The 126,556-nt window shown below is 41.0% G+C and overlaps 1 protein-coding gene across 1 annotated transcript; it reads right to left on the reverse strand.

The window, feature by feature from the left end:
* Positions 1-12,665: 12,665 nt before the first annotated feature.
* Positions 12,666-71,972, reverse strand: wdr11 (WD repeat domain 11). Its single transcript, XM_030748463.1, is given in 33 exon segments — positions 12,666-14,784; positions 15,800-15,879; positions 16,382-16,527; positions 16,861-16,958; positions 17,170-17,335; positions 17,903-17,998; positions 20,694-20,810; positions 20,812-20,884; positions 22,843-22,908; positions 23,234-23,273; positions 23,276-23,295; positions 24,595-24,703; positions 24,803-24,841; positions 24,844-24,973; positions 26,298-26,412; positions 27,216-27,322; positions 29,568-29,715; positions 30,243-30,364; positions 31,543-31,651; positions 35,185-35,257; positions 38,491-38,597; positions 42,027-42,111; positions 52,830-52,865; positions 52,868-53,005; positions 57,170-57,270; positions 58,060-58,258; positions 58,952-59,054; positions 61,643-61,808; positions 68,715-68,916; positions 69,252-69,425; positions 69,625-69,778; positions 70,708-70,819; positions 71,781-71,972. Coding segments are annotated over 33 exon segments (3,717 nt in total). The 5' UTR covers positions 71,867-71,972; the 3' UTR covers positions 12,666-14,584.
* Between the last annotated feature and the right edge of the window lie 54,584 nt (positions 71,973-126,556).

The following is a 126,556-nucleotide window of genomic DNA, read 5'->3' on the forward strand; positions in this document are numbered from 1 at the left end:
ATGTACAGATACACACAGGATCTTGTTACAGAGAAATGTGTGTGGGTGCTAGCATCTCTGTGGGTGTTATGTTGATATGCACCACCCCCCTAAACATTTTTAAGGACCAGCACAACCCCCGTGGCACAGTGGTCTCCCTCAACAGGAGAGTACTCTCTGTCTTACTGTTAAAAACTAAAGAATCAGAATGAAGTGCCCAAAGCACTGACCTGGCCTCCCTGGAGCCCAGTTCTCGTGGGTCCTCCATGGGAATGGGATGGGCTGGAATGAGTCCAAGCCAAGGAGGTCCCACCCTGCAACCAACTGGACACACACCAGCACAGAACCCTGACAGGTCAGAGCTATTTTAGGGCCACATGGGAGACCTGAACAATATAATGCAGGTGGTTTTAATGCTGTGCCTGATCAGTGTACAAGAAACATGTACACAGACCTACTGTCCTAATCACAACCCTTTATTCACAGCTCTTATACTTTCACAACACTTAACAGAGCACTCTTGCATACCTGTGGCAGCTGTAAGTCCCAGTGAAGCCACATTACCTTCATTAAGATATATTTTACTGGCACTGAACACTAGGTGCAGCCTGTTTCAATAAGACCCCAGCAGACTCAACCTGGCTAATTTATCACTATTAAGGAAGTGTGTGAGCCTGGGACAGGTGCTAAAACCTGTTAGCAGAAAATTGCCTGTATTTGGACTCACAACATGATCACTATCAGTATTTTGCACTGGGGCTGAAGTATTTATGATGCTTAAAGGAGCTAATGATGCTGCACCGTGGCACAGGACCACCAGTTTCTGATTCAATCTGCTTTGCTTTGTTACGCACCGTTAAACTGTATTTGCACCCCAAATATTAGACCAGTGAGAAATATTTCAGTGGTAGCTTTAATACAATTCTGAATTCCACAAATCTATAACTCTAAGCATCATATATTTGTTTTTTTCAAGGTCTTCGCTTGACTTGAAGTTGCTACCCGGGCCTCAGATTTTTCAAAATTGACAAGCAACCTGGTTTCCATTTAACCACTTATTTTAACTGCTTAATGGTTCCTGAATGCCTTAATCACTGCAGCTCCAGATATGTTTCTCAGTTGCTCCCTAAGAAAACAAACCTCTGACTGACATTTGTTGCCTGCCGTTGAACTCAAATCCAACTGCACAGCATTGGGAATTGTGTCAACGATTGATAGGATTCACGGGCGTGGTACACTTCAAGGAGGAGCAGCCTGAAACATCCAATGTAAGGAATGCATGTCACAACTTGTTTCTTGTCTTAATCTCATTACTCAGACTTGGAAAAGTCATTTCACTGTTTGCTCTGTTTTCTTCTAGATGAATAGAGCTGTTGAAAAGTCTAAACTTGTTGTAATATCCTTGGACTGTGTGTTTGTCTGCCGTGTATGAAGCACTAATTGTAAAGAATCCACCCCTGCCTTTTTCTCTAAACTTGCACCCAGTGCCCTTCTTCTTTGGCAAAACTCAGGTGTGGATCAGGTGCGCGTTCCCTCCCAGGGGCCATTGGGAAACCTGCTCTGGATGTGTAGGGGTTGCCCAGCCAGTCTTACTTACTTTATAGCTCATCTCATGGGCCGCTCTCCTCCTTCTGTCCAAGCAACCATGTAATGAAGCCCTAATGAGCCCGTCACTCAGTCACTTATTCTCACCTGAGCACACAACAATAGACAGGAGAAACAGGTAAGAAGGGACATGAAAGAAAAGGAAAACAGGGAGATAGAAATGACAATTTTAAGTGTGTGTATGTATATATGCGTGTACATGTATATGTATATTTTCAAGACTTGAAACTACTGGTTGAGACCATAAACTCATCAGGAAAGCCAGTTTCCCAATAGGTTGTTTACCTGTGGGCTTATATAAAACTACAAATAGGACTGTTGTCCATTGTTTATATACAGTCTATGGTCATGTAGTCTCCAAGTTTATCTTGTGGCTGCTGGAACAGAAAATGGCCATAAAGTTGGGTTGAAACACACACACACACACACACACACACACACACACACACACACACACACACACACACACACACACACACACACACACACACACAGAGATTGATCGATTGATCTATTCATCACCAATGCATTGTTACACTGCTGTTACCATATTAATTTGAAAAGTATAAAGAAAATGTTGCATATGAAGATACATTGAGTTCACTGACTTTGTATCAACTGCAGTTCTTCCACAGTGTGGAGCCAGTGAGCCACTTCCCCTGCAGCAAGAGAAAATAAGGAGGGAAGGACTGAGACGGAAAGAGAGGGACAGTTTACGGTCGTCTGGCAAAGCCAGATATCGACTGATTAAAAGCATGTGCTGACCCCCGATTCCCAAGCAACGACAGACAAACCACAGCAGACGCACAAACGTAAGGGAGAAGCAAAGACGTCCACATATGAACACATGCTATAAATGCACAAGCTTGCAACACACACATACACACAGACACACACTTTTGTTGAGGCACATTTGGAAATGATATAGGTGGTGGTAGGGAACAGTCACGGGTGAGGTCTTAAAATCTGGATATTGTACATTCATAATGTTACAACTGCTCACAATGAACTCAAAATTGATAATAACGAGGGATGAAATGAAACTAAACGAGCCACTGTAATGAGCTCCACACAGAGCGGCTCAGACCTCCGTCTTTCTTTACGCGCAGATTATGCACAAGTTGGATCACGTCCACCTGTTTGGAAGGGTAGTAAATGATAACAAACATGCCCTTGAGGATCAAGACAGGAGCTAAAAAGAGGAAGAGTGAGTGTGTGGCCCACGCAAGAACACCACTGGCCCATGACGTGAGAAACTGCAATGAGCAGATGGCAAAAAAGTCTGAAGCCCTGGAAGAAAGAAAATACACAGGCGTGCAGGCCTTCAAATGAAATAATAATATCTTTATAAACACAAGAACTGGGCAGCAAACTCAGCTCCAACATGACAACATGCAGGGACTCTTTTGTTCTCTAAGTGGCTGACTGGGATACCAAGGCTTTGAAGCTGACAACTGACGTGTCCAGTCAAAAGAAAGACCAACCTTAATTAAAGAAATGCATATATTTTTATTTCCTATATTTATATTGTGCGTGCATTTTCTGTTTCATTGTGATCTTTCGCCATGCTTTTGGTGTGGCCTGGCTTTGAAATATTAAATATTTATGCAATCCTTGGAACAAATCACTCAGTCTTTTCACACTGGTGTGGGTTTGGAAAACACACATGCTGACTAGTTTACCTCTACAAAAACATTTTTAGGGGAGGCTGAGGGCTGGTATATGAGTGCAAAAATACATCAATCTTTGTATGTCAGCGCTGCCTTGACACAATGGGGATTTTAAATGGCACGATGCATCGCAGCTGCAAAAGCAAGAGCGGCGTCCAGATAGGACATATTAGTTGGTCAGTACCCAGGAGAAGTGGTCACGTCTGGGGTTGTTGTGTTTGTCTGGTTCCCCTTCTTATCTTTTGTTTGTCTGGCTCTCAGAACCTGCTGCAAGCAGTCACAGAGACCATTACAGTCACACACACCCCCCCCCCCCCCCCCCCCCCCCCCCCCCATAGCCTATTTATCTTAGCTTTCATTAATAGCCTCTGCATTTACAACAGGACACACACAGTGACTGAGAAGTGGGAAAGGGTGACTTGTTTTCATTTGAAAAAGGAGCTTAACCCCTTCCCGCTCCTCTTGTGACATTTCAGTCGTGCACCTCATGAACACAAGTGGAGGCCAAGGAGTGCACTGCTACATCTGCAAACAAGCCCAACCAGCTGCGAAGTGCATGGATGCTAAGCCTTTTGGAGCCCTCACATCTCTTTTCTTTTATTAAAATTTATATCAAAAACAGATTAGACATGTATTTTCTTACACACTTGGCCCAAGACAGAGCGAGCTTTGAGGGTTTTGTTTGAGCGCGCTGGAGATCAGAAATCTTATAACTTAATATGATGCACTTATATTTATTTATGATTCATTCTTTTCTCCTTTTTGTCCAGTAGACCCTTAAAAAAGAAGCAACCAGAAAGACATCTGTAAAAAGGGATTTTTATTGGCATTGTTAAGCCAAGTGTGAAATCATAACAGCCCATTTCAACAAGGACCCCCTTCTGTTCAGAAGCCTTTCCCAATCCCTTATGTAAACTCAACATTCCCACAGTTGCACTATGATGGCTGGGCTCACCTGCCCCAGCATGAATTGTGCTGACAACAGTGCGCGCCACTAAGTGATGTGCCATTTTTATCTGGCTTTGGGTTGCTATAAATGTGTTACCAATACACAGCGTTACTAAGGCTCTGAGCAAGTACCAGAAGCATACAAGTAAAAATAATTGCTGGGTAGAGTTAACACTGTAGGGCATACATCTGTGTCTCAACATGCCAGTTTAAAGAGTGAAACCTTCCAACACACTGTTGCATAAGGTACTTCCCAGGTCTTGCAGTTGGAGAGCGAGAGCGTGCTGCAGAGTGCATTACCGGGGCTGTAGCGGTCAGTGCAGCTGCATGCCGTTTTCCTGGCCCCCTCATGGCTGCTTCACATTATGGTATTCCCTCATTCCCCATTGTGAAATTTGTTATCTATCATGTGACTGCCTGGATTCCATTAAAGCTCTCACTTCACTCCATCTCTCCTTCTTTCCCTTCGTCTCTAACTCTGCCGCTGATGGGGGTTGTGTTTTAGGATGGTGAAGGATGACGTTTTTTCCCCACGTTTACGGATCTGGATGCATGTTTATTTGCCTCAGCAGGAGGCTGCCCCCCACCAACCCCACCGCAACTCCTCACATGAGTAGCTGCATATGTGTATCCTTAAGTGTCTCCATCTCTCGTATGTGCAGGCATCTATCCCTACGTATGCACTATGTGTCTGTATCTCTAGCAATACTGAGTTTAAAGCTGATCAAATAAAATCAGAAAGTGCCAGGATATAGCTTAATCTTATCTGCTGAGATTTGGTGGAGTCATACAGTAGGTATGTAGTATTGCACATTTACGATAACCCACATGTACACAAACCTATTGGCCTCCATGGGCCTGATAACAAGTTGGCGCCACAGCAAAAATGATATCACATGACAGAGTGAATGATTGTATGAGAAAGAAAGCGTCTGTCAAGCATATGACCAGACAGATAACTCCACCATTCAGTTAGACCTCCATCATTCACGCTGTCTCTTTATCAAACCCCCACACCCCCTGTTGCCTCTTATCCTCCTTTTCCTTCTCCTGCTCTCCATCTCCGTCCTCCTCCAACTTTTAGCTAGGGGTGACTGCTGGGCTGCGGCTCTATCCCGAGGCCCTACTTTAACACTGCTCTTTTGCCAGTGTCAGGGTGATGGAGAGGGGTTATCAGCCCGAACACCTCCTTTTTCTTCCCCCTTTGCAGAGAAAATGCCTGGGAAAAAGAGTCAGGCTGGAGGGAAGGTTTAGTTTGATGGAGTTTATTCTGTTCTGTTTCTCTGGCAAAGTCTTAAGAAACGGTGGAACACTGATATCAGTCAAATGAAGGCTAAACAAGAGGCTCCTTTATAGTAATCCATCATACTTGTTCAGTATGGCATTAGTAGGGTTTCACAGTAGCTTTAAAGCACACTCTTGACTGTTACATGTCTCAGACTAGCTGTGACAAATTTCTGATGTTTTTGCATTTTCAGCTAAAATGTTTTTTCATACTGGAGAAAAAAAAAAAAAAAAAGAAAAGAAAGAGCTGGTGACCTCAGAGAAAACATAAAATACAACACTGTTAATGGCTTAAAAATGACGGCATTTAAATGTTTTTGTTTGTTTTTTTTGCAAGATCGTTCAACACACGTGCACACAGACACACACACACACAAAGGTCACCCAGCTGCGAAAAAGAAGCCAAAATACACTTAACTAATCTTCTTGATCTAGCAATTTATTGACGATGAAAACTTCAAAAGGGTTGAAACTTGAGCTGCATGCGTCTACTAAACCATGGCCAATGCAATTTTCACTGGCAGGCCGGGGGGTGGGTGGGGTGAGGTGGGGGTTACGGGGGGGAAGGACCTGACCAGTGGATGGAGCTTTATTGGCTGCATTCGACTTGGCAGAAAACTAATTCACCCTTGATGACAACCCACAGCGAATGGGCGAAAGGCGAGACACATTCTTTTTTTTTTTTTTAAACCCTCCTCCCTCAACTACCTACTTTATTAGCTGGCCCCTCTGTGACAGCTATTCATTCTCTGCCCTCCTCTACCCTTTCTCTTTGACACACACCGTGCACATGCATACAGCTCTTTCATTCTCGTACACAAACCAACCAAAACATGTTAAATTACCAGTTTGGAATTTATACTGCTTTTAGTGTGAAAAAAACAACATAAAAAAACCCAATGATACGCCTCAGTCCGGGCACAGGGCTCCATCACTCATCTGCACAGGCTGCCCTTCATGGCGAGGCCCCACTCTATGACCAGAATGCGAACCAGAAAGCTGTGACACATGCAGGAAATTAGAGCAGGAAAGTCCTGAGCGATCCCACATCATCTGAACACACATGCACAAAACTCAAAAGGCCCTTTATTGGGTATTCCTGTGTCTCCACCAACAGACAGAAAAACAAGGATTCTGGGCACGAGGACAGCAGGACATTTATCTTGGTTACTTAATTTATTTATCCCTTCTGAAGGACTAAATTATCACAGGTTCAAGGCCAAACATCCCATCATTTGTTTCCTCTACCTGTACTTACTTAGGGCACATAATCATAGCTCTTCATAAAAATCTCAAAGATGAAGATAAACTGCCTGAAAAACGTCATTTTCTGTAACACCTTCTCCGACATGCAGTCCTACCAGGAATGGAACCCATCGCAGATCTTCCAAAGCTCCAAAGAGCCGCACATTATGCCGAAGCACTCGCAGCTCCAGCCGGGCTTTACTTGTAGCTGTGCCTCCAGCAGCTTTGCAGGCCTATTGGGTTTCCTTGATTGTGGGTCAGCAGAGCTCTCCTGGTTTCACTTAGAGCCCTGTTTCATTATTTCAGATTTATCACTGCCATGTTTGCCATTTGCTATGTTTTCCTTCCATATGGTCCTAAGTGTAATTCATAGCATCTAATAATGCACAACCCAAGACATTTTAAGGGACTGCAAGTTGGACTTGTTCCCAGGCTGCAGGGATTAGGGGCTCTGGGGGCTGCTGGGTGAAGTGGTGAAGTTTTCCTCAAAGGAGAGAAAGGCCAGTCCCACTGGAGAAAACATTGCTGGATAGGTACAGAGTCTGGATTTGGATCTGATAGCCACTCACAAGAGCAGACCAGAGACCGGCATAATGAACAAAGTAGTGCCATTTGTGATTTTTTTCAGATCTTTCCAAAATATCTCATGCTATTCCCTATTCCTGATGATACTGAGACCAAACATCATTAGTGTATGATTGTTTGATTTGCTGTTGTGATTAACTGAAACTGCTTGGGATGCAGATAAAATCAACCAGTGGGAAAAAAAAAAAAAATTAATAAAATAATGTACCGCACAGAACATTTACAGTAGGACTTTGCATCTGATTTCTCAGGGGACTCTTGAGGCCCTTTAACCTCTGTTTTCTTGTGCCGGAAGCTCATTGGTGTGGGTGTGAGGACGGGCGACTTGGAACTGGGATGGAGCAAGAAGGAGAAGAAAGCTGGGATTCATCCTACATTACCATAATAGAATTACCGTGGCGAACAAAGCAGGCATTAGTGCACCCACGGTGGCATTTGGAGAAGATCCATCTCTCTTTCCTCTGCGGGCCAGCCCTCGATCCTTAAAGAAAGAGAAAATCTACCCTTTGTTTCCCCTTTCATGAACCTTTGCCAGATTGCAGCAAGGGGCGTAGTGGACACAAATGCACAAAGAATAGCACAAACACAGACACACACAACATGCTAAGTTGTACATGCTCCTACTGTATGTGTAATGTGTGCCTGCATGTGCTCTCCCAAGGCTGGCCGGTGCCTCAGCATTCAGCAGGCAGTTTGACCTCCCCATCAGAAGGGATTACATCTACATAGCTCCTACAAAACACTGTCAGCACCCTGCCCCTCCCTCATCCACCCATCCTTTCACTTCTTCTGTCATCTGCCTTTCTCCCCGCTCTGTCTCCTCATCGCTTTCAACTTGCAGACCTCCTCTCCTGCCTCTCTTTCTTCTCCCTGTCTATTAGACTTTTGTCTACTATGATGTAATACATTATCAGGATGCTAACATGTCTCCCAGCTGTGTTGAATCAAATATCACTCAAAGTCCCTTCAAGATCGAGCTGGGGCACCAGTGAACAGCGATCTCTAAATATTCATCACAAGCCTTAGCCTGCTATACCTGAGAAGAGTCTTTCCAACAGAGACTGTATGGAGCAGCTGTCACATTAATTCACAGATTAGTGAACCTGCAGCATGCAGCCGCCATGCACAAACACAGTGAGCTGTTGTGAAATGGACCTGCAACTTGTAGTTGGCTCTCTCTACATCCACGGCTCACCAACGCACACCTCATCCAGCAAGTAATGTGCTGGAGTGACCTTTCTTCAACAAACAGACAAATATTGTGCGGCCTGGTTAGCATGCTGTGAAAACTATATCAAAAACCTGATGGACTAATTTAATGAGATGAAATAAACACTGATTCATTTTAATTAAAGAGGACAATGCAGGAAAATAACTTGCTGGTAAAATACATGGCAGTATACATTTTGTTAGTTTAATAACTTGTCTTTTAAGTTTTTCTTATTTCTGGTCTATATAGCGTACATTTGGTAGCCGGGCCTGGGAATCTTGACCCCCCCAAATCCTAAAGTTGGAGTTGGGATTGCTGAAGGGCCTCGCCAATGTTCACTCTGTTTCCCAGACCTCTGCTGCCTCCTAGTGGAATAATGGTACATATCTGTCAAAATTCAAGTACAGTAAACACTACAGTACTCTACCGGTCAATGAACACTACTTTAGTACTTAGCTCAAAACGTGACTGAACTGTAACATCTTCAGGGAAGATATAAGTTTTCCACTGACTGATTTTAGCTACAACACTGAAACAGTTTCACATTCATGATGTGGGCGAAAATGACTTATTTAGTGTGACATTCATTGTGAAATTATCACCACACTCAATAATCCATTTATCCTTCCTGAATCTACTACATACTCAAGACAATTGTAGACTGTAAGTGAACAGCAGTACTTATTTCAACTGAGAAAAGTCAGAAGCTGCAGCTTTAAAACAAAGGCTTTGTACTCTATACTGTAGATGTGACTTCTCTGTGGTTGATTACCACCCTGACTTAACAGCACAGCGGATGTTTTCCTTTCAAAACCATGGGGGAAAGGCTGAGTCTGGACCTGGTTCTCTTTTGGCAGCGTAGCACGTGCTTATCCCCAGGAGTGAAAGACTGCACGGGTCGCAGCAAAACAGCCCACCTCTCCATCGACCCCCACGGTTCCACTCTTACAGACACAGGGCCCAGTGTGTCTGCTCAGACTACACGGAGAGGAAACACATATACTGCGCTCGGGTAGAAATAAAAACACGCAGCTCAGCAAGAGACCCAAACACAGCAGTAAAGCCCATGAGCACTCACAGGAAAGAGGCCAGTGCAGTTAAATGGGGAGCACTCTATACTTTCATGAACTGAGCACGACTTCATGCACATATACAGATAAACACACGTACATGCACATATGCCCAGAGCAACAACTAGGAAATGGGTCAGCTGCAGTACAGGTATCCTTTACATCCTCTCCTGGCTCCCGCTGTCGGCCAATGAAAGGGAATACCCCCAGCACTGAGTCAGGCTGGCCTCGCGTACCGCAGCTTATGAGGCCATTTCCTTCATAATCGTCCCTGCCTTCTCCAGCTCTAATCTCCCAAAGCGCAGCTGCAATTAGCCCATCAAGGGCCTCAATGTAAGCCAGGGCATCTGTGACATCTCTTTTACCTCATGACCCTCAACTAAAACGCTTTAAACGCACCTACATGCACATTTTGGGGTCAAGCAGAGGCATAGTGTGGATTTCTAGGTCCCCTCGAGACCTATTTGAATGCAAATACAAGCAATAGAGACAAACTGTTAGGTTAATTGTTTCTTTAAGCCTCTTCTTTCTTGATCTCTCGTCACCTTATTGTTTAGTTGCCAGTAATTCACTCCATGGTCAACGTCTATTTGCGCCTTTCTCATAAAAACACACAGACACGCAATCACAAAGGGTCTGGATGTGGTTTGAGCTCTGTCAACAACAGTTGGGGAAGCGATCTTTCAGCTGCGTCTGTCTGGCTTGTTGACATAGCAGTGTGGATTTCCTATTATATGTGGTATTAATATCATTACATGAACCTCCCATTCCCAGTTTGGAAATTTCCCCCAGCACAGTAAGTGCGTCAGTGCAACGAAGCCTGCACATCCCACTGCCTGAGTCAAAATCATGCATCTCTTTCTCAAACATATAATCCTGATTATTCATAAGTATCTGCAGCACATGCAGATCGCAGTGCCGTGATTGGCAGAAGTGGCTCCACACTCCTGACACAATGCACTCATTCATTCCACTTTCTTTTTGCAAATAACAGTCCTGACCACAGCGTGCACATATGGGAGCCACAAAAGAGCTGCTTTGGAGATAGCAGAAGCTTTTAAAAAAGATTTCCCTGTCCACAACTCATTACCGGGATGCGATAAGAGTTTGTCATCACGTGGTAATGTGCCAGAGTTCCTGTTGTTTCCCTCTGCTGCTCCTGCCGGGCCCCTTGTCCCCACTTCTTACTGTTTCGCTCATACCGTTCTTAAACGGGAGTAGTGCGGTGCTGTGATTAGGTGAGGCCACGGTCTGCTGAACACTGTGGCATTCATTCAGATGGAATCAGATAAAGCATGAGGCCTGAATACTTTCAACATAAACATCACCTGGAGCCCCCAAGCAGCACCGCTCGAAAGCCAACCGGAGTCTGCAAACATCAGGGTGTACAGTGAACTCAACCAATAGCAGCGACTGGAAAGAAGGGAGGGGGGAGGTCACCTCTTACCAACGTGACTGCAAAAACTCAGATGAGATCAGGCCTGTGGGTTCCTTCCACGCCAGGCGATACCCCCAGATGTGGGCGATGAGAGGTGATGTGGGAGAGACCGATTGCTTGAGAGAAACAGATACGACCTTTACATGTGTAGCTCGGGTTTCCTGTGGAGTGGAGTGGGATTAGAAAAGTGTTTAAAGTGTGAAGAAAGGTGAGAAAAGTGGGCAAGTTGCAGTGACGTGGAGTAGGCTTTGGTATTCAAGTCAGCGCGCAGGAAAGCTGGTATTTTTTGAGCAAAGGTTAAAAGGACATGACTGAACAAAGAAATAATCATACCCGTAAAAATAATTATCCTCATAAATGCGGCAGCCACTCAGCCCCAAATTATTCCACTACCTGGGGTGTGAGCTGCCTGAAGAATGCTCAGAAATGTCTGGGGAGGTTAAGAAAACAATGGAAGAAAGGATAATTACACAGAAAATGAGGAATGAGCTCAGTGGTAACCCTCAGCAAGGAGAAGGGGGGGATAAATCTCAAAACATCTCACACAAATGAAGAGGAGTAAGCTATATGAGCAGGTTTGGACTTGCCCATCCCAGATAAAGCTATCTGTCAGGAGCGCCATAGGAGAACATACTCATGGGAACTGGATGACCTGCTGTAGGTCACTGTCTGGAGCTCACAGACCGTGCAGTGTTGGCTCTGCCTCTGCTTGCTGCACACAGAGGCCCGGTTCAATGGCTACTTATACAGATGATTGAGAATGCGGAACAGCAAGACTACCGTATATGATTGATTTGGAGCTGGCTGTTAATGCTCGCAGTATGTGCGTGAAACAGTGGAGGCCAGTAATTTCCATCTGTTAAATGAACATAAGTGCTCCTTGCAGCTCTGGTTGCAAACACTCTTAATATTCTGTCAGCTGAAACTGCTTTGAGTTTTATTTTAGGAAAGGGGGCCGGAGAGGTGAAAGCTAAGGAGCAGATGGAAACAAGTCTTTCAGGAAATTAGAGGAGATGGGGAGCAGCAAGAACACGAGTTGGCATGAGTTTGCTTTGGTGGAAGAACAGCTAGAAAAGGAGGAGCAAAGCACATGTAAGGTGAAAACGGGAAGCGTGGGTAGCTGGGTGGCAGCCTGCGTATAAGCAGTGGAACAGAGAAGAAAAGCTGTTGTGAGGCCCCGCATACTGATGACCTGGCTGTAACGGCTCTCCGGCAGTTATTCATTAAGCCATTAAAGGAACACAACCGGGACGCTTGTGTGGCCTTCTGTTCCACACGGTTTTTCTTCTCTTTGTGCTGCACGTCAATGAATAAATCTGCGGAGAAGAAAAGAGTGAAAACGGTTAGACCTGGACAGAGAGCCGAAGCCAGCTGTTGGCCCTCCATGGGAGCAGAAAAGAAGTAATTAATCGCGGAAGTGGCTGAAACAGGAACTAATTAACTTTTAAGACAGCTTGATAAATGGACGAACACTCAAATTCAATCTACCTGGGTTGAAATTAAACGAGGAAAATGAAAAGGAGCGCTTGATATAATAGATCTCCAGAGGGAAAACACAGCCACTATGCCTGCAACTGAGGGATAAAAGCGCCCTCTTGTGTCTTCAGATTTGTAGCAACACACAGAAAACATGAAGTTACTGACTTTATTGCCATCCATATATACATATAGCTCCTTTCTCTTGCAATATTTATACAGCTTAAAGCATTAGGGTCACTGTGCAAACAACAAACAAAGAACAATGGGAGGAAAAAAAGCACTAAACATTGACACCATTACAATAATTTCTTACAAAACATCCTGCTAAAGGCATGTTGTCTCCTGTCTACATGCCTGAATCATTTAATCAAGTTCATCTACATATAAAGAAAAGCAGCACGTGTTAATCAAACTAGTGCCCAATCACAAAGAGGCAGTACAGTACATGTTGCTTCCACAATACAGTTATGATTGGAAGATGATACACAGCTTCAGGTCAACTACAACACGTCCTCAGTTGGATTGTGTGACTCTGTGGGATCCTACAGTGTGTTATTGGGTGCCACGTGAAATGGATATACGGGAACAACATGTAGCCCCCGAAAATAGGGCTGGGTTGCCATAGTGACACAGCCCGGGGTTTACTGTAACACAGAAGAAAAACAGCACTGACGTGTTTGTGAAGCACAGTAACGCACTACAACGTCCCGGGAATGAAGTTGCTGAACGTGACAAAGCAATTAACCACGCAACCACTGAAGGACTTGCATTGTCGTACACGCTTTTTTTTTTTTTTAAAGTGATCGGGAGGATTCACCATGTAACAAGGCAAAAGCAAAGCAAAGGAAAGGTGGCAGCCTCTAAGTCAGTGTGTCAAGTTCTGTGATTGTGATGAGCAACAGTAGAAGCAGCACAGACTATATGATCCATCGGGGGTCTGACACGTTTTGACAGCTCTTCTTGTGACACACACACAGAGAACAACTTCATTATACAAACATCAAAGTACACATTGCAAAGCATTCTCTCGATCCTCAGTAAAAATAGAAAAATTAAAAAAAAAATCTATTTGGATTATTGGAATGGATTAACAAACAACCACTGTGCGTCTGACTGAACAGAACTCTCTGCATGCTCTAATTAAATGGTGCTTAATCCCTCAGGTGGCAGCGGTCAGACTCCCCTCTCCTTGGCATCAAGGGAGATAATATATTAATAAGTGTCTAATAAGTGCAGTATGGGCTGGCTGTGCAATTTTACTGCCATCCAACTATTACAGCTGCAGAGGCGTGTGCAGCAGCAGGCTTTGGTCAATTACTTATAAAACACCACCTGCTGCAGAAAGCCTCCAGTATGCTGTGTGTCCGTCTACTGCAATATTACTGCATGGCTCAGAGATGGTCAAGCAGTTCTCAAACAAGTTATGCAGCATTTTGGTTACAGTGAATGCAAAAAAAAAAAAAAAAAAAAAAAGATATTAAATTAAAAAAGAAATTTAATTTGCCATGTCATTTGAAAATGAACTTGTCAGTAGTGACATTTTTAAATGAAGTGCATTTTCAAATGGGAACAGAGAACCTTTACTTGGGAATAAATAAATTCTGCCACTCTTAATTTCAGCAGAAATAAAGGCAAATTGAACCTGTGGCGCTACAACAGTTCCTGGGAATTAATACAGGCACACAAAATAAGGCTTAACAAGTAAATAAAAAAACAAAAAACAAAAAACCAAATCATCTGAATTCATTAATCAACCAAAACACACACTGATTTTTTGGGGGGAAAAGTTCAACAAGGAAATTGTTTCTTTCAGGGTTGATACGCACACACTGACACAGCACAGACACACTGGTCTCACCAAACACCAAGAAATCCCAGTCTCATTACAGTCACAGACAAGAGCAAACCCACTGACTGAATGACAGAGTAAACCCCTCATACTGATGTGGAGATGATGATCACGACTCTCCTGGATGCCTGCTGGGTTACTGAGGTTAGACTGAATGGCTAACTCGTGATGAACACCAAACAGCAGGCCATCCATCGTCTTCCGAATCTCCCATCTTCACGGTCATTCCTTGCTCTCCTGGCCCAGCTCGACCTCTTCGCCAAGAATGGCTTCTGCTATACCTCCCTCTCCTTGAAAAAGCTCCTCCATCAGCTGCTCCCCGGCGCTGCCAGCTCGCGATGCCCACAGAGCAGCGCCCTCCCGCAGGCCCAGCGTGCGCAGCAGCCGCGCATAGTCCAAAAACGCAGCCTCGATAAGTTTATGTGCAAATGTGTGTTAAGGAGAACTCAGCCTTTCACACACATCACGTGAAGCACAAACTGAAATTTTTGAATCATCACCTTTCTAATTATGAACTTCATAAAGGAAGGATTTATTGGTGGGCTGTGCTGACTGCACTGATTTTAGCTGTGTCAACTGCATTCGGCCTCTTCCACATTGTGTGTTTGCCTTAAGTGAGTACAGATTCTTACTAAATTTGCAAACATTAATTATGTGGGCGGTACAGGCTCATGCACTCACAAAGTCTCACAAAGAGAGATTTTTTTTTTTTTTACTGAAATGCTGTTTGATATTACCGTCACTTCTCCAACACAAACCTGCGCTCAAAGAGAGCCTGGCTTGATCTGGCCCTCGTGAATCATAACTCTCTTTGTGGTTAAAACAGAGTAAACACAGGTCTGACAAGTCAAACAGATATCTTATTACACAGCAGAGATTTCAAGATGAAATATTGCTTTAAGGTGAATGTCAGAGTCTCTTTTTCTCGCTCACATCACACGCAGCTTGTATTGGATAAAACAGAGAGCACAGCACTGTGTGTAAGTGATCTGCATTAAAAATGTGGCTGATAAAAAGAAGAGTTTGGTAGGACAAATATATACATGAATTATTGTTGAGGACTACAGGTTACCTCAGTTGAGTGACAGAGTAGTACGGGGACACTACAGGCTGCCCTATTGTTTAAATTAGATGGCTGATATATTGACAGCTTATAGATACAAAATATTTGCTAAACTGTGACCACAGATACATGTTTGCAAAGTTAGGTTGTAAAAGTTCTCTTACTGCACTCTGTGACCACAATGTGCTATTGGCTAATGGGAACGTGCTAAATAGAGCTCAATGTGCTCTGCAGAGCATCTAAATCGACCTTCACTGTGAAGCTGCCTACTATCAGGTGCATACCTGTAACAGAGATGGACAGAGTTAGCACCGGAGCTAACGCTGGGTATAAATGGCCCCTAGAGCACAATAATGGGTTTTCAGAAAGGATATTGGACGAGTCATTGGCCTCCATCACCCCATACTTCAGACAGGCTTCGATGAAGAGGGCGGCACGATCAAAGTGTCTCATACTGTCCAGGAGATGGAAGGAAGAAAAGAAAGATACAGGGAGGAGGAGGAGGTGAGAGGGAGTATCAGAAACCAGTATCATCCCTGCCTTGATGCCCGTGTTCCTAAAGCATATATCAACCTTGTCGTCCCGATGCCTCTCTAATTCCCTGTGAGAGCTTTTTGCTGCCAGAAGCATCTCAGAACATGAGCTGTCAAGGTGGGGGACCGGTATACCAAGAGCAGATCGATGCTGAGGTAAGAGACGTGCCCTTCAATATGCTCGGGAAGAAAAGGACAGGAGCTAACTGAGAAAGTGTAAAATCTTAGAACAAAAAAACTTAAGGGTAAAAAAGGGGAATCTCATTTTAGAGAAGAAATTGTGACCCTATATATCCCTACATTTTTGATTAAATGGGATAAATACAGGTCAGAATAGATAAAAGTGTTTGTGGTTTGCATGAAGAGTCTGATCTTACAGTAATGCCACATCTTCCTGTCTCTGAATCTGCAGCTTGTTCGTACCTGTGAAGCATCTCTCCTACTTTGTAAAAGCAGCCCAAGGAAAGCAGCACCAGAATGGCTTTGGATTTCTGGTTGACCTGTGGGGAGCACAGGTGTTCTGCCCAGCGCTTCAGCACATCTGAGCTCTCTGACGGATTCAGACGCACCTGGAAGCAAGCACACCGTGCACAACAGTGAAACTGTGCTTGTAACTGGAAATATGCATCTACCCTGCTAGAATATGTTCAAGTGCAAGAACAAGGTGGTTCTTGCACTTAAACAGCTCAAAGGCAGCTCAAAGAAGTGAGCACTTTGAGAGTTCCCTGATGTATTTGCAATGCTACTGGAAGAGCTAAAAGGAAAACTAAATTCATAGAATAAATGATGGCGCTGTAATCACTCACAAACCAACAACTCACATGCCCACAGATTTACACTATCCAAATATTACACAGTATCTGCTCTTCATCCTGCTGATGGATGCCGTCATGCTGAGTTACCTTAGCCAGCCATGCGGCTCGGTTCCACTCCCCGTAGGTCTGCAAGTAGCGGCAAGCATCTGCTGCCTTGTCAATCAAGCACAACAGCTGAACTCCCTCTGATAAACAGCAAAAAGATTGACAAGACATGCACACGTGAGAGAGAAATTATGGCTTATCAGTACCCAAGGTGGCCAACTCTGCCCTGAAAGCAATGGAATAGTTTCATTACACACTGTTACTATCAGCCAGACTGATATGATTGATTGATTTAATCCAATACAAAACGTGGAAGGTTTCTATCTGGTATCAGATGTAGAGGAACACTACCTGCAAGCTTGCCATTAGCTATCATATTGGTGGCCACTAGTTTGATTGTAGACTGTGAGGGGCCTGAGGAGGTGATGGTGGTCACTAGGCAGGCCTTGAGTGAATCACAGTAGTAGCTGGGGTTGTCTGCACTCGTCTCCAACAGTAATTGCACTGCCCGGTCCGTCTGAGAGCAACAACAAAGAGATGCGAGTGTAATTACTGTTGTAGCAGAAAGAAACAAGGCATTAGTAGCTCTGGTAGGTAACCACTATGTACGAGCTGAACAAGACAGAGCTGCAAGGGAAAATTATGTTTATTATCATGCTTTTCATCTGGTGTAGATGAAGGCTCAAGCTCATGCTGGGGTCAGCACCGAGTGGCCTCTGCCTGTCTGCCTGCTGGATAACTGCACCTCCGGCAAACAGCCGGCTGATTGCGGCTTGTGATTAGAGGGAGAGTGGCGACACAGAGTGGAAAGAGGTGATGTCAGTCCCCGCAGGCTGAGAAGCTAAGGAGGACAGGAGCAGCGCTTATTTTCTTCAGTGCGATATGAACCATTTATGACATTCCAGCATGCATGTAAACACAGCTAAGAAGGTTTATATTTGTGTGCAATAGAAAGTGCGGTATATAGTCTAAGTAGATATTTGAGCAGATATTTTTATTAGTTATGCCACATGACTCCTAACAGTGGTAGTTTCCATGCAGATGTACTTTAATTATGCAGGCAGTGTGGCAGTGTCATGCTTACCTGACCCAGAAGGAGGAGCTGGTCGGCACATTTCTTAGTGTGTTCATAACTGGAGCGTTTTACTTCCTGCAGGTGAACTCGATCCAACTGGAACTTCTGTAAAGAAAAAACAAGGAGCAGCAACTTAGTGTAATTTTTTGCTTTGTGTTTCCAGAAGTCCATAATTAAACTGTGTGTGTGAGAGACAGAGATGAAACAAGTTGGTACGCATACATTATACACAAAACGAGTAATGATAGGAGGGAGAGAGAGAGAGATGGGAAGACAATTATAGGAACACAGATACCAGAGATGGAAAGTATAATTATTATGCCTTTAAAAATTCAGAGGTTTCTTGGGTGCCAGTACTTCCTATACTGTATTTCATTATTAGTGCCTGTTTCCCAGTTATTTCTGATAGGAGATCATATTTTTCCCTGCCAGACAGTTAACTTCAGAGATGAAGTCACAGGAAGAAATATTCTGTCGGTTTAGGTTAAGGAGCTCCTGGACAGACTGCAGACACAATGATCCACTCTCTCTGTGAATTCACTTGACTCGCTCTATTGTCACATAGGTGCTATCTGACATCACACTGACTTTGTACCAGGATGAGGCAGGTTAAAGCCTGTTCAAAGTCCGATGTGGCTGTGTCAGACATTTTTGTTCTCAAATGCACCTCCGTCAGGTAATGTCTGGAAACGTTTAGAGCTGCCTTCTTATGTCTTGAGTTGATGATGACACCTCTTCCATCTGTGGCATAAAGCTGCATGAACAGTCTTCGCCAGATGCGAATGTCTCACATCCTGTTCATACATTATATTAACTGGATGTAACTGAATGACCAATTCTTTGTCTGCTTTACTAACACAGTGACAGGAAAAGTCTCCCACATAATGACGTCTTTCTAATGGGGTTGTGTGCATGGACTCTATCAGACGTGGTCATTTCTTAGGTTCTTTTAGAGCTTTCTCTGTGGAAGAGACAGAGCATGCTAGCTGAGTTTCACCAGACACATTTATGACTTTTTTTTTAGAAATGTACCTAGACTTGATGGCTTGGAAAGTCACTCAAACACTCCTGTCAGTGGGGAAAATGATGCACATATCACTGTAGCAGCTGTTTGAAGGCCATGTCAGCTCTGTGGGAGTCCCGGGTGTGATGATATACCCCCATAATGATGCGTGATACTGACTAAACTGACATAAAGGGAACTGGAGGACATGCAGAAAGCCACCGATGCATTGGTGAAAATGTTTCCCTGGCTTCCTTAGCTCAGGCAAGATTGTTGGCCTGAGGAAAAGAAACAAGTTCAGGTCCTCGCCACCTTGAGGTTCAGTGAAGGTGGAAATACAGATTGAGAAAACTTTTAGCCTCTGATATATTCTTTAAGGAGAGCAGGGCATCCCATGCATGCCTTAACAGGCCTGTTAAAAGAAATGATTATGTGTGGGCGCAATCCCCGCTACTCACTGCATGCACTGGGACTGTGTGATTGTATGTACTGACTGTACTGGACAGTGGGCAAAAGATAGCAAGAAAAATAAAAGCAGCAGTAGATGTGAAAAATAATTAATTTTAGTGGAGAGATGGCAGCATAGTAGATTTTTTTTTTTTTTTACAACAACGGCTACATGAACATATTTTCTACAACAGAAGCTGCTTTTTGGCTTTGCTTTATGATGATGAATTTTTCTGCAAGTCATAGCCGTGGGTATACTTCCTTGCAGAGATACCAAATGAGTTTAGTAACTTCAGAGCTGTGTGCTCTGTATTGGAGTCTGGGATATTAGTAATTACAGCCAGGCTGCTGCCACTGAAACCATTTTATGACAACATGAGCCAAATGCTGCTGCACACTGTCTTAGTAGCTCTTTGTAAATTCTAACTTTGTGATCACTGCGTGGCCCCCTCATTAGCAGGCAGTGCAACTTTCACAAAAAACAGAATGGAGCATAATCCCTTTAAAAAAAGATATTAAGACTTTTTAATTGGAACTATACTGAGTGAAATGAGACAGTACATTTGCTTCTTGGTACTTAAAACCTTCAGCTAAAGGTCTGTGGCACCATTTTAACTGGCTAAATCATCTTTGATCAAAAATGGAAAAGGTTCTTTCCTTACTTTACTTTCTTGGGTACACAGAGGCTGAAACAGCAGGTAAAAAAAGGTCGATAAAAAAAAAAAAATAAATAAATCCAGAAAATCTCCATGGGCACAGTAGGCCAATTGTTAATTACATCACATTTTTCAAATTATCTCTTTGCAGACTAGAAATTACATTTGTTCACAGACACAATTTGAGCCACATCACCATCACAAAATAGGAAAAAATGTTTTGAGTGGAAAAACGTAACAACGTGGCAACACAATGGGCTGAATAACACATCAAACTAGTCTGACAACTGATGTTAAAAAGAGAAGAGCCTTGGTACCGTTTACAAGGACTTTGGACGCTGATGCAACAATGCAGAATGCTAAGCAATCACACAAACACAAACAAATGAAACGTTTTTTTAAAGAGTGTATCCAATGAGTGCTTGAATCACTCAAAGGAGAGGTAAGCATGGAGTTGACCTTAAAGGCTTAAAAATGTGGGCAAGAACACAGCAGAGCTGCACGGTGTCATTAGTAATGGAATTCACTGTTTGACCGGGAGGATGCTGACACCGTGGATGACAGCCTGTCTGTGTTTGTTTGTGCGTGGCCTGACTTGAGGACATCGACTGCCTTTGGATGCCTCCTGAGGGCATTTATTAAATGTTGGCTGCAACAATTTTGCCACCAAGAGAACACAGGTAAACACACTGACCTGGAAGTAAGAGCTCTCACACAAGACATCGTGGCAGATGTCCAGGTGGCTCTGAGGTGATGGCTGGGCTCCCTCGTTTTGGGCCTGACCATCTGAAGTGGACACGGTCAGCTGACGAGGCCTGTGCAAACGACCTGGATGTAGTGGGACGCACTGTCCAGAAGTGAAGGTCTGACTCATCCCCGAACAGCCTGCAGGTTTACCACAAAAACACATCCCCTGAGTTTAGAGTTGAGTAATGTTTTTCACTGGACTAATCAGATTCTATGTCTGAATCAGCATGGCACCTGGTTTTCCTACTCATTTGCTCATTAATGACCACAGTTCCTTCCATCATCCAGCCTACGGCCTTGTCCGTAAGTGAGCTCCCCTCTCCTTCCTTCTCCTCCTCCTCCTCCTCCAACCTCTTTTCTTCCATCTTTACTTTCCTCAGCCTCCTTTAACATTTCGGCACTGGCACATAGCTGTTGCTAGGTTACCTTATGACATTAACAATGGCATGGGAAACTTGAGAGGAGCCAGATGCAAAGGCATAATCACGAGCTCTCACTGAGAGTGTGGCCAGGGTATTCAAGGAACAAAAAAACGGTCTTTTAGACTTTCCTGGTAAATCAGAGCAGTAATAACCAGGATGCAAACAGGGGGATGATATTGCCTTTCTTTTTCATACCGGCTGCTCTAGATTTGTCAGATGCTCGAGGGAAATGAAAGTTTGAAGCAGAGACGAGATGAGAGTTGCTGACACAAGCACAAGTCTCATACTTTTTTTTGTGGAGCTTCAGAACTATACTTTATAGTTACAGCAAATATATGCTCTCATTTTGCAGATAATTTCAGTGTCTTAAAAACAAAATTATTTGATTTGCTTCATAATTTTACACCTTCTTGTTCATTTTCCAATCTGTTCTTAATTAAATAGTTACATTTTTTTATAATAATGTTCCTCAAATAACCAGAAATTACTTCTAAAATATCCAGTACAGCACTGAGCCAAAGTGAGCACGCCCATGTGTAATATAAGCCTTGTCAAGTGATCTTTCAATAATAGCCTAATTTCTCTGTTGACAAGTAGTTGTTCCTCAACAATTCAAAGCAATAAAAAAAGCAAATACTTTTAAAAAGAAGAGTATTGGGAAAAAAAAAAAAAAAGAACGTCAATGCAAGAAAAACATCACTGAGTCTATCCGCATTTCTGCATCGTGGCGCTCTGTGGGAAAAGAACTGCCCAGGAAAATGAAATCTGATTGTGAGATTTTAAAAAATGGAAAAATGGCACAAGAAGATGGGGTGACTGGCCAAAAAAAAATCTGATGAAACAAAGCTGAAGTAGCAATCAGAAGGTATTGAATAAGATACAGAGCTGCAGTGGCCATCTGACTAAAATGACAGATGGCCGTTTGCACAATCTAGTGGTGTAAAACACACAATGAAAATTCAAGTTTCTCTGGCAACTGACAATGTGTATTTAACTGTTCTGGAAAACATGAAGATGAGCCTGAATATTGAGAGTATTCTTTGGTCAGATGAAATCAAGACAAGTTTGTTGGATTCAGATGAAGTCCAGCCTTTTAGGCAAGAACACGATCGGCCCTGTAAATACTACTGTGAACTGTGAATGTGTAGTCCCGACAATGATGCATCGAGGTGGGCGTGCAAAAATACGGGCTGTAAAGACTGCAAAATGAGTTATGAGCTATAATTATAGGTGGCTGTATGAATGCCTATGGACATACCATAATACTGGCTGATGAGAGGACTTCCAGCCTCCAGAAACTTGGCAGAAAAATATTACTCTGTTACTTTTCTTATGTGAGAGTGAATAACTTACAGTGCAACTAATATATGGGGTCCAACCACTGTATGCCTTGTCCTATTATGTATTTTGTTTTATTATACCTTATATTGCACATTCATCACACCATATTTCAGTCAGTAAGCAAGAGAGCTATTTTGTTCCTTTTATTTTAGAATTTATACATTTGCACTTGTGTTAGAACTCTGGAACTAAAACTTTTATGAGTCTTTGACATAGATACACTGTCTGAATGTTAACAAAATAATCGCCCTGGGGTACCAGCACACGCTCATGAACACAGCACAATCTGTGAAAAGACAGACTCTGGTAACTCCACGCAGAGCTGTAACTCACCGTGAGACCAGGAGGCAGCGCTGCAGAAGACTGAGCTCCGGGTCCTGCAGCACACTCTTCATATCACTGGGGGGCCAATCAGAGACAGACAATCAAAACACAGCCAGGGCCAATTACAGTTCTCTAACACAGCAGGCCCAGTGGGGCTGTTCCAGGAGTTTCGTCTTATCCGTCAACCCACAGACTACATACTCTTTGGGCCTGCTGTCTAAGCACTAAGGACTCTGCGATTCCAACTATAAACCCATGGTACACAAACACAAACTAACACTGGAACTAGATATGACATGCATACATTCATTTTTGATTGCTGGCGTTTGTGACACTACAATAATATTGAGTTACCGTGTGAAATTACTACTAGGTAACAGAGGGACAGTGCGTAACTCACTTTGATAATGAGTTGAGCTGCTCCTGGATAAGGCCTTTATCTCAGCTTTCTCCGTGTAGTCTCTGAAACAGAAGGATCAAAGCAAGTCAAACGGCTTCTTTTAACAGCTTCCTTAAATAGAACCTGACCCGATATTAAGTGGAAATCTGAAAACTTCCTTTTAAAGAGAAGTCGATCTCTTGGTGTCAGGCAAAGTCTATTCTGCTGCCTTACTTATGATGAGGGAGCTGGAAAGCAGTGAAATACTCAAGGCTCAGTTAAATGGGTTTGTAACTACATCTGGCTTAAAAAGTATCCCTCAGGACAGCCTCTGCCGAATCCCACGTTGAGCAGTTTACTGAAGTGACTTGTTTATACTGGTGATTTTTATTAGACTGTTTGGGTGGGTGACAGAAGCTGTGGTGGTAAAAGAAAATGTATGAAGGCTTAGTCTTACAGACCTCTTACTTAACATTCATACATGTTTTTTACATTTATAATTTTAATCTTCAGTCTGGCAAATTGGATGAAAATCAAGACAACTTTATAACTGTTCTTAAAACTATTTTTATTGAGAAGACCCACAAAAAAAAAATCAACCTCAAATTCAAAGTGATTTAAAAATGGATGGACATTACTAAGTTTTAAACCAGATGATCCTTATTTCAATCTGAAAAATAGGTCAGCATCATGAATTAATGAGGGGAAACTTAGATAGGAGAGTTAAAATCCTTCTCATTACTGATTCATTACGCTCTGTAGAACTTACTGTATGTGAGAGGAGATCAGTCTGTTACCGTAACAGTAGCAAGGTTCAACAGAGGATGGCTTATCGATCGTCCTCCCCAAGTTGAGCAGTATTACAGTGCACATGTTTAAATGCAGTTAAACTTAGAGCAGTTCCTCTACATCACCGATGCACGCTGTGTGGACATCAATAATTGAAACTACTGGCAACAATCAGTGTGCTGCTCTGCTCAATTGCTCACAACCACTTGATTTCAGGGCAGGAACCCATACTCTTTTTTTATTTCTATAGATGTACCACTACAGCTTACAGTAAAACAGATCTTACACGGCTATTCAAAAATCAGACGGTCACATCTCAGACTGGTCAATGCCAGAACTCCACTTCCCAAGTCGATTTCTCTTACTAAATTCCTTTGTGCGCATACAGCACAAGAAAACAAGAATAAAGCTACTGGTGATTTTTGAACCAGTTCATAACATTAATTCCTGATGCTGGTTCCTTTAGTGCAGAGCTGCTTGGTTTTCCATGAGTTTTCTCCAGGGTCTTCTAGATTGTCAACACATCCCAAATGCTAGGTGAAGGTTTAAATAGGCATAAATGTATTATTTTCTTGTTCAAAGGTGAGACTCACACTTGAGTGATATCCATGGTAAAGGTTCCTGACCAAGGCTGCAGCAGAAGAAAAACCTTTAGAGTGAGGGCAGCTCGGGGCACCAACAAGCAAGGGCACCACACTGGATCTGTGCGTATTCGCCACAGATTAGAAAGAACACAATATTAGACCATAGCTTTTATCAGCATTACAAGCTGAGTGAGTGCATATAAGGACCTTAACTCACCTGTCAGGTCTTGCTCATCCATGCGATAGCTGGCAGATTCATGGCCATTTCCAACACTCGGATACAGCCATCGTCCGACGCCAGCACAACCTTGTCTGATGTGCACCAGTCGATGTCTAAGATGCGGTAGTTCACATTGCGACCAATGCGCATGCTGCTCACCATTTGAACCTGCAAAAAAAAAAGACATCTAAACTGAAACCTAATTGTTTCTTTTATAAAGTCTGCAATAAGTAAAGGAAGCTGTTGAGTGATTCGCCACTTTTCTGCAAAACTTAACTGGACAAAGACAACATGGAATGGTTTTTGGATTCAGTGAGTAAAACAGGAAGCAGAATGGTGTTATGGACCCTGTAAGAAAGACTAAAAGTACAGTAACCACATTTTTACTTTGTTAACAAGCAAACTGTTGAAACTGCTGTGCACTCTGTTTGCATGTATTAGTGCAAAATCCCGACTGGGTCATCTGTTTCCCAGTTCAGCTGTTGATTGGCTCTCTGAGAGCAGGGAGTCAGGAACCACTATCTATGCTGTTATGGAATTCTCCTTTAGATTACTCCTCATGATTCTTGGAGTGCCATGTCGCTCTCTTACATCATCTCCGGTGTGACCCATCTGTCAGCAGAGCACAGAAAATTCTCCTTCATTCTTAACTGCTCCGACCTCTTTCTGTTACACTATAGTTATTTCTTATTTTCCTCTGCAGCTTGATCCATCTGCTGTCTGGATTTTATCACTGGGGATTAAAAACAGTGCTCCATGATGACATTTCCTTCTGCCTCACCCTTCTTAACACACAACCTGTGTGCGATTTAATCTGCTGGTTAATATCTAACACTGGTTGCTGCTGGGTAAGCTAACAAAAAAAAATGTAGCATGGCTACAGAAAACAAAATGCAGTCTAAAACTTTAGATTAAATAACCAACTGGAATGTAAACAAGCCAGAAGGAATCTTTGGCGAGGTGAAAAGAAGACTGCTCAGAGGGGACTTTGTGGATGTTGATGACTTTGGTAAACAAAGCTAAAGAGGAAGCAGGGATTCAAGTCGCCTTCAGAAACCACGATCATCCATCCTGTTACGGTTGAGCTTCTACATATCAGGAGAAAGCTTTTCAGAATTACATGTGTGTACTTACACCACACACACACACACACACACACACACACACACACACACACACACACACACACACACACACAGTAATGATTTTTCAACACAGCAGGAGAACTGCAGCAGTTGTACTATTACTACAGTGTTAGCTTCAGAAAGGACATTAGTTTAATACACCCCACAGAAATACTGCCGTGCCCCAGTGAATACAGTTCTATGGAAACCTATCAAGTATGCCACAGTAAGCCCTTAAACCACTGCTATGAACGTAAAGACCTTTTTTTACATCTGAGTTACGCAGTGCAGTGAGGTGATGCATGCTGGGAATTCATAACATCTCATCTGCAACTTCCAAGATGTGGAGCTGGTGTATAGAGTCTTACCTCTTTGGTGTCCCAGACCTCTGCTCCATCTGTGTACATGACCAGCAGTTTTTGGTTGCCCTTCCCCGGAGCGAAGCGAATCTTCTTCACCCAGCCACGATGTGTTGGTATCCCTCTAAAAATGTCAATAATAGAAAATGAACTAACTAACAAACTTTGTGGGTTTTTCATTTGACATTTGAGCCTGAACCATCTGTTGAATTTTTAAAAATGTATTTAATAATATTTATTTATTTGTGCAGAATGCAACAAATGCCTTTTCTTACATGGTACATATCATCACCCTCCTAAAATAATGGGATAAGTCATTTTCTTTAAATGAAATCTTTATTTTTGTCTAAATCGTCACATTTTAAATATTTGGTTCAGATTTTTGTGTTTTCTGAAAAACCTGAAAAAAATGACTTGGTCCATTGTTTTAGGAGGGTGAGATATGCAACATCAGGCTTCATCAATGTGTTAAAATGATGCTATTCTTTCATTCAAACATCCAAGCAACATGGCGAAAATCAACCAGAGTACTTGCAGTATATAATGTAATATGCACAAGATTTGAGAGCACATAAAGGGCCATATGAAGCATTAGGTCAACATTTTCTGTGGCTATATTTTGAAAGCTACTTTGGCAATAAGAGAAGATGCTGGAGAGATTTAGTCTTAATCTGGGTCATGCCCATCTGTTACTGTGCCATGCATTCAGATGTGTAAATGTTACTAAGTCAAAAGTGCCTCGTGTGCGATTTCAAACAGTAAATCTACAATTTCAGACACTGGCAGATTAATAAAAGGATTGCATGTCTGAAATGGGCTTTATTGATTAATTTTCTCACTATGCTTACAATCTATGAATCATTTGTTTATCAAAGCACCACAAAGCAAAACTGAAACTTGCGTAACGTTTTTAAGTCTAGCTGTTACCTCGACAAACGAGCTTTGAGGTCCCAGAAGTTGAGATTGCCATCCACATCTCCAAGCACCAGGGTGTCACCTTTCCAGGCAATGCAGGCTATACTGCCCATACTCCCCTGCAACACAGGGGGAGGAGGGCATTAAAAGAGAGGTGAATACTGCCAGCATCACTAGTGAGTCGTCGTAGCTGTGTCCTCCTGAGTATTGAAATAAATTGTAGTCAAGTCCATGATCCTTCAGACATTCAGTCTGAAGTTTATGATTGCCCATCATATAACTGGAGATAGACATCAAAAAGAATTATGTTATTATGTTCACAAGTCACGTCTTTAATGCAGCCAACCCACTGGGTAGTTTAAAAAAAAGCATTTCATGTCTGAACATGAAGAAAACAAGACAATAAACTGATATATGCCTGGCAGCTGAGTGGTAAACAAGCGCAGCATCTGGGTTTGAATAAGGCCAGACTATGCTACAAAACTGAGTGCTGATGTGAAGACATTAAGTGTCAGCTCACCCTCAGTGTGTGATAGGACAAAACTTTTTAGGAGAGTTTGCTTCACTTTCCCGACAGAGATATGAAGATCTTCTATCATCCCGAAAAGACTGTAAAACCTTTGGGGTATGCAAATCTTTGAGAAAGAAATCTGCAGCCGTCACAAAAATAAGGCTTTAAAATCCCCAGGTAAACCTCTGGTATCCGTCTGTGTGGTGGAAAGCAAAGCACTGAACTAGCAAAGAATCCACTGGTTCACAAAAGAAATGAATGAAAGTTTCCCTTTAGAAATGCTACACGGAGCAAGATAAGTGCTGCTCAGTCAAATAAAAAACTTAAATAAAAAAATATGAAATGATAATGAAAAGATATGAGATTGTGCCGTCTTCGGTGACGGGAAAGATGCGGGCAATCGACACCCAATGGCAGCAGGTGCTACACTACAGCATGACTACGCTCTAAACAACTGCAAGTTTGAACAAAGTAATGAGCCCCAAAAAGTCAAAGTCTTCCAAAAGTGAGGGAGGCTCAGGCAACTCAAACTTTCTTAATTAACAATCAAAAGGTTCTTTGTTAGTGGTGACATACTGGCTTGTAAGGTAATCAAAAATCCTACTGCCATGATGTTACCAATGCATCCTGAATTCATCCAGGTGAAAAGAAATCCTGTCCTCAGTAATGGCTTGTTTCTTTTTACAAGGCTGGCCATTTTCCTGTCTGAGCAAATTAATAGCTAGGTTAACATGTACTTGCTTTACATATAAATGCAGCCACGCTTTCTTTTTCCTGAAGCCTGAGCCATGCTGTGTATCAGTGAGGTGAACACGTGCTAAACACTATCTGGGACAAACTGATGACATCCTCAAAAATAAAATAAAGATAAAGATCACACACGTTCCCAGAGGGGTGGGGACTGGCAAAAAAACATAAAGCTGTACAACTTATCTTTAAAACCTTTACCGTGATTGCATTCAGTTTATTACCAAAGGAGACATTAGGTTGGCAACAAATTGTTGTGGAGCCAAAATCTATATCATCCCCTGCACAAGTCCCCACAAATAACCTGAAGGACACAGGATAGAGAGGGAGAGGTGGTATTTACTTTATGGAGGGGAAAATTGGCCAGACACTAGCTAACAACCGGAAAGGAGAGCCTCTTCTGAGTAAAGTGATAACACAGTGCAGGTGTAAAGTAAAACACGTGACACAGAGGAGATATTTAGCATCTAAACATAAGACAATCCAAAGTGGAGAAAGAATATAAAAAAAAAAGGGCACTTATCAGTTTTTAGCTGAAAAAGCGACTGGAAGTGATAGATATGGTGTGTAAAAGGAGAAGTACAGTAAAAAGAACAGTGTGTGTTATGAAACAGAGAGTACTGATAAACAGATGGTGGAAGGTTACTGATCAGTAGTTACTCTGTGTAAAAGTGTAACCGCTTTATTAAAAACGTAAACACTATTTAATTACTTTTTTTCCCTCCCAAACTTTAACTGATACCAACTGTATTTACTTTGTAATTTAATAACTCTTTATGTAACTAATTGCTCTCTACCACTGTTAATACATTTGACAGATAAGAGAAAAATACAGAGAGTGAAAGGAGAAAGTCAGAGGAAGAAGCAGCACTAGGAGACATCCTGATGTTTGCAGAGAGTAAACAAGTAAAAGAATAATCCGATTTTGATCTTTGTGTACAAAAAGGATTAACACAATAGTAACGAAAGGGAAAGAGATTGATATAAAGCAGGTAGGAGCAGCTTTCTGCAAGGATCAGTGTGGACGACCTTGAAGTAACACAAGAGCATGTAAGGTAAAATGACCAAAAAAAAAAAAAAAAAAGACACACAGTCTTAGGACTCACATCAGGTGGAATTCGTGCACCATCTTTGACTGTGTTGCCCTCCACAGTGATGTGGTACACCTGCCCGTCTGTGTCAGTGAATACAAAATGCTCCCTGGCTGAGATGGCCTGGCTCGTCTCTGACTTGCTCTCAGCATCCTGCAGGAGACTGTTGGGGGAAGACAAAAAAATAACAGACAGGCTCTTCTCCCACCTAAGCGTCTGTTTTCAAACATTCTCCTGTGAAATACTTTCGTGGGAAATCTTGCTATTCTGCTGCACACTTTGACGGAGGATTACAACTATGGTCTAGTCTAGTGAGTCCCCAGCAGGGGTAGTTGTACTGCAGGAGGAACCTCTGCAGCTGCCAGAGGGTGCAAGGAAGGACTCTCGAGAAGCTGAACTAATATGAAAAAAGTGCAAATTACTATTTCATATAAAAAAAACATATATATGAACATATTATATTGGCTGTTAAGCATGACAGAATGTGAAAACTAGCAAGCAAATGAATTAATTATTTATTATGATGTTTTATTAATTAAACATAATAAAGACTAAAGCAATTGTTTGAGACTTGGTTTCAAGAATTCTGTATGTTCTCTTAACTTCTAATGTTGGGACCAAAAAAAAGGACATGTAATCTCAGATGGATTTAAGCCTGGTTTCAAGACTCTGGAGCTGTGCAGCACTCACCTGATGACTGAGGACTCAACACTGCTCTGCTCAGCATCTGACACAGTCTGCCGAGCCATGGCCTCCCTCGCAGCCATCTGCTTCTTCTTTAGACTCTTAAGATTGTGGGATGGGGACCACTCCTGTTTACATACACAGAGGATTGCAGCTTTTGTAACAAACCCATACACAAACAATTGCAGCATGACTCGCAGACAAAGACAGACTGAAAGACGGGAGATTTGCATGCTCACATAAATGAAACTAAGGCATGCGGGGCATTTGTTTTCCTCAGCTTTCCTGTCTACCTTCTGGTGCACTGTGGCTATAGTCTGGGTGACTCGAGGTTGTAATCAATATGGAAATGAGACAGCAAAATGGTGCTAGGGGAGGCCTGCATGTATTATTAAGGTTACTGCCATTTTTATTCACACTGTGGACGATTTTACGGCCTCACTGTAAAGTTTGTCCAGCATAACTCTTGTTTTATGAGCATTTCTCTGGCCTAATGAAGCCACTGCTGTTTGCTGAGCTTGGGGAAATTTTCCAGACTAATCTTTCAAATGGCCTACACAAACACAAGTAGAGGATGGCCCAAAAAGTACAAGACTATTAACAAAGGAAAGAGTCAACAATGGGTGTTTGCAAACACACTGCCACACAAGTTATAATATAAAACGTAGATACACAGCTGTATAGTTGAATGAGCACTTGAAATATAATATGTTCCTGTTTGTTCATAATCTGTTATCTTTGTGTTGTGGGGGATTGGTCGTCTTCTCCCTTTAGGGGTCACCACTGCGGATCGTCTGCCTCCATCTCACCCTATCCCTAGCATCCTCATCTCTCATACAAACCTCTGCATGTCCCCCTTCACTACCCCCTTCATTCATATATCTTCTCTGTGGTCTTCCTCTTTATCTCCTGCCTGGCAGCTTCATATTCAATATCCTTCTTCAAATATATCCACTATCACTTCTCTGCACATGTCCAAACCATCTCAATCTGACCTCTCCTAACTTTGTCTACCTGAGCTGTCCCTCTGATATACTCATTTCTAATCGGGTCCCTCCTGGTCACTCCCAATTAAAGTCTTAACAGCTTCAAATCTGCCACCTCCAGCTCGGCCTCCTGTCAGTGCCGCCATCTCCAAAACACACATTATAGGAGGTCTCACTACCATCTTGTAAACCTTTTCTTTCTCTCTTGCTGCTTTCCTTCTGCCACAAATCATTCCTGATACTCAGCTCCACCCTGCCTGGATTCTCTTCTTCACTTGGTACAAAGCCAGCATTTTATTAGTGTGTAAATTTGTTTGTACCAGTGCAGTAACAGTGGGGAAGTTCTTAGCCATCTCCCGGAGAAGAGTCCCAGTCCGAATGTCCCATAGCTCCAAGGGTTTGTCTCTGAACACCACCACTAGGTACTGCCTGAGGATAAAAAACACAAACACACTCTCAAAGATGCATTGTGCACTATAGCAATATTAAGGCTTCTCGAGGAGTTAAATGCATTAAGGATCCGCCACCTAGTTAGCAATGTATGACTACAGCAAAGGTAAAGAAATCAGTTCATTTTTAATTTTTTCAGAAACTTTTTGTGTTCATTTGGTAAAAGAAGTTTACCGACAGATACGCAATTTTACTTCTGCACAAGAAATTAAATTCAACATGGTTTGCTTTTTCAGCAGCTCCAACTTTGTGATCAACTTTCCAGATTATCTTCAAGCTTAGTTACCACACTGTTTACAGTGTACAGCAGATCAGACAGTGATGTGTGATCTGATCTGTATCGGTATAAAAATCCACAAAATAATCGCTGTCCAAACTTCTGACCAAGCTAACAAGCTGCTGTTCTACTGTGCAATTACTCAAAAGCCAATATTTAACCTTCAGCTGCTGTACGAGAGCTGCGCTGTATGAAAAGATGTTATCTTCTTTCATTCTAAATACAACCAGTAAGTCAGTAATTTAATTGTTTGTTTTTTTTATCTCCTCCCCATGACATGGATACCTCAGTAACACATCATAGCCTAGCTGCCTTTTAAAGCGAGGCTATGATGTGTTGGCGTAATAGCCGTAACCATGGCAACAAGTGACAGCTGGAATAAAATAAAATGTTAAACTAAAGGGAAAAAAAAAAAACCTGTTGTGGTAAATCTCACAAAAAAGCCAAACTGTGGGAACACCAGCCCCAGGTGGAGTCTCAGAGTGTCGGATTCAGAGGTCAACAAAGGAGCGCAACAGAAAATAGACTCACACTGTGAGAGCAACCGAAGAGGAGAGTCAACAGGGTCGGGATTTTTCAAATCAATGATTGATTATTGAAGAAAATATTAGCAGAATAACTCATGCTCATCATTAGTTGGAGTCATATGCATTAATGTAAAAGCAGGATTCTGCTTTTACATTAATGCATGAGAGACCAGAAGCACTCAGACCTAATTTGGCCTTGAAGAAAAGGCCAGATCCAAAGTAAAGTGATATTTAGAATCCCCATATATCATTCATGCTGTCAATACAAACAATGGCAGTAAGAAACTTCGTCTAAAATGGCTCTATATAGCATTATTCTCACTTTGACCTTCAGATCAGAACAGAGACGTGTTAATAAACACCACACTTGTTAGAATCATAGTTTCTAAGTTGGAAGGCTTTTTGTCAGTTTTGATCTAATAAATCATTAAATTGACCTCAAAGATCTTGGTGGATGTCAGCCAAAGGTTAGTGGACTGTTAACATGATCCCACTCTGCACCTCTACAAACTTCAATTCATTCAAAACTTCTATCATGTTTATACACACAATGACACGCACACAAAATATAAAGGGTGCAAAATGTAAATGCTTTTTCTTCAGTTCCCTTGAATTAGTCATTATACACACATAAAATTAAACATTTATTAAAAGTTATGGAATATTATTAATGCTTGAATGCTTGTCACGACGTCAAAGGAGAAATGTGTCCTCACATCGGCTCTTCTCTTCCTCCCTGCTGACACTGTCTACAACTTAGTTCTATCTGAAGTAACGACAATTAATTACAGGCTAGTGTGGCCTTCCCGGGTTTAGATCAAATTTGTGCAACTGTGCGTTTGATTGGATGTTTTCCTAACTTGCCCCGCCCTGTGACAAAATTAAATCAGTTCTGATTGGATGTCGCCCCGCCAAGCATTTTTGTCTCGTTTTCATTTGTTGACGAAAGTGTCAATTTCGCCGTCGTTTTTAGCCTTTTAGGTAGTTTCTATTTAGTTATCATCTTGTTTTTCGTCATGAAAAAAAGGGTCGCTGACGAAAACTATGACAAAAATAGTTCGTCAACAAAATTAACACTGCAGTAGACAGAGTATTATCTAGTTCTATCTTTTCATCCTATGTGGCAAAGTATTTTTTGTATATGTATATATATTTTTTTACTTTAATGTGGCGCTGCAGTGTGGATCTAATGAAGCTTCCTGCTTTCATAAGAGCTGTAAATTTAAAAACAAAAACAAACTCACTGTTTTCATATACAAATTTTTGCACTGTAGGCAGCTGGAGCTTGTCTGTGTTGTTCTTCCCGTTTCTGGAGGTGAAATAGATTCTTCCCTGAATTAAACATCTTGTTATCCAGCAGCTTTGCTATCATTAGTGGAATCCACACTTACAATCTATTTCTTGTTTTTTTTTTCCCTCTTTGCTCTTTGCAATTGCATTGATTAAAAAAACTAAAACATGGACCTGAACCAAAACTAAACAGAGACCAGCTACTGAGGTCGACGGTGTTCGGCTCCCTTCAGGGCTTTGCGTTCGCGTTTACATATTCACAGGAAATGCTGACTAATCACTCTGGGTCCATTCTCAGGACTCTAAGGTCCACAAACACATCAGCACACAGGAAAAAGTAAGTTTCTAGCAGCAAAACCTTTGAGTGAACTGATCTGAGCAGAAGTAGTTCTTGCAAAAGAAAATATGGGTTTATGAACTGGCCAAACTTATAGGTTATGATCGGTAAAAAGGAGTGCAAAGACACCGTGCACTGATCAGTTCAGACTGAGACAGATGTGGGTTTACTGCTCATCACTAAAGCTGTGAAAGCAGTTAGTAGAGGAGAAATAGTTTGTAGTTAGCACTGAATGGCAGACACTCCTGTACAGAATGGCTCTATCTAAGCACTACATTAATTGTCTCCACTTATGTTGCAGCTTGTAATATCATATATAACAGCCTCATGGCCATGGCTTCTGTACTGACCCTTTAACTCACTGCCTCCACCGCAGCCTGTTCTTTTCACCACAGGACAGAACACTTGCTGCCACTGGCAATAAAGTAAAAATGCTCTGTCAGTAGTCTCCTAATGTAGGCTGAAGAATCAGAAATGCCACTTTCCATTACAATGCATTATCTACAATATGCTATTCTTAATGTACACACAAAGCTTGACAAAATATGTTGCCCTTGAAAGATGAAATTAGTTCCACAGAGAGCAACAAACAGCTGCTGTATGAAAGCCTTGTTTATAATTTAATTTCTCAAAGAAATGCGCTGCGACTGTAAACGAATGCTCTTATTTATTTTTATACCTGAATTGCACAGGCCCTTCAAAAGACATGGCAATGAAAGATGACATCGCCCAAACGCTGCGCAACGTGAATAAACGAAGGTTGGGGAATAATTATAAATGAAAAATCAAATTAAGGACCGCTCTCAGGTCTCAAGCCCTTTTTACAGATTTCCATTAGAATTTTATCTGAGTATGACAAAACTCCAGGACCAATCACACCTTCCTGAATTAAATGTGTAGAAATGGAATGTGATCCATAGATGAGATGGCTCCGTGAAAGGTAAGGCAAAGGGTTGTGTGCTGCTGTGAATGTAGAAACGCACAGTCTGCACTCATAAATGCGTATCTCAGGTGAAAACATCGGCAACTGCGTGCTGTTGCTTGTATTTACTTTTGTTGATGTGGAGAGTTGGTGACTTACTTGAGATGAGACACTTTCATCTCAATGGGAGGCTCATCATTTCCACGCTCGCCTCTGAATGCAAAGCATCTGCCTAGAAAGCACAACAAACACACACAGAGAGGGAGAACGTGAGAGGAGGTGATAACTGAACACATAAGATGGTATCTTTCCTTATACCAGTGAAACGGCTGATCCATCTCATTTCTTTTTAGTGCCGGTGCATCCGGGTTTTATCGCTTTTGTCAGAGCCAGGAGAGAAAGCTGTACACAACTTATTCTACCCATCTGCTCTAATCCATGCTTAACATTCGCAACTTTCCAGTCACGAAATTCAACATTATGCAGAGCATCAAAGTGTCCCTGCAAGCAAAACAAGACTGCCCTTCAGGTGCATTGCATCACATTTGCCTAAGGAAGTCCTTATTTGATTTTGCAAAGGACACTAAGGAAGGTGACCTGTTTAAAATGTGAGCTGACCAGAGGGGGAGATAATAGCTGAGCATGTCAAATAAAGAAAGCTGAGGTGCATCAGAGGCTTATGAAGCACTGCTCACCATTTATACTTCCTTACTTCTATCGAGTGGGAGGAGTCACATGTCAGTCTTCAGCTTATCACCTCACAGGCTGCATTCTCATGTGTCAAATGTGCATTTACAAAAACACATTTTTACTACAACCCATGTTGCAGCAAATACAATAGAAACACCAGAGGGACATTAATTTAGACTTCTCATTAACATGGAAATGTCACAGCTTGAAACGCTTCATTGAATGGATTATTACTGGAAAGACACCTCAAAGGGCTGAGCTGCTGACACCTGAAATAATCATGTATGTGTATGTAACACATAATCATCTTCTGTAAATGTAATAAATATTTAGGCATTTCACAGCTTATCTATACTGCACATTAAAAAAAAATCCTTTCATAGAGAACCAGCACATCCATTTAGGGCAGCTGCAATCACGGTTGCAGAAGCCAAGTATCACCACAACTGACAACAGGAAGACGGTTTCCATCTTAGAGTCTTAACAACGTTATCAGAAAAACGCTACAGCTGTAAAGTGCACACGCTGCCGGCCTGAGGGGATTAATCTTATGGATAAATTACAAATTATTTAAGAACAGAACATAATTTTGTGCTTTCCTTGAATAACTGAAATTAACACACAGCCTTGAGCAACAGAAACAAATTTGTATGAATTTGACTTACAGAGTCTAGTCCATAATGTTTAGGTGTATGTTTAAAAATGGCAATTTATACCTGTTCTTTTAAACATATACTTGTTAAATCATGATCAAGTTCATGGAAGCATAATGCATTCACTTGACAAAAAAAAAAATTGTTCTTTTTTTCTGAATTAACAACATAATTATCTCAGAAATTAAGAGAAAATGTGAAAGCTTCATTTCATGAGTAATAATGGCCCGATTACTTAGTTTAACACAGTTTTCTTTAGTTTAGATTTGAAGCATTGGGGGTGCGGCGGTGGGGTGTGGTTCGGGGCACAGCTACAGGGGAGAGGTGGGGCAGTGGGTTCTGAGAGCGGCGCCAGGTGGGGACGGGCAGTGTGCAGCTGCCCGGCCTGGGACTGAGCTGAGCTGAGGTGGATACGTGCCACGCATGTAAAAGTTAGGAAAAAAGAACACAATAAAAAGAGTATTGCGACATACAACCCGGTGTTGCTGGTGTGTGTGTGTGTGTGTGTGTGTGTGTGTCTCGGGACTGACTGTAGGCTTTACTGCTACAGGGGGATACTATCATCCTCTGAGTCAGCCTGAATATACTTTAGGTCTTATACCCTCGAACCAAAACTGGTTCAAGTGATCCTGGAGAAACACTGCAATATGCAGCACATATTACTCAACACCCCACCACTCTCCCAACGGGCAGAGTCATCGCCGCTCATTTCAATTAAATTAAATAAAATCTTAAAAGTTTTGTCTAACTTTCCAAGATAATTCTCAGAATTTCAAGTGAATGCATTCAGCTTTTGCAGAAGTTTAAGTTGTAATCTATAAATAAGATATCTTGAAAGATCTGTTTTTAAGTTTCTGTGGGTTTTAGTGAGCTGTTTCTGTTTTCCTTGTCAAACCAGTGCTACGCTAGGCTAAACAGATGAAATTGGTATTGATCTTTCCTGCCCAACTCTCGGTAAGACAGCCCAACAAAATGTACTTCCAAAAATATGACGGGCCAAACTGCACAACAGAGACGTGAACCTGGACAGTAAAAGGCACACAGCCTGTCTGCACCGCCAGCATCTACAGATGGGTGACAAATTAATGGAAAAACCTGAACCCTTGCCTCGAAGAGTGAAACTCTACACCAACACCATCAAAACACCAAATTACAATTTTTTTCCCCTTAATTCTACAGTGAGATGTAGCATAAACACTAAGACACAGTGATGCTGGTCTGGCAGCGCAAGGTGACCCGGCACCTTTCCTTTAATTTGTCGCCTGTCTACACATTTGCAGCAAAGAACAACTGAACAAAAAAAACAATTAAGTGTGTTGGATGGTGTGTGGTATTGTAACCAAAGGTAATGCCAAGGACTATTAACTTTGACGATGCTGGTGCTTAAGAGGGTTAATAAAGCGTCGAGCTAGCCCTGCCATTGTTCTAATGAACACAGGGCAAAGGCTCAGTAAATGAACCACCACAGTGACCATAATATTTTTATTGTGTCCATAAAAAAACATGGAGGAATTGGATGGATCAGACTAAAGTAAAAAAAAATTAAAAAACATGAAAGTTTTCAGTTGTTTATATCCCAAAATTATGTCTAAATTCTAATATTGTAGAAAGAAGGATCAACAACAAATATATTTCTTTTATTTCCACTGATATCCTTAAACAAACTTTCCTAACCCCTCGTCACCTTAGGTAACTGAGACATCCTGCTCTTTCAGCCCAGAAAAGCAACATTTTTTTATTTCCACTCCCGGAGGAGGCAGAAACACAGTAATTCTACAGACATGCAGGAAATCATGATGGATCTCACTTTCAGAGCTAAGCTTCCGTTGGCGGTGCCCTAACACTGTTTAACTTGGACCTTAATTTGGATAGTGTGTAAGTATCCTCGGGAGAGGAAATGGAAGCGTCTCTTTGAGAACCACACAGACAAAGAAAGACAGATAAAAGAGAAAGTCTGAGTGACAGAGACCGAAGTGTCTATTTTCTTTGTTGTTAAGGCCGCAGAAACCCAAAACAAAACTCTCAAGAAAAAAGGACAATATAAAAGTTCTGGTTGATACCCTCAGGTACAGATGATAATAGTGTGTGTGTGTGTGTGTGTCTGTGCGCGTGTGTGTCTCACCAGTAGGCAGGTCGACATGCTGCAGTTCATTTCGCACCAGCCCCATGTTGTTGGGTGCAGAAGTAGCAAAAGATAGGAAACTGGTAAGACTCACCCATTCTATCCCCCTGTGAAATAAAGCAACACACACACACACACACGAATTTTAGTTAAATAAAAAAAAAAATAGTGCTATCTAACACATGCAGCCCAGCTGCCAAACATTCCCACAATACTTCCAATCATGAAGTGAGGAAGATGGCATCCCTAAATCCCCAATAAGATCTGGAAGGAGCAAAAAATCCAAAGCAAATGAAGCAAGCAAGTGTGAGATTTGAATATTTTTTAGAGAAGCTGGCCCAGTGGAGGGAGCACAAATTCCACAGTAATGAGATGGTAAATAGCCACATGATTAATTAGTCGATTTCCCCACAAAATGTAAATGAGATGCTAAGAAACTGGGCTTCCTTCGGCATGGCTGTGCAGGGCAAGGGCTGCTGGACTCATCTACATAAAGCACCTCATAAACTCATAGAACACACACGTTACAGCAGTGAAAAAACAGCAGTGTTCTACATGTGCCTATATATGAAGAGGGAAAAATAGCGCTTTATGAAATGTACAAAAAAGATGCACAAGGGGTAAAATTTATGAGCCCTATTTAATCCATGCAAACACATGTTTTAGTTGCTTGGACAGGTAAATAGATTATACTGTATGTTGTCTGTGAACACAGAGTAGAGAAGTGCTTAAAGAGACAATTTACAAGCAGATGGAGACATAAATGCTGAGTGTCGCTGCTTAAGAGCAAACTCACAGTCACCAGTAACCGGGCAGGAAAAAGCCACTGCCTCATTTCTCCCTTTAATCCTCACGTACACACCGGCCGCTTCAGCTAAGTTCTGCTTGTGTTGCACAGCTCATTAAAGTTTGTTGAAGTTTTGTATTTGTGGATACCAACTTCTCTCATTAAAGAAACCCTGGCTCTGCTTGAACGGATGGTGCTTGCTCCCAATCAATCTCTTAACAGCATTAATTGATTCAATCTTGTGCTTAATTAATCCTGGTCAAATAGTTTTGCTGCTCATTAGAGAATACTAACTAATGAAGCCCAGTGTGCTCTGTGTTGATGTCTGGCGGTTGCATTGTGGAGCAGGCAGAAAGTGGTGCAGCTTTCAGCACAAAGATTGTAAACAAAGATAGATCCTTTCCAGTGTGGCTGTTATTTTTAGATCGCTCCCTAGAAGTCCTGTTATGACCACTCACACTTGGGCATCTGTGATTTTAACACCAGCCTTTAACTTGAAAAGAGCAAACAACCTCTCTTTCAAACTAACTTGACACTCGTGCGTTAGATCCTTGGCATTGATGGCTATGACCCAGCAGTTCTCTGTTGAAGAGTCCAGTCATCAAGCCTGAAGGCAGTACGAGAGGCTAGGAGCGGGACCGGGTGCATGCTTGTCATTTTGTCAGACATTCACAAATTTATGCATCGTGAATTTGTCCTTGACCGTGAGACTAACAATGAGTTCTGTTTTACATTCTGAGGCATCCAAGGGCAAAACATTCAGAAGAAATCACCTGAACTGTGCTGTGCAATCGTGTGCTGGCACACAGTACGCTGAAAAGTTTTTTTGGCCACGCCAGCACGTTCACTCACCACAGATTTCAGGTTCAGTGGGACGCTGGAGAAGATCCAGTGTACACCGCAGAGGTAAAAGTGTTAGAGGACAGAGTGGGATTTCCACTGAGTGATCTAAAAAAAAGCCACTGTCCAGAAAGCACAGGAACGGGAGATTGGCAAAGTTTAAATGAGGTATATTTTTTTTGATTTTTATGGCCAATTTCAAAGAACGTTTTGATCCCATCCTGTACATTCTACAGTACAGCCTGCGTCAGCACAAATGAGTTAAAAGTAGAGCAAAACTGCACTGAAAAAAACTTAAGTCAAGAACATCACAATTTGTCTCCTAATTAGATTAAACAGACTGAACACTAACCTGATATGAATTCAACATGACTGAATGGTGCCCTTATAAATACGTTAACATGATATGCGATGTGGGTTCAGCCCAGCAAGCATTCTGACTAATGTGTAGCCAGTCATACAGTTTTACAGTCTTTTCTATGAAGGCACAGACACACAGACGAATGCAGGCAATGTACTTTTTTTTCTCCCCCCTGGATTTCTCTGTTACACCTGTGGTAACACCTTTGAGAAAAATACTTTTGTGACAAGCACAACAACGAGAAAAAAAAACAAAACAAAGCAAAACAAAACAGAAGGATGAGGTATTTTCGGCTGCTCTCTTATTTCCCAGGGCGTCGCAACAGCGGATGGATTCACACGTTTGAATCTGGCACAGATTTTACACTAGATGCCCTTCCTGATGCAACCCTCCCATTTATCCAGGCATGGGACAGGGATTAGGAGTACACTAGCTCCTAACCCCCCCCTGTAGCAACTACAAGCGACAATAAATCTTTTTATAGTTTCAATCTATGTCAAATAGAAATATATAAGCTTAAACAAATAGCTTTTTATTGTGCTGGTGGTATTTTGGTGCTGATTACCTGAAATGTCAACAGTTTCCTACTATCCTGTTTTTAATTATCATTTTCCTGATTAAAATGCACGGCTGTGAACAGAGGGAAGAAGCTTCCTAATTTAGACTACTGCTCTTTCCTGAACTGGCCCTTTGATCTGTGATTGACAGCCTAATTAATTAGCTACTCAGACTTCAGGGACTAGTGTAGTGTTCAGAGCTAACATGTCTGAATACTCGGTTTGAGTTTCACTCCAAAATAAGTAAATTAGCCTAAATGACAGCGAGAAATCAATCAACCTTTCTTACACCTTACTTTTTAATTTTAGCCAGAAAAATAAAGTGTAACTAAAACCATTATTGACAGCCCTGTTCTGCTGCCAGAGTTCTACATAAATGCCATACAGCATATGGAGCCAGGATACTTCAATACTGCACGACAGGTGATCACAACACCGATCGGAAATATTTGTAGTCTTTGTGACTTAATCTGTATATGACAGAAAGTCTACGACCCCACTGGCATTTGGACTTGCATTAAATACTTGCTTTTCAGTTGCTTTGTACATTTATCTTAAACCACTTTCTGTGTCTGTTCATATAATTTTCATTCTGCTTTTGGGATTTAAATTTTTGTCAAGTTATACTTAATGTACTTAGTTGACACACTCCACTTTATTATATACTTGGGAAAAAATAATAAAGCAAGTAGGGAATTATTTTTCTTAATGAAAAATGGGTGACACAGCACATTAATTATGCTATAGAGAATTGCCTCTGCAAGCTCTGATATAGCTGAAAACAATCAACTGAACAAAATAAAAAAAATAAAAAAAATCAGTCCACCTCAAGCTGACTGACAGGCCCCTGGGATTTGTCTAACAGGTCATTTTACTGAAGTTTCAACTAAAGAGTGCCATGAGTTCATATACGTGCTCATTACTGTGCGACGAACTGCCGACCTGTAAAAAAATGTCTTTTTGTACACAGTAACAGAAACAGCAGTCTTACCTGACTTCACAAGAGTGAACACTGAGTTCTTTCTGGAGAAGTCCACTCGTTAAGTTATAGACCAGCACAGAACCGCTGCTGGTGCCTAAGAAGAACAAACAGAAAGAGGGAGCAGGGAATAAGACGTATGAGCCAGACTGATGCACAGAGAAGAAAGGTCACAAGCCACAGTTACTTATCAAAGCAGCATCTAGCCTCCAGCAGTATCAGAGACACGATGTGTCAATGTGACACCCCTGCGTGTTCCCTGTCACTGCAGTAGGTGTGGAAAGACGGAACACATCAAACCCCGTGTCATTCAGCTCACAACCCAAGAACATCGCAGAGTTTCATGTGCTGCTGAAAACAGCGATCTGTGCCTAAACTTTACCTGATTAAATATCGCAAGTGACACAAACTCTGAGGTTTTTTTTTTAAATGTTTGTTCATACTCATATTTCAGAGATAAAGCTATTTTTGATGTTTACATATGCAGCAAAGCGTTTAAACCTTAAATAAAAAATAACTTTTTGTTGTTTTAGTAAATGCAGTTAAAGTTGACACTTTGCATTGCCCCGACACAAATTCAAACACAAAAAAACCATCCTAAGACTAGAAGGGCACTCAGCAGAGCGAATACCTCACTGATACCATGCTGCAATAGATACCACGCAATGTTGTCACAGTCCATTATAAATTACTAGATCACAAAGATCACAAATTAATTTTATTGGCTTTTAAAACCTGTAAAATATGATTTTATATTTTTATTTAAAAAATTTGATCCACATAAACAGATGATGGCATATATAGTCTGGATATATTTTATTCAGTTTATTTACACCAACAGCATCCTCTAAAATAGAAAAAGACAATGAGTCATCAGCAGTAACTGTTTTTAACGGAGTATAAATTTCATTGCAATAGATGAAAAATTCACTGATATGAATTTCGCCAGTGTAAGATAGGGAGTTTTTACATTTTTGAAAGATTGTGGTGACTGTGACCTTTGAATTGAAAATGAATCATATATTCCTGGGCCCCCAAATAATATTTCCACAAAGTTTAATCAATTTCGGTTCAAAACTTCTTGAGTTATATTGCTAACAGTCAAACAAACACACACACAAGAATGAAAACATAACCTCCAGCCACCTATTGGTGGGCGAAGTAACAATTGAGTCATGACTTTCTAAGATTTGAACAAGTTTTAAAGCCTCTATTCCAGAAATTAACAACCCAGTTATTATTAATTAGCTTAGTGTGCAATGTGGACTGGTTTGGAATATAATGTATATGCAATAATATCCTTTATTTGCACTTTCAGCTTTGAACCATAGAAAGTTTTCATACTATTTACATTTGCTAGCTTTGCATCATCAGCTATTATAAAAAGCACAAAACTTTACAGTTCATCTGAAATCAAATGAAAAGTTTAATGATGTCTGGAAAGTATTTAACTGGGTCTGGGGCATTTCATCAACAGGTGCAGAAACACATCTAGTTTTTATAATTATACTAAGTATGATGGTACAGGGCTGTGCGCAGTCCTGTATGAAAACTTTATTCTGCATGGGGGTTTCAGTGACATGATCACATGCTGACACACCATCTGGAGGCGGTTAGAGGCTGTGTGTGCATTTCCTTCCTTCTCCTGGTGTTGCTGATAGACGGCATGTAGTGTGGACATGACGATGTTTCAGCAGGATATGAACAGGGATGGACTTGGTGGAGAGGAAATTCCTGTAGTGTGATGCCTCACAACCAATGTTTAGTTACTTTATGCAAGATTAGTCTGGCTCTGTAGCTCACAAATTACCATCTTATAGCTTCAAAGATTGTCAATCTATTAAAAACACGTGTAAAAATGTCAAGTTGTTGTTTTATGTGGGATTGGAATATACCTCTACAAGGCTTTAGCTGGCTTCCTGGCAAAGTCACTGGAAGAACAACACTGAAAGAAGTCACTGCTTCAAGAAATATATTAGTGAGCATGCATGCTGGTAGACCAGCCAGGCAAGCTGTCCTCTTTAGTCCCAATGGTTATGCAAAGTTAAGCAGCAACTGGCTGTAGCCTCATATCAACCACATGGATATGAGAGTGTAAAGTCTCTTCTGTAGTACTTGCTCAATAATAATGCAGTACTTAAAAGAATACATCAAACTGCAGAATAGATTACACTGTTCATTTCTTGCATTTTACAACCAAGGTGTTTCTAGACCAAGCATTTTAATAATGTGCTGCTGGTAGTGTCTGCTGCGTTGTCTCCCAAACTATCAGTTTCTATCCATCCAGACTAAAATAATAATTATAATAATATCCCAGAGATTTTAGATTTTAGGATGTCAGTTATGTTTATTAATTCTGTAATAAGGTAGAATGAGTGATATTTACATTTTTCAATGCAGTAATTAATAAAAAAAAATAGCACCTCATGAACCAGAGCATACAAGCTCATTCTTCAAACAGTCTGCTGTGGCCTGTGCATGCATAGTACTTGGTGGAGCAGCTTCATTAGCATTCACTGATTTTGATGATTTCAATACTGATGGGAGCAACAGGGGTCAATGCTCGGATTCAGCCAATAGCGTTAAAACTCATTGGAAAACATTTTTATCATTGAGCAGCAAAACAATCCAGAATAAATGGCCAAAGCAATCAGAGCTTATCACAGTGAAGAGTTTGGATAGATCGCCAAGTTAGTCACCTGATTTCTGAATGGGCTGCATTATACTAGCTTGCAGGAGAAGCTGAAGTAAAAAAAAAAAAAAAAAGCCTCATAGGGGTTTGCAATAAAGGACAGGGAAAGCATCACAAAACATCACCAAAACAACTTCTGGCAGGTACAAGCTGATAAATATAATAATTTGGTTTGAATTCAGTATTTTAGAAACTTTGAGTCATTATAGCAACACAAACCTACCATAATGAAAGCTGATCCTTCATAATTTAACGTAATATCCTTTTTCTTTCTGATACTGAATGTGTAACAAAATATTGTATTAACAGTGTATTAGACAGATTGTCCACTTCACTTTCCCAATTAAAATGTCTGACTTCACTGATTCCTTGAGAGAACCAGAAATCACTTTATACAATCCAAAAACTAATGTTTCGATGCCAAGTGCAAGTGATGACAAATTTAACTATCTCAACATGAACCCAACAAATAAGTATGAGTTAAGTAAAAGATAATGTGTACTATAAACTGGAAGCTTTGAATGGATTCCGTTGTGGGCTGAAACCCTGATATTCCCTTCCAACAGGCCACTGGAGCTGACAATTAAAATCCATCAATCTAATAATTGCTTTGCTTTTTGAGGTGCGTGCCTCAGTAGCTGCTATCATGTTTATTTTGCATATTTGTTATTGATAAATGTATATTTTGCTCTATTGATACTTTAATTCATTTAATTTTCCTGATCCAAACAATGCAGTACAGTGCATATGGCAGAGGAGTGTGGATAAATAAATATCAGAAGACTGGAATGTAATATCAGGCTGTCAGCATTTGTACAAGCCACTGAAAAAGAAGGGTGTGGGCCGTGTACCTATTGGTAATGGAGCTGTCAGATCCCCCAAGGCTTATAACTCTTTAAACAGGAGATCAGCCAGCAGTGATTTTGGGTAGCTCCTTGACTGCACAGCTTCTGTAACCTTCCCTTTGGAAGCTAAGAGCAACAAAGACTGCCAGAGTGGAACGTGAGCAACAAAAATGAAGACAACGGGGATGGGAATCCCTGCACTTTGTCTAATGGTAATGAAACTGCAGGAGGCAATTTCAAACCTCAGTGCTTTCACACCATCAGAAGTAGGTGCATCTCTTGCTTTAATTGCACCAATAGAAGGTGTAAAAATTCTGTATCCCTTGGCTGTTCCTCTGAGTAGCATCACATGCACGAGGCTCAGTGACTCTCCCCCTTTAACTTGGGTACACTTTAGGGAGAACCCTGATGCAGACTGGAACAGAGGCCAAGAAAATGAGTTGCATCTGCCAAGCACTCACGCATGAATCAATCTGGATTTACTGATCAGGTGCATTCTGTGACTCTCGGTAAAAAGGATAAGTGAAATATACCAACACCTTGTCACAGTGCCAACCTCAGCATCAGAACTGAGGAGGCGAGAAATGCAGCTGTAACCCTGACTCATTTTATATTTGATGACAATGATGTCAAGGAACAAAAATTGCAAACAAAATACTCCTAATGCAGTACCAAATATTATTTTAACTTCTACCTTAGAATCATGTATGCATTACTCCTAACTGCCCTAATAACAAAGTGCCTATAACTTACATGTATTAGCTTAGATATACCATTTTAATTAAACATACTTCAGCTTTTGAATTATGTTGACACTGCCTCCACCTTTCAGCAGAGATTGTGGGTCTCCTTCTATATCGTAATTAGCCACACCTTCAAACTTATGATTCACAAGGCAATTCACAGGAAGTGGAACAAAAGACACATTTCAATAATGCAGCTAGAGACTGTTTAACTACTTGACTGTGCAAGACGACAATGGGGACTTGCCAAATAATGTGCACAGAAAACCTAATCATCCTGTTCTAGTTTTAGATTCAAAATGCTACTGAAAGCCAGCTGTGCCAAGTCAACCCCACACCATCTGCAGCAGTATGGGCTGCAATCGCACCCACTGCAGAGTCACCCATTAACTGGGGTAAGAAAGCATATTTGACTAAAAAATATTTTTTTAAATGGCTGCATTTTTATTCGGGTGGGTGGTGGGTGGGGGGGTATTGATACTTATTCATTTATTCATGCCTAAAAAAACCATCTAAGACAAATGTACTAATAACAGTTTAAGGTTTTCCCTTTAAATCTTTAAAACTCTTGCATTCATTACCTGATAATGTGCAGTGAACTTAAGAAAGCTCCGTCTTCCATAATTGTGGACCTGATGTGTGTACAGTAGAAGTAAAGAGACCCAGTGGAAACGGTTGAAAGACATGGACTTAGAAGGTATAATTCAACTCCCTGTCTGTATGTATGAAGCAAGCCATATATCTTAAAGGTATGATTAATTTATGTGTGCAATGTCAATGGACGAAGTGCAGCCCTATTTTTCAGCCTGACAACTAAACTGAAGGTTTGCTGCAGTGGGGAGCGAACAGTAGCATGCCTAGACTTAAAATGGAATATGACACAGAAGCGTGAGTGCGTTGCAGACGTGCACACACAAAAAGCAACAGAGAATGGGGAAGGGGAAAAAAAACCCGAACACACATCACCACACATTCTGTTCTTAATTTCCCCTTCAAATTGAGCCTTTCATAATTTATGCATCATTACTGTGGCGAGGGAAAAAAAAAAAAAAAAAAAAAAAAACTTGTGAAGAAAATTGCTATGCTGATCTAAAACTAATAAATCCAAACTTCCTCTGCTTCTCTCTCTCTCTCTCTCTTGCCTGGCAGCTGTCTTAGAGAGTAATAACAGAGGATGATACTTCAGATTAAGTCTATGCCGTGTGCATCATTTGCCAAGACTGCACAGTAAGATTTGATGGCCTGCTGCTTTGATGGCCTGCTTCACCGTGTGCCTTAAGGACTTAAATTTACAGCAATGATATGCATATTCAGAAAGCCTGACATACATTTCATTTGAGAAATCAAGGGTTTTTTTTTTTTTTCTGTATCTCAAACTTGATATTGTGTTGCTATTTGAAAGACCCATTTAACTCTCTTGGCTTCATATCAGTGCCTGTTAATTTCCTGTTAGTGCCAATAAAATTATGACAACATCCATTTTTCAAAACAGAAGTATGTGTAGCAAACAAAACAAACAAAAACGATGTCAAATGAAATAAAATTTGTGCTCTTTCAGTCAACTGGAGAAAATCTAGAGGGTTAACAAAGTCTGACTGTGCATTAAATTAAAATGTTTAGCTACAGCTTATAGCTGAATAATAATTTCCTCTTCTCTCCTCTAAAGCAATCCTCACTCACTGGATATTTACAAACTTTGATAGATCCAACTAGGCTTTCCCCCAAAGAGATCTGTGGTTGTTAGACATGATGGCAAGAACTGCATAGATGAGTTATATTTAAAAACAAACAAACAAAAAACCCCATAAAAAACAAAATACACCCTTCTGTGCTTCTGTATTGGATGCCAAACAGTTGCTGTCAAACATCTATTTGTGTCTAAATCTTGGCATCTTTAGAAATCGAACTGCTGGCAGTACACCACTATACATTTGAATGGTCAATAAGATTAGAAAAAGCACTATCTAAAATGCATTCCCTTTACTGTACCATCTATTATCTATTAGGGTTTGCCTCATCTTACAGCTTTCTGACATGGCCAGAACCTATAATTTCTCCAGCCACCAATTCTAAAGCTGAAATTGCACTGTTGGTTTTAGTGAGTCTTAATTTTGTTGTATTATATTTTGTTGCCACCCGTTAATTGGACATTGTTTGTTGGTGAGAACAATAAATAAAATCATCACTGTTTATATTACTCATTTTGTAATTCTATTTCCCCCTTTTTAGGCTACAAGCCACTATTGAGCAGTGTGACAAAAAATTGCAGATAGCAGCAATCTGTATATGTACATACACTAAATTCACTTGTCTGCCTTCACACACATATGAACTTGAGTAACATCCATTCTTAATCCATATGGTTTAATATGATGTCAGCCCACCCTTTGCAGCTAAAACAGCTTTAAAGTTCTTCTGGGAAGGCTTTCCATAAGGTTTAGGAGTGTTTATGGAATTTTTGAACATTCTTCCAGAAGTGCATGTTGGACGAAAAGGCCTGGCTCACAGTCTCCGCTCTAATTCATTCCAAAGCTGTTCTATCAGGTTGAGGTCAGGCCTCTGCGCAGGCCAATCGAGTTCTTCCAACACCAAACTCACTCATCCATGTCTTTCTGGACCTGCTTTGTGCACTGGTGTGGAGTCATGTTGGAACAGGAAGGGGCCATCCCCAAACTGTTCCCACAAAGTTGGGAGCATCAAATTGTCCAAAATGTCTTGGTATGCTGAAATATTAGTTCCTTTCACTGGAATTAAGGGGCCGAGCCCAGCTCCTGAAAAACACCCCCACACCATAATCCCCCCTCCACCAAACTTTACACTTGGCACAATGCAGTCACACAAGTACTGTTCTCCTGGCAACCACCAAACCCAGACTCATCCATAAGATTGCCAGATGGAGAAGCGTGATTTGTTACTCCAGAAAAGACGTCTCCACTGCTCTAGAATCCAGTAGTGGCGTGGCTTCACACCACTGCATCTGACGCTTTGCACTGCACTTGGTGATGTAAGGCTTGGATGCAGCTGCTCAGCCATGGAAACCCATTCCATGAAGCTCTCTATGCACAGTTCTTGAGCTAATCTGAAGGCCACATGATGTTTGGAGGTCTGTAGAGATTAACTCTATAGATAGTTGGTGACCTCTATGCACTATGACCCCGTTCTGTGATTTTACGTGGCCTAATACTTGGTGGCTGAGTTGCTGTTGTTCCCAATCACTTCCACTTTGTTATAATACCACTAACAGTTGACTGTGGGAATATTAGTAGTTTGGAAATTTCACAGCTGGATTTGTTGCACAGGTGGGATCCTATCACAGTACGACACTGGAATTCACTGAGCTCCTGAGAGCGACCCATCCTTTCACAAATGTTTGTAGAAGCAGTCTGCATTCAATTTTATTTATATATGCCAAATCACAACAACAGTCACCTCAAGGTACTTTATAGTGTAAGGCAAAGACCCTACAATAATATAATTATAAACCTGGAGCCATGGAAGTGATTGGGACACCTGAATTCAATGATTTGAATGGGCGAGCCAATACTTTTGGCAATAGAGTGTACTTATACATGGATATTTACGTGTCATGCATATTTCATGCTCAAGTACACCATTTTTGTTTAAAAAATTGCACTACATTACTACTTGATTGTGCCTCCTGACTTTTGCAAACATTTTAAATTTAAACAGGCTTTTATCTCAGACACCTCCAGAACACTATACGGTCTTTACCATAGAGTAATAATTTTGATTTGTGATATATAAACAAACTTCAATTGAAATAAATTTTATTGATTAGCTCATAAAGTTTCAAAATACAAGTAGTGGAGACACTTGGCACACTCGTGAGGCTGTGCCTCTGTGTGGATAAGCTGATGGCAATTCAAATCTCACAAATCCAGGGAACTCGTTCCACATTGGTTACAGCAGTGCTGTATCTCTACAGTACGGATAGAGGATCCAGCTTCACCGAAAACATCTTCACACTCATTATGAGGTCTGTCTGGATTTTTTGCAGCTCTGATTCTGTGAAGCAAACACAGTAGCACAATGAAAGAGGCAGCCATAACAGTATAGTAAGATTAGCAAATTATAAAGGAAGAGGTCTCCACAGAAAAACTAGGCATAGCAGAAGTAAACTGTAGAGTAAGGTTTCTTTTGATAGGTTTAAAATCTCCAATAAAATCTTTTTTTTTTTTTTTTTTTTTTAAGCCTGTCATGTCTGGCATTTTTCACAATCAGAATGATGATCCAAACGCAATGATGTACCAAACATATCTGCTTTTACAATAAATCTTAAAGAATGTGTGCCGGTAACAGCAGCTCCATCTAGTACCAACTGGATGAAGGTCAGTGTTAGGACTTTCTTTGTCTTACAAAATAAAAAGATAGAAATAAAAATAAATAAATATCACAGCTGGATTGTGGAATTTATTGCTCAGGGACATTCTCAGGAGTCTTTGTTGGAATCAATAACTGGTATAACTACTTCTCATTTTGGAAGCCTTTTAAATACAAGCAGGCACACACTGGTCAGCCGAGTCTGTAGTATTAACAGTATAAAACAACTTTCACTTCAGGTGCTGTGAATAATAGCTTTTTAGTGTTAAGCAATAACTAATTTAAGGAATAAGGGTCATGGATAGAATGCAATCAAGACTAAAATAAAATCGTCTTTAGTGTTACAACTGCTATGGAGCAGATATGAAAATTTACACCCAATTGTAATAGCAGTCTTGTAGCATGAAAAAGTGGAACTTCTTTGGACAAAAAAAATCTCACCCTCCCAATATCTAGCTACAAATCTCTATGACAGTAATCAGAAGAAAATGAACAAATAAAATCACTAAGATTTCTACCTCACAGCAACAAATATTTACTTTTGTCCATAAAACTTTATTTTTATTTGCCATTGGTTGGATGTTTTGGCAAACATTTACTAGCAGGCAGTTTACACATTGCTACTGCAAGCCCTCCAATAATGACATTACAATAAATGTGTCTCTCTCTGCAGCATGCCAATGTAGTGAATATTACTTGAACTTACATCCATGAAGGACCTCATTTTTTTTTCTGCTGATGTTGATCTTCTCTTCACCAATTCCTCCATCCTTGAATCACCCCTGGATAAACAAATAAAATAATAAGGAAGAGAAAACGCTAAAATACTGCAGCAATTGCATTAAAAATCATCACCTAAACACATTAATATAAAACATGGTGTTTGGTGAAAATTCATTACTGACCTTTAAAATATTAGCTTAGCATAAAAAAAAACAACATCAACAACAAAAAGTGAGTAAGTAGCAATAAAAAAAAGCTATTCCAGGTAAACAGTAAACTGGGAAACAATACATAGACTTTCTATCTCACTTCCGTTTTTTTAAGAATTTTTAAATACCTGCAGTTTGAAAAGGCATTGTATTTAAAATAGAATCCATAAATAATAAAACTGTTGTAGTCTTGTGCACTCAAAGATTTATGTTTTTAATGGTAAAACCTTCCGTGCTATAAACCATCAATTACAAATGAAGCAAGTAAAGAAAGCTTGTTTTTCTTACCATTTCTGTGTCAGTGATGTTTAATTATCGTCTGTAGTCAACATGCATCTTCACACTCAAGAGATGAGAAGTATGAAAGATGCAGCACCGGTTTCTGGTTCCAGTTACAGAAATGTTTTTTAAAAAAATGAACAAATGCAAAAAGCAACCCGAGCAGCTACAAAGAAAATGTGAATATCTCCAAAGACCTTTTTCACTCCTCAGTGGGCTGAGAACTCAATATCAAATACCAAAGTGCTCATCAAATAAACTTAAACTAGCTTTAAAATATGTCATATAGAAAAATCCACTCAATATTTTAGATGTTTTGCCACCATTAATTTACAAAAGCTTTGACATCTAACTCATTTGGTTGTGTAGAGTCTCTGTATCTTTTCTGTTTACATTTTAATAGCACAGCTGTGAGTCTTTTGTTATGGAGGAAAAATGCATTAATTTATTTCAGAAGCAATATTATTTAAATATGCCAATATTTTATTTTTGAGCAATTTCTCATGTACATCTACAGCTGAGTGTTAATAAAAGTGCATGTGTGACATTTGGGACATGTAGCTTTGCCTCAGAAGGGCTTTTTTTTAACACAGTTTGGGAAGAAAAAATATCGAGATACAGATCGTATATCGCCATTCAGCTAAAAAATATTGAGACATTATTTTTGGTCCATATCGGCCAGCCCTAGTTTTTAACCCTTCAATCATGATACAGGAATTTTGGTGGGGGAAAAAGTCATCTTCTGCCTGCATAATGTTGTTAGGTAAGAGATGTCAGGAAAATGAATATTACAGTAGAATATATAACTATAGAAGTGATGTATACAATTGTGTACATGGTGCAAAATAGTGACACAAAACAACAGCTGGTATTTTGGTTTTTTTTGCAAAAAACCCAGAAACCTAAGAATGACAACGGCAGTGATTTGCTTGTCATAAAGTTTTGAAAAATTGTGTGAATACGAGTCACTGGTTATTACCTACCTACAGCCAGAAGGGGTTGATAATGGTTGATATTTTGGTGGTAAGAGGTGGACACATGCGAATGGCAAATGGTGGCAGCGGCAGACCAGACAACAAGCCAGTTAGCAGGAACTTCAGCTGGACTTCTTGCTGGTTGGATGACGTAGGAGGAGTTTCACCTGCTATCAAGGTCTGACCTGGAGATAAAAATCACAAGACAGAAAATTTTAAGGTGGGCATAATACTAAAACCTACTTCTCATTTGCTACTTAATTAATGGAATAACAATAACAAACAAAGATCATAAATATAATGTGCTTCATAATGCTACCACTACATATATAACTGAAGCATAACTGAATTAGTGCATCTTGCAGTAAATCAGTAATACAAACTAAGCCTGTTTACTTAATGATTATGTAACTGCATATATCACATTTAACTGGACTAAAGCTAGAAAAATTAATTTAATTTAGATGATAAACTTGAAAGTTAAATATGTCTATCTTAAGAAAACAGAATTTGATCTTGACTTTAATGTTCATTATATTTTTTCCCCATATATTTAATCCTATTTTGCTAATATGTGGAGGGAGCACATCATTCTGTAAATTAATCATTCCATATAAATCACAGACAGCTACACTGGGCCACTACCATCTATATGAATATGTGCGACAAACATATACAGTACCAGTAAAGGTTTATACACACCTTTTCATTCAATGTTTTTATTTTTTTTTCCCACAGTGTACATTGGAAGTCACCCAGACTATGAAAGAACACATAAGGAATCATGTAGTAAACTTAAAAGTGTTAAACAAACCAAAATATGTTTTAGTTTCAAATTAGGCACCTTTTACTTTAATTACAGCTTTGCACACTCGGCATTCTCTCAATCAGCTTCATGAGGTAATCACCTGAAATGGTTTTTCAACACTCTTGGAGTTCCCAGAGGTGCTGAGCACTTGTTGGCTGCTTTGCCTTCACTCTGCGGTCCAACTCATCCCAAGCTATCTCAGTTGGGTTTAGAACAGGTGATTGTGGAGGCCAGGTCATCTGACGCAAAAGTCCATCACCCTCCTTCTTGGTCAAATAGCTCTTACATAGCCTGGAGGTGTGTTTGGGGTCATTGTCCTGTTGAAAAACTAATGATGGTCCCACTAAGCACAAACCAGATGGGATGGCATGTCGCTGCAGAATGCTGTGGTAGCCATGCTGGTTAAGTGTGCCTTGGACTTTGAATAAATCGCCAACAGTGTCACCAGCAAAGCACCCCCATACCATCACACTTCCTCCTCCATACTTCACAGTGGGAACTACACATGCAGAAACCATCCACTCACCTTTTCTGCGTCTTACAAAGACATGGTGCTTGGAACCAAAAATCTCTAACTGGGACTCATCAGACCAAAGGACAGATTTCCGCTGGTCTAATGTCCATTCCTTGTGTTCCTCAGCCCAAGCCATTCTCTTCCTCTTGTTGTTCTTCCTTAGAAGTGGCTTCTTTGCAGCAATTTGACCATAAAGTCCAGATTCACGCAGTCTTCTCTGAACAGTTGATGTTGAGATGTGTGTGCTGCTTGAACTCTGTGAAGCATTTAGGTGGGCTCTTATCTGGGGTGGTGTTAACGTGTGGTTTCTGAAGCTGGTAACTCTGATGAACTTATCCTGTGCAGAGGTAACTCTTCCTTTCCTGGGCGGTCCTCATGAGAGCCAGTTTCATCATATCGTTTGATGGTCTTTGCGACTGCACTTGGGGACACTTTCAAAGTTCTTGAAATTTTTTGGATTGATTGACCTTCATTTCTTAAAGTAATGATGGACTGTCATTTTTCTTTATTTAGTTGAGTAGTTCTTGCCATAATATAGATTAGAACATTGCTCACATAGGGCTATTCACTGTATACCAATTCTACCTTTTCACAACACAACTGATGGTCTCAAACACATTCAGAGGGCAAGAAATTCAAGAAATTAACTCTTGACAAGGCACAGCTGAAAGCCATTCCAGGTGACTGCCTCATAACGTTGACTGAGAAAATGCCAACATATGCAAAGCTGTCATCCAAGCAAGAGGTGCCTCCTTTGAATAATCTAAAATATGAAACATATTCTGGTTTGTTTAACACTTTTTGTTTACTCAATAATTCCATTTCTTCATAGTTTGGATGACTTTAGTATTATGTAAAAACAAAAAACAAAACAGTGAATTAGAAGGTACATCCAAACTTTTAACTAGTACTGTATAATTACATAAACACATGCAAAATAAACAAAAGTAAAGACAAAAACTATCAACAGAAGATACCCAAGAGCAGCAACATTAATTGAAATGCATTCACAAGTAATTCCTCATGCCACACTACATGAGACAAACACAGTGGTTTAATTTCATGTAGACAGATCATCTAAAGTCTTGACTGTGGCTCAGTATCTTCTGCATCCTTGGGAAGGAAAAAAAAAAATCATAATATATTGAAATATTCCCAATCTTTTTTTTTTTTTAAATCACTGAGAATTATGAATGTCTCATCTCTTACTCATTTTTTTTCTAAGAACTCTATATTCCTTGTACTTGTAAGAAGCTTAGTAGGACTCTTATGAATAAACCTTCTACTTGGTCTTACCGATTGACTACAACGCAGTTGTTTGAAGTGGAAAACCTTGAACAACGTGACTACAGCTGGAGGCAGCAGAAAAAAACTAATATTGTTTGTTTCAATGAGCTGTGGCCTTAGTTATCAAGCTGAGCAGTTTTAATTATCACAGGAATGAAGGCAAAGACCAATGCTTACTCAGGAGTAACCACTGCCTTCATCAACTTTCATTTTAAACATCAAGATAACTTCCTTAATATAATCTGAGTGATGGCTAATGCTGCACCAACCACTTTTATAGGGAAGAGGGTGGGCCTGTCAGCCAATAGTGGCTGGAGCAATGATATAGAGGCTACTCAGGGCACTGAGGAAGCATTCTCTACAGTGAGACACCTCACTCATGCTATCAGAGAACGGGGTTACGAGATAAGCAACCGCAACTTTCTTTAATATTTTTACATTTTATTTATTTTTTATATTTTAAATCGCTGACTGATGCATAGATTTGATGGGGATTCGCTTAAAAACCCCCCCCAAAAAACCAAGTTAATAACTACATATTAATGCACTGTAAATGGGCAATCACCTTATTCTGTGTATTTGCTGGAGAGCTATGGGACACACTCTGAGGATGCAACAACCTTCAAGTTATAATTGGTACTTGTTGAATAATTCATTTGGTTTTCATTTGGCACACCACACAAGTCTTCTTCACACTGTTAATGTATTGTCTCTCTGTATGAGTGACATTGCAGCCTCCAGTTCTAATAAAATAAATTAGAATATAATTACAAATAAAAAACAAACCACACTGCATAACATAGATTGCCATGCAGCAACTAAAAATATGCAGCAAAGGAACATATGGTTTTCTAATTAGCAGCTCTTTCTGCATCTGAGTGTAATAACAAGCAAGTTTTGTTTACAGACTTAAGTAACCTGCATGACAGTGATATTTCCTCATAACAAGAGCTTTAGTCAGCAACTGTCAAATAGAGCTACTGCTCCAGGCAGTAGATGGCTTCAGGGTGTGTGTGTGTGTGTGTAAGGGATGAGACAGGAAAATCCTCTCCTCTAATGCCATCATAACTGATACTACTCCACCTCCCAAAGGCCTACTGTTCAATGCAAGTTTAACTCTCACTTAATACAAATGACAAACCTAAAATAATAAAAAAAAAAAAAATCCATTACCATTTTACATTCACATTCATCTTTTGATAGGCAGCTCTAAATCATAAAGGAGGATAAAGAGAGAGGGTGGAGAAGTAAAGAAGAATGAAGTGAAAGAGAGATAGAAAGACATCATAAGCAAAAAGATGAGACAGAAAAGGGAAAAATGTGAACGAGAGGAAGGGCCATGCATCTGTGGGACTCTGTGCAGAGCTGCTGAGACTGGGGAATAATACTGGCCTGTGAAGTGCACAGAGGAGAAACCAGCAGTCACACATTAAAGCAGAAACTGAAGGGATGCCTTGAGGCCCACTCAACTCACAGAGGTACAATAAAAGATACAAGAAGTCCTGCAGCATGCGCACACACACACACACACACACACACAAATCTAATTCCCTTCATTTTTTTGAGTTTTCACATTTTCTTTCAAAAAAAAGAAAGTCACCCTTTTGTGATGGGAGTGGCGAAGCTTTTGCTGCACCAAGATGTGACGTGTGTGGCATTTTGCCTTTTAAACACCAAACTATATTGCCTGAGATGCACCTTGTAGTACAGTGTTGATGGTGGTGGTGTGTATCGGCATACCAATCATGCTGTTAAGAGACAGATCCTGGATCTTTTTCTGGTTTGGACCCAGTGGAGCTCCACAAAATGACACAGGGGAGTAGAGCGGTGACAGACCCGAACTGACATGGAAGGAAAGAAAGAATATTACTCAAAAAATATTCACCACTTGAATTTGGTGGCAAAAAATAAAACTGATTTTTAATAAACTGCATACTAATTCAGTGTGTGGATTAAATTCTGTTAAAGTTTTTAAGTGTCTAAACCTTCCTTAGCTAACTCAGCTTAACCTTTCAAAACTGCCACTGAGAGAATAAGAGTATAATTCATGTCAGTATATCAAACCTAAGCTAAAAACTTCTTTTTAGAAAACATCACACTATCAATTTAGAGTACTGCAAAAAAGAAAACTTCCAGCAACTCATTAGCCGTGAAATAGAAAACCCACCTGTCAAGCAAATGAATTCAAACCAGACTATAATAAGAAAATTCCTCACATACTGACACAAAGCAAACATACGCCATCCCTTTTCCATTTAATGCTGTAGATTTCTCTTGCTTAACCATATTAAATTGGTTTGTTCACAGGAAGACAAAATTCACTCTGTCTCACGTAGGAACCCAACTTAAGAGAGAAATCTAAACTGTTCTCATCAGCAGCGAGGGAGTCCTCCATCAAAAGAAAGCAGAGCTCGTCAACGACAAGCCAAACCCTCCGCACACCCCACCTGCGCCAGCCACTATGAAGCCTACATTTAGGTCAGAGGATTATGCGGTTTGAAGTCAGTTTAAGTTACCTTACAAAGTAGTCAAACTTTAACCATTACCTCTAGCTGTCAACTGTGAAATTGTAATGTAACTCTGCAGAATTATTTGGCTTTTTGTGTGTGTGTGTGTGTGTATGTATATACCTAGGATTGGTAGCAGCCTTGCCAGTGTGGGCTCTGAGCTCCCACAGCATGACTCTGCCGTCGCTGACCATGAGTGCAGCCTTGTTTTCGTTGACAGGGCAAATAACCATGCGATACGGTCGGACAGTCTTGGTTACTCGGATGGCATCACACTGAGAGCGCAGGTCGTACACAAGCTCCTGGACACTCTGTTCTGGGTCTGGGGAGCCGATGAAATGACGGGAAAAGACAATAAAAACACAGAAAGACAGAAAATATAGAGAAAAGTGGATATGAAAGAAGAATGGTGGCAGATAAAAACCCAGTGACGGAAATCTGAATTGAGGAAGACACAAACAAGTGAACAAAAGATAAAATGTCAAAGACAACACTGAGTCGATGTTCGTAATACAGAGAACAGAGGCAAAAAGAGGACGAAGAAGAATGGGAATGTATGCAATTGAAAGAACTCACAAGATTTTTTGAGCAAGTAAGAAAAAGAAACGTAGAGAGATTGCAGTAAGGATTTAGGAACAAAAGAGAGAATTTAAGCAAGTAAAAGAGTAGGTGAGTGAGACAAAAGGAAATTTCGGGGAAAAAGAAAAATGGGTATAGAAAGATGTGTGCAGAGGAGATAGCAAGGAGAGTAAGTGCGGAAGAGAGAGAGATTCAGGGAGACAATGGACTCCCATTGGCCTATCACGCTGAGCCAAAGATAAATGAGACAGTAAGGGGCTAAGTGCCCACTGGAGCATAGGAAAAAAGGCTACAGGATCCAACTGCAGTGCAGTTTGGCTGAATAGATGATGACTGGAGGATGGAGCACTGAAGTGAGAGCAGTTGATGAGTCAGTAAAGTACAACTAGCATGTGCAGATTGTGAGTGTATACACCCTAGTGAAGAGGTGTCATACCGGCCGCTTCCTCTGTGGAAACCGTGGAGCGACAAACTCGGAGTGTGATACAACCATTCTCATGGAGGCAGTAGAGGGCATCTCTCTGAGCACAAGGAATCACCTAAACACAGAGGGAGTGAGGGGAAAAGTGATCGTGTGTGATTATGTGACCACGAGTGTGCCAAATGTCTATTTGAGACTTAATGTTGAACAGGTGGTGTTTACATTTGCCCTAAGCACTGCATGAATTTGCCAATGTATTTGCTCCACAGCACGAGAACCTCTAACACACTCTACATGTGCAACTCTGTCTGGCACAAACAGAGAAAAACACAACAGGCTAAGCTTAATTAGTCTAAGGAGGAGGGATTTTTGTCATTTCTGAAGTTTAACTCTGGAGCCACACTGATGACGTTATTGTGCTGCCTTAAGATGTTATAGCATGGCGATATTTAGGAATACATGGGCAATAAGTTAAAAAGGAGCAGGAATGTAAATATGTTGTTTACTCACCACACCAGGCAAGATCATACATTTGATTTAATTTAATTTTAATTTAATTTTCAGATGAATTATAAGGGTATCCAGCAATATTCATTACAATTGTACTTTAAGCAATTCTAATATAGTTTTACACACACTTTAACCTATGAAGTGTAGGAAAGAGAGAGAGAGAACTGTTCAGCAGGTCAGAGTAAAGACAAAAAAGAAGAGAAAATCCACATTGCCTTGGAGCACAAGAAAACCGTCATCAAAAACATTAAATGATTTCTTTACATTTAATAGCACTGACAGTAATAAGCTGCTTTATTTTTAAGTGCAAGTAAGGAACCTATTCAATGTTTTGTGGCCAGGTTTAGTGATGCATAAATATCAGATCCATTTGTTTATTTTTTCTGTGTGAAACTGCAGCACGGTGACAAACATTCAGTCATTTGAGGCTTCCACTATGCAACTTTTAAAATTCACCCATACTTTGTATGACAATAACCGTACAGAACTCACTCAGTATGGCCTATAAACAGTTCTATCTGAATTTAGTTCTCATGCTCCTATACCCGATTGCACTGTGACAGTAATTATTAACAGTACAGTCACCAGGAAGGCTACCTGACTGAACCTTTGTTACTTGGAATAAATAATATGGGATTAACTAATCAAACAATTAATGAAACTTCCTCATGTTCTATAAAAATGTGCATTCAATAGCGATAAATTCCATCAGCATTTTCTAATCCCAAAGCTGACCTCTGCACCTTTTGTCTTTTGTTGGGTTTTGTTGAACACGATTTACACCCACTACCCAAAATATTCCAAATGCCTTATATTACACGTATTATATTACACGTAAATAGAAAACAGTAATGCAACAATCAGCCATCTGAAATCAAAGTACATCAACATCTTGTTGAAAATTAACAGATAAACAAAGTGAAAAGTGAAAATGACTGTAGGCTATGCAGACCTGACAAACTGGCAACTGCATATTGTGTATGTGCCAAACCTGACATTAGAGCCTCTGTACACTCCAGCATAGACCTTTGCTAAGCTGTGTCATCAGTCATGCAAATTGGCTGGGTGACAAGCACTTTATAACACTTAGAGGAGGAGGCGTTGGTCAGACACAGCCTAGGCGGCTGAGTAATACCCCTTTGCTTCTGCCCCTGGTGACTTTAGAACTTACTCCTTGACTATAAAGGCTTATTCTCTACCTCTGTGTTGTTAAACCATGGAGACATTCATTAAAACAAGATCAGTGACAGCTCAAATAAAGTATGATTTATGAAAGTACAATAATACAAAGAATAGAGCACAATTTCTCACAAGCAGAACATGTCATTGACTGCAGAGATGAACTAATAACAGCAAACTGTTCCATGCATGTACATTCAGGCATGAAATTCAACAAGTTTCAAAAAGCATATTAGGTCTCAAATACCACCAGAACCACCAGAGTGAAAACCAGGAGAGCTACCCTGTGTAATGACAGGGCACCACAATGGTCAATCTTTTGCAGACAGAGTTAGGAGAGAAAGGGGGGGCGAATGGGGTGACTTTAAGCAAGTTTCTGTTCAATTACTGGCTCTGCAGCTGTGACAAATCCTCTATGTAATACCCCCACAGCATTCATCAATTTCCAATTAGAAAGCCAGACTCTAAAAGAAGGGAATTGGCACCCAAAGGTCAACCCTGTCGCTGGGGAGAGGAACCAGAAGTCAGGCGAGATAAAGGCAGGGGGGACTTTTTTTCTTGTAGCTAATGACTGTATCGCCCTGATGTGCAGTTGTCACACCTGATGAGGGAGACAACTGGAGAGGGGGGGGGATCGAAAAAAAAGTAAAGAACTTCATCATTAATGGCAGGAAGAAGTGGTTTTCTGGAGGAATCCATAAAAAAGACAAATTTTGGAAAAGCTCTTGAAGTAAGATGGTGATGTAGGAGGTGAGTTAAAGCCACACAGCTCAGCCATCCTTTAACCTAGACCAACTAAGATGTCAGCTCTAAACAGTTTAAAAAAGTCTTTGCAAGTAACTTCAAAATGCACGGGAATAATATGTCTCCATCAGGTTTCCTTGAGTAAAGAGCTGTGCCCAGACAGAGCTCAGAGCCTGAAAAATTAATGCTGTTTTAAGGTTAACTTTCATTCCCTCAAGCTTTACTGAGATCTGTATTACAGAGAATTTGCTGTGTATTTCTGCAGTGCCTCACCTGAATGAAGGGGACCCCGGAGCGCTCAATGGCCACCACACCCACCGTCTGACTGAGCTCCAGGTCCAGGATCAAAATTTCTCTGGGATAAAGCAGCAGCATGTGGTTTCTCTTCGAAGGCAGGTAGGATAGCTGCAGGCAGTCGTTCAGTGTCACTGCCTCTGCACTAAAGCATCAGACAGCAGGGGCACGACAACAGGGAGGAAAGGAAGTTAATTTCAGAGTCAGGTTATTTTAACTGAGAACAAACTGGATAGAATAGGGAAAAAAAAAAAGCTATAAATCTTTACTGACTAAAATATTTTTTAATGCTAGGATTAAACATTTCCTAGAATGATCTATTTTCTTGTATTGTTTAAGGCACAGTTTAATAGACACAGAAGATGAGAAATGCAAATTACAATGACTAGAAATGAAGGTTTGATAATAGCCTGCTCAGCCAGTCAGTTTTATTCTCCAGATAAATCAGGATATAATGAGACTCTGCTGTAACAACAACACATGCATATGAAATATGTAGATTTCATGCAGACTAATATGATGCTAGATTTAAAATTCCTGAATTTAATATAAAAATTCTCTAATTTCTGAGCTCAACTTGATATTTATTCATGTCTCTCCATACAGAAGGCTGAATGAATTAGTTATTACTGCTGGCTGACGGCTGATGAATTAAGCAGGTACTGTAAGCGTTGCAAAGAATTTCCTTTACATTATTTTTGGCAGTTCTGATCTGTAATTTACGGCAACTTCTTTCATATGTGATTAAATTAATGATAAGTACTATTATCCATGGCAGCAACCAGTTTTGATCTCTCCATATCACAGCGAAGCAGTCACAAATATTTCCGTTCAGTACAGTTCAGACAAGACAGAAAAAGAGCTAATTTCACTGAAACTGCAAGCAGGTCTACAGCCATAACTCATTCCAACAGCTTAATTCCTCCAGGTGATGGTGAGATCAAATAAAAGAGAGACAAACCTTATAACACAATGGAGATCATTATCATCTGGGGAAAGTGTAACAGATAAAATGGACTCAGTAGGGGACCCTTTAGGAGTTACTGAGCTAAATTACACTTTTACCAGCTTACTGAAGTCAGAAAAGAACAAGGTAGAGGCTAAAATGTTTGAGTCACTAAAAGGCAAAACATCAGAAAGAAGCAAACCTCTTAGATGCAAGCAACAGATCTTTAGAGAGAAAAAAGAAAAAGGAGAAAGGGGGAAGAAAAAGACCTGCAGCCCTCAAATAGTCAGCTGTCCAATTACCAAAACATCACACACCCTCCTCACTCTCCCTCTCGCTGTTATGAATAAGACATGAAGGCTACAGCACTCAGAGGATCACACTCAGTTACATACTGCCAGGTACATACAGTCATGGTCAAAAGTTTACATACACTCATCATGGGCTTCGATGTTATGGTAATGTTGGGCTTTTAATGATTTCTTTGAACTGTTCCAGGGTGGAACGATTGCACAGTATCCATCTTTAATGGTAAGAATTGGGAGCGCAAGTTTGAATTTATCTGGGATTTTCTCCAATCCATGCAGGGTCAAAAGTATCTGCAGGCTCAAATACATACATACACAAATGTCCCTTAGCAAGCTGCACCTTGACCAAACACTTGATAGCCATTAATAAGGTTCTGGTATAATTCTATATTTGACCACTCTTTCTTGGCAGAATTGGTTCTGTTGCACCAGGCAATCAACTGCTGTCTAGAACCCTGTACACGTGTGCTCACGCAGTGACTTTGCTATCAAAGACGAAGCACATTTAATAGCAAAGGCAGATACCTCTGTTTAAGTTTTAAAGAACTCTCGAGGTTCTATTGTTTAAGTAGCCCAGAGGACATTAAAGTCAAATACTGCCTTTATACAGCAGTCACAGCAGCTTGAGCTTGCTATCTAGACAATACAAATTAAATTTACACACACTGGCAGCTGCTGGAGATGATACTGCAGAAAACTGAACTAGACCTCATATTAAAAAACAACACAAAATACTTCTGTAACATAATTTGTCCATTTCAGTCAGGCGTGCCGTTCCTTTACTGATCTTTGTGAGTATGTTTGCACATTTGAATGATCAGGTTCTTCATCACATTCAGTCTGTTCTCACACTACCTGTAACCAGAGATTTAACCTTCTTAAATATGCACTGTTTTTGTTTATTATAAAGCACACAATCAAGACTGAAGTGCAGACTTTGAGCTTCAACAAAAGCATAGTGTTAACTCTTTAGGAATTACAGCGATTTTTATATAACAGTGTTATATGTTAGAACTAAAGTTACAGCTAATGCAAACACAGCATCCCATCATACTGGAAGTGGTCAGCTGGCTTTCACTGTGAGGACAGAGTAATGCATTTGTTAGTGACTGTTCATTGAATGTTTCCAAATCAAGAGATTCAGGTTCATCAGTTTTTGATCAGCAGTCTGAAGAGCAGAGGTTAGATGATAAATTGCAGGAAAAATGTGCACCCCCAACTCTTCAGCAAGATAATCAACTTTACTATCTCCTGCTGTGTGGACAAACTAGTCGTTCTGCACACGACATAAAATCATAATTTAATAATAAAAAAAAAAAGGCTGACTATGCAGACTGACTTTTATATCAAAAACATTTTTTTTAAGACTGAATCATAAGAACTACAACTTCAAGTGTCTTAGTAAATAGTTTTTTATTAAATTTATAAATATTTCTGTCATTTGGAAAAAAAAAAAAGTGTGTTTGTTGAAGTGTGTTTAGATATGTATTAACATGGCCGACTTATTCATTCCAATAAATGGACCAACTCTCTATTGGCTAATAACCAGATTAATGGCTCCCTGATGGGACACTAATGTGCACAATATAGTACTGTATTCAATAAGTTTCTGATAACACTGTGGGAGAGCAGACTCGTGTTCAAACCCTCCATTTATCAGCCACTAGCAGACAGAACCGGAGAGAGTAGAAACTGTAGACAAAGGCAAACTGAGGGAATGCAACATCTTGAAGCGCAATTAAACACAGTTAAAGGTGAGAAAGGAAGTTGTCACACATGAATAGAAGACAAACAGAAGACTAAAACAGACAGAATGAGAAAGGAGAGAGAGAATAAAGACAAGTAAGATTAATGGAGTGTTTGTTACTAGAACTGGCTTGGTGGGTGGACAGAGAGACTGGGGCACTGCTGCTATAAATAAGCCAGTCTGACAGTCACAACCACTCTGGCAGGAAGCTGCCAGCACATCAAACAAATCTACAGCTCCTGCAACTTTTTCTAAATTGACGCTCCTACAATTTATAAGTTTGTCAACTAATGGCATCAGAAGCAAGTGCATCACTACTTCTTGTGCGTATCAGTATTAAAAATCAATGTAGCAAATATGCCAAGTGATCAAATCCTTCCCTGTACCCTTGAGAAATGTTATTCCTAGACCCTTGACTTGATTTAGCATCAGATCAAAGCTTGAAGAGGAATTTCACTGCTGTGCTGAAGAGAGTTGCGTCATAAAACTAGGTCATCGATGTAAGGTGCATTTATTCATTTATTTCTAATTTGTTCACAATGACCAGAGAAAACAAGTAAACAAAAACATAAAATTGCTGTCAACAAAAATGCACTGTGACCTGCTTTTTAAAAGGCTGCTTGCCAGGTCAGTTCTACTGGTTAGGCTTGAAAAAGTATCTGGAATACTTCTACAGTTGATATAGTTTGCAGGAGCACTGCTGTTGAATGAACAGGGAGGTCTCAGGTAGCATGCAGGGAAGTAAATTCAGCCCCAACAGTAAAACCACTGGCAGGTGAAGTGAGTAGCATTGATTATCTTGTTACACTGAGTATGGGCGTGATATATTAAACAGCAAGTGGACTGACAGTTCTTGAATTTGATGTGCTGAAAGCAGAAAACAGGTAAGTGTAATCTAAGTGACCTTGACAAGGGCAAGAGTGTGATGAAAATAATAATGCTGGCTATAAAAGAAAGTCAAAAATACAGAGCTTACTGTGTATAGGGGGGGATAACAGCAGCCTGGTCAGGCCGCTCACGCTGACCCTGCTTCACTAACAGAAGTTCCTATAATGTGAGAATCAGAACTGGACGAAGGAGCAGCGGTCCTGGTCTTACGGATCAAGTTTCATTTTAGATCAAGGGTGGGCAGTTTATTGTCCCAAAGAAATTGGGACTGCACCAATAACATTAGGCAATGAAAATGCAATCCGGTTCAGATACAAGGAGTCTGTGGGAGGGGATCCCGAGCACCACTGACTACAAACCCTCTCCACAGACCTGTGACAACAACACCTCTCTGCTGGACAACTTCAACACCTCCTTCGAACAATTCCAGAAACACAACATCACACCTGCGCAGAAGGCCACAACACTGCCCAATGAGCAGGTTTTATGCCTGTCCTCAATCACATGAAGAGAACCCTCGCCGGAATCAATGCTCACAAGGCTGCTGGTCCAGACAACATTTCCGGCTGCGTGTTGAGAGACTGTGCCGAGGAAATCAAGAATATCCTTACATCCTGACATCTTTAACACCTCCCTGAGCTAGGCTGTTGTCCCCACCACCATCATACCGGTACCAAAGAAGCAATCACCAATTTGCTTCAGTGATTACCGCCCCATAGCACTGACTTCAATCATCATGAAGTGCTTTAAAAGACTGGTCATGTGGCACATAAAATATTTGCACATACACTGTATATTGAGCATGTTCTTTGCACACCGTGGGTCATGGGAAATGTCCTTTCAGTTCTCTGTCACTCTTGTCCATTCGGAAGCAACTGACAATAAGTATAGTAAAAAATATTTTGTCACTATTTAATCAACATTCCCAAAAACAATTAAGAACAAAATGTGCATGTTTGGCTAAATTTGTTCAAATTGGCATAAATGTGTTCAAATATGAAGGTACATGTAAAGAGAACCAACTGAGCATGTTTCCTTATCTGTGGAATGTTCTCCTCTCTGAGAGAAGATTCAAAATCCAGCAGTAATACTGATTTGAAGTGCTCTGCCAGCAGTGAATCAGACTGCAGGTCAATGAGTTCAAGCTCAACATCACTCGATGCATTATCCACACCGCAAGTGAAGGAAAATGAAATCACGTGCATTTCATTCTCAACGGCTTTAAATCACCTTGAAAACTCATCACGAAGGGCTGCTAACATGGATGAATACCAGCTGAGGCGATCCACTGATGGTATGGCTGTACATTTCATGTGCAAAAAAGGCCCTTGCCTTGCAGTTTGATATTTAGTGCAATCATTAGTGCTGTCACATCAACAGCAACTGCAAGATCTGCCTTCCATTCTGTATCTGAGAGCTTGGAATGTCCTTTCCTTTCTTTTCACAAAACTCTTGAATTTCTGCTCTCAGTTCCCATAATCTTTTTAGCACTTTGCTTGAGCCAAAGCTGAGCCACCTGACAGTTGTGTGGAAGCCTATGTCAGCGTGTTCAGTGTCATGCTCCTCCAAAGGTGGAACAAACTGTCTGTGATTCAGTCCTCTTGACACCTCCTGGTGTATAATATAATGCAAAAATACCAATTTAATTTCTGGGATCATTTCAGTTACTTTATCTTGCATCTGCTTTCAAAGTCCAACATTAGGATTCAAATGTAAACAAGTATACATCATGCAGTTTGTCCCATTTCTCTGATCAGCGAATGGCTTACTGCTTTATGAGCTTTTGTGGGAAATCGCAAAGCTGGTCTTGACTGCTTCATCCCTGGATGTGTAAAGTTTGCTTAAAAAGTCCTTGTTGTTTTTGCAGCTTTGCTAGCAAAGGTTCAGGTGTCCATTCCCACTCTACATCAGCCAAACTTCTCTACATGTTTAGACTTGTAACAGCAATTCAAACTGTAATCCTTAAACACAGCAATCTGCTCTCCACAAACTAAACACATGGCTTTACCTCTGAGTTCAGTAAATAAATACTCAGACGTCCATGTCTTGTTAAAACCTCTACATTCTGCATCAGTCTTTCTTTTTTTAATGTGAGCAAACATCTTTCAGCAAGCTAACATCGGTTGGTGAAGCTACATTTGCTTGTACACACACGTCAAAAAGAAAAAGAAATGGCAGTGATCTTCAAAAGACCCCCCCCCCCCTTCCCCACACACACACACACACACACACACACACACCAAAAGATGCAGGCTGGTGGCCCAGGGGCTATACAGTGCCACACTGCAAACACTGTAACTTTGCCTCCAAAGTTCCCAGATGTCTATACAATCAAATATCTTTGGAATGTGCTGGAAAAACAAGTCTGATCCATCAAGGCTTCTGTTTGTAGCTAGAGGACCTCAAGGATGCCAAATCTGCCTTAGCGCCTGATACCAAAGGACACCTGCAAGAGTCCACACTTAGCTGTTTTGCAGGCACGAGAGGCACTGACTGGACATTAGGAAGCTGGTTTTGATGCTCTGGCTGAACAGTGTATGCTTTCAGTTCTGTATATTAAAAAGCCTGATTAAAAACTGATGTTTAGCTGATATGACAGTAAACAAACCTTGATGTTTACTTAGAAATCATGTCAGAAGTTACAGTTAGAGAAACATCACTTCGAGCAAATCCCTTAACAGTGATAACTAGGACTGCCTAATGTCAGTCCTCCCAACACGATAAGGCTTTGTAGTTTACTTTCAACAAGTCATTTCACTCATTAAAAAAAGAGAGAGAGAAAGAACACCACAATTTACAGAAACTTGACACTGGGAGGGGGATGTAATTTGCCGAGTCTGATTGATTTAAAAACTGGTTTAACAAATGCAATACATTTATTACACAGATTATTCTTGGCCAACTACATAAATACTGAGATGAAATTCAGATATTTATTAAAATATTAATAAGCAATGCTGTATTAAGATCTAAGCTTTTCTATAAGTCACATCTAAAAACACATGATACTGCTAATATCAGAGCTTGACTGAACTGGTTAAGCATGAAATTTAGGAAGTTAAAGGTCAAAACATCAAAATTTACAGTCTATGCACATGAAAAAAGATCCAAAACATTCTAAAATAAATTTGAGGAAGGAAAATCAATTTACTTGACACTCACGTGGGCTTTTCATTGGTGATGAGCACTTTGACCTTGTTAAGGGCCTTCTTGGCACCAGTAGGGGCTGGAGGAGCTGCAGGTGCAGGTTTGGTATGCGCCGGGCTTGCATGAGGACTGGCAATGTAGACCTTTTTGCCAGCGCTGCCTGGTGGTTTGGAGTGAGTAAAGTCTGTGATAAAGACTATCCCTTCACTAGTCAGCACTGCAAAAGGACATAACAACATTATAAAGATGAATTTGCTCATTACAGCTTGTCAAACTGTCAATTTTCTGTTTGCAATTTGCCATTTGTTAAAATATCTGCTTTGGCTGATCTTTTTTCATAAACAAACAAGTATCAAGAATAAGATACCACTGGTTAAGTGGTTGGCATCATAGAATACCAATTACAGAGTTTCATATATGTAAAGATACATTCAAGCATAATGAAAGCAATGAAGTGCAAGTCTAAGAGAACAAGCATGACCTGCGTGTGGGTGGGAAAGTGAAGTAGTCAAAGGCTTTGTCAGTTTTTTGGGAATCATTTCGTTCACCTACATGCCATGTTAGAGGGGTCAAAAGGGTCAAAAGAGAAAGAGAGGATGTTCTCCGCATAGCTCTTCTTCCACAGCTTGGTGCCCGTGTCTCCATTCCACAGAACGATGTAGTTGGGAGGATGGATGGCTAACAAGAGATCACGAGATGCATCCTGATTCCACAACCACTCCAAGTCTGACAGAGAAAGCAAGCAAAACAGAGAAGAGGAGGTGAGAATGGGGAGGATGTAGGCGTAGTGAGCACCGGCAGGAGTGGCAGTAACAGCATCTTAATGAAAACAAATAGTCAACAGCAAAGCATCAGCTCAGTGTCTCTCTTTGGCAGGACTGCCACTGAGCTGACAAACATATTTGGTGCCTTGAAGCTGTCTTACCCTGGATAGGTTTCGAGTGCTCTTGTATCTCACAGTGGGCAGTGCCACTGACCACATCCCACACTATGATCTTGCCCGAGGCATCTCCTGAGGCCAACCGCAGACAGTAGGGTGAGCTCAGGTTGTGGAAGTAATTTTCCCTGGACCATTTCACCTTCCAACACAAAAAATTTATTAAGTATCTGGGAGGAATATGAGGTAATGCTGCAAGTCTTCCACATTGTCAACAGAAAGCTCACAAAGTCAACAACACAAACCAGCAGTGTCTGAAGCTGTATGATCAATTTCATATATGTGGCGTCGGGGAGAAAGATACAAAAACTGAGGTAAACAGTAAGAGACATAAGAAACATTGAAGTGCATGTTTTATATGTGAAATAACAAATTACTCCATGTACAAGCTGGTGTTTAAATAATTGATTATGTCTGCGTATTTGCTGCCAGGTAGGCATGCCCTTTATTGTGGTTACTTCTTTTCTTTTTTCTCTGCATTCAGCAAGTTCTCTCATGTCAGGCTGGGTGGTGAGGAATGGCTTGTTGCCGTGGCAGCGGTGCTTTACAAGATTAAAGTGTTCTTTATAGTGAAGAATGAAAGCCTCGGATTGAGCCCAGGCACTGATAATCACTGTAGAATTTATTGCCCATTATTTACTCTTCTGCAAAACACACACACACACACACACACACACACACACACACACACACACACACACACACACACACACACACACACACACACACACACACACAAAATAGGACTCTCCGTCAATGCTCTATCAGTGTTGCAAGTGTTGGTTTACACAGGGAAGTAGAAAGAGCCAGAACGTATTTCACTCAAGGTCACATAATGCTAACATTAATACTGTGAGACATAAATATTGCTATGTCACAAGGTGTGTTCATATTTCAATTAGCCACTTGTAATTCTTCAGCCTCATTAGTGTGCTTATTCTCCAACAGATTAAATTACCGCTGTATGTGAAATTCTATTTCTACGGAGCAGAGGAGTCAACTGATTTATGTAATCAACAACAATTATGTTGTGGAGTGAATCAATTAAGCCAATTTACTTATCAAACTCACCTTGACCACATTTGCCTTGTGTCTCTCGAGCACCTGGATGGTCTGGGCGGTCTTAGGATCGATTACAAGAATACTGGAGTGACATCCCTGAGCTATGAGCCCCTGCCAGCCCCTACAGCGCATGGAAGCCAGACGGAATGGGAGGAAGAGGGAAGAACCAGATGGAGGGTACGTGAAATGGTTTGTGAGTGAGATATTGATGTGATGCTAAAGATAACATAAAATTCATACTGTGAATTTTGGATGTTATGAATTTAAACTTATGTTTCCAGTCAGCTTGACACTTACATGCAGCCTCTCTAATAAACACAGCATTACTTGAAAACTGTGTCTGCATTCTGATTTCTATGTTTTCCACTCCATGTCTAAATCTAACTTATCTTCTGTCTGCGCACGTACACAATCTTCACGCATATTTGGCTGGAGCGCATCCAGACTGCACAAAATCACAGCTCAATGCCACAACAAATTTCAGAACTCCAGTATAACCTAAAGCTAAACTTTCAGTTCCAATGAAAAAAGCTGCATGTGAAGAACAGTACACTATTTACTACAACTGCACAGCCAACAAGCTTAATCTATGTCATATGCTGTCTACCTAAACGTAAACATTCAAGAGGATGGTGCCCTATAAAATATGACACAAGCAAAGCAAGGGATTTTAGTTGGTAATAGCATTGCAGGCAAAATAACTATATTTAGGTTCATGTATGAGAAATACAAATTTGGGACTATGCCGCTCTAATCTAAAATGCGAACATTTCTGGTCCTTGTAAGTCAGTTTTAGCAAGTAAGTCAGCGGTGACAGTCTCTGCCGGATTGCTCTGGAGGAAGAGGCATCAGAAATTCATCAGGCCCAGCAAAATGTCACATGACATGACACAAGAAACATACCCGCATGTTTACGTGCTCAATGAGGAATTATCAGTGGCAGTTAACACTGACAACTTTATATGCAGCAGTAAAGCAATACTACGGAACGGACGCAACGCAAACAACATTTTCTTAACGTCATCTGTCAGTTGCGGATTGAATTAACTGAATCGTGCTAGCAGCAGAGAAGCGGTACTCACCAATCCACAGCGGTTTTATTCTGCAAATTGAGAGTGCCAGTTAACGTCCGAGCCGCGAGTTTGATGTTGACAGTGTAAGGAATCATTATTCTTCCTAAGGATTTATGCTACGTTAACATTTATTGACCAAACGCTGCTAAAACTAATTAGCTTATGTGTATCGGCTCTGTTGTGAATATTAACAGGAAGTGAAATGGTGTTTCTAAATGTGATGCCGTGTAGGAACAAATGCCACCGTAACAAGGTTCCGCAAATGACTACACATATTTGGCACCGAGGAAGGTTTATTTCATAAATATTACCAAAAAAAATAAAATAAAAATAAGTTAAATAAAAGTGAAATCACTGTAATTGTGAAAAACACAATATTTACTTGGTAGATATGTTTATTGAATCTTTTGAGTTTATTGAGTCTACACAACATTTGCCTTCTTTTGCCTTCACCAAGTGCTGTGTTTGTGAAACAATATTAATCTCACAACTGATATATATTTTAATAGAAATCTATTTTCAGTTGCTTATTCACAGGAGGCTGCCATGGCGAGTAGCTTTGCATGTTTGGTTTGTCATTAGTAGGTTTGGAGTTTTACACCAGATATCCTTTCTGACACAACCTCAAAGTGACTTGCATCTCACACTACACTATGGAGCCCCCATATTTTAATGACAAATATCCAAAACTAATAAAAGAAATGATTAAATTGAATCTTTTTTCACAGTTTTTCACTAAACAGTAAAAGCAGTGATATATGGAGACGCACTAAAAGAAACTGAAATGTGCACCAGAAATTGCCAACAGCAAAGGCAAAGTTGACAACCTTGAAAGTTTTTTCTTTTCTTTTCAGATTTGACTAGTTATTATACGCATGAATTTTTTATGTCTCTGGTTAATTTAGACAGTGGCACACAGAAGCGCTAAAGGCTTCCTTGTGGAAGTCACTTAAAAAAAAGACTTGACTGAAATGAGTAAACTCACCATGGAAACAAAATGAAACTAAGCTAAACTGGAACTATCCAGTGCCCAGTAACTGGGAAACTGTTATTGTTCTCCTTTAATCAGCGTCTGGTTAAGAAAAAAACAAAAACAAATAAGCAACACATTTTTATCCCCTTTGTCCACTCCTCTCTTCCCCTCTTCTCTTTTTTTTTTTTTAAATAAAAGTTAAATAAATGATGAAATGTCTCAAATGTTTTGTGTTTTTTTTTTTTAAATGACTTATTCACTCCAAAAATGTGTTTTAATTTCGAAATTTTACAGTGGCTTATTTAATATTTAACACCAACCACTGTCAGATAACTGCTGCAGCAACTCAGCCTTCATTATAATTTGCCCTCAGGATGCAAAAAACTGCAGCTCAGGAGAGACCTCACACTGCTCAGTGTGAGCAGTCTCCTGCAGGAAAATGATGATGTCATATTTCAGTCTGATGGGCTTGGAAGCAAAACACAGAGGAGTGCAGTGAATGGCTTCTGGCCACCACAGCTGTGCAACTGAAATATAAACTACCTCATACCAGTGTCTGCGGTTAAGGCCCTAAAAAGTCTTTGTGCTTTTTATTAGCTGGTGCTTCCTCTAACAGCAGCTGGCACACTGGCTGATAGTGCAGAACGCACAGTTGTGCCTCCTGGGAATGAATTGCATCCTGGATGATTTTTATATTAGGCAAAGACCTTAAACTCACAGGTTTGACTGAAAAACCAGCACAATTTGCTTTCAGCTTTAGGACACAAAACTGCCACAGATTTAATCACATTTTCTGTGGCTACCACAGTTCCACAGTTCATTTCTATTTAACTTTTTCTAAGCGCTGCGATAAGAGGCTTAATGAACTCTATTTACTGCAAAAGCTAAAAAAAAAAAAATGTCACGGTGGAATACTCAAAATCTCTCGGTTCGGGGGGGTTTGTTTCAAGCTCTGAGGACTGGCCTTTAGTTTTTGAGATTCGTTCTTCAGTGGAGGGTGAAGAAAGAAAACGCCTGCAGTGCAACACACACAAAATATAAAGTCCAAGTGAACAGAACCTAAAAAAAAAAAACCCTGAATGTTATCAGTTATAGTTTAATGACTTTAAAAGTTTTTTTTTCTTACTATTGTTAACCAAAATAATTTGATTAATCTCCATAAAAACAGACATATTTAAGAAAGATGGTTTTTTTTCCCCCTCTTGCTTTCTGTGACACGCCGAAAAAGACAACGAAGCCCATTTTGGTTTCTCTGCAGAGACACTGACGCTGGATGTGACATAAAAAGAAAGTCAGGCACTTTTAAAAGCACTAAATGTTCCGGGTAACTGTTAATTCATTTATGCCCCACTGGCTGCAAATGCAGTACTGTTAATGGTGTTTTCATAAGAGAACTGATTGTTATATTTCAGGCTAGATTGTCCTCAGGGAGTTGTCGCACTCTGTTACAACAGTTGATTGAAATTATAATTCTGACATTTTCAGGATTCCAGGGAGATTTTCATTCTTTTTATATTGTGATTCAGATTCAAATAAATACCAACTTTCTTCTTTTTTTTTAATCTTTGTGGCAGGCAGACTAAATGAACATTTTGTTATTGGATTTTGCTAACGATACCCTGCAGACCTTTTCCTGATTTACATGTTAATTGTCAGTAGGTTTACTCGAGACTGCATCTCACCATACCTGTCTATTAGAACAGGTTGTCTGCACATTCAGTGTACACGCCATAAATACGTATTTTTTAATAGTAATTATACCTGTGCTGCCATCTTTAGAAACACTGCTGAACTGGAATACAGTTATACATTTCTTACTTGTCCTGCAGGCCACGAAAAAGCCATGAATACAGTTTTGACTGTCTATGACTAAAGTTTAAAAGGGCATTATTTCATTTTAAAGTCATTTTCTGCTTTGGCACGAAGAAGCAGTTAACCTTTTCTTGAGGGAAGCTGAGGAGCTATTTTTGAGAGAGAGATTATCCATCAGAATTTATGTCTTTTATGTTATACTAAAAATCTACTGGACGTATTGCTGAGATTTTTATGAAAATTGTGTTTGGAGTATGTAAAAATTTACAGGCCATTTGCAAACCTAGGGGAACAATGTCTAATCTAATAAGTAGTTCTCATTAGTTTCCCAAAATGCATTTGCCAGTGGTGGCAAGACTTTAAAAACCCTTATTATGTATTATATAATACTGGGAGAACAGTGGACTGATGAACATGAAAGCTTTCTTTCTCTGGAACCTGAATGAGCTAAAGTGAAATTTGTATTGAGATCTTATCTGAATATGCAAAATTCCTGCCAGTTTTCCCAAATGCTATGATTTCTTTTTTCATTGATAGTTTTTTTTTTTCATATTGTTGTAGCAGGACATTTTCAGCCCTATCCCCTCCACCATCCAACTCAACCAACCATACAGCTCCATAATTAAGTAAATAATAGTAACTCATTCTCCAGTATATGCTCAAGGGTTTAATATAGAAAGAATAATTAAGAAACAAAGAATAAAGAGCAAAAACACAAAGTAAGAATTTATCGCAGTGCACGTATGTTGAATTCAGGCTTCATTTGCTGAAATTGCTGTAAATCTTCCAGCGTGTATGAATGCTACTTTTTCATATCCTGCTTTAATGACTTTAGTTCAGTTGAGTGCTCAAATTATGACAGCGTGACAGATTTTCCCTGAGTCACAATAATTCTGCTTCCTGTTTCATGGTAAGTTGGCCCCACAGCTTGCTGTAACAGCTTCCTGTGTCTGTCAATTTTTGAATATCATATTCAGCACATTCCCGCACTGTAAACCTTCATAAGATGGCTTTGCTTGAAAATTCTCCTTGCCTCAGAAAAATTAATCAATTAACATCAACTAATGGTGGGAAAGTTACAGTTAGGGGCATATGTTTTTGAGAAATCTTTGCTCAGCCTTTACAGTGTAAAGGTGTTCAGCTGCCTGTTTGTGGGTCTTTCTGCCTTCAGTTTGGTCAATAACTGAAAAGCTGCTCTGTTGGGCTGAGATCAGGTGACTGACTTGGCCACTGAAGAATATCCCATTTCTTTGTCTTGAGAAACTCTTGGGTTGCTTTTGCAGGATGCTTTGTGTGCTGCTTCTATCAGCAGTCACATCGTCAATAAACATTAGTGGCTTGGCTCCACTGGCAGTCACAGATGCTATAACGTTGCCTCAGCCGCAGATGATGTGGTCTGCTTTGGTTCATGAGCCAGTTCCTTCTCCACACCTTCTCTTCCCATCATTCTGAGATAAGTTAATCTTGGTTTCATCTGTTCAAAAATCTTTTAGATGTTTTCTGGCAAAGGCTAATCTGTCCTTCCTATTCTTGAGTGTAACCAGTGGTTTGCATCTTGCTGCAGACCCTCTGACAGTGATACATCAACCCCCTTGAGAGTGTTTTTGACTTGGTTAGATGTTGAAAAGTTGTTTTTCTTAACCACAGAAAGAATTTGGGATCACCTACTTTAGTTGTCTTCTGCGGTCTTTCAGGCTTGTTGGTGTTGTTAAGCTGGTCAGTTTCAATTCAGTTCAATTCAATTTTATTTATGTAGCGCCAAAAATCACAACAAACAGTTGCCTCAAGGTGCTTTATATTGTAAGGTAAAGATCATATAATAATTACAGAGGGGTCATCTGCCGCCACCGGTTGGAGCTGAGGGGAGAGAGGACAAAAGACATGCTGTGGAAGAGAGCCAGAGATTAATAATAACTAATGATTAAATGCAGAGTGGGGTATAAACAGAGTAAAAAGAGGCGAGTGAAGAAGAAACACTCATCATGGGAACCCCCAGCAGCCTGGGCCTGCTAACTAAGGGAAGGTTCAGGGTCACCTGATCCAGCCCTAACTATAAGCTTTATCGTAAAGGAAAATTTTAAGTCTAATCTTAAAAATAGAGAGGGTGTCTGTCTCCTGAATCCAAGCTGGGAGCTGGTTAGACAGAAGAGGCGCCTGAAAGCTGAATCTGCCTCCCATTCTACTCTCAAGTATCCTACAGTAGGAACCACAAGTAAGCCAGCAGTCTGAGAGCAAAGTGCTCTGTTGGGGTGATACAGTACTATGAGGTCTTTAAGATAAGATGGGGCCTGATTATTCAAGACCTTGTATGTGAGAAGAAGAACACGGAGCCAGTGAAGAGAAACCAATATGGGAGAAATATGCTCTTGATTTCTAGTCCCTGTCAGTACTCTAGCTGCAGCATTTTGTATCGCTGTGTTGCTGGTCAGTGTGTTCCAGTAAAAATTTACCAAATGCAGGTTCAACACTTTGAATCAACTCCAGATCTGTTATCTGCTTTATTTTTCATGGAATAACAAGGGAATAGGCCTCACCTGGCCGTGAAACTGCTTTGTCAATCAGCTGTCCAATTACTTTTGAGCCTCTAAAAATGAGGGACATAAAACTGTCTGCAATTCATAAATAGTTGATGCCACATTTTTATAAAACCTCTTGAGTTAAAGCCGAATGTCTGTACTTAAATCACTAAAATCTGCTGTGTTGGTGTACAGAGGCAAAAGTTTAAGAAAAAATAATTTCCAAAAATTTATGGACTTCTTGTTAGTTTGTAAAGATGCAGCTTTTTTTTAAAATCTAAGCCATGCTGGCATGTTGTATTTAGAGAGAAGAGACTTTCTCCCGGGAAGCCTTCAAATGAAGCCATTCTCATTCACTCTCCTAATTCTGCTGTCATGAACTTTAACATTTAACGTGCTAAGCAGGGCTTGTAGAGTCTCAGGCTTTTTGCAGTCTCCCAGAGAACTGCACAGTCTGATGGAGTGAATTTGCTGGGATGTCCACTCCTGGGAAGATTGTGACATTGTGTTAACACACAGCTGAATGCTCCAGACCAGCAAATGGCCAGAACTTCTGCTTTTATTCTTGCTGCTGATCAATGAATCAAGTTCATTTGATCAGCAGCACCTGGCTGCTACTTAACCACTCAGGCTGTGCTTGGTTTCCACAGAGTGCTGTGAAAACTATTTCACATGATTGTAGAAGAGCACTGTTCAATTATAAATGCAATTTCTAATAGTTTTATATATTATTTAAATATTTGCATTATATATTAAAAGACCAAAATCAGCAAAAATTAATGCATTAATGTACATTAAATGCTAAATTAATCTGCCCCATACACTACAAAGTAACAGCATAGTAACAAGGACGCTGATTGAGGGTCCTTTATTGCTACAGGAGTCTCAGTCATGATGGCCTATTAATAACTGAGCCTTTACTGTTCTCGACTGCTCAAACACTGGAAACCACATCATACATCCAAGAGACTCAAAGTCTAAGCCCAGCATTACTGAAATAATGATCACAACACCACAAAATTCAGGATGTAGAGTTAAATATTAACAGTCTCACGAGTCTTTGCTCCTGCCATTGCAGAGGTGTTGCAAATATTAAAAAGTGTGTGTGCAGAAAGCTGAAGTTGTTTAAAATTTCAAGTGAAAACAATCGACATTCTTGCTTCAGCCGCGGCGGAAATGAACCAAAGCAGATGTGGAGATTGTGTCCACTCAAAATTTTAAATTACTTCAACTTTCTGCACACACACTTTGAGAGAAAATCAATTCCAAATTATTAAGTGAAAAGCGTGTAAACTATATGCCTTAGTATAGTTAGCACATAGTAAATATGACACAATATAAGTAAGTAAGCTTAAAAGTTAAATGCACTAATTTGAATAAAGTTTGGCCAGGAAGTTATTGAGAAGCTTTTAAATATATTAACTTCTATCATAATTCTTTCATTTGTCAGTCACAAACCATCATTCTGGACTTTTTAAAATCCCAGCAGAGATCACAATTTAAAATGATTGATGCTGCTGCTTGGCCTTGATTGATTGAGGATCTTCCAGTTAATGAATTGCTTTCTGGACTTTTTGTCCAATATGGCTTCATTCCATTGTTATTCCTCATCCTCTTTCCCAAACCAGTCAAGATATTATTTTTATCAATGCTGTCTCATGGCTGTCCTGTTCAGCTAATGGTCTGAAAACATGTACAGGATCTCCATGGCACTCAGTGCATTAGTTTCCAGGGAGACATGTCCACCCATATTTTTTTTATTTCACCATCTGCTGTAGCAATCAAACTATTTCCTCAGGTGTTTGTACTATGTATGCATGCATGTATGTTTACTCTGTAAAGCCTGAACCACTGAAGAATTGCCAGAAAATTCTAATTATTACTTTATTTTGCAATTTACAGTATTGCTTAAAAATGTATTGTGCAATTTATTTAGGTTTTTTTAGGTTTGTTGAAAACTGCCACAGACTGTATTTGGGTATTTTTTAAAGCCAGAAGTAAAAAAGACTCCAATCCAAGCTCACAAAAATATACCATTAAGATTTCAGGTTTTTTAGAAAAATATGTTGTGACAGCTCCGAGAGCACCCTTAACCGCTTAGCATGAAGCAGAGATGCTGGAGAGAGTGCTAATCTGGCTCTATCTAACAAACAAAAACAAATCTGCCTGCCAGCACATCTAAAGCTCGTACAGATGAAACGTGTCTTTAATCTGTACAAAAATGTGCAACTCTAACAAAGACAAGTCATGATTGAGCTTTTGCTGACATGACTGATGCTTTTGTTTTTGTTGAGAAGATTTTTTTTTTCACCACAAGTCATTTTTTTTTTTATTTCTGTCCTTATTTTTATGGCGCCTTAAACAAAACCAAAAAAAAAAAGCTTTTATCCTGCTAGGATAAAACCCCCTTGTTTACCTCAGGTCTCCCCCGGTCACGGTGGAGAAAGGCACTGTTTGATCAGGCATCTCTAACAGGACAGGAATAATCGGAGATAGTGAAAGGTCACAAATCATCTGTTTATTTCTTTCACTTATTTTTCTTCTTGCAACCTTTAAATTTCTTAGTGTTAGCCAAAGGCTTTGCTTGAGCGGTGAGATGTAATGAAGGTCCTTTAATGAAAATGGACAGAGGGAATAATCACGCTTTGGGTCACGTAAAAACTCAATTAGAGCCTGAGTGCTAGGTGTGCTCGAGTGCTGGCCATCAGCCATGTGAAATATCCCCATTATTTCCTCTCTCCATCTAGCTTCAATTTTCAGCCTGTAGTATGTGCTCAAAACATGCCGGAGTTTTTTTTCTCTTATTGCCGCATAGCAAGGGCTTTATATTTATTCCCACAAAGTCAGTGACCCCTATCTTATTACTGCAGAATACAAAGATCTGCACGAGGTAAAAAGTTAAAGAACATGTTTGGTGTTTACTCTGGAATACTCGAGGTGACTAATGTTAGTCCTAATGGACGTACCACTTTCAAACTGCTGACAAGATTCCCTGTTAATGAACGTTTCTACCTGATCTATTGCAATTAAAGGTACACACACGCTGAGAAAAAATACTACACAAACTAAGCAAACAAGATATACTATTGTACTCTTATAGGCAAAATTTCTCATGATGACGTAATAACATCGCAGACAGCAGTTTGTTATAACAACAACATAATTCTGACACGTTTATGATTAATTCCAGCTTCTACAGTTCATTCTAATCAGTTTTGGGTGCCCAACAAAAAACCCCCCAAAAAACAGAGATTTCAGCGATCCTTTGTGGTTTGTGACCATTTCAAAATTCACAGAAAAACTCTGCTAACCTCAAAAAAAGGTCTGAGAAATTTGTATCTCTGTGATATTTCTTTCACTAGATTGGAAAAACAAACAAAAAAAACAGCCTCTTTCTTTGTGTACTCACCTCCACTATAAAAATAATGAATTGAAGGTGTCAAGGATACACATTGTGTAATATTGCAGTGTATTATGCTATCTTTAATGCACTAGTTGCTATAACATTTATCTGTGTTTGCTGCATAGCAAAGTCTGGCAAAACAGAATGAAAGCAGAATAAAGACGGAGCAGAGGCTTTTGCCACAAAAGCAAAGAGAGCTCACTTATCGTGTGACTCTTCTCGTCCTGCTTTGTTCCTCCTACAGTAATTTGTAACTGGCACACAACAATTATGCCCATTGCGCGTGTTTTAATGTTTCTCAGAAAACACAGAATCAATCACAGAGTGAAGCTTCTCCTCTAGTGCCCGTGTGCTCCCATTTTTCTCATTCTTCCTGCCAGCCTCTTTGTCTTAACATCAGCACAAATCCCTCTGTGAGCACAGTGAGCACGGGGAAGGAGAACAATCGAACAGGGGCAACGGGGTCATAAAATTCCCATTGATTTCTCTCAAACCACAGCGATCCATATGGCATGTTCACATTAACGTTTTGGCTTTTTCACCAGATCCAACCTTCTGGTGCTCAAGAAGCATTTTAGATGCACATGGAGGGACGAGCCCTTTCAATTGCACCTCCTGAATGTGTTAATGACTCTCTTCCATATTTTAAATTGTCTCATCTGATGCTTTTAGTGCTGCATGTCAGAATGAGTTATGATATCATGCTTTGGGAAGAGAGATCCCCACAAGATATCCCTGATTTACCTCTGTCATACAGGCAATTGAACATCTGCCATATGAATATTAATGAAAGACCAAATGAGTTGTATAGTAATAGCATTATCACTGGTGTAATTTGCAGCGCTTCTATCGCTTCTGCTTGTATGAAATTGATTCTAAATTACTGCCTTGTAACAGCAAAATGAGTCATCGTTTTATGATCAGACAGCATAATTTCTTCACACAGAGAAAATGACACATGATGGACACATTTTATTTATCACAAATAGAGAAGAATAAAAAAATGACTGGACAGGCACAAATTGAATTATGACATAAACCAAAAGGGTTATAATACATGAATTGACCTCATGGACCTGGAATTGCTATATGACTGCAAATGAATCAGTTTCACCCTTTCTAGAGTAAAACAGGCTTCAAAATAGCTTTTGGCTGACAATATATTTGTATAATGAGCTTCAATGTTGAGCATCATTATGTCATGAAAGCCCAAACAGAAAGTGCATGGACAGAAATTTTGCATTCTCACAATTGTTCAAAATGACCCATACAGGAAGGTAATTTCCATCACATGAATGCAAATGAGGCCTATGTATTTGGGCAATATCTCTGTAGAGTGTTGAAAGTGCCTGAACTACATCTGCCTGCAAATTAGAAGGTGAAAATAACAGTGCTTTACCAGGATGGTCCATTCTTCACCTCACAGTAAGTGGACTCTCCTGCAGCACGACATTTCATTTTGTCGACACAGATTCACTTTTAAGCCAGCAGATCCTAAATTCCCACGATAACGCTGCATGCAGCTGTATCCATTCTTGAAGGCCAAAAGAGTTGATCAGAAGCCCAAGTATTAGACTGAGATGATTTGTTGTAAACTTTTATGTATTCAGTATATGGTACAGACAGGCTTTAAAATCAGAGTAAACCTGAATCAACTATGAGAAAAAAACATGTACAGTGGCTTGCAAAAGTATTCATACCCCTTGAACTTTTCCATATTTTGTCACATTACAACCACAAACATAAATATATTTCACTGGAATTTAATGTGAAAGACCAACACAAAGTGGTATACAATTGTGAAGTGAAAAGAAAATTATACATGATCCAAAACATTTTTTACAAATAAAAAACTGAAAAGTGCAGTGTGCAAAAGTATTCAGCCCCCCTGAGTCAATACTTTGTGGAACCACCTTTTGCTGCAATTACAGCTGCAGGTCTTTTAGGGTATGTCTCCACCAGCTTTGAACATCTAGTGACTGAAATTTTTGTCCATTCTTCTTTGCAAAACAGCTCAAGCTCAGTCAGATTAGACGGAGAGCGTTTGTGAACAGCAGTTTTCAGATCTTGCCACAAATTCTGGATTGGGTTTAGGTCCGCCACACATAGCGTTTTGCATTTTGGTCAAAAAGTTCAATTTTGGTCTCATCTGACCAAAGCACCTTGTTCCACATGTTTGCTGTGTCCCCAACATGGCTTCTGGCAAACTGCAAACTGGACTTTTTATGGTTTTCTTTTAACAATGGCTTTCTTCTTGCCACTCTTCCATAAAGACCACATTTGTGCAGTGCAAACTAATAGTTGTCCTGTGGACAGATTCCCCCACCTGAGCTGTGGATCTCTGCATTTCGTCCAAAGTCACCATGGGCCTCTTGGCTGCATCTCTGATCAGTGCTCTCCTTGTTTGGCCTGTAAGTTTAGGTGGACGGCCTTGTCTTGGTAGGTTTACACTTGTGCCATACTCTTTCCATTTCCAGATAATGGATTGAACAGCGCTTTGTGAGATGTTCAAAGCTTGGGAAATCTTTTTATAGCCTAAGCCTGCTTTAAACTTCTCCACAACCTTATTCCTGACCTGTCTGGTGTGTTCTTTGGACTTCATGATGCTGTTTACTCCCCAATATTCTCTTAACCAACCTCTGAGGCCGTCATGGAGCAGCTGTATTTGTACTGAGATTAGATTACACACAGGTGGACTCTTTTTAGTCATTAGCAGTCATCAGGCAACTTCTGAATGCAATTGGTTGCACTCAGAGAAAAGGGGGCTGAATACTTTTGCACTTTTCAGTTTTTATTTGTAAAAAAACTTTTGAATCATGTATAATTTTCGTTCCACTTCACAATTGTATACCACTTTGTGTTGATCTTTCACATTAAATGCCAGTGAAACATGTTTATGGTTGTAATGTGACAAAATATGGAAAAGTTCAAGGGGTATGAATACTTTTGCAAGCCAGTGTATAACATGATATGATCCCAGTGAAAGATGGATGTGCAACACTGAAAAGCTGCTCTCGTGGTTGGTGGTGCCCCAATATCCAGCTGGTTCGATGAGTTTTTAGACGTTTGAGAGAATTTAACATTTAACATTTAACATAACTCCTCTTTGGACGTATGAGTGTGACGGAGCATAGAGCATGAGTCATTATTTACAGACTCCAACCATTAAAAACATTAGAGGGAATAAGTCAAACACAGCGATGAGGAAGTGAATGACGAAAGTGAATTCAAAAATTCAATGATGAACCGCTCAGTTTGACCTAGAACCCATATTTGTCTGCATCATATTCCAGAGACTGTGAAAAGAATGCTTAATGTAGTGGTAGCACAGTGTCACATAATCCTGACCCTGAGAGAACCATTAAGTGGTGCTTTCGCTCCCCCTGGCCACACTCGATGCCTCATCAACACAAACCACATATGCTGATGTTGCTGTCAAGACAACCCATTACCATTCTGGCCGCGGTCTCCCCCTTGATGTTTTATTAACGTCTAGTAAATGACAAGGCGACGGATGGCAGGACATGAAACGCTGTTAAAGAAAATGGCCCTCATCCCGAGAGATGTACAAACAAGAGGAATGAAACCTTGTGTAGTGATTCGGTGAAACAGTGAGACTATATTTTACAGGCAGGGCAGATGAAGCTTCACAGCTTATTAGTTACAGCATGGAAGAGAAGTGTGAGGATGATAAAGGGCATTAAAGCAAAAAATATTTCAGTAGCTTAACGTGAAGCCTGTGAGTCACTAATAACATGATAAGCTCTAGATGTCTTGAAGTCATGCAAATCATTCACTAATCACTATAGCAAGTTTTTTTTTTTTTTGATCCATGCTTGCATGCTTAATTTTTACCATCATTTTTAATGTAGTTTTACTAATTTGAGTTTATCTTCCCTCCGAGCGAGGCGATTTAGCTCTGCGGTCTGAAGTGATTTTATCGTGTTTGGTCATCTTGCTGCACACGCCTAAAACAAGAGAATAACTTCATCCCTATAGTTGTTGGTAATGACTATAATAAAGATCCTATTACTGGGGGTGCAGCTGAATAATGGGCACATATTGTGACACAGAAAGAAATAATGATGAGACAGAGTGATGCCCGAAGAAAAAGAGAGAAATAATGTTCCTCTTTATCTCTGTAACATGTTTTGCATTCCAGTGCTGATCACGCAGGATTCATAATAATAAAAAATATTGATTCAAAGTGAAGTTGAAATGAGACTGAACATAATAGGAAGTGAAAGTTAGATTGAAGGGAAGCAGCAAAAAAAGAAGCAGGCAGAGAATCGTGGAAGATGAGAGCTGACTACTTAAAAGGATGATGGGAAAAAAAAAGAGCCAGAAATCCAGCCCAGACACTCATTATCGCATCTTTGCTACACAGTAATACACTGTTGGACTCGCTTCACTTCAAGCCTCCTCCAACATAAATGATAGCAAACCAAATATTCACTGGTGCATATATGGACTCAAATTATAAGCACTCTATATAAGACCAGGAAAGAGTTATGCACTAATTGTCCCAGTTTCAATTTAGCCTGATTACTTTGTAAAAGCAGACATGCATGACAGCTCAATATCAACTGACCACTGCTTTGGCACAAATAGGATATACTAGTGAGTGTGTTTTACTCTGAGACCAAGGGAGTACGAAGAGAGAAATAAACTGAAAGGCAAGTTAAAAAAAATTACTAAGTCTGTTTGCTTACAGTAAAAGTAAAAGTAATTTTTCATTTCACTTCAGGGTGTTTATGTAACTCCTGTGTTTTGTGCTCTCCTGTGGAGAGAAGCCTTTGCTAAGCCAAATGCAGATGAAAAAACCTTGAGGCTAACTGCATGAATCAGAGTGTGGACAGTGAGAAAGTGGAAGATCTACTGCACTGTGCATATTAGATCCTGTACCAGTTAAGACCTTAATACTCTGGCATACTCAAGTATTACTCAGATATGATATTAAACTACTGTTTGGCTTCCATACTCTGTGTGATTTGTAGTATAACCAGTCAAATAAAATGTCTTTATGATTACAACTATGGTCAAGTGCTTATTCAAAGAGAAGTGTTGGGTTTATTTCCATGATATGGTGAGGTCTTGAATGTAAAGTACTCCGCGATATCTGTGGTGCAATTTCAGATTTAATGTTATAAATGCAACTCTCGCTTCCTGGTGGAAAGCGAACCTGAAATGATCTCTTTCTACTTTCATCTCTGTCTGGTTTACCCCTGTGTTGAAAATCAAAATAGAAACCGTCAACCTTCCTGCATGGAGCAGGAGAGCAGTAACCAGCCTGGAGGCCACTTCAGAGGCAGCTCGTGATCTTTGACCTTCTCAAACAAGCATAAAACTTACCACGCCACCATTACTTCCCTTACATGCTAATCAAAGAGGCATCACATTACATGGGATGCATGGCCATGCATTTAATGTACTGAAGAAAAATACAGTAAAATAACAGAAATTTATCATTGTGTAAAAATACAGGATTTTTCCATAATTAAAATACAGTTTTGTGGCTTTAATTTACACATGTAAATACCTGTTATTTACATGTGTATTAAAAATAATTAAATGACCTAATAATGCAGATTCATACATGATATTGCAAGAAGGTTTTCTGTGTATAGTATAGTTTCTGTGCACAGTCTCAGGAGTGGTAGAGGTACCAGGAGGCAGGCTGTTACATGAGGAGAGCTGGACAGGGCCACAGAAGGACATCAACCCAACAGCAGGACTGGTACCAGCTGCTTGGAGGAGGAGGAAGAGGACATATACTGCCACAGTCCCACAATATGACCTCCAGTGGACCATCATGTATATGTTTCTGACCAAACTGTCTGAAACAGTCTCCATGAGGGTTGCATGAGGGCCCAACATCCTTCAGTGGGACCTCTGCTCACAGCGTAGACATTCCAGTTTTGACTTCATGTCTCCTTTCTGTCAACTCAGACACTTTTTGTTACTTCCTCAACCCCCCCTTCCCCCCTGGATTCTTTAGGGGAATGTAACATTCCCCAGAGAACATGGAAATTGGCAGGTCCACCACTTTCACAGATGAAAGCAGGTTTACACAATTTTTGTTATCAGGGAAAGGCTGACTGCCACCCTCTTGCTGAAAGGGTTCTTCTCCCCTTTTGATCCTTTGCTGGGATTTATGCCGAAAAGACATCTGTTGACTTAAATTGTTTCTGTTCAAAACTATGATCCACAATCTGACTGGTTGCAGAATATTCCTCATTTAACTCTTTCACTTCTGATATTTTTATATTACAAAAATACACCATCTGTGAAGTTACAGTAATTATAGCTGTTTACTAATGCTTGTAGATGTTATACACTTAAAACATATATACTGTCTAACATTTTTGTGATGGAAACACAAACAAAAATGTAAAATTACAGAAACTGTCCATCCATCCATCCATCCATCCATCCATCCATCCATCTTCTGCCACATCTCCGGGGCCTGATCACTGGGACAGCAACCTAAGCAGAGAAGCCCAGACCTCCCTCTCACCAGTCACCTCCTCCAGCTCATCTGTGGGAACACTGAGACGTTCCCAGGCCAGCTGAGAGATGTAATCTCTGCAGTGTGTCCTGGATCTAGCCTGTGGCCTCCTCCCAGTGGGACATGCCAGGAACACCTCACCCAGGAGGCAGCCAGGAGGCATCCTAGTCAGATGCCCGAACCACCTCAATTGGCTCCCTTCGATGTGGAGGAGCAGTGGCTCTACTCTGAGTCCCTCCCCGATGACTGAATTCCTCACACTGTCTCTATGGGACAGACCAGCCACCCTTTGGAGAAAACTCATTTCTCCCATTTGTATCTCATTCTTTCAGTCACTACCCAGTGCTTGTGACCATAGGTGAGGGTAAGAACATAGATCGACCAGTAAATCAACAACTTTGCTTTTAAAGCGCCATGAAAAAGCATTTGCCTCCTTCCTGATTTCTTAGTTTTTTTGTATATTTGTCACACTTAAAAGTTTCAGATCATCAAATAAATTTTAATGTTAGACAAAGATATCTCAACTAAATACAAAATGCAGCTTTTAAATGATGATTTCATTTATTAAGGGGAAAAAGCTATCCAAACCTACTCGGTCCTCTGTGAAATAATAATTGCCCCCTAAACCTAATAACTGGTTAACCACCCATGGCAGCAAGAACTCCAATCAATCATTAACTGGCAATGAATCTTTCACATCACTGTGGAGGAATTTTAGTCCACACTTCTTTGCAGAATTGTTTTAATTCAGCCACATTGGAGGGTTTTTGAGCATGAACGGCCTGTTTAAATCATGCCAAAGCATCTCAATTGCTCCCCATATGACACCAGAGTCACTAGGTGTGATTAACCCCCAGTACCTTATCTAGCACCTCTAAGAAGACTGGGTGCTCTGAACTGTCATTGGCTCATCAGGACCTGTTTCCTGACACAAAGGTGTGAGGAAGCAACCCTCGTGGACAAAAACCATAAAGTATGGGCAAAGTGCCCGGGGAATACCCACCCTTGCCCGCCACCTCTCACCAACTCCATACTAGAACAGAGTCCAGCCCCTTTCCAGGAGACTGGTTCCAAAACCCAAGCTGTGCCTTGAGGTGAGCTCATCTCTATCTAGCCAGCATCGCTCAACCTCACTCACTAACTCAGGCTCCTTCCTAACCAGAAAGGTGACATTCCATGTCCTCATAGCCAGCCTCAGTACCCAGGGATTGGACCACTACAGCCCCACCCTGCCACACATTGCACCTTAGCTTCTTTCCCAGGCCTGGCTCCAGGGTGGGGCCCAGGTAACCCAGTCCCAAGCAAGGTCAACTGGTCCCTTCTCGTTAATAGGGGTCCTCTGAAACACTCTTCATCTGGCCCCTAGAAGATCCCACCAGGGGCAAAAGGCATTGACAACAAGATCGCTGAGACACACAAACCCCTCCAACATGATAAGGTGATAAACTATACTGCTTTTACTTTAAAGTTTCACTCATTGCAACAAATTTTAGATATGTGTTACAATTTTAAAAATTGGTATTGGCAAAACTGGCAGTGGATATAATGCATAACATAATTTATACTTCACATAATCTGGGGGATTTGCAGCATTTGACAGTCTAATTCTTTGCCATGTTTCTTTACCTCCACTTTTACAATGATTTACTTTAATCAGTGCACCAATGGTAAAGCTTCACAATGGAGCCTCCAAGATTAATGTCAGGCCTCCTCTCAGTGTCTCCTATTATGTTAAACTATCACAGCATAATGCCTTGATCCTCCACAGGCACACCAATAATTCAGTAATAACTACAGTCAGCTAGAAAATGCTCAACTTTAATGAGATGTGTACCATATCAACACTATGAGCTCCCTTTTATGTTGCTGTAGTGTATAATCAGTTACATATATGGGCATACTGTAACCACTGTCTGAAGTCATATTCCATGTCAATCCTTCTCTGCTGCTTTCCTGTCGGTGGTCATTATTTGTTATCTTTATTTTTTCCCTTTTGAAGTTCTTCTCCAGAAGCAGTTCTGCTAAAAAATGAGTTTACACTGTGAATACAGAATTTTCTAAGTGCTTTTTATAAAGTTCCTACAGACTATCATGATGGAAGAAAGAGATGATCAAATTTAAGAGTCATTTTCAAGAAGAAGAAATTAAATTTATCTGACATAAGACAATATGTTTCAGTGGAGGATGGATCATCAGATAGACAACACTGACTACTAACCAGGGCTCCAAACCAGCAAAGCAAAGGCTACAAAATCTCCAAAATCTCCACATCTACTGGACACAAAAACTGATCATTCATATATATATATATATATATATATATATATATATATATATATATATATATATATATATATATATATATATATTTGTGTGTGTGTAAAGCCCCATGGATACATGACAGATGCTTCATCATTCTGTTGTGTCATACAGTCATTGATTGCTTTTATTATTCATTATTATTATTCATCATTAGTCACTGGTTGCTGTTCATCACGACTTCTGTCAACACTGGTGTGATATTTGTGCAGTTATGTGTGAAACAGGATAATAAGTGAAGTGACATTTAATGGGGTGTACCTTATGATGACTGGGATGGGGTCCCTGAAATAAATGTATGGATGTATAGATGTATTGACAAAAAGTCAGTTTTCTTACCATGGTAACTATAATTTAATAGTTTTTTGATAATTACAGAGACCATACTTTCTGGGCAGCTATGGGGGCACATCCACAACCATATATCTGCATATTTATTTCTAATCTGTTTAAAGATTAGAAAGTTATTAAAATGTTGTTTACAAATTATTTGTCATGGCCGGGGAGGAAACGGACGAGGAAGGACAAACATGCAGGACTCCGGAGATGGGCATAACTTAAAGGCATTTATTAAAGTAGGGAAAAACAATACAAAAACCGTTCAGAAGGGAGACGAAGGGGAACCACAGGGAGCACAGGAACACACGGGCACACAACATCAACGACGCGACAAGGAACACATGGAAACTGAGGGCTTAAATACACACTGGGTAATCAGGGCAAGAGGAAACAGCAGGGAACAACAGGTGAGGCAAATGAAACTAATTACACAGGGGAAGCAAAGCTGAACACAAAGCACAGGAAAACCAGACTGTCAAAATAAACAGGAAGTGACAAACCAAGGAACATACTGACTAAACACGGGGAACAGGCACAGACTCAGGACAGAGACGCAGACATATCACAACACTAGGAAACACAAGACAAACATACTGGGAGGAGAAGCTCAGGAAATAAACTAAACACAAAACGCTGGGCAAACGGCCCAGGACGTGACAGTACCCCCCCCTTAAAGGCCGGCTCCCGACGGCCAAAACCAGAAAACAAAAACAGACAAGGGCGGGAGGCGGGGGACCAGGAGGGAGGGCCCGAAACAAAAACAAAGACAGGGAGCAAAACAGAAATCACAGGGCGTGAACAAAACAAATCAAACCCGTACAGGAAGAAAACAAAAACACAGGACCAGAACAAAAGGCGACGGCACAAGGCCGGAGACAGTCCAACAGGGGGCATCAAAATGAGGCAGAGCAGAGGCAACACAGTCCAAACAAGAACAAAACACGGGGACGAGAAGCAAAAAAAAAACAACCGGATTAAACAAAAAGCGACGGCACAAGGCCGGAGAGCTCCAATGTCCAAAACAGGGGGTCGAAACAAGGAACAGTCCAGGAGCTATGACAAAACAAAAAACAGCAGGGGAAAAAACAGTCCACAGTTCAGGGGAGTCAGTGGGAAATCCAAAAACAAAAAACACACAGTTCAGGAGGCCGCAGAGGCCAAGGGGCCACAAAGCAAAATCCCAACGAGGGAGGCCGACCGCGCTCCCAGCGGCGGCGGCGACGAGGACGAGAAGGAATCACTGGAGGCCGACCGCGCTCCCAGCGGCGGCGGCGACGAGGACGAGAAGGAATCACTGGAGGCCGACCGCGCTCCCAGCGGCGGCGGCGACGAGGACGAGAAGGAGTCACTGGAGGCCGACCGCGCTCCCAGCGGCGGCGGCGACGACGAGGGGGAGTCACTGGAGGCCGACCGCGCTCCCCGCGGCGGCGGCGACGACGAGGGGGAGTCACTGGAGGCCGACCGCGCTCCCAGCGGCGGCGGCGACGACGAGGAGGAGTCACTGGAGGCCGACCACGCTCCCCGCGGCGGCGGCGACGGGGAGCAGGCACCGGAGGCTGACCGTGCTTCCAGCGGCGGCGGCGGAGACGCGGAGAAGACACTGGAGGCCAACCGCGCGGCATGCGGCGGCGACGAGGAGGGGTCACTGGAGGCCGACCGCGGGGCGTGCGGCGGCGGCGACGGGGAGCAGACACTGGAGGCCGACCGCGGGGCATGCGGCGGCGGAGAAGGGCGACCCCGGGCTCTGGTGGGGAACCCTCGGGTGACGTGGAGCGCTCGGACTGAGCAGAGACCCCCACCGGCTCGGACTGAGCGGGACCCCCTGGCTCGGAGCGCTCGGACTGAGCGGAGACCCCCATCGGCTCGGACTGAGCGGGACCCTCGTGCGCGGAGCGCTCGGACTGAGCGGGACCCCCTGGCTCGGACTGAGCGGAGACCCCCATCGGCTCGGACTGAGCGGGACCCTCTGGCGCGGAGCGCTCGGACTGAGCGGAGACCCCCATCGGCTCGGACTGAGCGGGACCCTCTGGCGCGGAGCGCTCGGACTGAGCGGGACCCTCTGGCGCGGAGCGCTCGGACTGAGCGGAGACCCCCATCGGCTCGGACTGAGCGGAGACCCCCATCGGCTCGGACTGAGCGGGACCCTCTGGCGCGGAGCGCTCGGACTGAGCGGAGACCCCCATCGGCTCGGACTGAGCGGGACCCCCTGGCTCGGACTGAGCGGAGACCCCCATCGGCTCAGACTGAGCGGGGCCCTCTGGCGCGGAGCACTCGGACTGAGCGGAGACCCCCATCGGCTCGGAATGAGCGGAGACCCCCATCGGCTTGGAGTGAGCTGAGCCCATGGGCTGAACGGGGCCTACATAGTGAGGCACCGGATGCGTAGGCTGGGACCGCGGAACAGGGCACACTGCTGCTTTATTGAGCAGCAGGGGCTGCTCGAGGAATAGCCGAGGTGCAGGGGACTGCGTGGAAGCAGGCCGGGAGACGACTGGCTGCGTGGAAGCAGGCCGGGAGACGACTGGCTGCGTGGAAGCAGGCCGGGAGACGACTGGCTGCGTGGAAGCAGGCCGGGAGACGACTGGCTGCGTGGAAGCAGGCCGGGAGACGACTGGCTGCGTGGAAGCAGGCCGGGAGCCAGAGAGAGCGGGCTGTGAGCTAGGGAGATCTGGCTGCGTGGAAACAGACTGCGAGCGAGAGAGAGCAGACTGCGTGGAAGCAGACCGAGAGCTAGGGAGATCTGGCTGCGTGGAAACAGACCGAGAGCTAGGGAGATCTGGCTGCGTGGAAACAGGCCGAGAGCTAGGGAGATCTGGCTGCGTGGAAACAGGCCGAGAGCTAGGGAGATCTGGCTGCGTGGAAACAGACCGAGAGCTAGGGAGATCTGGCTGCGTGGAAACAGACCGAGAGCTAGGGAGATCTGGCTGCGTGGAAACAGACCGAGAGCTAGGGAGATCTGGCTGCGTGGAAACAGACCGAGAGCTAGGGAGATCTGGCTGCGTGGAAACAGACCGAGAGCTAGCTGACACTGGGGCCTGAGAGGGAGCTGACACTACTGGAGCTACAGAAGGAGCAGGAGCTGAGGGAACTGGGACCAAAACCGAAGGAACTAAGACAGGGGCTGAGGGAACTGACTGAGAGGGCACTGAAACAGCTGACACTGGGGACCGAGGAAGAGTTACTGGAGCTGACTGAAGGCGAGGGAGAGCGACTGGAGCTAGAGCTGACTGAGACCCTGCTGCTGCAGCTAACACAGAAAACCGATGCGAAGGCTTGGACCTGGTTGCCCCCACCCGCGGAACAGGAACGGGTGCAGAGGTCAGCCCGTCCGTGGCTGCCCCCACCCGCGGAACAGGTACGGGTGCAGAGGTCAGCCCGTCCGTGGCTGCCCCCACCCGCGGAACAGGTACGGGTGCAGAGGTCAGCCCGTCCGTGGCTGCCCCCACCCGCGGCACAGGTACGGGTGCAGAGGTCAGCCCGTCCGTGGCTGCCCCCACCCGCGGAACAGGTACGGGTGCAGAGGTCAGCCCGTCCGTGGCTGCCCCCACCCGCGGAACAGGTACGGGTGCAGGGGGAGCTGGAGCCAAGGGAGCGGGAGCAGGGTGAGCAGAGGGAGCTGGAGCTAACTGAGGGGTCTGAGACTGCGACTGAGGAGGAGCTGGAGCTACAGCTGACTGGGAACACTGCGACTGAGGAGGAGCTGGAGCTACAGCTGACTGGGAACACTGCGACTGAGGAGGAGCTGGAGCTACAGCTGACTGGGAACACTGCGACTGAGGAGGAGCTGGAGCTACAGCTGACTGGGAACACTGCGACTGAGGAGGAGCTGGAGCTACAGCTGACTGGGAACACTGCGACTGAGGAGGAGCTGGAGCTACAGCTGACTGGGAACACTGCGACTGAGGAGGAGCTGGAGCTACAGCTGACTGGGAACACTGCGACTGAGGAGGAGCTGGCGCTACAGCTGACTGGGGAGACGAGAAGGCTGGAGCTACAGCTGAGGTCTGTGGCGCTGGCTGTGGATGAAGGGTGGTGATGACAAAGTCTTTCACGAGCCCATGCAGAGAGTCCAGCAGCCAAGGATGGTCACACACTAGCCCTTGCAGTTTGGCTGTGATAGCTTTTTGCTCAATCTCGCATGGGTCAGACAGCAGCTCAAAGACCAACGAGTCCACCCACCGAATGATGGTCTGCTTTGCCACCTCAGGGAGGGGAAAAGCAGCGGGGTCCTGTGAACGTCTGTCCTTGTTAGTGGGTTGTTTTGTTCTGTTGGGCCGAGATGCATGAGTTTCTGCCTCCAAAATGTCCACCATCAGGGGAGAATCGATTATCTCTACATCGGCGGGTAGCCAAGAGAGATCTGGCTGGCAGCTGGTGGTGTGAGAAAGCCCCTTATCCCAAACGGTTGTGATACTGGAGTCAGTCTTACTCACAGAGACGGTAGTTTGCGCATGACGCTGTGACAATATCCGCGGCGTTATACCGCTCGGGTCTGGGGGGGCCCCCCACCGATGCTGCCGGGAACTCCCCCTCCTCCGTGGCCGCCGCGACTGCAGTGGAAGGGGGAAGCCAGTGAGCGGAGCCGCAGATGAAGGACGCTGACGGGCACTGTTCTGAAATGCTGGGCCCCCCAGCGCCAGACGAGTGCCGTTGAAGTAGCCGGAGCTAGCCTGGTCTTTAGTATGGTCGCGTCGTTCTGTCATGGCCGGGGAGGAAACGGACGAGGAAGGACAAACATGCAGGACTCCGGAGATGGGCATAACTTAAAGGCATTTATTAAAGTAGGGAAAAACAATACAAAAACCGTTCAGAAGGGAGACGAAGGGGAACCACAGGGAGCACAGGAACACACGGGCACACAACATCAACGACGCGACAAGGAACACATGGAAACTGAGGGCTTAAATACACACTGGGTAATCAGGGCAAGAGGAAACAGCAGGGAACAAAAGGTGAGGCAAATGAAACTAATTACACAGGGGAAGCAAAGCTGAACACAAAGCACAGGAAAACCAGACTGTCAAAATAAACAGGAAGTGACAAACCAAGGAACATACTGACTAAACACGGGGAACAGGCACAGACTCAGGACAGAGACGCAGACATATCACAACACTAGGAAACACAAGACAAACATACTGGGAGGAGAAGCTCAGGAAATAAACTAAACACAAAACGCTGGGCAAACGGCCCAGGACGTGACACTATTACTCCGTGCAACAGCTTACCTGCTCTGACCTGCACACACAAAAATTTTTCTGCTCTTAGGCTCTGATTGATCCTGTCTCATCGTCAGGGATAATTTGTAACAAATCATTAATTACACATCGTACCTTTTAAAATGAAAATGCAGAGCTGGCTTTCATTTGCAATCGCAGTAGTTTGGGCAGAGTGAGACTGAGAGCTGGTCACGTGCATATTACTGAAGTGGATTACTCAAGACATCCATGTCTTTTAATGCCGTTAGTTAGGCAACTTGCAAAGATGCAGCATAGATATGCATTGCTCTCACCTTTTGTTTGCCTATCATATAATGCGAGTGCATGCATTCTGACTTGTGCCATGTTGAAAGTAATGCATGAATGTTATAGGTTTGACCTAGTATGATTTACATTTAACATTTAAGATTGCCATCACAACTTTTACAGGAAAATAATGAGGGCGTGCATTCAGACCCAAACCTGACCCTTTCAGATGCTGTCAGCTTAATGGAAAGGAGTGCACTTCTTAAAGGGTCTCAAGATGTGCCCTGACTCTGTCCTTTTAAGTTGTCCAGTACATTTCCAAAGAATGTGTCATTATTTTGCAGATCCCAGGAATCGTCTAACAGACTAATTCAACCATGGATGCTAAAGATGACTGAGCTCTCTGATGAGAAATGACTGAAGCTGAGAGACCACTCAACACTTGAGTGAAGTAACCACCAAGATTAGAGGATCTGTATGTCATTGGCAAGAAATCTGAGTCTGTCACACCCTTGTTTTTGGCTCTGTCAACCTGTTGTGACCAGTGTTAGCCCTTAAAAATGAACAGCAACTGTGCAGCAGTGAAGGTAAGAGTAGATGAGCCTGGTTGCTGATGGTTAATCAATCATCCTTACTGCTGAAATGAGAGCAGGTTCCACTGCAGTGATCCTGAGGTGGTGATGGGAAGGGAGGAGAAGGGAAGAGACACAAGGGTGGCAGTAGGGAGAAGGTTAGTAAGATAAAGTGCAACAGAGCGGAAAAGACAAAGACGAGGTTTAATCACATCCCCATCAGAATCCAGAACTGACCCACACAGACAGGGTGGGCATGGAGCTTAGCATGTAGATGGTTTGAATTTCAACCTCAAACAGACTTTAAACCTCAAAACTGCCTCAAATAATCTAAAACAGTGAAAACATAAAATAGGTAATGAAACCGCATACCCCTCTGAAGGACTGCATTTCATCATTTTGCTTAACAAAGCTCTGGCTTGTGTGTTAGTCTCTGAACAGGTGATGAAATTCATTGCATTGAAAACAACTTGATTGCAGCTTTTGTCATTTCCAGCAGTTCAGGGAGGAAACTGCACCCCAGAGATTTTCATCACCTGTCAGACTTTGTAGCCAATGACTTTGTGATTAGGTGGGAGGTTTTTAATTGTACAGTTTATGTGGGAGATACCCATGTGCAAAATAAAATAAAAAAAAAAAAATCTGTGGAATGCACTGTGCAAACAGTCTTTTATATATCGGTGTGAATGCAGCTCAGTGGTCTTAGATTTAAAAGATCTCATCTGAAAGCTGCTGAACTTGTCCTTTCAGATAAAAAAGGAGTGAGCCTGGAATTGAACCTACACTGTTTGTGTTAAGAGGGTGATATTGGACATCAAGGAAGAAACTTGAGTATTTTCCGCTGAATGCTTAAACGGGAAACATTTCTGTTGATTCCTCCTCCCCTCCCCCTTCCCCATCTCTCCAGCCAAAATGTTTTTATTCCAAGGTCTTCTCTTTTCAAGAGTGTTGAATAAAACATGACGTCAAACTCAGCCGTGTTGCTGCTAATCTGCTTTCTATACAGTTTGCGGTGTATTAGCTTTGAAGCACATTTAAATGTGGTATTGTGTGCACCTCAAGAGGTCACTGCCATCTGGCCCTTCAGAAAGACGAATAAATAGCAAGGCTGTCGACAAAAAAATGTCAGCAAGATCCGCAGTCCACAGAAGATTTCGTTTATTTTTAATTTTTTTGAATGGTATGGTAAGTGTTGATGTTGCTTAACTTTTATATATAAAATAGGCAATTCCACAGAAAGATGCATTACCGTAGGGTGTTGACTCAGGCTTCCTATCAAAATAAACACAAACAAGTGTTATTTTCCTTTTAGCTTGTAGATGAATAATTTATTATATTTGTAACAGTTTTTCAAGAATGTTTGCAATTTTAAATAGCTGTCACGATGAGCAAAAAAACTAAAACATTAAGATGGTCAAACCTGAGGCAGTGTTTTATTTTTTTAATATGCACATGCCTACCTGGACTGATGATAACCTTTAAAGCTGAACAAAAGACCCCCACACACACATACACACAGTTTTCTTGTACTGTGTACATCAGCAGATACAAGTTTATCCTTCATCTCAACAGAGTGCTTATTAAGGCAAACTTGGGAACTTATTAAGAATGAGGCAGCCACTGGAAAACATTTCACAGCAGCATGGTTCCACAGTGACCCCGACTGAGTCGGATGTTTAACTGGTGTCGATGGGAGAAGCAGCACTGACCTTTTCACTGCTCAGTGGGCGAGGAAGGAGTTGTTAAAGTTCACATGAAACATGAAGCTTGTGGATTTCCCCTTACTACTGCTGATAAAACAAAACAAAAAAGAAACACTGATGTTTTCAGCCAAACCAGTTTCAGAGCCCGGAGAAAATAGAGAATTGATATTCGTGGTGTGCCCACGTTGTAGTCAGATGACTTCAGCGATCCGCTGACCCCAGTGATGCCAACATTTTTATCAGTTCTGTGAAATATCTCAGTGTCTTTGGGATGGATTGGCGCACACATTCTCGGATCCCTCAGGAAACCTTGAATGTTTGGCTGGTGCCATCACTCTGTTGATCCACTGACTTTTCAACTTTTGCCATCTTCAAGATAAAATGCGAAGTTGGCCAGAACTTTGGTCTACGAACATGAGAAGTGTATCTCACTTTTAACGCTAATCAACAAATTTCAGAGCAAAAACACGCTGAACTGACATAGTGAATGCGATATAAAAAGACTGCTTATGCCTGATGCAGTGGTTAGCACTGTCACCTCATAGTGAGCTGGAGCTTTTCTGTGTGGAGTTCGTGTTCTCCCCGTGTCTGTGTGCGTTCTCTCCAGGTACTCCATCTCCCTCCTGCACTGCAGAGACATGCATGTTAGGTTAACTGATGATTCTAAATTGGCTGTGAGCATGAATGGTTATCTGTCTCTGTGTGTTAGCCCTGCAACAGATTGATGACCTGTCCAGGGTGCGCCCTGCTTTTTGTCCTATGACAGCTGGGACGGGCTCGGGGCCAACGGCATCCCTGAAAATTGAAAAGCAGAATAATGTTAGTGTCTAACTAACCATTTCAGAGCTCTGTCAGTGCAGCTGTAAACACTTTGTTCTATTTATTAGTCAACGGCTGATTAAAGATCAGCATCATCACACCTTAACGTTCAGTAACAATAGGTCAATATGTCAGTGTGCACTAATTAAAAAGAACTCAGCTCAACCGCTGAGCAAAGCATCTCAAATTTAATGAACTTTTTTTTTCCAAGTGTTGCTCTAATTGCTGCAAAAAAAAAACAAAACCCGTTGTCATTCGTTTTTTCTGTTATCCCTCGTGCATATGGTGAAGTCCTTGTTTTTGAGTACCAGTGCCAGAACTTTTTGTGACACAGCTGGAGACTCTCAGTGGAAAACAAATGTAAATTTCATTATCCAGACGCTAGAGAGAATAATGCAATACTAAAACTCTCTGTCTTTCTGCCAGAATGTGCGGTGCTGCTTTGCTTTTTATGTCTCTCCACTGTGTGCTCGCTAATGGCCACTCCTAATGCTTTTCCTCTTAATAGTGGAGTTGTTTTCCATAGGGGAACAGGACAGACCTGGGACACGGTGTGGCCTCATCTCTTCTAATGAGCAGCAATTTAGCCATTGCACCAACTAGAGCAGAACGGAGTAAATGAACAACAAAAATGAAAAAAAAAAAATATTTCGCTTTGCAAATGCTTGGCTGAATGCCAAATTCCCATGTTTTTTTTTTAAGGACCGCCAGTGGATGCGGAGGCCAGCATGTTTTTGTGCATGCATCTAAACTGTTTTTGTGAGTATGCGAGAGACGGGCTTAAAAACAAGAGGACGGCAGTGAGAAACACATACATTAGCCACTGACTGAGCCTACTGCTGAAGGGCTGTCCTTGTAAGAATGTCACTGTATACAACACTGTCCAAGACTGGTATCCTCCAATCAGCTACTGGCAACTACTCCTCAGCGAGAAGAAGACAGAGCAGCTGCGAGAGGCAATTTATAGCACACGAGAAAGCTTTTTATAATTAACACTACAAGGTTAGAGTCACCAAAATTACCCCATTCAAAATTATGCATGCAAGCCCAATTTAAAGAACAAACAAACACTGGAAGATGTGGAAGATTGTGCAGCAGTGCTACACTAAATGTGCATAATTGTTTTGCGTTATCAGTTTTCGCAGGAACGTTTCCCTCAATAGTTAATCAAACAAAGCTTCTTCAGCAGACATGAGAAAGAGTAGAACATGTCTGTGGATGTCTTTAGATAGTATTCATTGGCTGGTATATGATGGAATCCTTGGATATGGAGCAATTTTTCAGTGCTACCAGCTGCAACTAAATGATTACTGACTGCGTCTTGTGCCCGGCCACACACACACACGAGATGAGAGAGCTCAGGGGAAGAAGGAGAGAGAAAACAGACAGGGGTTTATTCAACATATCAGCAGTCAGGTAATCCGACTGGCAGTGGAATAAGAAGATTAGCAATACTCACTGATGAGTATGAATTCACAGGAAATATTGCTCAGGAGTCTGCTGAGTTGAGCTGCAAACCTGGACAAGTTCAGGGAGAGTTAAATTTTAACAAATTCTGAACTCATTTTAACTAACCTTGACAATTTTTTAGCTTTTTAGGAAGATGCATCAGTAAAATACTTCTGTTTGTTCTCCCTCTTACCCCAGAGTGCTCTTATTGAGTGGCTTCCATTCATTATGTGGCGTTACCTTAATTTGACATTTGCAAAAAAAATATCTCCTACCATCTCAAACAGGCATCTTTGAGGTTACATCGTTGAGTGAGATGTTACAAGGAAGTCAGGGAGACTACAAGAAGCTGAAAAAAGTAACCGTTTTTTTAAACTGATTAGCAGAGGAGGTGTTACACTTGCCAGATGACATAGTAAGAGGCATTAAAGATTCATGGACAGGAAATGATCTGTAAATCACTGTTATGATTCATGCATATTTAATGAAGCCTCATAAGCAATAAAAACCCTGAGCCTGAGTGTAGATCCAGCGCTTCTTCTGCTTTATATGATAATGAATATATAGGTGCTGTCAGCAGCCAGAACCCCATCGACCAGCCTGCAGGCACCAGCTTTCACTCGTTTTTCACAAAGCCTCTCAGATGGATGAGAGGCACGCATGCCTAAATGGAAATGACGGGATAAACAAAGCTATCTCTCCCTGTGAGCAGCCATCCTTTTGCTAAGCAAACAGCGAACAAAACCCTCTCCATTAGAAAATGGACTGAGGCAAGCAAATTAAGAGAAATCCATTCCTATCAGGTTTGATGCCTATAGGCTTTATAATTTACAGTAACTTTCTCAAAGGTTAAGCACAGAGGAAATAGTCCCCCCCCACCCCAAAACTAATGAATAATGTACAATTAAAACTGAGGAAGAACAGGGAAATCCATTGCCAGTAGTAACTAAGGCAACAGTAACAGTTTTCTCCACACTTTGTGTATGAGTACTGCGTGTATAAATATCAGCAGAAAAGCAATTATAATAATAATAAAAAAACTTAGATTGGAATTTTAAAACGGAATTAAATTAAATGAAGTCCACAGTCCAGGAATGATGCTGTTTCCCTCTACTACACTGCAGTATGGATATAGGTGAGGAATTTATACTTTGCCATGTACAGTACATGTTTCCATCTCCCACACATGTGAAATTTCCAAGTTGAGGTTTGTGGACAGGCCCAGTGCACAAAAATTTAGGCTTATTACATTATTGTCCCAATTATGTTGTGCTAAGGAATGTCATGGCTAGCTGGACTGATGATTGAAATACAGCACAGTCCCAGAGATGTGGCTGGTGTGGAAATGTGACACCATAGCCCAGGGACAGAATTTGTCCTTTCACATGCATGTAAGCAGCCAGGCAAGTGAAGTCTAAATATGTCTAAATATGGAGTGTTTGTAATGATGTCTAACGAGATATGAGTGACAGCACTAAACTGGAGAGAAATGAAGAGACTTGCAACAGATTAATTCGGTTGTTTTGGCCAGCATGTTGCTTTAACACAGGGGATAAGGGGAGTACAATAGAACTGGGGAAGTAGTGCAAGCACATCCCAAATGGAGCACCCAACCCTGAATGCAGGAACAGATTATAGGACATTAAAAATTCCAACTGGCATTAAAAAAATAAATATGTCACTCAAAACTAACACTTGCAAAATTGTCTGTTCCAACTAAACAAATAGGCAAAATGAAATTAATTTTTATGACAAAAGTAAGAAAGCCCTGCTGGGCTTTGATGCAGTCACATTCTCTAATCCTCGGTGCAGTACAACTTGTCTGAAATCCAACCAAAAGCTGTGAAAAAAGCCCAATTCACCTCAACATGAACTCGTCTCTCATTGGATTTTTTCCACTCTTGGCATAAATCTGTGACCCACACACCACAAGCGCTGTTGTCAGATGCTGAATCAATTTTAGACAGAAACAGCTTGGCTCAGATCTACTGGGCAGGTTAAGTTTAAAGTAGTAAACTGTCATGCTGTTAACTAAATAACCTTAACTTGACTGTTCAATGACTCTGTCACTGAATTTCTCACTTTATTGTTAAGATGGATATGCATTAAACAAATCACACCTTAAAATGCTCTTTACAATGTTTCAAAAGAAGAATGTGTGTGTGTGTGTGTGTGTATATATATATATATATATATATATATATATATATATATATATATATATAGACACATTCTTCTTTTGAAACATTGTAAAGAACATTTATATATATATTGTTTACTGGTGGATCTGCATCCCTACCCTCACCTATGGTCATGAGCCTTTGGGTAGGGACTGAAAGAATAAGATTGCGAATACAAGCAGCAGAAATGAGCCTCCTCTGAAAGGTGGCTGGCCTCTCCCTTAGAGATAGGCTGAGGAGCGCAACCATTTGAGAGGGGCTCAAAGTAGAGCTGCTGCTCCTCCACATCGAAAGTAGCCAGATGAGATGGTTTGTGCACCTGATTAGGATGCCTCCTGGGCGCTTCTTGGGTGAGGTGTTCGGGGCATGTCCTACTGGGAGGAGGCCCCGGGGCAGACCCAGGACATGCTGGAGAGATTATATCTCTCAGTTGGCCTTGGGGTCCCCCTGAATGAGCTGGTGGAGGTGGATGGGGAGAGGGAGGCCTGGGCTTCTCTGCTTAGGCTGCTGCCTTCGTGACCTGGCCCCAGATAAGCAGAAGAAGATGGATGGACATTTGACACATGAGATTTTCAGACTTCTACATCACCACTGTGACTTTTTAAAGTCCCCCTTTTTTTTAAAAGAAAATTGCACAATACATGTTTAAGCAATAAATTGCAAAAAAGAAAAGAAAAAAGAGGCAGATGTAGCAAATAGGATGCAAACTAATCTCTCACAATGAGGAGACAGCCTACAGGAGAGAGGTCTCCCGCCTGGAGAACTGGTGCCAGGAGAACCACCTCCTGCTCAATGTCAGCAAAACAAAGGAACTGATCGTGGACTTCAGCAGGAAGCAGCAGAGGGACTACCATCCACTTGTCATCAGTGGTGCTGAGGTGGAAAGAGTGGACACTTTCAAATACCTGGGAGTGACCATCTCACAGGACCTGTCCTGGACTCATCACATAAACATCACTGTGAAGAAGGCCAGACAGCGTCTCTACCTCCTCAGGCGGCTGAGAGACTTCAAGCTCCCACTCAAGGTGCTCAGGAACTTTTACACCTGCACCATCGAGAGCATCATGCGTGGGAGCATCACCACCTGGATGGGAAACTGCACCAAGCAGGACTTCATGGCCCTAAAAAGGGTGGTTCGTTCAGCTGAACGGACCATCAGAACCACCCTCCCCAACCTGCAGGACATTTACACCAAGCAGTGCAGGCTGAGGGCCATGAAGATCCTAAAACAGCCCAGCCACCCCGGACACTCTCTCTTCTCCCTGCTCCCATCAGGCCGGCGTTACCGCTGCCTGAGGACTAAGACTGAAAGGTTGAAGAAGAGTTTTTACCCACAAGCCATCCGTCTGCTCAACTCTGAGCCCTAACTGGACCATTATTGCACAGTGTAAATATTATAATTTAAAAAGTGTGTATAGTGTATAGTATATAGAGTATAGTGTATAGTGTGAATTACTTTTTTTTATTTTTATTCTTCTTATTTATATGTGTGTGTATATATGGTTGCAGGTACAAAATACATTTCTTTTTTTTTTCCAACATTATCTTTATTGGTTTTTCAAAAATGCTTCCAATAATATACAAAAATAAGCATGCTCTCTCAAAGGAAACATCAAGGGCAACTAAATTATTGTCCAGTTTTCAACTTGCCTTTCCTTGCAAGTCAGGTGCTTATAAGATATCTTAGAGCAGCATTTAAATGACAGTACAGAATGTATGAGAAAAGAGAATTTAAAAAATAAAAAACACAAAATGAAAAAACAGGTGGGTAAACCCCAAAACAAAACAAGACAGAAGGACACGAACCCAACAACCACACCAACAAAGGTTTCTCTATATTATCAAGGGTTAGCCCAAATTATTTCACTATTGTGTATATGATTCAAAAAATACAAACTCGGATATACAGTTCTCACAAAATAAGGAAGTCCAGTATACAAAGAAAACAGATTATTTTTAGAAAAGGATACTGCAGATAATCACTAGTAACTACACCTCATCCACCCCACTCCCCCCGTTCGTTAAATCCACACACTCTAAATATTCCATAAAAGGACCCCAAATGTTTTGAAATTGTGGTAGTTTCCCCTTTATAGTATAAGTAATCTTTTCCATGGGTAAAGTTGTGGAGATTTCATTAATCCAGTTAATGAATTTTGGTTTACTGGTGCTCTTCCATGAGAGTGCTATGACTCTTTTTGCAAGTAGTAAACATAAATCCATGGCAGTAATTATTTTTCTGGACATACGATGTCCATCCGGATATAGACCTAAAATGAACAGTTTAGGGTCAAGAGCTAATTTTATACCTAGTATAATCTCTAAAGCTTGTTTAATTTCTCTCCAGAATTGTTGAATTTTATTGCATTTCCAAACACAATGGAAAAACGTCCCCTTCTCCTCTCCACATCTGTTACACCAGTCTGGGATGGCACCATTATACTTATTAAGCTTTTCTGGTGTCACATATGTCCTCATTAGCCAGTTATATTGCAGTACTTTGAGGCGTGTATTGGTAGTTTGTGTTTGTGCTTCAGCGCATGCCTCTTCCCAGTCCTCAGAGGATAAATTCTCCTGTAAATCTTATCTGGATTGGGGCACCCGAGGCCTCCTCTATCATACGGAAGGTACAAAAGTGATAAACGTAGCCTCGGTCGCCTATTGTTCCACAAGAAACGTGTGAACATATTCTTTAGGGATGGAAATAGATTGGCAGGAGGTGGCAGTGGGATATTCTGAAACAAATACAAAAGTTTGGGCATTATATTTAATTTAAGAATATTAATTCTTGCTATAAGTGATAAGGGCATATAGTTCCATCTATCTATAGAGGATGTAATTGAGTCTAGCATGGGGTTGTAATTAACCCCGACAATGTCATTTATACATGGTACTATCCTAATCCCCAAATATGTAAAACAGTCTGCTTTTTTGAATTGGAAAGGATTCCCAGCACTGTTTCTTTCTTCTGAGTTAAGTAACATTAATGAGGATTTATCTTTATTTACTTTATATCCTGATATCCTACCAAATGTGTTTATTATGTCTAACAAGGCTGGGATAGAATTTTCCAATTTTTCCAAAAAGAGAATGACATCATCAGCAAATAAAGCAATTCTGTGTTCCTGTTGGCCTATTGTCAAGCCGATTATGTTTTTATGGGACCGCACCGCAATAGCAAATGGTTCTATTGCTAAAATAAATAGTAAGGGGGACAATGGGCACCCCTGCCTACATCCTCGTTTGATTTTAAATGATTTAGATATAACTCCATTCGTTAATATTTCAGCATAGGGCTGATTATATAAAAGTTTAACCCACCGACAGAAATTGTCCCCACAACCAAATCTTTTTAATATCTCGAATAGATAGGGCCATTCCACTCTATCAAAGGCCTTTTCGGCATCCAATGATAGCAAAGCAGTGTCTGGTTTTTCTTCCAAATTGTAAAGGATATCCATCACCCGTCTCACATTATGAAATCCCTGTCTACCCATGATAAACCCATTCTGGTCACTAGAAATTGTATCAGGTAATATTCTCTCTAGTCTTCGAGCCAAGATTTTGCAAAGTATCTTTAAATCCACATTAAGAAGGCTTATTGGTCTTAGATTTTCACATTTGTTGCAAGGTTTACCAGGTTTGGGCAACAAAGTTATCAGGGCTCCTCTTAACGAGGCAGGGAGAATTCCCTTTTCAAATGAGTCCAAGTACATGTCAAAAAGAGGGAGCAGCAGTTTAGCTTTGAATTTTTTATAAAATTCTGTTGGCAGTCCATCTGGACCTGGGGCTTTATTCGTTTTCAAGTGATCAATTGCTGTAGATATTTCCTCCTTAGTTATAGCTGCACCAAGATCTTCACTCATTAGTTCTGAGATATTGGTCATTTGGAGGGTATCTAAGAATAAGTTTTGCTCTTGTTCCTTATGTATTATGTCTGAGCTGTATAATTTTTCAAAAAAGACCTTAAAGGTTTCATTAATTTCTAAAGGGTCAGTAAGAACCTGTCCCTCACTGTTTTTGACTGAAGTAATATTTTTTTCGTTTTGTAGTTGTCGGAGGCGCCAGGCTAATAGTTTGCCGGGCTTTTCCCCTTGATCATAAAATGCCTGCTTAAGACGCAAAAGGTGTGAAGCTGCTCTAGAGGCAGAAAGTTCGTTATACTGTGTTCTTAATAGCAGTAGTTTTCGATGGATGTTTGGGCATAGCGTTTGATAATATTCTCTCTCAAATAGTTCAATCTCTGCTGCCAACTCTTTTGTTTTTCGATAAGTTTGTTTTGCTTTATAACTTGTAAAGCTAATTATCTGACCTCTTATATAGGCCTTAAAGGCCTCCCACCTTGAAGAGGGTGAAGTTTCATCCCTATTGGTTTCAAAAAAGATGTTAATTTGATTATCTATAAAAGATATAAATTCTGAGTCTAGGAGCCATTTTTGTTTAAATCTCCACCTAGGAGGATCTCTCCTTAGTCTTGAGTCTTCATATATTAATGAATTTGGCGCATGGTCAGATATTAAGATGCTATCATATTGACAGTCTTTTATTTTATGTCTCAAATTGGCAGAAATTAAAAAGTAATCGATACGTGAATATGATTTATGTGTGTTTGAATAACAGGAGTATTTTAAACCCTTGGGATTCATATCCCTCCAGATATCTATCAAATTAAGTTCCTTCATAAAGTGTTGAATTGTTTGTCTACTTTTAGAATGAGAGTTGTCAATACCTGAGCTTCTATCCAATCCTGGGTTCATTGTGCAGTTAAAATCCCCTGCTAGAATATAGCTACCAGACAGAGATGAAATTGTAAGAAAGAGATTCTGAAAAAACTTTGGGTCATCAGTGTTTGGAGCATAAATATTTATCAGGTTTATTTTTTCTGTGATCAATGTGCCCTGTAGAATAATATACCTCCCAGTCTTATCCTTAATAACCCTTGTCACATGAAATGGTATGGTTTTATGAATCAAAATCATAACACCTCTTGCCTGAGAAGAATAGGGTGCTGAATATATACTGCCCTGCCACCTCCTCCCAATTCTCGCCTCTTGACCCGACAACAGGTGAGTTTCCTGAAATAGCATAATATCAGAGTGTATAGATTTCACCCTAGTCATTATCTGTTTAACTTTTTTCAGTTTTTGTAATCCTCTGCAGTTCCAAGAAGATATTTTAATTCTTAACCCACCAGACATGCCGTATAACCTTGAATGGGCTTCCCAGTTCTTTCAAATAGTTTACAGACAGAGAAACCAAAAACACCTGGACGTTGAAAACTACATCCATAACAATGAACACTGAACAGTATACCCCTATTAACTAGAACTCTGTTATCTACCCTCCTCCCCCCTTAGTATACTGGTACCTATCTAACAGCTGGAGGCTGCTCCACACAAAAGTGAGGATCAGCCGACTGTGCCTAAATACTTTTCCCTCCTACCCCACCCCGCTACATGAGAAACTCGTTATTAAATGCGTTCAGAAAATTAAGCTAATAATATTGGCTGTGGGCCTCTGGATCTGCATAGCTTCAGTATAATAAGCGAACGATTTATCCTTCTTTTTTTGTTTGTTTGTTTGTTTCTACTTGGCTTACGGTTAAATTATTACTCATCCCTATCAATACACTGCAGTGTGATGATGTCTTCATTGTCTCACCCAGGTCCACTTTCTGTTTTCAGAGTCCTTACAAAGTTCTCTGCTTCAGCTGGTTGGTTAAAGATGCGAGACTGACCATTATGTCACCAGCAGTCGTGCGGGAGGAATCATGCCGTATCGTATCCCCATGGCACGGAGTTGTTGTCTCACGCCGTCAAACTCCTTCTGTTTTTTGTGCACACCGGTTGCGAGGTCCTCGTAAAATCTCACTGGGTGGTTCTTGAAGAGAATCTGTCCCTTTGCCCTGGCGGCTCTTATCACGGTCATTTTATCCTTGTAGTTTAAGAACTTCATGATAAGAGTCCTTGGTGCAGCGGTGGTTGATGTACTTTTCTGACCAACCCGATGCGCTCTCTCCAGTGTCAGAGAGGTGCGTAACGGTGCCAAGTTCAGAGCCTCCGGCAGCCATTTTTCCAGGAAGGCACACGCATCCTCTGCCTCCGCGCCCTCCGGTAGATTAACCAGTCTCAGGTTAGATCGTCGTGATCTGGCCTCCAAGTCCAGTACTTTCTCCTCAAGATCTTTGTTTTTATTTTCCAGGGCTTGGACCCTGGCTTGCAGACTGGTGATGCTATCCTCTGCTGCAGATATCCGGACCTCCGCCTCACCGACCCGCTCGGCACATTCATTGACATCTTTTTTCACATTCTCTATTGCTGACAGGATACCATCTAGTTTGCAGGAGAAATCGGACTTCAAATTTGCAATTGCAGCCAGTATTGCGTCTAAACCAGCTTCGGCTGTCTTTCCCTTCTCATTCGACTCGCCATTTTCCTCCTCCATTGCCTGGTCTGTGCTTGTGTTAGCTTCGCTATTGTCGCTGCTAGCTTCAGAGCTCACCTTAGAAGTGAAGTTGGATAACTTAGATTGAGTCGACTTACTAGTATTTTTACTGGACTTTCTTTGCGAAAAAGGCATCACAGCTGTCTTCGGACGTTGTTCAGTCTCTTATATAACGAGTATTGTCCAGGATTTTACAGAAAGGTAGCGGAGCCGAAGCGAGCATGTCCTCTCAGCAAGCCGCCATTACCGGAACCACAAAATACATTTCACTGTGCATTGTACTGTGTATAACTGTGCATGTGACAAATAAACACTATCTTATCTTAAATGAAAACTCGTATACAGTACCAGTGAAGTCTGGACACACTCACCCATTCTTTTGAGTGTTTAATAATCACTAAAAAATAAAAATAAAAAAAAATTCTGGCAATTATTTCATGGTTCAGTCTTTCTTGCAGTTATTCTTTCTTCACTATGTTCCTACCTAGTCCCCTGTTAGTAGTACCAATATCATTCTTCTCCAAATATGTCACAGCAGAGAAGACAACAGTAGCATCAGCATCCTTCAGGTGTCTCCGGATGCCCCGTGCGCTCCAGGTCCAACTGATGCCAGGTTGCTGTCGTTCTCGATGGCAAATCTTATCCAGGCCAGCTGCAGCCCCTCTTCTCTGCTGGGCACCTCATGGGTTTGGCACAGTGGCAGTGCCGTCAGCACTGAACATCAGTCACTGCATGTCCCAGATTCACACATCATCTCCACTTCACAGAGCCAGCCAACTGTTTGTACATCTATGTGAATAAAATTAACTAACGGAGGCAATTAGAGATTCCATGAATATAATTTTTATGAGAAAAGGACCCGACACAAACTAAACTTATACAATTCCTGTGCATGAATAATGTGGAGGAGATAACTTGTTTGCAGTGAAAGGGGCATTTCATTTGTGAACTCCTGCTTATACTGCTGCTGGTCTGTAAATATCTGCTTCCTGTTTATTTCAGCGGACTCACAAATCATACTGATTACAAAGAGAGCTACAAAACAGCTTGCCAGTTCTTAAAAATCTTCTCTTGCACACTTTGAGTCATTACTAAAAATGAACCACATGAAATTCACAAAGTGAGAACTAAAACATACAGTCATGTGAAAAAGAAAGTTTTCATAGGAGTCTATGCAGTCCTGTGAAAAACTAAGTACACCCATACTGCTTCCAATCAAATGCACTTGATTAAGTGTGAGCACCTCTATAAGGGTAGAAGTTTTGGCAGTTTTCAGGTATTAACACATTGCCACAATCTTCTCAGGACAGTGCAATACTCAGAGAAACTGAAAAATCCAAGAGCTACATCTGCATCTGAACAAACCACAAGACTTCTGAAACAATGTCCTTTAGACAGACCAAAGTGGAGGTGTTTGGCCATAATGCACAGCTCCACATTTGACAAAAACCAAACACAGCACATCAGCAAAAACACCTCATACCAGCTGTCAGAACGGTGGTGAACGTGGTGGAGAACGGTGCGCTTGTTTTGCAGCCAGAGGGCACCTTGCAGTCGACCATGAAATCCTCTCTATCCCAAAGTTTTCTTGAGTCAAGTGTGAGGCCATCTGTTCTATACCTACAGCTTGGCTGAAACTGGGTCATTCAACAGGACAGTGATCCCAAGCACATTGCCAGATCTACAAGAGAATGAGAAAGAAAAGAATTGTGGTGCTGCAGTGGCCCGGGCAAAATTTTGGACCTCAGTTTGATTGAAATGCTGTGGTGAGACTTTAAGAGAGCCGTGCATTAACGAATGCCTGCAAACCTCAATGAACTGAAGCAACACTGTAAAGAAGAGTGGGCCAAAATTACTCCACAACGATGTGAGAGACAGATAACGTCATCCAGAAAACCATTACTTGAAATTATTGCTGCTGAAGGTGGTTCCACAAGATACTAAATCATGAGGTCTACATTTTCACAGGACTGCACAGTCTTTCTCTTTTTAATTTGTGCCTTCAATCCAACAAACAAACCTTCAAAAGCTTTAAAATAAAAAGTAAAAACTTACATTTATATGGGATTCAACACTTGCAACCAAGCAAATGCTTGAAAGCTTGAAAGACAATTAGATGAATAAAATAAACAATTAAAGAAAAGACAGTTTTTATATGCATCCTGTCTCAGCTGCTCAGCAAATCTCTTTAGAACTGACACTGAGCTTCTGAAAGCTCACTTCCTATTTGCCACTTTTGCTTTTCTCTGTTGCTGCTTTTCTTCTGCAAGATCTCCAGTAAGAGCAGCCAGAAAACAAACACCATTTATCTATAATGTATTATTAAAATCCTTTGTGAACTGTATAGGTGTTTTTCTCGTTGAGGTATTTACTTTAACTTGTGAAGTCTGATACATGATTCCTGGGAGAAGGACTGCTTTGGGTAGCCTTGGGGCAGTGGAGCTGCCAGGAGAGCTACTCTTCTTTAAGGTGCAGATATTTTTTTGAGAGAATTTTTTTTTTGGCCTCAGGCAAGATAATACTTTGTAATAAGTTTATATATATAAAAATTTTTTTTTTAAAAAAGCACACATCAAAAGAATTCCCTTCTTAGGCTCACTCTGGTCGTGTTTTGTGAGTGAGGATGATTAAATACACAATAGATTCTTATTAGTGTTCACAGCTGAATATTTTCTTTAGGTGAACTGTCTTTTTGACTCGATTCTCCATCAACTTCTTATTATTGAAGAAATCCTTGAGGACAAAAAAAGTGACAGTTGCTTAAAAATGTATGCTTTAGTTACTGATGATACAGACAAATCCGAGTGACTTAGGTGTAAGAAGTTGCAGCAATCATCTTAACTGGAAAAAAAAGTTGTGATTCATTGTTGCTGCAAGGCTGCAGAAGAAATATTTATTTATATTTACTGCCTCACTGCCAGGGAGTTTAGGAGCTTTAGACAAAGACATTTTACCTACCAAAGAGAAAGCACAGGCTCAGAGGCCGGGAGAAAACAACTTGTCAGCTCAAGGTTATCAACTCACCAATGAAGTCTAGTATGGGGGTTATTTCCCTGTTATACTATTGTTGCATGTATTGCCTCCACCCACAAAAAAAGGAGACTTTTGAGACTATGCAACCATGTGTTTCATTGAAAATATTCATGAGCATTAAGAATTTTTTTCTTCTTGACATTTTCCTTCTTGTCAAGGGCATAATGAAACAAATGATACAACTCTCAGGTCTGCAGTTATGCAATGGTTATCTTATCTTAGAATAACAACTGGCTCAAGGAGGAAGGGAGTGATATCACCATGGCACCTGACAGCTGTGATGACAGTAGATTTTTCCCCCTCCTCACAGTGTTTAGAAGTTAAGCTACTCACCTCCTATCCACTGAAAATTAATGCCACTTTTTTCTCATGTGGGAGTTGCGGTAATAATAGGAAGGATTCCTGTGATATCTGCTTGTCTTATCCCAGTATGGCAGTCAGCAGGCTTCTTGGGTTTTCACTTCAGCTGACAGACACAAATGTTAGATTATTTTTTTCAAATAACAGAATTTTAACAAAGTTTAATAATGTTGCATGAAGGATAAAAGGAAAAAAGTATTATATTAAATTTAAGTATTACCTTTACATATGCACTCTGGCATGAGATTTTTATGTTTGGATCTTTATACTTTTTAGACAAATTACAAGTTGGAGTGAGGCACAGCTGGCACCTTATAGCAACAGATTTAAGAAAAGATTTAACATGATTTTTGTGAGTTGAAAATGTATGGCTCAGTGACAATCTTTTTTTTTTTTTTGAATTTGGCAACTGGGAGTGGGCAATAAACAGTAATGCCTCAAAATTATATGCATTTCAAGAAAAATTGCAATAATATTTCTGATGATATAAAAAAACTTAACATTTCATTGCTGCTGCTGTGCAGGCAGAGTGTGAGTAAACGAAGGGCATTTTCCATCCTTATTTCCAGTGAGCTACTGTCACTGATGACACACTACCTAATTTGAAGTGTGAATCTACTGAAACAAGGTGCCAACAGCAGCAGCACCATTATAGTGCAGTAGTAGTGACACATCATTATATCCAGTGACACAGCACAAGTCAGATGTGAGCACAAAAGGAGCCCAGGTAGTGTCTTCCCTGGGAATTTTAAGTAAGCATAAACTAACACTTTAGTTTAACAATAACTGCAGTAAGTGACCTGGTAACGTGACAGGGGCCTATACACTGTTGCCACATAGTAAAAAGGATGATGCTTGGGGTGTTGTATCTCGGATCAAGCTTTTTGACATCAGTGACTCCATCATATGGAGCGCAGTTAGCCAGCACTCCTGCAGTGCTTGTTTGAGTCATTGGTCTTATGCATCACCAGCTGCTAGTGCCTTCTTCTTCATAGCCTTGCTGTACTCGATGGTGTGTTGTTTCCACCTTCAGCAGGAACAGCTTTCTTGTATACTTTGCAAAGTACTGTGCTTTGTTGGAGGTTCTTGAAGTAGCTCCTTTCTTCAGTACTGAGTCATCATCTGACAGCTGACCTGTAGCTCTTGCTCTCAAACATGCCCAGGCTTGTTTCATGTAAAAATTTATACCAGTAATATTTGTGGATGGTATGATATAGCACAGGCCTACTGGCAACCTATTACAATTAGTTGTGGCGACCAGCTTTTGATTGCAAGACAATTGCACAGGTCGCATAATGGGAGGCAACCTGTCTCCAAACAGTTGGGGTCTGACGTGGATCGACTGCAATCACTCTCAGACAGATTGGTGGTGGTTTGCAAATAATTGCACTCCAATTTATAATCACTGATTGCCAACACGTTGCACCCAAACTGAGCCATTCTCCACCAATGAGTGCAACTCGTCTGTGACGTGTCTCTTTGCAATAAGGGACTCAAGTCAGTGGGTTATCAACTGATTGTATTCTGGTCATATTCCTGGTCATATTTTGCCATATACTGTTCATTTAATCTGTAGCAGATGGAAATTTAAAATTTAAAATCAATACTCAATAATATATAACATGTATTTTACAGTCTCATTGTAGTGCAATCCAGACATCTAGTAATTAAATTATACTTTGCTGTCACGAGCTCCCATTGTTTGTAGCTGTCACCAGCTACAAACAATGGGAGGTAGGAGTATCTTTCATGAAATATGGTTATGATGCAGGAAAAGATCTGCACAGGTAATCAGAACAAATAACCTGTTTGTCAGATCTCAGCGCTGGATGTTGTGACTGCAAGCTGAAAGTGACGGAGGAAGCTACAGAGACGGGCTGTTGTAAAGCACAGATATAACCTGACGCGCAAGTTTGTAAGTCAGTATGAGCTATTGTAACTGCTGAATTATTGATGTTTCTCTGCTTTTAAGAGGTGGGTGGTGCTTACAGTGACAAGTTTTTCTTGCTGGCTTAAATTTCTCACTGTTTCTGGGTGTCCTCATTAGCAAACAGGCAGGTGGACAGAAAGACATGCAGATATGAATGAGTGCTCACTTACCAAAATAAATGCTGTAGAGGGCATGCAAGTAGACTGTGTGCAAAGTGTGCGCTTCGAGGTTGTGTAAACAGGCTGACAGGTAATCCCATGGTTTGTAATGTTCTTTGAGTCATTGAGCTGAAACAGATTGAATTTCAGGTCTTTAGCCACACTTCTCTTTCTTTCTTTCTTTCTTTCTTTCTTTCTTTCTTTCTTTCTTTCTTTCTTTCTTTCTTTCTTTCTTTCTTTCTTTCTTTCTTTCTATAGAGTACCACCTGAATGTGGGGAATCTATAATATAATTTCACTTTGAAGTGTAAGATGCACTTCTAAAAACAAATCCTTGCAGGTTTCACAGGATCACTGGGCTTCAGGGCTGTAAATATTCCATGGATGTAAAGATTAATGTGTGATAATCTGGCAAGTTGGTGAAAAACTGGAGGCAACAACTTTCATTTTTGAGGGTCAGGTGTGTCTTTGTTTTAGTTCAGAATCACAGCTATTTAAGTTTAGAGTTGCTGTAGATATTTTCTATTCATGTGAAGTTAAAAAGCTAATTTGGAGCATATGAAGACCTTCCAAAGTTATTTGCTTTTTGAATTCATAATTTCCACTTTGTTTTGCTTCCTTGCTGAGCTGCTGATAGCAAATACACACAAATATACAAACTTTTTTTTTTTTTTTTAATTAAAAAAACGTGCAATATTGAAAAGTAACCACTTGATTTGAAAAACTCAGATTGCTAATGCCTCATATTAGCTTAAGAAGCACATTTTTGGGGGAATTTAGTCCATACCACATACATCCAAATACACTGGAATACATTTATAAAGATGCATCTTTCTATGTACTGCTCCATGATAAACTTGAACATAAAAGAAAGACCTTTAAAACTGTGTATTTGACTTTTGGCATGAACCAAAACAAGCCCATCGAATTGTCGTCGCTCATAGAAAAATCCAATTCTTTCATTTCAAACAGATAGGTGAGAGGTGAATTTTGCTCCAATTTCCCCCACAGAGCATGTAGCACATATAGATGACTGCAGATGTGTTCTCAGCTGGTGTGCTGAATATTAAAGAGATCTAGACGGCAATACTAGTATCGGTTGCTTGTCCAATGATTTGGATTTGAATATCTATGTAAGTCTATAATTTCTATATCAAATTTCATGCATAGGTTTGTTTGAACTCCTGCTTCAGCGTTAGCAGTCAGGTACCTGAGTGTGTTACATGTTCACTCATATTGCTTGTTGATCATTAAATATTTATGCATTCCACTCTGAGCTATCCTCTCACTCAGCAAAAAGCATGCGCATGTACACACACACACACACACACACACACGTGTAATCACTATGACTGATGACAGATTCTTTTTTCTTTTTCTGAAGACTCTCTGAGGTGTGTGTGTGTGTGTGGTGTGTGTGTGTGTGTGTGTGTGTGTGTGTGTGTGTGTGTGTGTGTGTGTGTGTGTGTGTAAAACCCCTCTTCTCGATTCCAGGGGTCAGCAGATGCCAGATAAGAGTTTTATGTCAGTGTTGTTGATTAAGCTAACCTTACTTCTGTTCAGGAAAAAAACTTGCCTCATGTCTGTCATTCAGTATCTCAAAAATACACACCACTGTGTCAACAGCGTGTAAAGGGGGCATCCTCATGTCAGCTGCAGATAGAAATTACCTGCTATCATTTTTCTTCCCCTGGATTCATAATTTTGTGCTGTCGGCTGTATCACACATGCCAGGTATGTCATTTCTGAAATATAGCTCCTAAAATAAATCAGTAGAGTTTGGGAAAAATTGGCAGTTAAAAAAAACTTCTTGGGGACATGTAATCTTTGTCATAAAATTTGTAAAAGAAGGGGGAAAAAAATTTGACTGACAAATAGAAAACATCAGCTCCTTTCTTCAAAGTACTACATCCCATGGGTGTTTAATATGGGTTTTGCAAATCTGGTGGTATGCAGGTGAATTTATAAGTTCTAAAAGTAGGAAGTATTTTCACTGGGAAAAAGTTTCTTAATTGGTGTATTAGTACTCAAATAGATGCAGACCAATGGCTACTTTTTGATGGATCCTGACGCTCCAACTGTAATCAGTTTAAAGAGGTAGACAGAGAACAATCAGAACAAACAGGGGTGCTTTAAAACTTTTAAAAAGCCAATAAGCAGAAAATTAGAACAAGCAATTGATTGAACCTCATCTAGCAGCATCATTCACATGCATGCCCTCCTTGACATAAGAGCTTATGTTTCTTAAGTGCCCAAAAAATGTGGCTGCTTCACAGGTGAACTGGTCCTGTGAGAGCAGTTTGTTTTCATTAATACAAACTTTCAAATATTGTAAAGTATTCTTTGCAAAGAATCAAGTGAAACACAACAACTGCGCTGAGCAGATGATAGATATCCATCCTCAGAGAGCCGATCGAATGCATGCCAACGAGATGATAGTTACTGAGGAAGACAAAGGCATGACCTATTCATCACTTCATGTCATATTGTTCTGATTAAATGCTTCTTTAAAATCACATTCCATGCAACACTTGACCTAAATTCTTTAGTCTGAATGATGTGTGCATGTAAGTGAAGCTTGTGTGAGTCTATAAAATCACAGCTTTTCCACATATTATTATTCCATTAAAATTGTATCTTTTTCTTTTTACAGACAGTTATCCAGCCAAACTCTCCCTTTTGTTTAATAAAGGTATTGTTTTGTTACATCTGCTTATATTTACATAACTTCATGTGTCTTTTCCTCGCAGATCTCTTACCAAGACAGCTACAAATATTTATGCAATAGTGCTTGCTATTTAGATGGTTTTACATAATGAACTACATATGTGACTGAACTTTCAGTCACATATGGGCAGTCATTTTCAGCTTTCAGGTTGTGGTAGACTACATGTGAGCAGCCAGCTGAAGCAGCCAAGCTTTCTGTTGAGTCTCTGCAGGCACAGCCACTCTTCTGGTCTTCATCTTCACTGAAAATGCTCACAACTAGGTCAGTAACTGTTAGCATAATGCAACTCACCTGTGGCTGCTCTACCTGGTGAGAGCTGATAATTTAGGTAATCCTTTAGCTCTCTTCCCAGACATTTCCCAGTAGCCTGAGCTATGTGAGAGAGCGCTGACCATGGTGCTGATGATGTTGGCTCGCTGCAGCAGAGCATGCCAGTGTGTCCACTGAGGATTTTCTCTTTTTTTAACGAACTGTTGTTTTACAGTTGCGGAAGTTTTTGATAAAGGTTAGAGGTGCCAGACGTTGAAGTTCAGCTGTGCTGACATAGCAGGGCTTGTTCTCTCTTTGTGTCACTTAGCTCTATATAACAACTCCCCGAGAGTGAGCCCAGGCCTGTCGATACAGCAGGAAATATCAGCTTTGTGGCAAACTGCTGGTGCCAAAATTTTCTGAGCGTTGTTTACAATGTGATTGTCAAACCTTTCATCTGAAGAGATAAGAAAAAAGTTGTGTAATCCATCTTGTCTTACAGTGTAAGTAATGCTACAGGGCATTTGAGTAAAGTAAACTTGTTGTCCTGTTCATGAAACCAGTCTGAGATGATATAAATGCTGCAACATTATTGCTTATTCTGTTGGAAGTAGTCTATAGAGAAAGGTACACTGTGGCGATAAAGGGATGGACATGATCAGCAAAAACACTCAGACAGGCTTTGAGTTTTAAGTTGTACTCAATTAGTACTAAGGAGTACAAAATGTGCCAGAAAATGCCCCCTACATTAGGAGGCTAAACCATGATCAGCTCTCTGAATCTTTCATGCAGGATGGATGCTTTCATGTTGTTTATCCCAAGTTCTACCATCTGACTTTTGGTTTCGAGCCTGCCTGGCACAAACAGCCATGCCACATTCAAAGGCACATTATCTGCATGCCTAAATGCATTTAGTTTCTGCATGTGATTTCATGTGACTGGCTGATTAGATGTATGCTGTGTTGAGGAGTTGGACAGATGTAACTACTAAAATTGGAAGAGAGCGTAGGTCTGTGTTCCCTCTGAAAGAAACGTTGAAAGTAAGCAACAGAATACAGTGGGAGTAAAAGAAGAGAGCAAGGAGGCAATGTGGAACTAATACAACTAAATAACAGCATCGATTGTGGGTGGGTTTTTGGTCTGAGGGGAGAGCAGAGTTAGAAATAATTGCATTTTTAAGAGGGAGTTATAGCAGCTTCTCTTCAAAAATCACTTTGGCTGTTGCTGCTTTTGTAGCTTGAACCTATTTAAAGCCCCACTATAGCATTTTAATTAATAATATTTTACTGACCAGCCTTATAAAAGAACAACTGTGAGGCATCTTGTGCTGACACTTGTCTGCAGCCTATTTTTAAAATGATGTGCATCAATTTCTCTGAGTCAAACAAGAGCAGACTGAGTACTTACCATTCAAGAAAGGAGAGAGCGAGCTTGCTACCCATTTTGCCAACAATCCCCCCAACCTTTCCTTCAGGTTTATATTGAATGTTGCACTTTGACAGAATTGTGGTTTGTGTATTAATGAGGCAGACATGACACACTGCAATATAGCACAGCGCCCTGAGGAATTTACAGGAGCATGAAAAGTACATCTACAGCTGTCTGCTCATTGCTATTGATCTATTATGAATGTCAGTTTCCATTTTAGTTGTGATTCATGCAGAGTTGGAGAATTATTGTGTATGCTAGTTTTTTTTTTTGTTTTTAAGAATATTATTTTATATGGCTGAGCAGATGCTGTAATGAACTCAGATAAAGGTGCAGACCCACACAAAAATACTCCTGTCAAAACCCACATTATTGACAGGGATTACTGTGCCTGCAGTAATCTGAACACACATAACATATCGATCTCTTGGTAAGTTTTTGTCTTAATTAAGGCAGACTTCATGAAGCTTGGCAGCATATCTTTGGAACTTTTCCAAAGTAATTTAGAAATCCAAATATGAGTACTACAGTTCTTGGTTGATTCATTAAATATGATGACTGCTTTATGCGGCACTTGCTTATGAATCTAAATCCATTTATAATTCACATATGGTGTATTAAAAAAAACTAAATAAAGTTAAAGGACAGGAGGAACTGGATTCATTATTTATGCTTTTGTTATTTATATATATAAAAAAAAACTCACAGTGGTTGCAGTATTTCCTAATGCAGCTGGGAACTTTGGGGGAACAAAACTTAACAAAAATCTGTCTGAATTTGGTTGATGAACCTGATTAATCCCGACTTTGAAACGTAAAGCTTCACTTTGTTAACCTAGTCTACCTGCAATGAAGCACTTTGGAGAGGAAAAATTACAAAATTACTCATCCATTACACAAATAAAGCCACACAGGAGTGAAAGGATAAACAAGATTTCTCCTGTTTTTCTTCTGGAGTTCTTTTTCTAGTGTTGCGACAGCTTTGGCAAAATGTTGGAAGAAGTTGAAAATCTTCAAAATGAGTTGACTCATCATGGAAAACACTACCCAGGCTTTGAAAACAGCTCCACAGAGCCCACTGTATGAGACACAATCAGCCTTTCACTAATTATATACAATACTATATACAAATATCTACACTATCTAGACACTTCATTAGGTACACCTTGCTAGTACCCAGATGGACTCCCGTTTGCCAACAGTTCTGCCTTAATTCTTCCTGTCTCAGACATTTTGGTCTATATTGAGATGACAGTATCATACAGTTCCTGCAGACTTGTCAGCTTCACATCCATGATGCAAACCTCCTGTTCCACCACATCCTGAAGGTACTCTGATCTGGTTACTGGCATTTGAACTCAAGAAACCAGTGTGCAGTGATGTGACATGGTGTATTATCCTGCTGGAAGCACCCATCAGAAGATGGGCATACCATGATCACGAAGGGATCAAGATAGGACAACACTCAGGTAGGCTCCATAGTTAAACTTTTGCTCAGTTCTAATGGGACCCAAACGTATGCTGAAAAAATATTCCCAACACCATTACACCACTAACCTAAACTGTTCATATATGGTAGGGTTGATCCATGCTTTCATGTTGTTCATGCTTGACCTACCATCTGAATGTCACAGCAGAACCTGAGACTTGTCAGACCAGGCAAGGCATTTCCAATCTTCTATCATATGATTTTGGTGAGTCTGTGTTCAGTTCGATTTTATTTTATTTATATAGCATCAAATCACAACAACAGTTTACTTAAGGCACTTTATACTGTAAGATAAAGACCCTACAATATTAGAGAGAACCTCAACGATCAGATGATCCCCTATGAGTGAGCACGGGGCAACAGTGGGAAGAAAAAACTCCCTGTTAACAGGAAGAAACCTCCAGCAGAACCAAACTCAGGAAGGGAGGCCTCAGTTTCCCAATCTTAGCTGACGGGAGCAGTACCTGGTGCAGTCTTCCGCTGCTATAACCCATCTGCTTCCATGTTTGATGTGCTGTGTGTTCAGAGATGCTCTTCTGCATACGATGGATGTAACAGTTGGTTACAGTGGCTTGCAATAGTATTCATACCCCTTGAACTTTTCCATATTTTGTCACATTACAACCACAAATATAAATATATTTCACTGGAATTTAATGTGAAAGATCAACACAAAGTGGTATACAATTGTGAAGTGGAAAGAAAATTATACATGATTCAAAAAATTTTTTACAAATAAAAAACTGAAAAGTGTGGTGTGCAAAAGTATTCAGCCCCCTTTTCTCTGAGTGCAACCAATTGCATTCAGAAGTTGCCTGATGACTGATAATGACTAAAAAGAGTCCACCTGTGTGTAATCTAATCTCAGTACAAATACAGCTGCTCCATGACGGCCTCAGAGGTTGGTTAAGAGAATATTGGGGAGTAAACAGCATCACGAAGTCCAAAGAACACAGCAGACAGGTCAGGAATAAGGTTGTGGAGAAGTTTAAAGCAGGCTTAGGCTATAAAAAGATTTCCCAAGCTTTGAACATCTCACGGAGCTCTGTTCAATCCATTATGAAATGGAAAGAGTATGGCACAACTGTAAACCTACCAAGACAAGGCTGTCCACCTAAACTTACAGGCCGAACAAGGAGAGCACTGATCAGAGATGCAGTCAAGAGGCCCATGGTGACTCTGGACCAAATGCAGAGATCCACAGCTCAGGTGGGGAAATCTGTCCACAGGGCAACTATTAGTCGTGCACTGCACAAATGTGGTCTTTATGGAAGAGTGGCAAGAAGAAAGCCACTGTTAAAAGAAAACCATAAAAAGTCCAGTTTGCAGTTTGCCAGAAGCCATGTTGGGGACACAGCAAACATGTGGAACAAGGTGCTTTGGTCAGATGAGACCAAAATTGAACTTTCTGACCAAAATGCAAAACGCTATGTGTGGCGGAGAATTAACACTGCACATCACTCTGAACACACCATCCCCACTGTCAAATATGGTGGTGGCAGCATCATGCTCTGAGACTGCTTCTCTTCAGCAGGGACAGGGAAGTTGGTCAGAGTTGATGGGAAGATGGATGGAGCCAAATACAGGGCAATCTTGGAGGAAAACCTGTTGGAGTCTGCTTGAAGACTTGAGACTGGGGCGGAGGTTCACCTTCCAGCAGGACAACAACCCTAAACATAAAGCCAGGGCTACAATGGAATAGTTTAAAACAAAACATATTCATGTGTTAGAATGGCCCAGTCAGAGTCCAGACCTAAACCTAATCCAGAATTTGTGGCAAGATCTGAAAACTGCTGTTCACAAACGCTCTCCATCCAATCTGACTGAGCTTGAGCTGTTTTGCAAAGAAGAATGGGCAAAAATTTCAGTCACTAGATGTGCAAAGCTGGTGGAGACATACCCTAAAAGACTTGCAGCTGTAATTGCAGCAAAAGGTGGTTCCACAAAGTATTGACTCAGGGGGGCTGAATACTTTTGCACACTTCACTTTTCAGTTTTTTATTTGTAAAAAATGTTTTGAATCATGTATAATTTTCGTTCCACTTCACAATTGTATACCACTTTGTGTTGGTCTTTCACATTAAATTCCAGTGAAATATATTTATGTTTGTGGTTGTAATGTGACAAAATATGGAAAAGTTCAAGGGGAGTTACTGTTGCCTTCCTATCAGCTCAAAGCAGTCTCACCATTCTCCTCTGACCTCTGGCATCAACAAAGCATTTTCCACCCAGAGAACTGCTGCTCACTGGATATTTTATCTTTTATGGCCCATTCTCTGTAAACCCTAGAGAGGGCTGTGTGGGGAAATCCCAATAGCTCAGCAGTTTCTGAACGACTCAGACTAGTCCATCTGGCATCAACAACCATGTCGTGTTCAAATTCACTTAAATCATCCCATTGTAATGCTCAGTTTGAGCTTCAGCAGATCGCATTGACCATACCTATATGTCTAGATATATTGAGTTCCTGCCATGTGAATGGCTTGATTAGATATTTGCATTAACAATCAGTTGAATAATTATACTTAGAAAGTGTTTGGTGAGTGTACACTAATTATACACTAGACTGTTGAATTCATAACACTGTACTCAATAGTGCATTGCTTGTGGGTCATTATATAGTGAATTTTTTTGCTATTTTTTTCTTTTTTAGTTTCGACACCTGTGACTACATTGCCTTAAAATATTAAAATGTTGGAATATCCCTTTAGTTATGCAACACTTATCAATGTATCAACCCCCAGTTTGCCTTTTAATGTATAAAACTGTGACTTGGGAGAGACACTTGCTTCCTTGCAATCACACAGTCACTGTTTCATGCTACTTCCCTACAAGAAGACATTTACGCAGTTGTTCCAATGATACACGTGAGATTTCTAAATACTGGATGGGATTTATTAGAACTGACTTGTGTCACCTGCTTGGAAACTTGGCTGTTTCAGCAGCAAAGATTTGATTTGAAGCAGATATCTGATTGGTGTCACCATCAGTGTTGATGAAATTTTGTTACATGCTGTTGGAACGATGATGCCAGTTTATTGATTAGCGCTGTTTTGAATCTCGCAGTGTTTTTTGTTTACACCAGTAAAAATGTAAATGGAATAGATGGTGTGTTTTTTTTCTAATAGGGTCTCATGTTTTTTTTCCCCATAGAGAAAACCACTCTGATGTCAGCCACTGTTAGATATCTTATCAGCATCTACAATAACTAATTACCATGTTAACGATCCCTCTTTCCTGATACGCTAAGCACATTCTGTTTGAAAACCGCTTTGAAAACACTGTGTTTACTTGTGCAGCCTCCTGAAGGGTATTGCAATGTTAAGTGATATTAGATGCCAGCTGACTGTTGATGCATTAGATCTAGGTTGATCCGACTCCCATAATGGCACTGCTCATCCAGAAGTGGGGAGCTGCCCTTGACAGGAAAACAATATAGGTGTTTTGAGGGATGACATTTGCCTGTGATTGAGCGCTCTAATCAATCACATACTGAAAGGAAATAATCTCTTCTATTTTTGAGGCAAACAAACGTGTTACACAAAGTTTTTTTGCTGCTGTATCAAACTTTAGTCTTCAGCAATGCTGAACAATATCAGTATTGGTTCATAGCAAAGGATTTCTACTAAAGTTTCCATAAGACAGTTGCAACAGTGGCTCTCTGTGTAATTGCTATTGAGCGTGTGTGTGTGTATGTGTGTGTGTGGGTGGGTGGTTTTCAGTTTTGTGCATGCCCAGTGTGCCTTGAAACTACACTATCTGCTGTACCTAGCAGAAGCACCAGCTCCTAGGAAATATTGTGCTTATTTAACAGCTCACTGTCAAATCCAAACAAACAACTGTGAAAATCGGATTATGTTTGGTTTATAAATGTTACTGCCGAATCGATGATGTTTCACACCCTCACACCTGTCTGAGGTGTGAGGTGAAGCCTGGAGTTTTCAGGTTGTAGAAGACTCTCTCTCAACAAGGAGGCTTTCTCCACATATTAGTGAAGTAGCTGCTGCTGCTCTGCTGGGTCTGATTGGATGGGTTGTTATCAGACATCACAAGGCACTTAAAAGTTTCAACTGAGTCTCTATATTTTTTCTTTCAATTACCCCTGCCAACCTCGAGGCCGTTTGCTTTTTCCAAATGCCATCACGCTTTAATATGCTTTGAAAAAAAAGACACATCACAGCAGCTCATCAGTGCAATGAGGGAACATGTCTGGGAGCAACAACCTCATTGATCTGTGATGTCTTTATCTTATTATTCAGGAAGAATTATTTCCACCACCAAAAGGGTTAAAAGCCCTCATGAAAGCATTTAGAGACTTCAAATTACTAAATGGGTTATATTATAAGCAGTTTTGAATGTAATTCATTGTGAGTATTGCAATTAGGTTTTTTTTCTTGGTAGTCTTGGTAAAAACACACACATATACACACACACACACACACACACACACACACACACACACACACACACACACACACACACACACACACATGCACACAAACACACACAAACAAATAACAGTACACCCTCTGTCAGTTCTAAGGTTTTGCAGTACAGAATATACTATAAATCATCTTAGCAGGTCTTAGACATGACATATTACACTATGTCAATGTTTATTTAACAACTAAGCCAAAATGCAGAAGCAGTGTTTGAAAAGCTAAGTACACCCTTCCTGCTTTCATAGGATTTAAGGTGGTAAGTAAGAGCCAGGTGCTGCTAATCACATGTACTTGATTTATTGATCATCAACTATGAGCACCTCAATAAAAACAGATGTTTTGGAAATTTGCTGGTCTGGAGCATTCAGGTGCACATTAACACAATGCCAACAAGGAAAGATATCAGCAATGATCTTAGAGAAGCAATTGTTGCTGCCCGTAAGTCATTTTCAAACAATTTAAAGTCCTTCATTCTGCAGTGAGGAAACTTATTCACAAGTGGAAAACATTTAAGACAGGTGCCAGTCTTCTCAGGAGTGGACATCCCAGCATATTCACTCCAAGGTCAGGCCGTGCAATGCTCAGAGAAAGAGCAAAAAAAAAAAACAAGAGCTACATCTTAGACTCTTCAGGCCTCAGTTAGAATGTTAATTGGTAAAGTTCATGACAGTACAATTAAAAAAGACTGAACAAATATGTTTTGTTTGGAAGGGTTGCCAGGAGGAACCTTTCTCTCTAAAAAGAACAGGGCAGCACGGCTTGGGTTTGCAAAATTGCAAAGGAAGAGACCACAAGACCACAATGTCCTTTGAATATTACTATATTGTTTAACATTATATAAAGTTAAATAATGATACAAAACAATATGAAAATGGGGGTCTGGACCAGCTTATAATTACTACAGGCCATGCCTTTGAGGCCAAAGTCAAAAGTCAAGGGATCACCGAAGACTGATTGTGAGGTAAACCATGCCAATTCATCCAAGAGTTGCAAAGATTATATTGCCAAAAGTATTTTGACCATTCTTCCAGAATGGTCCTGCTTTGTGCACTGGTGTGCAGACATGTTGGAACAGGAAGCAGCCATCCCCAAACTGTTCCCACAAAGTTGGGAGCATGAAATTCTCCAAAATGTCTTGGTATGCTGAAGCATTAAGAGTTCCTTCACTGGAACTAAGAGGCTGAGCCCAACTCCTGAAAAACAACCCCACAGCATAATCCCCCCTCCACCAAACTTTACACTTAGCACAATGCAGTCAGACAAGTACCGTTCTCCTAGTAACAGCCAAATCCAGACTCATCCATCAGGTTGCCAGATGAAGAAGCGTGATTCACTCCAGAGAACACGTCTCCACTGCTCTAGAGTCCAGAGGTGGTGTGCTTTACACCACTGCATCCGACACTTTGCATTGTGCTTGGTGATGTAAGGTTCAGATGCAGCTGCTCGGCCATAGAAACCCATTCCACAAAGCTCTCTTTGCACTGTTCTTGAGCTGATCTGAAGGCCACATAAAGCTTGAAGGACTGTGATTTTACGTGGCCTACCACTTCATGGCTGAGTTGCTGTTGTTCCCAGTCGCTTCCACTTTGTTATAATACCACGAACAACTAACTGCGGAATGTTTAGTAGTGAAGAAATTTCATGACCGGACTTGTTGCACAGGTATCATCCTATCACAGTACCACACTGGAATTCACTGAGCTCCTGAGAGCGACCCATTGTTTCACAAATGTTTGTAGAAGCAGTCTGCATGCCTAGGTGCTTGGTTTATACACCTGTGGCCATGGAAGTGACTGGAACACCTGAATTCAATGATCTGGTTGTGTTAGTGAATACTTTTGGCAATATAGTGTATTTCAGTGTGGTGAACTGACTGACCAATGTATTTGCACTTTCGTCATTAGCAGGGCTAAAAAGTATTTGAGCTGTCACTGACATCAACCCAATCTTGTTATGAAAAGCAACAGGCAGTCGTAGGCATAAATATGTTTATTGGAAACTCCCTAAGCAAGGGTGCAACACAGCTGGTGCAATAAAGCACAAAACACACTTTGAACAGAGTTCTGCTTGCACTGTGCAATCTGATGGCAGGTCCGCTGAAGCATTAAAGTATTTGAACTGAACGTGGGTTATAGCTCATTCATATGTCTGCTACTGCATAATCTAAGATTGTTCATTTGCATATTATAAGGAACAGTGTATTAATAGCTGCTAAATACAGTTTTTTAAATTCACCCCTGATCCCTCCCAATCCTTGATTCACTTTCCCGTGATGCCCCCTTATGTTTCCTTCATCAGAACAAACACAGACCCCAACAACCACACAAGATGCCTAAGGATCCTTTGATTCTTTATGGACAAGGTTCACACAGTTGCAGTCCTTTATTGTACATAAAGTATACAAATAACAAAACACAGCTCAAAGAGTTCTCAAGGCCTGACATGCTTATTCATAGAAAACAATCTTC

This window comes from Archocentrus centrarchus, chromosome 15 (assembly GCF_007364275.1).
Source record: "Archocentrus centrarchus isolate MPI-CPG fArcCen1 chromosome 15, fArcCen1, whole genome shotgun sequence".
Lineage (NCBI taxonomy): Eukaryota > Metazoa > Chordata > Actinopteri > Cichliformes > Cichlidae > Archocentrus > Archocentrus centrarchus.